Source organism: Fistularia commersonii, chromosome 30, assembly GCF_037954325.1.
Source record: "Fistularia commersonii isolate RoL2024-O1a breed Wild chromosome 30, RoL_Fcom_v1.0, whole genome shotgun sequence".
Lineage (NCBI taxonomy): Eukaryota > Metazoa > Chordata > Actinopteri > Syngnathiformes > Fistulariidae > Fistularia > Fistularia commersonii.
This window is the reverse complement of record NC_141313.1, coordinates 4,521,665-4,665,843: the sequence shown is the minus strand read 5'-3', so window position 1 is coordinate 4,665,843 and position 144,179 is coordinate 4,521,665. Positions and strand designations below refer to the sequence as shown.

Genomic DNA, 144,179 nt, shown 5'->3' with positions numbered 1-144,179 from the left:
GGCTTGGGTCTATTGGAAACACACAAACGCACACATTTCCAACATTCCAGTGAATGCTACATTCATTTACACTAATTTCCTGAAGATTTACACAACTTGCCTGACTCTAACCTCACCTTTTCAGTATTATTTATATCATACTATTTTGCACAGATGTGCACACATACAATTGATATATATTATACATGTTGACGCTGCTCAAAAAAAAAAAAAAAATGAAGGGAACACTTGAACAACACAAGCAATTCCAATCACACTTCTGTGAAATCAAACTGTCCACTTAGGAAGCAACACTGATTCATTTTGACTTGTTTGAAGAACATTACATCAAAGTTGGACCAGCCTGTTGTATGTTTTTCCACTTTAATTTTGAGTGTGACCTCCATAGGTTAATATATTTGATTTCCATTGATAATTTTTGTGTGATGTTGTTGTCACCACAAGTATACAATAACAATATTTCATTCATTCAGATCTAGGATGTGCTATTTTATTGTTCCTTTATTTTTTGAGCTCTGTATATAGGTTGTTGTGTTTGTGTGTGTTTTTAGTGGTGCCCTGACCTGTCTTTAGCCCTTACAGTTTATAAAGCAACATTTGAAAAAAAAATAAAGAGTAAGTCATTCTCCTCGAAAACAGACTGAAAGGAAGGAAAGGAAATGGAAACACATAGAACTTTTATGTGACAATTAATATTATGTTCAGTCTCCAGCGGAACAAGCTGCAATACATATTCAATATGTTGGCCACCCCGAAGGCTCACATACGCGCCTACACACGCAGGCACGCACACTCACACACACACACACACACACACACACACACACACACACACACACACACACACACACACACACATACACACACACACACACACTACCCCCACCGCTCTTTCCTTGTCATGGGCCGACACGACGAGGAGAAAAATATCTGAATGCTGACATCTGCCACATGCATTTGGCCGCCAACATCGAGGTGAGCCCAGTGTTCAGAGACCCCCCTCTCCCCCTCGCCTCCTTCCCCGGCTAAACCAAGTTACCGTGAATTTCCCAGCTGTGAGTGAACAAGCGAGCAACAAGGCTCGACCAAATTGAAGTGATGGCTGGGCTCTGTTTGCCTTTTGCTGTTATTTATTCATGTGTTTGTTCTTTCAGTCGTTATCCCTTTTGATCCCGCGTCCCTCCGTCCTTTCCTGCCCCCCCCCCCACCTCCCCACCCCTCAGGTGCCGGCAAGGAAATGATGTCTGGTTACATCACGTGTGAAACATACCCCGAGAAATCCCGAGAAGGAAAAGAGAGCGGAGGACAAAGCGTGAGACTTCGAAAGCCAAAAAGTCAAATACAACTTGAAGTGTTTCCTCCTGCTGGGATTTTTCAAACCTTTCTGAAATTAATTTTTTTTTTCTCAAAATCTATGACGGTTTCCTGTCCGTCCGAAATCGCCGAGGGGGGTCGTTGGTGTTTGGGGGGGGTTGAAACGTGCTTGGTGGTTGCTGGTGGTGACGAACAGGGTTACGGTCGCGGGGTCAAATCGTAACTGGCAGCAGGAGATCCGACACTTGTGACAACATGGACGGGCGGTCATTGGTCAACAGTGGTGGACACCCCGCTTACACACTGATTATGTTGTGTTAAGTCAGTGAACCACACACACACGTGTGCACGCACACACACATGCAACCCCCAGACCCCACTAAGAGCCATGTCGTAGTTGGTTGTCCTCCTATGGACTCCACGGCCCCCCCTGAATTTACATGTGTGCTAATTAGACTGGAAGAAATGATTGGCTGCTCACAACATCGCAGTAAAGAGGTCTCAGATACACCAATGCCCGGACCCCTTCAAATACACCCCCCCCACCCGCGCTCGCTCACACACACACACACACACACACACACACACACACACACACACACACACATACACATACATACAGGCATCCAGATACACAAAGCCCTGGCAGACAATAATGCATTAGGGCGTGCCCCATCACACTGTGTCAAGAGACACACCTCGGCTGAGTTTGGGCTCTGTCACATGTAATTTACTGGGTATGGGGACGACCTCACACCCCCCGCCCCCCCCCATCCCCGAATGTACAAATCCATCACCTTCCAAGTCCAGCTCCTGTGTATGTGGGTGAGAGGTGCGAGAAAAGGCGGACGCCTCAACCGTTTGCTCACTTCCAGTGAATCCGGCGATGTCTGCCCGCCGAGCGACGCGACATGTTTCTGCATGTGTCGGGAAGGAAGAGACCACCGGCCCATAATAGTCCCGAATCAGCCTTGTAATAATAACGCCATCTCGGCCCGTGTTATTCCCGCCGCGGTTCCAGAGTGCTCAGACTCCTCGACTTCTGCCAAATTGCCCCCTTTTGATGTCTCGGCCGCCGGCGGGGCACAGCGGGCTCTTTACCCTGAGCTTCACGGAGTCACATGGCACGGCGGGGGGAGGCTGACATCAGGCCGGCGGAGCCCACACAAGAAACACACCCGCTATCAAAAAACGCATCGCCCTCTTTTCCATGTTCTCAAAACGAGAGGGTTTTTCCTCTGCCTCCTCTCTTCTCCGAAAGCTGCTTTTAAGTTTTTATCGCCACGGCATCCAAAGATGATATTTACGTAGATTAGATAAACACAATCCGCTTCACGGACGCTCGTTCGCTCTATTTTCGTTCCCTTTTTTTTTTTCTCTTCCCTTCTCGTTTTCGCAGCCAATCTAAATGTCATTGAGCGGCATTTTTCTGCTGGTGAGCTCAGACCGTAAAAGTGGGTCACGAGACGTCCCTGCCAGAGCCGTACTTAGAGGAATGTTATTCGATGGGCCGTCATCTTGTGGACAAGGTCAAATTGGATTATTCAGTTTAGAGCCTTTGCGCTCTTTACTGTTAGTTTCAGAGGACTGTCCGCCTCGATCCGACCGGCTTTGTAATTTTTAAAACATTACACGGTGTCGGCTGCGTGGAGGTTCCGCCTGGCGGTGTGTTAATATGCAAGCGTGCGTGTGTTAAAAGAGAAGGAAACATGTAGAAACAACAGTAACTCCGCGCAAGAGCACCATTAAAATACTGCTGAGGCACCACAACTCGATTCAGTCAAGACGGGGAGCGCCCCCCTCCTCCTCCCCACGCGTGCCTCGCTTTTCGTTTCGCCTGCTCGTGCAAAAGGAAGAAATCAAATATTTCCGTCCAAGTCTTTCAAAGAAGATCACATTCCGGCTAAAATAATGTTAAATGTTTAGTATATTTATCCATGAGAGGATTCTTCTGCTGCGTTAGCAGATGCTTCTGAGTTGGCGCTCCAAGTTCAACAATTTCTGATGATCAAAATGAGCGCTTAGTTTTTTTTTTGATGTAATTGAATAAAATGCCTTTTGTAAATATATTTCTCAGAAACATCTACCCTCATCCATACTTGAGAATAGGAAAGATCATATCACACACGCATACACACAAAAACACAAATTAAAAACAAAATCGAATAAAATACTCTACTTTGACTAGTTTAGGGAGTGCCAATATATTGCTGAGTGTGATGCCTGTCAGACCATCTCCATTGTCACTTTTGGACCAATTTTGTTTTGGAATAATAACCACGAAGTATCAAATGGGTTGCAGTTTTTTTTTATTTTCTCCCTGCACTGCTTCACCATGTGTAAAACCCCGCTGTTAGCGAACTGCATAGATTTTTTTGTCCAAATGTATTAGCACTGCTGTGAGCCCTGGAAACCCCTCTGTGGTGAAATTCGGTGGTCCCCAACCACTGAGCCGTGGACCATTTGGTACCAGGCAGCAAAGAAAATACGAAGTTGTTTAAAATTAAATTCATTTTATTAACATTAGTTTACCCGGTACTTTATCTTAAAAAATTCCACCTGTGCCTCACTCCTGCACTTGACTCAGGGTGAGGGCTTTTCAGCAAATAAGTCGGCAAGGTTACCCACTCTAAAATGGCCCCCAAATAAATGTCATGGGAGAACTTATTTGAAAAGTGAGAAAGAGCCACCAATGAGATGCAGGAAGGGTGTCAGAGTGCTACTTTGAAGAGCAGCATTCAAAAGCAAATACCACGAGTCTTACTTAAAGGGATTCATCACAATAGGTGATGTCATTGCCCCGGCGGCCTACGAAAAGGTTGCCCAAGACGAATGTGGCGCTAAAGAGTTTAGGGACCAGCAGAAGAGGTTGGACCTCTTCGTTGGTCGATCTCCCGCTGCTTATCTCCCTTTAGTTCCAAGAAAACTAACACTAGTTTTTAAAAATGGTTCTTGGTGGTCCTAAAGAAGTATCTGGTAATGGGCGTGGCTTGGGAGTTCTGCCAATAACCAAGTAATGAGTTTTTTCATGGAACCGTAAACCCTGCCCTGCAGTAAGGGGTAAAAAGGCTCAAGGAACCAAGGTCCATTGTCCCCGGTTCCTACGCCGTCCAAATGCACGCGGAAACAAGCTGGTTCTTGAAAAAATTCTAGGGACGAGCAAAAAGTTCCTACAGCGTGAAAGGGGCTATTGAAAGATGGAAGCAAGTAAGACACTACAAAGAAGGTTTTCTGCAGCGCCGCATCCATTTCAATAAAAACGAATGGATAAAAGAAAGCAGGCACGTGTTTAAATAAGCTTTGTAATGACAGTGAAGTTCAATATCAGAGCCCGGGGGGGAGCGTGAGAACGATGTGTGTCCATGAAGGACAAACGGCCAATTCAACATTTTAAAGTAGAACACGCTCTGTTTTCAATTTTTAACCCCCCCCCCCCCCCCACGCCCCTCCAACCCCGAAGGTTCTGAGGTATCTATCATAGCTTCAGGAAAAAAAAAAAGGAAATCATCTATTTTCGCAGAAGAAGGACGAGTGAGAGGGAGAAAAAAATAAAATTGAAGCCCCAATTACAAGTAATTACCACTTTTCGCTCTCAACATGGTGGAATGATTTGATCCCTTTCAGTGGGTCGTCTGGTTTAGCTCAACACAGACGTCTCCCTCTGCCTTGTGTTAGTATTTGGCGTTGGCTATTGTGATCATTTGGCAGAGATAAAAGACGGGGCGGTTGAGAAAAAAAAAAAAAAAAAAAAATGACGGCGCTGGATCTGGTACCGCTGGCGAGGAATCACACAAGGTGGTACTGGGAGAAAGCAAAAAAAGGTATGTGCCGCAATGATGTTTCGCTGTGACCAACGTGAGGGATGATAAAATAAATACATCCCGGAGGCCCAGAGAAGGTGGGACGTTCTGTGCAGAGTGGAATGGCGGACCCACCCGCCTTTGTTACTACTATATTCTCACGCCATTGCAAATTGTTGGGAAAATTCTGCAAAGACAAAACTCACTATTTTCTTTTTTGTCATTTCTGGTATCTTCAAACCCTTTGTGTTGCAATATACTGAGACTGGTCACATGACCACGTCTCTCAGATCTGCTACAGCCAAGTGCCGAAAATAATTGTCGGATGAACGTGATGAATTGATAGATTTTAGCTTTTTGAATCAAGAGTTAAGACATTTTCGGACAGAAAAGAACCAGAAAGTTGAGTCTCTTTCCAAGAACCAATCTCCTCAGGGGGTCGCTTTCAGTTTGCATTCCCAAAGGCACTTCCTCCAACAGGAAAGGGGCTTCCAATTCCAGAATTTCAAATGAGAAGATTTGGTGTTTTATTTTCTTGAATATCTTATTGCATTGTGAAAAATGTCCATCAATAACTTAAAGTTATAAAAGCAAACAAAATAAACGGTGAAATTAAGATGTGAAGAAAAGGACTTGGGAAGTATTAGGATGAGTGATGGGGTAAAATTAAAAAACAACAAAGATGGACGCCCCCCTCCTGACACCAGACCGCTGATCAATAAATCAAATCATGATCTGCAGGGAAGAAAGCTGATTGGATGAGGGGCCGGGTGGCCGCTTTGCACCTGGAAGAAGGGTGTGTGCCTCAGAGTGGGCAGCTCTCGAATCAGAAGGTTGGCGGTTCAATTCCTGATCCTCCTTGTCTGCCCAAGCGTCCCTGAGTAAGACACAGAACCGAGCTGCTCCAACAGCCTTGTTCGTGCCTTGCATGGCCGCTCTGCTGACTGCGAAGTAGCGTCAACGGTTTGAAACCTCAAGGTGTGAACGCGCTCTATAACTGTTATTGGGGGTTGAGATGCTTTGCTCGTCGGCACAGAGGGGAAGGTAACGCTTCCAGAGGTGGAAACGACTGTCAGCAATAGCACTCACATTCTATAAACAAGCAATTTAACCAAAAACAACGAGGAAGCCACAAATGTCTGCGTCCGAATTGATGCCGTGGAATAAGGTCAGCGTGAGGAGACCCAGCTGGAAACGGTTACGATTTTTGAACGTATTTTTATTATTGATATGTAACTCAAATGAATCAGGTATAAGAAGCTGACAGAATGCAGGACAATGGCATCCCTAGAGCCACATAAGTAAAAAGAAGAAAAGGCTGGCTGACCGGGCCGGCAGTGTGTGTGTGTGTGTATTTGTGTGTGTGTGTGTGTGTGTGTGTGTGTGTCCGGAAACCCACAGAAGACGGACACACACTCATGCAGAGAGAAAATTCTTTTTCACCTTTTGAGAGTGAATATGGGATGAAAAGTAAACTTGTCTGGAGGGTGACCTGACCCCTCTTACACCTGAAATCACAACAAAGGCCGCTGGGAGATGGGCCGAAAACTACCGCAGAAAGCCTGACACACACACACACACACACACACACACACACACACACGTGTAAGAGATATTGAGGCACAACATACACACGAATAAACGTCTATACTCGCGCCATCTCAGCATTGACACGAGACAAATACAGTTCCACGCCACCTGCTTGTTTGATGGCTCGCACACATGACGATGCATTGATTTTCTTTGCTTCTTTTATTTTCTTCCCCTCCCGCTCTCCCCTAGCGTTGCTGGGCGCGTCAGACAGCGCCGGGCGATGAAATCCATTAAGCCGACACTTCTCGTTTCCACTGACTGACGGGCCTTGACGGGGCTCTGGCTCTCGGCCCACCCGCTTGACTGGCAGCTCGACAGTTAAACAAGCCCTCCAGTTGCTATAATAGTTTAAAACACTTTCAATTACCCGCGTCAAACAAATCCCGCACGCGAGCACTCGGGTGCTTCGCTACAAGCAATCCTACACCCAGGTGGGTCCCCCCCCCGAGCCTATCTTTTCGGTGTGCTATGGCGGAGGGAAGGCTTGTTTCTGGACGCGGCGGCCATAAAGCCGGCGAAGGAAATTGCAGGAATGAACTACAAGGCGCCAAGAGGATGAGGAAGAGGAGCTTTTCTCGCCCGCCCTCCTTTCGTGTTGATTGAAAACTCTGCTTTGCTTCCATGGACGACACTTTCGGGTGTTCTCTCCCGACTTCCACAGAGCCGACAGTTTGAACGCTGCTAACATCACTCAAACTCTTAGAGCATTTTAACTAACATTGCTTCAGCTGTGAAAAGCAAAAACGTCCTATTCCAGGAAACACAAAATAAACCAAAAAAAAAAAAAAGGTCAGCGGATTTCCCTTTTAGTAAGTTCAAATCATTAAAATGACGCAGCGAGTCAAGCAAATAACTTCTGTTACTAATATTTACCTGTTTTTATGAACTTAATCGTCCAGAGAGCGGAGAGTCTTATCAGCCTCGCTCTGCCTGGATGGAAACTAAATTCATCTTAGCAATGTTCGTTTATTTTACAAAATTTATAGAACATTTAGGCATTTTAAAAAAATGTAAGATGTGAGAAGATGTCAAAATCCAGCAGTCCTACACATTAAGAATTAAGTCATGCTTTGACTTTTTGAGGAGCTTGTGTAAAATTTCACTTTCTCGCTGTGGCACAGTGAATCAGGTTTATCAACATTTATTTTCAATAAAAAATAAACATTTAGCTGAGATGAGAGGAAAAAGCTGCATCTCACTTGCAATCAAACAAGCTATTTTTATTTTTTAAAAAGGAGACTAACGACTTAAAGACGGTTAAAGAACATACAGGCGCAGCATTTTGTGCTGTCATTGGACCTTTGTGTGTGTGTGCGCTCGCGCACACGTGCCATTCGATATGCCTCGAGAGCCTTGGACGTACACCTCCTCTGAAGGTCCGTTTGTTTATGTATAATTATCTGGCATCACTAGCAGCACCTAGGGCTCTCACAGCCGCAATAATCTTGCTGTTGCCCCAGAAACACGAGGCGCACCAGCAAAAACAGTGAAGTCATTCCTTCTCTGTCCTTGAGTCGCTATGGGATGTGGGGCGGAGGAGCAGGGGTAGAAAACGCAGCGGGGACGGTTTGCACTGTCGTCTGATACCAGAGCGCGGGAATTTGCCTTAAAGTAGGCATGGGGGATAAATCGGGAATCTTAATTCTGGATCAGAGATCCAGATCATGTGGTTTACATCCTGTTCGCTCTCCTCTCGGTTACTTCAATTATATAATTGGTAAACTGGATTATATATTTGGTCAACCGGATGCCCGATGTTAAACCTTGAACCCGCTGGATTTACAGAGCGGGCTTTCCCCTCGAACTTGACATTCCCGTTTAAACACTCTTTAGTGGGTCATACCATTAAGGTAAACGTGTTTAGGAGTTATAATTTCCTTTTCATTCTCATTAGAATGTATATGTTTGGTATTGTAAAAAGTCATTTGCATCTAAACATCACTGCTAAAAATCAATGGCGCAAACGGCTTTCTCATCTGCCTCTCCCTCTGTTCAACCTGTATTCGTCCACCAGCTTCTCCCTGAGCATCCCAGCGGGTAACGAAGCACACCACCACTGTACTGTCTGCAGATCTTCTTTAATAAAACTGCACTGACACACACACACACACGCACACGCACACGCAGATATTCCTCTGCCCAACGTTAGTCTCCCAACCCGATCTAACCAACATTCTGCGCAGAAACGTGACTGCACTATTTGCTATAATCAAACAAATGAGGGATGCCAAGCACGCCCAAGGTTTGCAAGCATCCAGCTGTTGGGTGGCAGGGGGCTGACCGGAGGGGACGCCGAGATTTTTGCAAGTGAGCCAGTGTTTAAGAGCAAACCCATTGCAGGGGGAAAGAGAGAAGCTTCACATTTACAAAATAGAAATGGTTACACGGAAGGTGTACAAGGCTGCCTGCAGTTTATGTTTAAGGTAACGCCGATGGGGTATTTTGTGCATCTGTGTGTGTGATGTTTGTGTGTGTGTGTGTGTGTGTGTGTGCGCGACCGTGAATATCATATTGCCTTCGTTGCAAAAGTGTGTCCTCTCACATACCAGCGCATAAAAACACAGGGATGGAAAATACTGCGTGGAACGGCGTGTGACGCTCTCTTCAACCTAAATTAGGATTTAATGAATGCATTAATCACTCGGGGTATTTATTAAGATTTTATTTTATCTATTTACGATTAAATCTGGATAGTGTGTGGGGGGGGGGGGTGAAATTAAATAATAATTATCCATAGAATTAACAAGGAAAGCCAATAATGTATTTTCATTTCTGCAGCACTGGACGGCCAACTAACCTGGATATGCAGACAATGTTTAATTAGCCTAGCCTTTTTTTTTTTTTTAATTTATTGATTGATTTATTATTTCATCAGTTCGACCAACTCATTGAAAGTTGCCGTGTTTTCTCCCTCCTGGCGTTTTGCTAATTGCTCCTTTGTTTCTGTTGTGCATTTCAAAAAAGTAAAATGTCGAGGGGGGGGGCAGAAACAAAAAATAAAGAATCTGGAAAACACACACACACACACACACACACACAACCTAATTCAAAGCAATGAGTAGGGATGGAGCCGCACTAACTGCGAGGGTGGAGGCTCGGCTTTCTCCTGTTTACTTTGTTTTTAATGCTACCTAATTAGTGCTTCCCGACCAGCAGTGTGTGCTCAGGAAAAATGACACAACATTATGACAGGCAGTAGCAGTCCGGCGGCTGCACGTGGCTCATGTGCACAAAACACAGCGACTGCAGGAGCCCCGTCTTCACACACCATTAATGTCACTCGGCTCGCCGTGCTCTGCCTCCGCCCGAGAGGCTTCAGGGGTGTTAATGGTTGACACCGGAGGTGCTTTGCGGACGAGGCATGGACGGTTGGTAGACGGCCCTCGAGGTTTGGAGACAAACAAAGGACGCGAGTCTCTGCGTCGTCAGCCGTCGATGCTCCTGTCGAGAAAACTAAGTCGGCCGAACCGAGGTCTGAAGAATAAGACGGCGGGCGAAGAAAGATGCACGTTGTATTGTAAACAGGCGGGCATTCTTGCCTATTACAATATTTGTCCATTAACTGTGTCAATGAGACTCCGGATGGAAGGCAATGTTATTTTATAAAAAAAATTGTTGAATATAATGAAGAAGACCGTTTTTATAGTTCCATTGCAGGCAACACAGCAGAGCACAGACGGAGACCCTAAAACCATCATTTGAATGGGAGCATTTTGAAATGATCCCACCCACCTCAACTCTCTCTCTCTCTCTCTTGCTCACACACACGCGCACACAAACACACACACACACACACACACACACACACACACAGTGTTCTGTCCATTCAAAGAAATCAAACTCCACGGTGGCTGCAGGAGGAAATTAGCAAGGACTGCAAACTAGCAAAGATCCACCCGAGCCCCCCCCACAGACACACACACACACACACACACACACACACACACACACACACACACTGCTAGAATTGCATGTTTAATGGGACTTAATGAAACAGTTTATTGTTTTGACTTAAAAGGAAAGAGTTAGTCTTCACTGGCGTATGAGGAGGAAGAGAAAGAAAAAACATGTAAACTTAAAAAGGCTGGTCAAGTTTACATTTCGTAAACCCAGATCATGTGTTGTGGTTTTCCAAAGTTTGAACAATGTGACTTTGTATTTTGTATTTTCATTTGAAAATATTTATCGGCAAACTTAGGGCTAGTTTATAGAATACAACCGTGAACGCGACTGATCGGAGGATCAATGAGTCAATAAGGGTTGTTCGGTTACTTGTCCTCTAAAAGTACGAGTGAGTCATGGGGTGAGAGGCGATCATTTAGTGAGATTTTGACGTCTGGTTTCTTTATTAAAAACACACACACACACACACACACACACACACACACACACACACACACACACACACACACACACACACACACTAAATTATACCTTGACGAGAATGTTATTTAGCATATAGAAGTTCAGTTGCTTGAACACTAGCAACAATTCTGACATTACACACCCGACTGTCATAAACTGAGCGACACTGAGAGCGACAGAGAGAGAGATTGTTCGAATGGACTAGAATCATATTTATGACCCGTGCGTATTTTATGGAGTGGGTGTGGATGTAAAACACAAGCCCAAAACCAAAATTCACCACAATGTCATTCCCTGTAACCAGAGCTGTATTTCCCCTCGTTCTGTGAAAGGGCTGTGTGTGTGTGTGTGTGTGTGTGTGTGTGTACCGTTTTGCTTTCCTGGTGACAGAATGAGAGACCGGGCCAGAGATGTCTGGAAGAAGAGCGGGTTTCAACCCACCACCAGATTCATCAGCGACCAGCCAAAGTGTGTCACAGACGGTCAGGCTGAGCCGCTCCGTGGCGGCTGTGAGCAATACTTCAGCGAACACAACATTATCCTGGTATCTAAACCCCCGACACACCCTCGAGCCCTGTGCGTGTTTTGTTAGGAGTCAACTTTTTCACATTTGAGCAATGATTGTATTAAATCTGCAAGTTGTCACACTCAGAGCATCGCCTCTATGTCTATAGTCCAAAAATCAGGAGCACAACATAGAACTAATCCAATTATATTTTAAATCAATGTGTATATTTCCATATATATATATATATATATATATATATATATATATATATATATATATATATATATATATATATATATATATATATATATATATAATGAATCTATTCAGGGCGCACACACACACAGAGATTCACTACAATATATATATATTTAAAAAAAAAAAAATGGTATTGCCAAGGTATGAAATACAAACTATATTATGCCTTGCCAATACCAATTTTAACACAAAAAATTAATTATTTTATTAACCTATTTCATATCAGGGATTTGTCATCCTGTCCACTCCTCTGGCTGTCTATGATAAATCCATCCTTCTAGTACTAGTATATTGCACGTGGTCTGAAAACACAATTTCCTATTTAGGAAAAGAATACAATATTGTCAAAGTAAAAACATTTTCAAATGTTGCTGAGAAAATTCAAAAGGAAAGTAAAAATAAATCTTACTCCATAATTATAAAGAAGAAAAAAAATCAATTTCTTCAACCAAATGTGTGTTAGATCACATATGAGATAGTTAAATGAAATGCATCAATCATTTAGAAAACCATCTTCATATGTGATAATGTGATTAAAGTCTGAACTTAATAGTGGAATGCGGATTAAATAAATGAAGTCTGAAGCAGAAATAATTTAAAACTCTGTGTTCTTCTGATGTAGGTCGTGTCCTTGACACCATTTAGGTTTACTAAAAATAGACTTTGTTGTTTCATCCCGAAAGTTAAATCGACGCAAAATCAACAAGTTACACTGAAGATGGGCTGTCATTTGCAATAATCTGTATACTGAGATGTTAAAATGCAGGGATATTATCGCACTAAACTATATATAAATATATATAGGTTTGTTTGCGGAGCAAATATAATCGGTGTTAGTTGTCAGTGAACTCGTGCTTTGGTTTATAGTGCTTGAATTCATGGTTTGTTTGCTGGTGAAAGAGAAAAAGAAGTTCAAATTGGGAGGTGGTGAATGGGAGCTGGGGGGTGGAAGAGAACCACGGTGACACTGCCCCCCCCCCCCCCCCACACACACACACACACCCATCCCCCCGTGTCCTATCCAGGTCAATACAAACAGGCGCCACAGTGCAAATAGCCCGGGACACACCATGTAAAGTGACTCTACGATCCTCCCGTCCCTCCCCAACCCCCTCCCCGCCTCGTCCCCACCCCCTCGGACACTATCCGGCCTTAACAACAACCATTGATTTTTTTTTTTTTTTTTTTTTTTTTTTCCCCCTGATGAGGATCTGGCCGGCATTTAATCTAACATTGTAGCCCCTCGCTGTAGGACACGGCTGAGCATGTCATGCTAATCGATTGGTCACAGCAGCGAGTGCGGCTCCAGCGCCGAGGATATGTATCTGTCTGTCTGAGCGCAAACACAATGAGTATTAAGGATACGGTAAAGAATTAAAAAAAAAAAAAAAAAAAAACTACAATGCAACTATAATTTTCCTCATTCCGAGGGGCAGAGGAGATCAGGATATTATTATTCTAAAAAGCCTCTAAGCCAGATGATAATTTACGTTAAGCCACGGCTCTCTGAAGTGCTGTGTGTGTTTGACACAATACTCCATCCAGCCTCCCATTGTTGAAATGGGAATCTGACCGGACCGCCGAGCCGGGATCTCCTGTTTAATGTGGAGCCATCTGCGAGGCGAAGACGTGGCTTTTTAAAAATATGACCGCGGTCAAACAGTCGCAGATTTGCATTTTTAATATGTAAAAAAAAAAAAAAAAAATCCCTAGATCTGCTGCATTTTCAGGGCACTCAGATCACAATGGTAGGTCCAGATTATGATGCTCATATCCAGGGCCGGGGACACACAACTGATGTGGAACTGTGTGTCATATTAGGGGATATTAAACGTGCACAATTCAAACTATATCACGTCTTGACATGCATACAGGATTACTTTAATTATTTCCTGCTAATTGTTATGTCATATACCTCTAAGCCGGAGTTGATTCCTTCCTGATTTTGAGTGCATTTCTAGTTGAATGGATTATTCTGAGTTTATTTCCTGCTGGATTTCACATTATTTCTTAAATGTTTTTAGTACACTTCACGGCATTTGAAGGTAATTTATTGCTTATTTTGAGGTGATTCCCAGCACCTTATTGGGTAATTCTATGGAGATTTTAAGAAGCATCAAGAGACTATCAAGAAATCCCCTATATTGCCCTATCCTATTTCTAAACAGGATGTGCTTAAATAAAATTAGGCCTGAAGTGAAATCTGCAAAAAAAGCGCCTGTTTTTTCATCTATACATGTGTGTGTCCATCCATGTACATCTGTGTGTACATCGTGTGCTTTTCACACACTGTATTTCTCATTAATATGTAGCGCATCGGCGCCAGGTCCTCGTGATACTCGCATCCAGACTCGCTGTCTATTTTTAGGACTGAAAGTTGCGGTTTTGTCGACTCAAGTGCGCGCGAGGCATCGTTTAACGCCGTCTCCTCCACTCCGTTACCTGAGCGGTGAACCCCATCTGATTTCATCGCAGTGCACGGACAGCCGTGGCATAAAACGCATATTTATACGCATTTAAACCAAATATTCTCAAAATGACTGATTTAAAGTATCAAACCGCCTTCTTACTTGTAAAATCTTTGCAAAACAGACAATACAGATTTAACTTGAAAAAAAAAAATCCACATATGTATATCTGGGTCTCTACTTCTTCACAAATAGCATCTCGCATGCATTAATAAATAAACAACATATAGACCGCATCCCTATTGTACATCAAACACGGCCGATATTCCATGTGACAGGCCTGGCAATTAACCATTTCTCTTACTCCGAATTGTAAAAAATAAAAAAATAAATAAAAAAGATGATCAAGGCTAGTTGATTTCCACAGGCCATGCATAATTTATGTGGCTGGTACAAAATACCGTTCTGTTGCAGTTCTGTTCATTCACTCGACTAATTCATTGAAATAAAGCGTCCCAAAGGGGTGGCCGTGTAATGAAGCCTAATCCCGGATTGATTCGCGGGCAGCCGAAGACGGAAAGCCGGAGAAATCTGGGAAAGCTCTCTGTCGCTGGGAGGAAGACTGCGGGGAAGCTGGCTGATCGGAAGGAACTGTTCACCGGCTCCGGTTTCAAATGACAGGGGCGGTAGAGACGGGATCGGGGAAATGGAGCGACGTGAAATAATGTTATCTGTGGTTTTTCACTTCGAAGATTCGAGCCTTGAGAAGGCATCCCCTAATCCAGAGTACGAATTGAAAAATGCATCAAGAGATTATCTCTCTTTTTAACACCAGTGCTAAGTTTTCAGCCTTCATATCAGAAACACCATGCAGACTCGATAGGTGTACGGCTAAGTGCGCGTGTGTGTGTGTGTGTTTCCAGCCGCGCTTTATTGTACATTGTGGGACTGTCAGAGCTGCAAACGTCTGTGGGAGAAAAGGAAAAACACAAAGAAGAGGAGGAGGAGAGCTCAGTTTCCAGGAAAGCGCAAATTGCCAAAGCACGAAATTTCTTTCAGTGTGAGAAAGACACACAGGAGACAGTGCAAGCTGAGATGACGAATAAAATAAATTTTAGAAAAAAAAAAACAAAAAAAAACAAACATTGCTGGACTCTCGTGCTAGACGTCCACGTTGTATTTCAAAAGGCAAAAATGGTGCTCGTGATTTTCAACTGTATTTCCCTTTAATCAATCCCCACCTTAAAACCGGGATGGCCGCACATTTTTACAGGGAACATTGCGTATTAGTTTCGCCTTAAAATATCAAAATAGGGTCTGACGGCATCGTGTTCGGCATTTTGATTTTATTTTTTCTCTTGAAAAGATCTCAAAATTCTGGGAAATATTTTATGGTCTCCATACAGGTAAGCGTCACTGTTGAATAAAAAAAATAACACCCCCATATACATATATATATATATATATATATATATATATATATATACACAAAATTATAAAGAGAGCGTGTGAGCAAGAGAGAGATATTCGTGTTAATTCTTAGTCATTTTCCCCTACCTGTACTATAAATGATTGATTAGTGAAGTGGTCGCCTTTTCAAAGCCATCAGTGAATAAATAGATAAGGCGCCTCAAATAATTTAAAATACAGAATGAATAAAAATGACGCCTGGTAAAATGAAAATGTGAATGGAATTACCTAAAAATTAATACAAAACCACCCAAAAATGAATAATTATTATTACTTTTTTTTAATTGTATGTATACATTTAATAAGTGTTCAAAACATTACAAATTTGGCTTCAGGATATTTTCTGTCCCTCACAGCCCCGCCATCTTTATTACTCCCTTGTCTGTGTATCGCGCAACTTCCTGTTTCAACTCGGACCGACCACGGACACGCTATACTTCTTGTCTTCACCTGTGTAGCCATTACCCATCCAACATACTCCCTGCACAAACAAGGCTGCGCAGAAGGCTTCACACACACACACAGACACACACACACACACACACAGAACGCCAGGGGTGTGTCACTGCAATTGTTAATACTTTCCCACCGACCCCGGAGCCTCTTCCTGCGCCGGTGAGAGGAACCCATGGCAGCCTGAGTGCTCACCTCGATCCCCGATCTGCCGCTGCAACGATCAGCTTCGGCAAGGTGACAGTGACATAAAAAGGAAACGTTTTACTTTCGCCGCCCCAATTTTATTCTAATCAGTCACAGAGGGATTCTTAGGACGGGGATTCATGAAAAGGACGTAGGATTCAGACGGTTCTGTAGGGGTTCTTTGTGTCCCCTCCCCTCTAATCTGAGAGAAAAATGACTATCCTGAAAAATAAGCCTTATTTTACATCTTTCACATATTAACAAGTGTGTCAAAGCAGAAAGAGAGAGAGATGGGTCGAAGCTCGATGCTATCTTCAAACACCCCTGCCTGACAAAAGTCTTATTTAAGATGATAAAAGCACGACTCCCTCCTGTGGTAGCAAATTGCCTCGGTGCAACACCTGGTAGCTTGTGAATATTTCCCCAGACCGGGTTTGTGTGTGTGTGTGTGTGTGTGTGTGTGTGTGTGAGAGTTTTAAAGCATCGCCCTCCACTACTTTCAGCGGTTTCAGGCATAAAGAAACAGGCAGAAATACAGATAAATGCTGTAGATCAGTGCTATGTAGCGACTAGAAGCCACAGAGTCGTGGAGGGTCATTTTAACACACCACTAAAATACAACAGTCTGAAAGTTCCTGATAGAGAAGAGAAAATAGTCCCTGCGGATTAAATTTCATCTTGTGCGACATCGACTGCGGTGAGAGCGTCGGCGCCGGCTGACTGGATTATGTGAGTCGACCAAAACTGGTCCAGATGAGGATTAAGAGGAGCAGTAACTCGGTGTTGGGAGGGCGGATGGAGGCCCGTCGGTAACCGATCTGAGAATCACGCCGTTTTACAGAATAAAGAACCGGACGTATGTCAAGCCACCACAGCACGGGTTTACACTGGATGCAAATTTCAGCAAATTAGTACGCAACACTGTCACCGCACACACACACACGTATCTGAGCAGATCCTCACTGAATTTACATCCAATCTCCTTGAGACCGTTGCTCAAGTTGTCCTGGCTCAGAGGGAGGTGTGCATTTTAGAGTTCCAAAGTGTTGTGAGTTTTTTTTTTTTTTTCAGCCAACCTAACAATCGCAGGGTCGCAGTGACACTATTGAATGCAGTGTCTCTGTGAAAAGCAAACAAAAAGAAAACAGTTATTTATTTATTTAATTTTTTGTCTGGGGAACACTTTGAAACAGCCTCTCAAGCTGCGTATGAAGAAATACAGTTTATTTCTTTCTCAATGAATGGCTGATTCTTATCACTCTTGCTGCATATCTTATGTCCTCACAGAGTGTGAGGACAACACCGAGTGTGTGTTGGTTCATGATTTGAAAGCTTTTCTCTCGGTCTCTTTGTTTTCTCCCCAATTTCTCCCCTGACCAAACCCCCGATGTCCCTCTAGTTTACGGTTTCCTGTCAGATCCCTGCGTTCTCTAGGCTCCGCTCCTCTGTCTGGATCCCCAGAGACGCAGAATTTATGTGAAATGACCCAAACGCTGAAAACGCCGGATCTTCGCATTCAACTTCTGATTTTTAAAACCTTCTATCCCTGAAACCACTGACCAAACACTGTGCTTTATTTATTTATCCATCACACGCGCGCACACACACACACACACACACACACACACACACACACACACACACACACACACACACACACACACACACACACACACACACACACACACACACACACACACACACACACACACACACACACACACAGATGTCTCAGTAAAACTGAATCCCAATTCTGTTTTCATGTTATTTCCTCCTCTATTTGCTCCATTATATTGTACGTCTGCATTCACATGTAGGAGTGTGTCATTGCTCTTGTAAGTGCTTTTGTTCACATTTTCAGTATCTGATGCCAGGAAATGGATACAGAAACCAAATATTTTGCAAAGTACAATAATTTCCCATCTACTTCAGTGGGTCAGTTGATTTTTACCACTTTCCTATTACAAATAATTCTGGACAGTTGAAAAAATAAAATCAACCTACATGAAGGACAAGTAGATTGGCATTATTTAAAAGAAATGATAAAAATAATACCCGATTTTGCTCTAATTTCAGCGGTTTTCTGGATCTCTCGGAAGCACATTGGACAAATTCGGTCATGCACCGCCATCTACTGACCGTCCACCACTAATACAATCAAATTATCTTAATTTCCTCAAGAGGTTTTGAAAAAAAACTAAAACTTGGAAAAGAAAACGCTCCAAAGCACGAAAAAGTCCCAATGAATATTACATTGACTGAATTTCAATAATTGGGGTTTGACTTTTTCTGAACGTTAGGACATATCGTACATCAGTGTATGTATGTAAATAAATATGTGAAAAGTAAAATATTACTTTGCTCATTGACTTAAATGCTGTTTCAGTGAAAGTGTCTGTAAGGCATCCAGGTCTTGTAGGAGAATAAGACACTCAAGGCTCAAACACCATTTTTTTCTTCCTGCAGAGCAGCCACAGTTGGCACCGACTACTGATGGTGTTCAGGGATCAAAAATCCCCCCAAAAAATAGTGCATATAACAGACCCAACAATAAATAGGTCAGGCTGCTCCAGTTTTACTATTATTTATATAAACTCTGTCCCGGGCTATCAATAAATAGCCGGCTTTTCGGATATCGTCTCCATTCATGTCAGAGAAGAGGAATATTACAAAAACAGTTCTGCCTGTGTGGAGGATTGAGAAATCCGCTGGCGTCATCTAGTGGTGACTCTTTATAAAAGCGCCAAAAGAGCAGAGCTCTCAATCTCAATCCAAAACATGGTCACACAATTGTTAGTCACGGGGCTGAGCTACAGGTCATCTGATCGGGAGGGGGGGGTTAATTCACCATCAGTATTACCAGATGATTCACTATAATGGTTAAAATCAGTGTTCCTTCTTCCCACAGTGCAGGATTTGAGCAAACATCCATCGCAACCGCACCAGGGTCTCTTTGTATGGAGGCATTCACCTTTTTTAGCGCACAGCCCTGGCGAGCCACTCATTCAGCTCATTCATGTTCGCAACAAAGATAGCTGTTAAAATTACATTTGTAAAAGAAGAGAGATTAATTACATTCAGGTAATTCACTCCTTTGGACTCAAGTGTATGCACAGGCATACTGCTCTGAAAGGTGCTGTATAAATTAAATCAAATAACTTCTTTCAAAAAAAAAAAAAAAATGAAAATGTCAAAACCTTTAAAAAGCTAATACAGTTTCACCTTTAGAAAATGGACTATTAAAACTTATGCTTAGTCACAAGAAAAGTCTGGCACTTATTTATATTTTAAATTAACTTTTTAAAAACTGATTTATTTCCTAATACATAAATGCAGTGCGCCCACCGCAAAACCCACAGATTCCCGGAACAACGCACTGAACCTGAGACAAAGCAATGTCAAAGATCCTGCCCATTCATTTAGAGCATTTTTTTCTTTTCCAATTGAATTTAAATTCCACTAACTTCTATTGCGCGAATGATCCCCTGCCAAACTAAATCTATGAAATGAGAAGACAAATATACAAAGACTATACAGGAAGACCTGTGCATGAGGTAGTGACTGTGTCTCTCTATAGTAGCAAGAAAATGTATATGAACCCTGGATTCCTGCATAACTGGTCACAAAATATGATCCGACTATCGTCAAAGTCACAACAATAGACAAAATCTGCACAAACTACAACCGTCCATTATTAGTTTTCATTTAACACACCTTAATAATATTAAGGTGTGTATTCACAGTACAGGGTGGAAAAAGTATGAGAACCCCAAGGCTAATGATTTCTCCCAGAGCTAACCTGAGTCAGGAGATAGCCAGACTGGAGTCCAATCAATGGGATGGGATCAGGGGGTGTTGGTTAGAGCTGCCCTGCCATATAAGACCTAAAAAAAAAAATACACACACGCAGCAGTTTTAAGTTTACTATTCTCAAGAAGCTTTGCTCAGAGGAACTCTCAGAAGACCTGCGATTACGAATTGTTGAGTTGCACAGCAGGAATATCGAGCCAAATATTCTGCCGACGGATGTAACCAAAGTTGAGTTGTTTGGAAGGAACACACAACACTACGTTGCAGAAAAAAATGCACAGCACACCAAAATCAAAACCTCATCCCCACTGTGAAGTATGGTGCCCGGGGCATCATAGTTAGGGGATATTTTATTGCCTCTGGGCCTGGACAGATTGCTATCATTGACAGAAAATGAATTCCCAAGTTGATTAAGACATTTTGGAGAACAAAAAAAAATGCATGCATGTTTCTTTTCATTTTATACATGTTCTTCTTGTATTTCTTAACACGCCTAACAATATTGTTCAGCTTTTGTGAAGACGAATGGTCAGAAATTCTTCCGATTTGCAACTTCAGAAAACATTTTGTTGATACTATTGCTGCCAAAGAAGCATCAACCAGAGATTTAATTATTTTCAAGTTTTTTTTTTTTTTTTTTCAATTCTTCACTGTGAATGTTCACATGTTGTGCTCGATAAAAACAAACAAATAATTGTTGGTACGATATTAGTTTATGCAAATTGTGTTAGTCTCTTGTTGTGACTTAGATGAAGTTCAGAAAACATTTTATGACCATTTTATGCAGAAATCCAGGTACCTCCGAGGAGTTCTCATTTTGTCTTGCATCTCTATTGGATGTATGACTGGCTGGAGGATGTGTGAATAGTTATATGTCCCTATTGGACATGTGAATGAGAGAGTGTATTGGTGTTTCATATGATGTGTGCATGAATAAAAATAAAATTGCACCAGCAGGCATGCTCACTGCAGTCATGAAATGAAACTTGCCCCCTTTCTGTTGTGATTTTTCATCAGTCTATCCATTTCAGATATAAACAACAGCCAGAAATAAATTACTCTCAAATAAAACTAACCAATCGCAGTGTTGATAAATTGCTCTTCATCATATTGAAATGATTTGCCTGTTTGCCATGGCTGCCAAGATTAATAGATTAAAAAAATCCTTAGTGCTGTATATACAGTCTGGAAATGTAGTTCCTTGTACAATTATTATTATGTTTTGGTTTCCACAGTAAAGCCAGATATGTAGCAACCCCACATGATAAATAGTAAGCATATTATTGTTACCAAAGTTGCAGATCGTCAACTTACGTCATCATTCAAATGTTAGTACTTGTTAAGACCTTAAAACACTTGTTGCCTTAACCTTGACACTTTATATTTCACTGCATTTCTTAGTCTCCCTCCTTCCTACTATTATCTATTATTGCTATGTTTTGCTTGAATCTCTCGCGTAACAATTTCCTTCGGGATTTCCTTCAATTTCCTTCCTTAAGATGCGAGCAGAAAAACACTATTCATGCAAAAAGGCTGTGTTTAATCACAATAAAAAATATATTAAGTATAATTTGATATTATTTTTCGTCAAAAGACGTCAGCAATTTTTTAAAAAAAAAATTTTTATTTTTATTGAACATAAATAGTATAAACAGATATACATATGTCAAAGCAAACATGGCAAGGTAGAATCTGATGTCAATGAATAAACCGAGGATGAGGAAGCAAAGGACATTAGTTCTGTAATCACTGAGCTGTACAAGTTAACAGTGTTAAAGGTTTGTGAGAAATGTTAAATGCTAGACGAAAAAGAAGGTAAAAGAAAATAAATAGATATATAAAATAAAAAAAATAAATGAAAATTTAAAAAAAAATTGCCAGGGGAATATAATATGTATTTAACTTGGTGGTTCACAAGGAATCTCAGACATCAAATTGTATATTTTTTGGTATTTGGATTTTTCAATAAGTTTTAAGGATTCTTTTATATAATTCAAAATCGTTTATTGAGAACATAAAATTGGGGGAACACTTTTGCATTCTGTTTTTGTGAATGAAGGCCTAAAATAACATTGACACAGAGTTCCTCCCTTTTGTTGCTTAAAAGTAAACCAAATGTTATATCATCTCTTGAGAAGGAAACTGGTGACGACGGAAATTTATCTTTAACCCATTTTGAGATTTAGCCCAAAGGCTCTGTACTTTTTCGCATGAGAAAAATATATGGTCTGTGGTTTCAAAGTTGTCTTCGCAAAATGTACAAATATTATCTTCAATACGTCGGCGGAAAGTTCTCAACACACCTGAGGCTGATGACGCTGCTCCGCTTCGGCCGCGTCCTCTTCCTGCTGCGTCACACGAAGTTCCCGGATGTTCGAGAGACTTCTTCCCTCTCCGACGAAGATGCTCCCTCATCCCCGGTTGTTTCATTGAAATTCGATTCTACCTTGCTATGTTTATTTGTACATATGTATATTTGTTTATACTGTTTATGTTCAATAAAAAAATAAAAAAAAATAAAAATCCCTCTCCGACGAAGAGGGTTGCGCTCGCGAGCGGACGTACTTCCACCGTGCCACTTCCGCCACACCTGTCACCCGATGATCACACCTGCCCACGAGGACAGGTGTACTTCCGCGTCACATGACTACAGGGCATCGTAGGGGTCAAACTTATTGATGTTATTTCAAAATGAAATGTATATTGTGATACGACACCATTTGTTTCGATACTTCATTGTTCATATCAATGCCGATACTCTTTGCCCTTTAAAGGAAAATAAATTGACTACCGTGTAGATCATTAATAACTTTATTGCAATGTCGCGTTTTAGTCAGGAAAGACACCTGCTTGGCAGTAAAACGTCCATTTAATAAGCCATAGCTGTTATCGGCCACAGCCACGCCATACAAGCCTGCAATAACCCCGTTCCCTCCTAATCCAGGTGAAACCCCAGAATTTCTTGCATCCCAAACCGCACACACAAAATCCCCATTAACCCCTGAATCACACAGAGACAAGCATCAACATAAACCCCAGTGTGACTCACTACACTACCCCCCCTCTTAGTAGAGTCCTCGACCCCAAGGACAAAGTCTCTGAACCTCGGCGGCACACATCTTGTCCTCCTTGTTCGTCCCCTCGGCTTGGTATCTTTGGGCCGAGTTGCTTCCCGAACCGGATGTACACATGGTCCCGGGCTTGCAGGCAGGTCCCTGCTCATTTCACTCTCCGGGCTGGCTGCCGGACCTGGTCCCTCGGGTATGGCATTCTCTCTGGCCCTCCAGGTGTCGCAGAGCCCCTGTAGGGTGTCAGCCAGTCCCGGTCTAGTGCTACCATGCGCCCCTGGGAGGGTAGCTGCATCCAATAAACCACCTCCCCCATGCTCTCCAGGACGAGACATGGCCCCACCCAATGACTGTCCAGTTTGGGACCATCTGCACCTCTTTCGCTTCGGCGCATAGATCCACACCAGCTCCCCAACTGTGTGTTATTGCAGGTGGGCCCTGGACTGGCCCCGTCGGCCCTTGCAGGCAGTGCTGAGGTCACAGCCCCGACAAAAGTCTTCCACATCTCCTCTCATCCGGCCCCAGTAGAAGGCCTGGCGTAGCCAGCGGGGGGCTCCGAAGTGTCCTGACCCAGCAGAGCCATGCATGGCTGCAAATACTGTCCTCTGCATTCCCTTCAGAACCGCTATCTGCCATCTATTTTCTCCAGTGGCTGGCTCCACCCATGCTCTCAGGAGAACCCCCCCCCCCCATCAGCTACAGATGGGTGAACTTAGGCCACAGTTCTTTTGTCCATGGGAGGAGAGCTGCCACCTCCTCCCAGGGGGGCTGCTACTGTGCCTCCACCCTCAACATCCCCGACTGCAGGTCTGGGTCTTGCCGCTGCCCTTCCGCACAGTTTTTGTCGTCCACCACCCGCAGCTTTCTGCTCAGCTTGCATTTCATCCCCCTGTTCAATCACAGCGCCAGTCCTTTTTACTTTGCCTCCCAGCCTGGTATACTTCCACAGACCCAGGGCCTCAATGCCGGGGGCCCCAGGGTTCCTGCAGTTACAGCTGGGCGGCACACGGCCTGCTCTGACGATCGCCGAACATCGAGGAGGGTTGTATCACCTGTAGCTTCCCGCCCTCTCTGGGGGCCCCCCTCCAAGTAGCAGATGTGGGGTCCTGGAGACAGAACTGCTGTACTCTGGGTATCCAGAGGCCCCATATTCACCACCAGTCCATCACTAAAACTCAGGGTAGCCTTACTCAGGTCCAACGAGCAGCCCTTCTCTCCCAAAAAGTCCAGCCCCAAAATGCATGAGTCTTGTATATCTGCTACCCACACTGAATGTGTCATGCTCTGCTCCCCAACTGTGACCCTCAGCAGGCGCCTCCCCTTCATTGGTGCTACCTCACCAGAAAGTGTTCTGAGTCGTACTGCTGTGTCCACCGGCTGTATCCCCACTGGCAACACCTCAGGCCGCACCAACGTTACTTTTAATCCGGTGTCAACCAAGGCCGTACATGGAACACCCTCTATGCAAATGGGAATATGGCAAAAGTCCGAAATGGAAGTCCTTCCAACCGCTACCGAGTCCCACCCTCTGTGTCCGCAGTCATATGGGACAAGGCCGTGCTTCACTGGTAGTGCAGGGCACCTTGTTGAGGGGTCATGCAGCGTCCCGCCAACCGTTTCCTGCAGCCTCAGCCACGGCAGGGCAGTTCCTTTTCACCTGACAACAGCCCCAGCAGAGGCGTACCTGGCCTTCCGGCTGTGTCTGCTAGACTGCTGCCTGTGTTCGCTGGCGACGCTCCACAGCCACTGTGAGGTCCTTGATCATTTCGGCCACCTCATCCACCAATGAGGGAGTAGCACCCTGTAGCGCAGTGCTCATCACTATCTCTCTCTCTTGCACATATTCCAGGGCACCAGTCAGGGTGTGGGGGCGAGCTAGCTGGATGTGAACGCGGATCCCCCGGTCCCGCGCCAATTCGATCTGTACGGAGTTGGGCATATGCGCATATGCCCGCCGTGTCAGACTCTCAACATCATTTGCCAGGGCCCTCAGTGACTTCCCTCCACGTCTCTGATATCCGTGTAGCTCCAATCTCAAGAGCTCTGGACAAAAAGACTGTCCAAAAACGCCGCCCCAGCGCACCAGTAAGTGCGCTGTAATTAGCCCTTTCACCCGGGTCCAAAAGCAGCAGGCAAGACGAAGCATCATCCGTCAGACAAAGGGCGAGCTGGAGGGCTTTGTTGCTCGTCAGTCCAACCATTTGCACGAGCTAAGGATTTGAACTGAGCATGGAAAGCATCCCAGCCCGACTTTCCAGCGTATTTTGGAGTCTTTATCTTCACCGATGCTTCCCTCCCATGGGTGCCGTCATCTTTGTTTACATCCTTGCCGGACGCGTTGTCTGACGTTATCAGTGCGCAGGGAAAGCCGCTGAGCAAGGCACCTCATAGAGCACGGATTCACCCCCGGTGTAGAGCAAGCATACCCTTCTCCTTCCTCCTCCTTTATCATTATACACAAAGCACGATCCATCGCCCCATCAGAACACTGTACTAGCTCCTCATCCACCAGACGAACTGATAGAACAGTAAGTTCACTTCTGATACCAGTTGTAGCGTTTTAGTCTTGACAGACACATGGTTGGCAGAAAACGTCCATTTAATAAGCCATTGCTGTAAGCCTGTAATAACCCCGTTCCTGCCAAATCCAGGTGAAACCACAGAACTCCTTGCATCCCAAACCACACCCACAAAATCCCCATTAACCCCAAAATCACACAGAGACAAGCATCAACATAAACCCCAACATGTGTGACTCGCTACGGTATGAAATATGAATATTAAATCATGGACAGATATTTGCTAAACCAATGCTTGTAAAACATTGATTGATGGGTAAATTAAATAAAAATTAAAGTAACTAAATAAAAAAATAAAACAAAGTTATGTATATATATTTACACTTATATATAAATTTTACTTTACCTTATTTTATTCAGTTTTATTTTTACATTACAATTAATTAGCGTATAATGCAGTTTATTTTCCAGACTATTTCCATATTTTTCACTTGAAAATGTCTTTTTTTAAAACTTAATATAAACAGAATATTAACATCCATCAATAACATTGTCAAAAAAAAACAGAGGTGTTGCTGAGCTCACTTTGAGCAACAGAATGAGGGATTTTTGTGAAGTGAGTCCTTTCAGCTTTGACATCTGATCGGCTGCTGCGATCGCGTGATACACCTTGGGCTGATTTTCACAAACAGATTTTAGGGTCAAAACTCTCAGAAGTGAAAACAAATTACAGGTTTGGTTTTGGCAAAGTGGCATCACCATATTTCAAAAAGTAGCGATTCCAAAATACAGAACAATTGGTACCTCAGTGTTGATAGGCCCATCCCGCACCGTTAAATTGATCATATTTGCTACTTCCGACTTACACGTATAAGCCCGATTATTATATAAGACTAATTTATGAATAAAGTGACGACATAATTAGAGATGGTCACTGCAAATCCTGCTGGTTCAAACTCTCCAACCTCTGGTTTCATACATTTAGAAATGGGAGATCACCCAAAATGAAGGTCTGGTTCCATACTGAAAAGAAGCGGGCTGGATTCTGTGTAGAATCTCCATGTTCTCCCCTTATAATGGACCGATGTCTGGTCCAGTGTGAACCCCTTCTCTCACCCAATGATAGCTGGCTCCAGCCCTGCTGCGACCCTGAGCTGAGGAGAAGCGGTACAGATCATGAATAAATAAAAACTTCCCAACTTGTGGAAGTTTCCCACATTCCTCCTCTGTAATGGAGGGAGCAGTGCAATGAAAAACCAGAGAGGAGTCTCAACTTTCTGGAGTGTTACTTGAGTGTTTGGAAGCGTACCCGCTTATGATCAGCGTCCAGCAGGAGTGCGATGACAAAAGACATTGGGGGTGTGTATTATTTTCCGGTATTGAGTCTGTGAACAGCACGGCGTGAAATCAACAAACCCGACTCCAGCGGCGCAGAGTTGTTCTGAATTTCACGATTTAGCTCGGAATCATTATTTATTTCGCCCCCGCCAAAGATTATCACCCGACTCGGCTGCTCCCCCGCACAGCCACGGTCGTCACTTACACTAAATAGTGAGTATTCTGGATAAACCGCCTCCTGGATGGAAGTACAGGCCCGGGTACCGAAAGGAGTCACACCAACAAATGCAACTTTCTGGTTACTTGAGAGGCGGAGACAATAAAGAAACACATTATCCTTTCTTTTTTTTTTTTTTTTTTTACAAAAGCAATTAGGCTTTTTTTTAATCTTACATTGCATTGAAAATTTACATAATAGATTCATACATTTTACAAATTATTCCATCATAAAAATATATTTCTATACAAAACACTTTTTTATTCTATATTTCATGTTTTTTTTTTTGTTTTTTTTTCCTTTTTTTTTTTTCCTCAAATGGTGAATATCTCCGGTGTGTCGCCCAGGCAGGAACGGTTGAAGTCTTTCAAATCACAGGGGTCTTATTGCAGTCAGTCTGTCAGTAGGAAAAGCTTGTGGCAAAATAGAGTTGAAGCTTGGAAAAAAAAACAAACAAACAAGAAAAAAAAAAAGAGTTCTCTGTCGGACGGGTGTTTGGAGTTTGGGGGGGGGCTGCTTGTGCCACGTGAGCTTCCGTAGGAGATGAGGGGGAGATATGGGCGGGGGTTGTCCCATGGTTTTTGGTAGGCACTGTGTCAGATCTGATGCGAAAATTAACCCCCACCCCCGCAAAAGACAATCAAACAAGCAACAACAACAATAACAATAACAGCGAGGACTGAAAACGGCGGCAGCAGAAGCAAACAATTCAAACTGTAAGAGGAATAATGTAACCACGGTGGCGAGGGAGTGTGTGTTTGTATGTGTGTGTGTGTGTGTGTGTGCGGGTGGGTGGATTAACAAGGAAAGTAATTTTACTTCTGCAGCAGCGATGACTTCAGAGGGCCTCCTCTTTAGCCGCCCCAGTCATCGCGGCCACAGCAACAGTGTTCGTCTTATTCGATTTGTCAGTTTATTCTCATTTCTCAGCCGTTGTTTCGTGCTTTTCTCCTTTTTTTTTTTTTAGTATTCATTTCATTTTGAAGGGGAAAAAAGCAGATTTCCTTGCGGTACTCGGCTTCCGGACTAATAACTGTTGAAGTCGCCGTGTCTCTCTTGAAACCAGAGATTTTACTGAAACTTTTGTGTCGGAACTACAACTAACAGAACTAAACAGCCATCAGGCAGAATCCTGTCACGTGGGGAGCCGGAAGTTCTAGAGTGGAGCTGTTTAAAGTTTTTAGTAACATTGAATGTCCAATTACATGTTCGTGAAATGACGATTAAAATTTTTTTAATTGGAAAATCGAATCTCAGCGCCGTCTGCTTCTTCTTCCCGCAGCGAAGCCAGAAAAGCTTTTCTTTAACTTAAAAAAAGGAATTCAAAGTTTTTTTTTAGACCCTCGGTTACCTTTATGAAATACAATAAACCAAAAGTCAGTCCAGATATCCAGATAGTGCTGCACCTCACACACAAACACACACACGCAACACAAACAAAAACAAGAATGAAGGATTTAAGTGCCGTTAAAACATTCTCACCGAAACGAAAGCTTTTTGAAATACAAACACTCACACTCTGTTTTGTATTGATTCGTTGGATCAATCACTCTTTAACAGATACTTAAAGAAAGTGATATCAATTCGAATCATCTGTGTGTTTCACAAATTGCCTGGCCTTTCATTTGAATGAAAAAAAAAAAAAGGAAAAGAGAGAAAAGAAAAAAACACCCCAGAGACAAATTTCAAATAAAATTCTGTTTTTGTACATTCGACCCACCGATGTGTGACGTGATCGTATTTAGAAAAGAGGTGGAACGTCGGTGCACGGCCGCCGTTCACTTGCGCGTCTTCTTGAAATCACGAGACGGAAACAAAGAACTGGGATTATTCGCGCGTTTTTCTACGCCAACTTCCCGTCCTGTTGGTGCGGTGACACGTGGAGGGCCCGATGCCGGCGTGTGGATACACTTTTGGGGAAAACACGGGAAATCCAGAAGAACTCTCCATAGACGGCGGCCATTGTTGACAGAATACGCACTCTTCGGTGTATTATTGGTCTCATTTTTGCAGTAATTACAATAAATTAGCTCAACGTTTTGTTTTCTCTTGCCAATTCCGCTGGGGGTTTCACGTTCCTGACTCGAGGTTTAAACTGTTTAGTTTTTGTCTCGGAGCGTCCGACAGCAATCGGGATCAAGACTGGCGGCGCAACTGCGGCGGATCGTTGTCATGCCGACGAACAAGCGCGCCGTCACGCATCCGTGGAGGTTCGATGGCTAAACGAAGGAGCGGGGAAATGGCAGAAGCGGCCCGAACACAACTGTTACTGATTTACAGACACACCGTTGCTCTCCGTTCCACCTCCCGTGGATTAACAAAGACTTCAGAACGCATCACGAGGATCATCTATTTGTAATTAACGCGGGACGGGGATCATCAACTCGGAGGCCGAAACCTCGCGTCTGGACGGCAATGACAACATCAACACCACTGACACTCATGATTGCCGCTTTTGAAAAAAGACAGTGATGGCGTGAGGGACTTCACGTTTCCACGAGAAATGAAAGCCAACCAATCAAAAGTCACAAAGAAGAAAAAAAAAAAAAAAAACACGCTTGTGACGTCCGTGAACAACACATAGTCGTAATAGTTCATATTTAATTCTTCTTTTTTTTTTCCTTTTTTACTAAAAACTCTGCTATAATCCGTCTTTGCCCCCCCTGTGGTAAATATATAGCACAAAAATATAGGTGGTGAGTGCTCCTGAATATATACGCAATAGATTTACAGATCAAAAGATTCTGCAGCGATAACAAAGAAAGGAGGGAAGCACTCACGGAGTGCGGATTCACGGTGGACCTCCGTCCACGACTCGAAGGGCCTGAACCCTGTTCAATGTTTATGTCGGTCTGCCGGTCCGTGTCTCTCGTCCGTGTGTGTGTGTGTCCGTGTGTGTGTTTGTGTAGTCTCTACGTGACAAGGAGACACCGGACCTCGAGTCCGCGACAGCCATAAGACCCCGTTTGCCACCGTAGCGACAAACTACGTCCAACTTTCTTCATCGTACCTCTGCCTGCAGCGTGTCCGAGTCTCATACATAACCGGAGAGCTTTCCTACGTATCCTTCCGTCCGTCCGCCTCTCGGCGTGGAAACGGCGGGCGTCCCGGTAAAATGTGCTTTAGTGCCAGAGCTTTCTACCATTCCTAAAAGTCTTTTTTCTTTGTTAGTCCGTCTGATGATCGTCAGAATCCATTTGAAATTCACAGAACGGTGGACATCCTTCCTCTGGGCTAAGTTCCGTCTGATCTCATTTCTTATCCCGAAAGAAGGAGGCGGGGAAGACCCCCTTCCGTCGGTCGCTTTCAGGTCGGACGGGCTCTGGAATTGCGAGATCACAACTACACTGCCAATGACCCTCTTGTTGCAGTTCAGTTCAGGGGGGTTTTCTACCCGTCTCTTCGGCCCAATGTTTTACCCGCCGGATGGGAAGCAGCGGTTTATCCGTTAGATGAGTCAGTCTCTTCTCATCTGTTCCGCAAGTGCTAACTCCCCTTTAGACTCCTTTTAGTTTTGCTTCGCTCTAATCCCAGTTCAGTTAGGATTATAGCTCCGTCTCCAGGGAGCTCCCCTCATCCTTTACTTAAGAGTTAGTGTCTCATCAAAACAACCTTTTTTGCTGTCTGCTAGCATTAGCCGTCTCAGACTCCTTTTTTAATAGAAATAGACGGCTAACCGGTGATGCCGGCCTCTGGTCGTCGTGGAAACCTTCATGGAAACCAGGTCCTCGCTGGTTGTATCCTGCTTTTACACAAGTCCTTCTTTGCTGCTTGTTAGCATCTGGGTTCCCGACGGTCTGCTGGTGACCGTGTCTGTTAGTGTTGGACCCAGATATGGCGGGCGCCGTCACACTCCGTCCTCCACGCTCCACAAGTCCTCCGTGTGCATCTGCAAACCTCACAGCGAGTAGAACACGCCGCGTACAACACGGAAGCGTGTTTGCAGAGCGTGGCCATGGGGATAATAACGCGTTCCGGCCCAGGACAGACGGTCGCAGAGTTGAAACTGGAACCTTCTCCCCAAAGGTTTTGGAGAGAAAAAAAATTGCGCCGGGCTTGCAGTGACATGAGAGGCTACAGGCGGGTTCATTTCTCCAACTGGCATTGGACAGGGATTATTTAGGTTTCCGGGCTGCGATTGGTTCACAATCCCAACGTAGACCACCGTTGACCAGCCGTGATCCGGGCTCAGACGTGGAGAGATATGCCAATATCCCGTTTTTTCCGGGGTCGCGTGCTTGGCTTCGCTTGATGTCGCATTTCACGGTGAGTTTACTCCGGCGACATTGCGTCCGGCGAAGAAAGCAGACGTGTAACGTTCACAGCCGCGGACGTGGTCGCGGGAAAACCAAAAGCTAAAGTTTTGGTTTCGGATGAGTGCTTTTTCCCCTCCACTCGATAAAGAGCGGAACCAGGACTGAGTGTCTTTTTGAAATCAATATAATAGATCGTTTCGCCGACGACGCTGAGGTGTGAGTCAGAGCTCACAGGTTCCGCCTCCGCAGCCTCGCGCCATTTCTGGTCCCATTTTACATCTCATTCGCGAAGTTCCCGGGGGGGAGGACGTGGATCCTCAGACCATGGTGCAGACAGTGTTCAGATTCGGGTCGAACCGGACTGCCTTTCCTTCCACGGCCTTGGTGTTGGTGTTGTACATGGGGTTCTCGAAAGCTGCCTGGCCGTTGTTGTTCTCGTGGACCGAGCAGCCTGTGTACTGTGTTTTTGGTGTGGTTCTGTGAAAGAGAAACAAACATATCAATAAATGAATGATAAGACACTTTTAATATTGTTATAGGGGATGGAACTGGATGACATCATTCCCTTTTTGCATTGTAGGAACTTCTCGCAGTTCTTAAAAACTTTTCAGGAACTAGGACGGTGCTTCCTGCATTGGGACAGCACGGGGACCAGGGACCATGGAACTCAGTACCGAAAACTATTTTAGCTCCTATTCCGAGGCAGGATCTTTTTTACATTTCTATAGGAACTTGGGATGTGACATCGCTGCTTGGTGATTGGTAGGACACATAAGCCACACCCATTATCAGATGCTTATCACAGACTTCTTTCTCTTTTCTTTTTGGTTTTTCCCTTCAGGGGTCACCACAGTGAATCTCCATTTGACCCCATTCTCTGTATCCTGGCTCCATAAATTTTCTCTTTGGTCTTCCTCTAGACCTTCCTGGCACCGCCAATTCCAGCATCCGTCCACCAAAATATTGACTATCCCTCCTCTGTACATGACCCAACCATTTCAGTCTGGCCTCTCTGACCTTCTCTCCAAAGCATCCAAAACGTGCTCTTTCTCTGATGGACTCATTCCTGATCATGTCCATTCTCGTCACTCCAAAAGAGAAGCTCAACATCTTCATCTCTGCGACCTCCAGCTCTGTGTCCTGTCTTTTCGTCTCTAACCCACACAGCATCGGTGGTCTCACCGCTGTCTTGTACTTCTTTTGTTCATTCTGGCTGTTAGTCCTCTATTGCATAGTACCCCTGACAGTTTTCTCCACCCATTGTCAACCTACTTGAACCATTTTCTTTACCTATACTTCTTATAGACTGCAGAATGCCATTTTTACCGATTGTGATTACTGCTGTCCAAAATGGACGGAACCAGCATGAGATGGAAGGACAAACAGGTCCAAGCTTTTCTGGCTTGCAACTCCAGAGACAGGTTTCCAGAGCCTGTAGCAGAATATCAAAATTTTGCTCCATTTGATAGTCCATGGCTATAACCCCCGCCGCGCAGAACAGAACAGAATTGCTATTGCAACTTTGCTATCCATGACACCCACGTCATCTTCCTCTTCTTCTACTTGTGTCACACCGGTCACTACTTTGGTCCTTTAATGCGAATCCCGAAACTAAAAGGTTCCCCTGATGGAAGAAGGCAGTTCCTGGAATGAAACTCAAGCTAGACAGTTTAAATTTCTGCCAACCTTTCTGTCCAAAAAAGGGCTAATCATGACGCGAAGCAAGTCAGATGTCATTCAGCCAAAACTCCAACACTTGTACTATCAAAGAATGTAAACATTTCTGAAAAGTACATATTTCTAGTTCTCACGCAAGTTTCAAATCACCAGGGAAGGCACTGGTTTGGAATCCGTCCGTTGTTTCCGGTGTTTGTGTTCTCCAAGAACTGAAGGGATACTCTACCTTTGCTTGTAGAGATAGAAGCCGAAGCCGGTGAAGATCAGGGCGAAGAAAGGCACCAAGATAGCGATGGCCACCGAACTGCTGTTGGTTCCGAGCGGCGGCGTTGACGAATTCTGACTCTCCGACATGTTGAGACCTGTTTGACGGCAGAAATTGCGCCGACATAATGAGTCGCACAATTGGTTTATCCATTATCGGGATCCTGACGAGTCTCGTTTCAGCTCTTTCTTTTTCCACTTTTCAGGGGCTTAATCAAAACAAAATGAATCACTCGATGCTTTTACTGAACCTTTAACATAATTACCTAGTCTCTGAAGTCCAAATTGCCCGTAATCTTTCCCCTGAATGAAACCTTGGAACACGTAACTGGAACCGTCGGGCTCGGCCGATACCTTGGAAGGAAACGCAGAGATGACAAAGAGAGAGGAAAAATAATGGTCAATGACAGCATCACGAGGTGAAAACAGGTGGGATATGAACAACAACGACAACTGGAGAGTAATAAAGTGATTACGTAACTGTGGTGCTGCAAAGGGTTATGAATGTACATGAAAGATATAAAAGAGGTGGCTAACAGTGATAACAATGGCGCCCAAAACAAACCATATTGTCACATTAATCTGAAAAGATTCAGGGCGATACTCACAAATCCATCCATGGTCCACGAGTCGTCGATGATTTTAGCCGGGGAAATGGCCGGGTCTTTGAGCTGGTTTCCCTGGTTGACGTAGTTCACCTGGTACATTAGCAGCAGCAGCCTAGCCTCAGCAGCTTTGTAAACACCTGCGCTAGCAGAAGAAGACCAAATGTAAGAGACTTAATTTTTTTCCAGGATTCTACTAATAATACATTCTGTGGCCAACATCTGTCTGGCGAATGCACAATGTGGAGAATATCCAGAAAAACAAAAGGCAGAGGGAGAAGAGAAACATGTTTTACTGGCACAAAAAAAAAAATGGCTTATTTATTTTGGACTGCGATAGTTCATTCATTTTTTTTTTCTGGATTTGTGCTCCATATATGCTTCTTTTTCAGTCAAGTATTGGAACAGATACTTTTTGATTAACTTTTTCAGTCATTATCCATGCCGCTTAACCTGCATTCAGGGTCGCGGGAATGCTCATTTACATGCTGATAAAAATACAACTATTCTATCCATAACCACACAGAGAACCCGGAAGAGAACATAGAGACTCGATTTAGACCTTCTTGCTGTGAGGTGGAGGCACTGTGCTGCCCTAAAATACGTCTTATTTTTATTACTTTATATTATTTTTTGTAGCTGTAAACAGCTGTCCATAAGCAAACAGGACAAAAACCTATATTTGATATATTTCTGTTTTTTGTTAATGTTCTAGCCTTCGGTAAGTGAAGCAGTCCTAAGTTCCAAAACTTGCTCAGGAGTCCAACATAAAATTTTACTTTGGAAAATGAGGGAAACTGACATCTTGAGAAAAGAAGGGGAAAAAAAACTACTGAAAAAACAATGAAATTAATTCATTTGAGAATTGGCTCTTTGGCACTTTTGTTGGCGTCACTTGGGCTGCTATTGATCCAAAGCTGTTCCTGAAGCCAGAAAAAACAAAAAAAAAAAACAACCCAACATTAAAATTGTGATGTAAGAATTGTTTTGGATACGACGTGCGCGCTCCCCGCCACTCCTGGAACCCGGCCCGCTTCCAACCGGATTGCAGTTTTAATTGGGCAAAACCTCCTGCCGATGCTTTTGTCGGACCCCGGGAGGTCTTTATGTGAGAACATGTGTACGAGAATCGGAGGAGGAGGCGGAGGAGGGGTTCATAACCAACCTTAAAAACAAGCTGTCGGCTCGAGAGAAAACAGAAATCCCTATCATAGCAATCCAAAACTTCGCATCGCAGAAGGCTCGGTCACAACATCGTGAAAATGAACGCGCCTGATAGGAGCAGCTCCATGTTGCCGTTGCTAAGAGTGACGTTGACTCTCCCGGTGGTGGAGTTGAAGCTGGTGATGCTCAGCGTCATGGGCTGCTTCCTCCCGCGGTAATTATAGGAACCTTTCCAGAAGTAGTTTGGAGCGAAGACGTCATCGGGAACTGCGGGAAGAGGGGCAACAAAACAGAACAGGTGTTTTTTTAAGATAAAGGAAATATGGCCCGTTCCATGCAGTTCAGTAAAATAAGTTTTCAGCGATCATGCGCGGGAACTCGGATGAAAGTCCGTGTACTTTGCGCAGACAGGATATCACTCTTAACTATATGTAGGAGATGTGAAGGATTCATGAGTGGCTTGAATCTTTCAGTAGATCCAAAGGTTGCCTCTTGCTTTGAGAGTCACAGAAAACACGCGCGCGGCGGCGGAATAACAAATCTTTCATGTCGAACGAAGAGCGGCAGATTGTGAACTGCCGCGGAATACAGGCACTCAAAAGAGAGTCGAAGCGAAGAGAACAAGAAAAAGACGTCAAACGGGAAGAGGAGGGTTTTACTAATTTACTTGTTCGAGTTTGTTCGGAAAAAAAACACAGTATTTTGAAGCAGGATGAAATGCGTTTAAGTGAAACAGAAAACAGGAGGAATGAGAAATAACGGGATTTTGGACGGCGATCAAACTCACCGGTGAGCTTTGGGCTGGGTGTCCCGGTCGCCGGTTTCACAGGTTTCTTCTTTTCTCCGGCTACAACAGGGAAGCAAAAACGGACTTTTTGAACTTTCGTCTTATTGGAAAGGTCATGACGGGGTAGCGGCCGGGCCTTAAAGCTTTAACCTCGCGGTTTGTTTGTTTTTTTATCACAGAGAAGCAACCTTGCGAGTTTAGCCGGTAAATTTTATTACGGCGGAATAGACGAAAGGTCAGTCGGTGTGCCGGCGAGGAAAACGCTGCCAGTTGAAAAGGACGAAATAGCGACAAATTAAACACACAGTTACAGGACATGTGATAATAGTATTTCAATCGCTACCACAGTCCCTAGATATAGAACAGAACCCTATCGGAGGGATGTGAATAAAAGTCACATTAAACATTATTCAAAAATTTCTAATTTCTCTATATATGTATATATTATATTTATATGTATTGGATAAATATGTTTATTTTTTTTTATTTTCTTTGATTTTTCATTTTTTTTTCTTCTATTTATTATTTAAAATGCATCGTATCTCTTTGTAAAGGATAGACAATGATGTATCCACCATATATGCGGTGTCAGTAAACCACGGTCAAATTCAACCGCTAATATTTCAGGTTCAAATCATCTCAACAAGCCTTTCTGTGCTTCGGTCTAAACTTCGTAAGCACTCCTTGGCCGGCGGATGTTTCTGCTGCGTTGATGCTTTTGCACGAAAAGGAAAATGGCGGCGGAGGTAAGAAGACAGATTAAGATGATGGATAATAATTCAGATCCCTGACAAGGGGAGCTTTAGGTAGTTCAGGCCTGCAGGGGGCCCCAAAAATGACAAAATATACCTTCATATATTCACATGGATAATAACAGAAACATTTTATAAGGCTTCCTTCATCTATTTACACACACATAATCAATTTTTTTTATGATCTGAAAAGGCGTAAATGAGTGCCAGGTGTAGCGCACACTCTCTCAACAGCTTTATTTTCCGAAAGCTATATAACACGAATGCGATGTTTTCCACCAGATACTTGTGTAGCAGCTCAAGGCAGCAGGAGAGCGGCGGAGCTAAAAACAGTAGCTGTACATGGAAGCAGGGAAGAGGGAAAATTCTTCGATTCCACGGCCTTGTGTCGGCCTCTTCAGCAGATGATGAAAAACGGGGGTGGGGGGGGGGGGATTTTGGGCTCCTCGTCGGCCTCGCGGATATGTAAGAAAACTCCCGCCGTCGTGGACGACCGAGGGAGACGGTCCTACACTACAAGTCGGTTTTAAATTCACCTCGGCAAACGGGCACTTTTCCGGTCCAGGTGCCGTCGCTCTTGCAGACCCTGTGCTCTGAGCCCCCGGCGAGGAAGTAGCCCGGCTGACAGCCGTAGACCAAGGTGTAGCCGAAACCGGGCAGATCCATCCCCACTACATCCACGTGCATGGGGCTCTCCGGCTGCTTACACGCGTGTGCTGGAGGGGTCGAGAGGATATCGATGCGGCGGGGTTAGTCCGGGAGTCGGGGGGAGGATGATTGATGTTCAGCGGCACGGTGGGATATATGTCTCTCTTACGTATGCACTCGGGCTGCGTTCCGCTCCAGGTCAGATCGGGATGGCAGGTCCGGGAGGTGGAGCCCTGAATCAAATGACCCGGCTGACAATGAAACGACACCACGCTGCCGACCTGAGATGGAAGCAGACACACAGAGGACGTCCTTCACTGACTTCATGAGAGGGGAGAATCGCTCGGGACGACACGGACACATAAACATCGCATCGAAAGTTCATGTGAACTATTCAGGATATATGAATAGATATATATTCATACATACATATATACATAGAAGGTATGTGTGCATTATCATACATAGACATATTCATACATTCATACACACATGCATAAATTAATATATGTGTATGCATACGTATATACTGTATATATATATGTGTATATGTATCTATATGTGTATATTATGTGGATAAGTAAATAATCAAATATGTTTAGCTTTACTATGTTTTTACATTTCTTATTTTCAAATATTTATTTGTTATACATACACACAAGCAGACATGAATATATGTATATGCGAATGTATATATATATATATATAATTATATATGTGTATGTTATACGTATAAAGTAGATAATATATAATATAAAGTAGATAATCAAATATATTTATCTTTTTTTTTTTTTTACATTTTTATTTATTTTTTTTATTTTTTTTTTATTTTTATTTATTTATTTATTTTTTTGTTTTACGTGTGGGACTTGCGATCCTGAATCCGAACGCGCAAAAGCGCCAACACGTAACTGTCGTTTTTGGATATTCAAAAGGTTTTACTTTAAAGCGAATGATTCACTTATAACCAGAGCAAGAGGCTCAGGCGGCGGTTATACCAACAAGTTGTGTAATCGACCTTTATCCACAGACTGATATCCACAGACGGCTCAAGGCCAAACCGGAACCAAATCCAGCAAAACTAATAAAAGACGGAGCCGTTGAGTTTGAACCGGACGCAACGAGGAAGTCTCAGGTATTGCGGTTGTTTTCAGCGCGCTCTCCGTCCCCTCCCCTCCTCCCTGAGCTGCAGCGCTGGGGGGCTACTTCCTGGCTAAATCTTGTTGGCAGTTCAATTGCGTAGCCTTGATTTTTGGAACCGGCATTATCACCAAAGCTCCATAAAAGCCTTGGCTGAACTTAATGTATGTTTTGCGAGGAACAGAGACCGCCCCCTCCGTTTTACAGGAACGTTAATGTCGTAAAAAAGTTTTTGCCTCACGGACGCGCCGGGCCAAAAATGAAAGACGACCTCGGCCCGGCTGTTGTTTTAACATGAACACGGCATTTAAATATTTTTATTTTCACATAAAAATCCAATCATAGAGCTGAAATTGGCGGCCGTGAAAACTGCGGCGGACGTCTCGCCCGGGTTGCGTGTCAAAGAAACCCTGGAATACTTTTCAGGGAGGATGCGTAAGGAGGAAATGAGTTATTTTCTGTGTAGAAATAAGTTATACCTTGAAACCGTAGGTCCTGTTCAGGGACCCGTAACGCGGCGTCCCAGGGTTGTCACAGCTGGTTCTGGTGGGTTCTGAAAAGAGCAGCGCAGGGTTAAAGGCAACTACGCACACGCACGATCTGGGGGAAAGATAAATTAACAGCAGCATTACATGTCATCTCCCTCCACTTTCCTCTCCTCTCCCTTGTTGTCATGGTAACAGCAGGTCCGATGCTCCCCCCCTCCCCCCCTTGTCTCGGCAGCAGGGGGCAGTAGCGCCTTTCCAGAAAACGAAGTCGGGCCAGCTTTGAGGCCCCGCTTACTTTTTTTTTTTTTTTTTTTTTTTTTTGCGCGTCCGCGTGTGGCTGCGGCGCGCGCTCACGAGCGTGCGCGTCAGGGTCATCAGCATGTCGAGCACATCCTGACGCAGAGCTCGATACGGCTTCCGAAAAACGACAGATTCGCCTTCCCTCTCGCTCCCTCCATCCCTCTCTTTTTGCCTTTCTATGCCTCGCTACCACCCCCCCCCCCTTCAGCTGTTTAATCTGCTTTTTCTCCCCCCCCCCCCTCGTACGTCTGTGACGTTCTCATTCAAAGAACGGGCCGATCCGCTCGGTTTCCAGCGTCGCAAAGTGAAATACAGCTGCAGCCGCACGCCGATACGAACACAAGCACTGCTACTTTTTTTTTTCACCGGGATGAAAATCAGCAACACAGACAGTCCCCTCTGTGTGTGTGTGTGTGTGTGTGTGTGTGTGTGTGTGCAGGCGTGCTCAGGAAAGGGTCATCGTTCTTATCTCAAACATATGCCACTAAACCGAAATACTCTACGCCACCAGAAGTGCTCTTGTACTCCCAAGTACTTCTTTTTCAGTAGATTAAGTTTTCACATAAGGGAAGGGAAGGTTTCAGGGTAGAACGTCCCGTTCATACATTATCTACTTAACAAGGTGGAATCGACTTTATAGCGGTGCAAGAGTCGTGTGCATTATGGGGTGTCATGAAAGGAACAGGAAGTCAAAAGTCTGTTCACATTACGGAGGACTCTCGTTTATTACAATCCACGGTTTCTACTTGATGCCTGAGCACCTGCTATGAATCAGACACGCGGAGTGGTGCTTGAAATATCCCGAGTGGCGCTGAATTGACCGGCCGGGACTATTTGCAACGCGAGCTCTGGTATTCTTCCTCAACCTCGGATGCAGGCGGATTGATTGAGGAAAGGTAGTTTCCGGAAGCCTCTTACCTGGGGGGGGTCGCTAAGTCACGGCTGGATTTGGCCTGGAAGTTTCTATAATTGTTGCTATTGTTGATGATCGAAATCAAAATGATCAAAATCGAATGAATGCGCTGTAGAGCCTCGTAACCGAAATGTGCACGTTCCAATTTATTTTCATGTTTTCGAATTTTCAAGACAATTAAATTCCTGCGATTTCATTTTGCAAGTCTTTTCAAGGTTGAGTGTTGAAATGCGGGTGAAGGGAATCCATCGACATTCAGCTGAACATTTGAAATGGGCGTCACTTTTGTTAATTTTATTTATTTCAATTTTCAATGGCACGGAAAAGCTCCAGTGAACCAGCTGTATGGTTTTGGACGGTGGGAGTAAACCAATACAGACACCGGGAGAATATACGAACCCCACTGTCGGAAGCGAATTCTTGTTGTGGGGCAGAAACGCTAACCGAAGCGCCGCAGTGTACAAGTTAAATCAAAAATGAATAAAAATCCCAGTATTACGGTCGATTGATATAAGCACAGTATGTAACGCTGCCTTCAAGTAATGATTGAGAAGTGTTTCTCCTTCAACGGCTGCTTCCGCCCTTACACAGAGAGAAAATTAATGTGCATAGCAAACACTTTGGAAAAGCCGGGTTCCACGCGGCTTTCTGTAGATCGGAAAGAAAAAAAAAGTAACGCGTGAAATGTGCGATATCTCCGACACACTTCAACCTCCTAATGTTGAAATGGCTTGTTTGCAAATCAGGAAATGATAGTCATTCTCTCTTTATCTCTCTCTCTCTCTCTCTTTCTCTCAGGCCTCCTAAAGCTTCCCGTTCATTTACGATATTGTCTCGAAGGAGTCACTTTTCATTATAATTCCAATAAGTTGCGAGTTTGACTTTGACTGAACGTCGGTTGATGTGTCCAGCACAGCCAACGGAGATGGGGCCGCAAAGTCCACATCACCGGGTTTTTTTAATTGCGATGATCATTAGGTGGATGGATATCAGACCCTTGTCCAGAGTGCATGGTGTGCAATGCACCATTTATTTCGCACTTGCAAGATAGCATCATTAACGGGAGATGTTTCATGTTGTAGGTGACATACCCTCACATGCAAACATACCGTACGCTAGGGAAGTAAACATAAACAAAAAAAATATGTCCTGTATATACACCGATAAAGGCGATGCATGAACATTTCATTTAAAAAAAAAAAGGAAAAAGAAAAGGGATGCGTTGAGGTAAATTCTCCTGTTTTTTAATGGGCCGGCGGTCGCCGCAATTTGATTTTAACTCGGACTTTGATGACAAGCTGTTCTCCCGCTCATGGGGTTGATGATGTAGTCAAGAGCTATGAAAAAGTAATCAGCGGGGAAAATAAATAAAAAAAAATAAATAAAAGAGTGGGGGTTGAAAAGCCTCGGTATTTGAACTCTGAACTCGGTTATTCTATTTGGAATATCTGTTTGGATGGATTTTCCTGAGATGAGTCCCGGTATCTAATCAGTGATGTCACAAAAATATATACAGAAAAAAGAAAAATAAATAGATATAGTATTTTTTGGGGGGGGGTAATGAGAGTGTTGCTTGCGTTTCATTCTTACAACACGTTATTTCCAAATTTTGATGTCTATTGAGAATTTCTCCGCTGTGAGACTGAAGGAATATCTTATCCTATCTTATTTCTTTCTATCTTATCATATATCTTATTATATCTTATTTCTTATTCTCCCTCCTTCCTACTATTATCTATTATTGTTATGTTTTACTTGAAACTCTGGCACAACAATTTCTATCTATCTTATCATATATCTTATTATATCTTATTTCTTATTCTCCCTCCTTCTTACTATTATCTATTATTGTTATGTTTTACTTGAAACTCTGGCACAACAATTTCCTTCAGGATAAATAAAGTTGTTCTTATCTTATCTTAGCTTATCTAATTGGGGTAAATGTGTGCAAGGTGTACATCTCGGCACAATTGGATATTAGCGACCAAGTGAGTGTGAGTGACAGTATTTGATGGAAACTCATCGGGGAGCATCGTAAAAAGGTCCAAATACTTTCTAAATACTTTGACGTTAAAGCAGAATTTCTCACCGATGCAGCGCGGCTGCGTTCCGCTCCAGGCTCCGTCGCTCTCACATCGCCTGGTTGCCGTTCCCACCAGAATGAGAGGTGGAGAGCAGCTGAAGGACACTTCTGACTGATAGATGAAACTCCGCCCTTCTCTGAAACCATCAGCTGGAGTACCCGGGTCACCACAGAACTTGGCTGCGTGCACAGACAGAGAGCACATAAGCCCATTTTCCAGGTGTTTTTTTTTTTTTTTTTTCCGCACATCACTGACAAGCACTCCCTTTCTGCCGGCAGCTTTTTATTTTGGTTGAATGCATCGCTTCTGTAGACATGATTGTGGATGAGTAATACGCGGGCTCTTACGTAAGCACTGCGGTAGCATGCCGCTCCAGGTGCCGTTGGCCACGCAGGTCAGGATGGCAGGGAATGAGAGCTCGTATCCAGGTGAGCAGCTGTAGCTGACACCGCTGCCCCACTCGAAGTCAGTGCCCTGCAGAGCCCCATTACTGATGGCAGGGGGTGCGGAACAGGTCACCGCTGGTGGGAGAGGACCATTAGGAAAGAGTGAAATACAGCAGCGATTGGAAAAAATAAGTTTTCTGCTGTCCAGGCTGAAACTATTTTAGGGCTTCTACTTTGTGGAAAGACAGTTTTTTGATTATTCAATTTCTTTCATCGCTCCTGCTTTGACACGATTGATATCCAAGATGTTCCTCCCATTCTTTTTTGCTGATGATAAACACCATTATTATTAATCAATTCCTGAATTTATTATCCATACCGCCTATCCCGCAGACCGTTCCAGCTGTCATTGGCTGGGCCTGGAACGGGTCACCAACCAATCAAAAGGCCACACAGAGACGTACCATTCATGATCTCATTTTACACAGAGAATCAGCCTGTATATATATATTTTTAAATTTTTTTTTTTTCTGCCGTGACAAAATTCCTTTGTCACAGCAGCGAAAGAGGTATAATGAAAAAAATAAAAAAAAGTAAAATAGATATAAAGAGAGAGACAGAAGATATCATAAAAACCACGAATAAATAGACAGCAGCAGGAACAACAACATCAGGGATTATAATGGACAACATTAAGGAACAGTCAGGGTGAAAAATACACGACCAGAACGAAACAACAAGATAATTGGAGTGACAATAGCGATGACAAGAATAAAATAAATGAGCAAAAATAAGCGGGATGCGTGTGGGCAGGGACCAGCAAGGATAAGAAAGACAGTTAGGGCATGACTTTTAATTTTATTGTACTCAATTAATCCATTGTGGGAAATTCCTGATGAACCATTAGCAGTTAGCTGCCATCTAGCGGCGCCAGGGGAGCAGTTAGGGGTTCAGGGACTTGCTCAACAACACTTCGACAGGCTAGGAGGAACCGGGAATGTTCGATTCCAAGGACGATCACGCCACCCCCTGCGCCACGCCGCAACCATCCAGTATCTTATTCACATTTATTGAAAATGTAGGGTCTCACACAAGCCTCTTGCATGTTTTTAGAATGCAAGACTTCTCAGGAAAAGGCCTCCTGTCAGAATCCAACCAGTGATCCTCTTGCTTTAAGGCACAAACACTACCGTGACCCCTAAATACAATTTTGATTTAAACACTGAGAGATAAAGCTCGCTCCGCAGTCAAAATCACAGTCCTCAAAATGCAGCTCAAGGGGAAACAACCAGCTCCCACATGTACTTTACAGAATTGTTGTTGACTCTTTGGAATTCACAATGCACGATGTACCACATTATACCGCTTCATGACGTAACCGGTTGTGTTCTAGACTTTTCTCACGGAGCGAATTCGAGCGTGCCGCGTTGGTGGGCAGCTGCCTCGGAAAATGTCAGGAATCAATTACGAATTCAGCGGCAGGGGTCGGTTTTTTTTTTCCCATCAGCATAATAATGTTGTTCCACCTTTAGCTTGGTATTTACACACATAAGGGTTTTCATAAACAGGGCGATGACCGTTGGAGTGGTCAGGATAATATTTCGCCGGCAAATGTGAATTGTTTTTAGCTTAGCACGTCACGCTACCGGCGGGAAAGTATCAACCTTTCCCTGGAAAAATAAAGTTAGCGGGATTAAATTGGAGACTCACCTGTGCATAAAGGCATGATCCCGCTCCACGTGCCGTTCTGAGTGCACATCCTCACGGGCGAGCCGTCCTCCTCCATCCTGTAGCCCGGCTGGCACTGGAAGGTCACGTTCTGACCGATGGTGAAGTCCTCTCCGTAGCGAAGACCGTTGGCCGGCACACCGGGATCGCCGCAGTTTATCACTGCGGGAGACGGGAAAACGGGGTTTGGAGTTGAGAAGAAGATGAAGAGAAATTATCTTCCAGGTCATGCGGTGGAACAATATAATTTCTTCGCTGTTTACTTCGCAAACAGTCTGCTTACGACTAATGGCTAATCCGTTCTGTAAGCGACAAAGGAAAAGCGAGGGGAAAAGGGGAAAGGATAGACGCGAAAGCCTTGATGAGAATCGTGGAGGTAGCCGGGGAATAATTGGTGCTCTTATGCCATCCGCACGATATATTCACGATCAGTCCTCCCACTTTGTTTATCCCTGTTTCATGAACTTTGACCGCACAGGAAATTGAAACTTCTAGCAAGAGTCGACGCTAAGCGTGAGACACTCTCGCAAATACGAAAGAAGAGCCGGCGCCACGAGGAAAGGATTTTGATACGTCTGGGTCTTGTTCCTTAGATGGATCGGCGGTGATGCGCTTGCGTAGGATAGCTCAGCTGGAAGGCTAAGCTCTCGGTTTACCGGTTTATTTATGTTCCAACGCTCACCTTTGGCTCTCGCCGGTGACCGGAAGAAGGAGGTCGGGGATACGCGTGGCTGAAAATTAGTTTCTTCTGCAGGCTGACCCGGTTGAGCATTAAAAATAGGGTGAGGAGCTCGGGGATCCGCCGGGGAGATGGAAGAAGAACCGCGGGGACTTCGCTCTCATATCTGAGGTAGTCGATCCCCGGATGCCTCCGATTAGAGGTCTTCTGAGTATGTCCGAAAAGCGGGAGCTCCAGCGGTCCAGCCGGGGACGTTTCGGAAGGATTTACGGATCTCATCTGCTCCGGGACCGCCTCGGGGTCCCCCGGCAGAAGCCGGAGTGGGGTTCTCAAGTCTGCTGCCACGGATACCCGCTCCAGGTCAAGCTCCTCTAGGTGGAGGTGGACCGACTGGTGGACGGACGGATTTATTTTTCACGGAGGAGTTCGTCTCCGGCAATCCGAATGTAAATAAAACGCCATCCCGTGTTGCGTCTTCAAAAGCCGATGTTCACATCCGGAGACGGTGGTTGTTTGCTTCTGTTACGGGGATTACTTCCTGTCTCGGCCGGGGTTCGTTTGCTCTTCGGCACGTTTCCAGGCTAATCCGCGGCGTCTCGCGCCACATTATCTCTTGACTGACAGTCTGGGCTACTTTTTATCGGCCGCTAACCCCGAGAACAAGACAAGACCAGCCGAGGGGTCCGTTCTGCCTCCGATGATGTGAAACCGACATCGCCACCTCCCAGCTGTTTATCTGAATATTTAAAAAAAAAGCGACACCCCACCACCAACCATCTGCAGGTGCTGGATTTAAACTTACCAAAACAAGTCTTTGAGTATTATAGTCATTTTAGCCCTATTTTATTCCTCGTGTGTCCTCGACAGAACTTACAGAACTTATCTGTAACCAGAATATGAACCCTCCATCTTCCTTAATGAAATGACTGTTTAGTCCCATATCGTCACTTTCCACAAGAGACGGCGAGACTACAGTTTTGTCCCATCTATTTTTCTCTCCTTCCCTCTCTATCTATCTATCTTTCTTTTTTTTTCTCTGGCCCCACATGTGATAGTGAGTCAATTTAGCATAAATTAACTCGAGCCGTGCCAGATCGCTGCAAGGAGGACACATTCCGCCTCTTCCCGAGATGAATAAATTCACTTTAGTGGTCTACTTTCAAATAAGTTTAGTTTTTTTTCGTCAAACTCAGGCTGAAAAAGTTCTTTTGGACGGCGGAGCGACAAGTAAAGGCGGGGCGTCCTGCTTGTGACGTCACAAAAGGTCTAGTATAGACGCCACGTTCGTCTCGGACTACGAACCGCAAAGTGTCAGCTAGGTTTTCCGACTAACTGCGCTCCCGTCGTCTTGGGACTTTGTTAATTCACTTCAAGATTCTTCTTCTGCTCCAATAAAGCACCGACCTTCATAGTCCAGCGAGTTGTTTAAATGTTTTTAAACTCACTCCAGACTTTGTCATGACTTTTAGCAGATGTCAACCAACCCAGTGTAAAAGTCAATACCTCAATGCGGGGGAAAACTTTTTTTTTCCCCAGGACTAATATCTAGAGTTTTTTTAACCTTTTTCGGAAATGGATTTTTAAGTAATGCAGAAAGGTCACGTCCATCCTTAATGGTGGACTTTAGATGTTCCATCAATATGGCATCTCTGCCTACAGTCCCATTTCACATGGTAAGAACGTGTTCCTACTGTATGGAAATGCCATAAAATTAATGCAAAAAAAAAAAAAAAAAAAAAAAAAAATCAGAAAATAATTGATGAGTGAAAATAAAATTTGAAGAAAAAAAAAAAAAAACATGAAAAATATATGACAGTCATCTATTTCACTGAAAATCTGTGTCAGGAACATTAGGCTCCGGGCTTATCGAGACGATGTTGTGAAAACAAGTTTATCGTGGAACAAGGACGCACAAGACGGAAAAAAAAAAAAACAATGGCGTCGTGATTAGGTTTAGAGCAGGACTAACAATCCTAAATTTGATGTTATCGCATCTGGATTCTGCAGAAAAGTTCCAAGAGCATAGATCCAAGAACTGTCCGGTTTGACTTTGAGTCTAATGTGACGGGCAACGCTAGCCCTTTCATTTTGCATTTTTTCTTACGGTCATGTTGCATGATGTGACGCCGGTAGCTCACAGCACAGGATCCCTTCTTTTTTTTTTTTTCCGCTATTTTAAACTTTCACGGGACGTTCGCGGGAAATCGGCACTTTAGAACAACATTCCTGCGGGACTGAACTTTACAGAGGATACTAACCATTTCCTCACGTTGACCTGGACGGAAAAAGCTAAGGCAAACCACAGAAGTCAAGACAATTTGTTTAACCGCGGTTTTTCCCTCCATTATTTCAAGGTTATAACACTTAAATACCTCAACGTAGTGATGTTTCGTATGTGTTCATTTGTAGGCCATCTGGTGCTCGCCATTCTGTCCTGTAACTCCAGCTATTTTTTTGTGAAACCACCTCCACTTCATTATTGTGTTTATTTCTTTGTCTCTTCTTTCTACATTTAGTTCGGTCTCTGCTGCTGTGTAGCGAATAACACTTGCCATTGTTAGCTGGCTACGTTTTGTGTGGTGTAAATTCCCCAAAAGATTCCTTGTTTATGGTTTGGGTGAAGGTGGAATACTTCGTATTTCCTCAGCTGACCGGTTGCACTTGTTTGGTTATTCATTCTTGTCATCTCCATTTTTTTTTAATCAGAAATCAACATATGAATGCATAATTTTGCCTGAATTATGACTTAATAAAACTGACTTATTTCTGCACATAAGCTCCCTTCCTTTCTTCATTTATTCTATTGAAAAACTCCACCTGTGTAGTACTCCTAGCGGCCTTTAGGTGGGTTACGCTGGAAACACCACTCCTCGACGGCAAACTTTTACTTTTGCATTAGCACAGGAAGTAAGGGACCACTGGTTCCGTCCGTTTTGATGCCAGAAAACAGTGGCTACGATAAGTTTTTAAAAAATGGCGATCCGAAGACTGAAAGAAGTATCTGATATTGGCACCTACTTCGCAAGAGTCCCGATGGAACTGTAAAAAAACACCCTACCTCCGACTAGTTCCCGAAAAGGAACAGCAAAAAAGTACCTTCCCTTACATGACATGATATATAAGCCGAGCTGACCTCCTCAGCAGCTTAATGGCAGCTTCAAATTCACAATTTTATGGTTATTGACTGCATTAGCATTCAGGACTGTCTCAGAAAACTAGAATATTGTGATAAAGTTCTTTATCTTCTGTAATGCAATGACAAAAACAAAAATATCATACATTCTGGATTCATTACAAATCAACTGAAATATTGCAAGCCTTTTATTATTTTGATATTGTTGATGACGGCTTACATCTCAAGAAAAGTCAAAAATCCTATCTCAAATATTAGAATATCATGAATATCATTTACACTACAATTTTCCCTTCTATCATACTATTGTGCACTCCTTACCTTACTTGTTACTAAGACACTTATAGTTTTTATCACTGCTTACTCAGTCACTTTATAGTTTCACTGAGACACTTTATAGTTCATAGTTTATTTTTATTTCTAATTCTGCCTTTCTTTTATTATTTATTACTGTTACATTTTCTGTAACTCTGGCACAGCAATTTCCTTCGGGATTAATAAAGTTGTTCTTATTCTTATTCTTAGAATTTTTTTTTTTTTTTTTTTCTTTTTAATTGCATCACAGAAGATAAAGAACTTTATAACAATATTCAAATTTTCGGAGACAACCCTGTACATGCACGTGCACGCAAATACAGTAGAAGTATCTCACTGGTGCAGTTGGGCTGTGCTCCCGACCAGGTGCCGTTGGCCTGACACTGCCTGGTGGTGGCGCCGGTGAGCAGGTAGCCATCCATGCAGGAATAGATCACCGAGTGCGAGAACGTGGTCCCGTCCAAACGGAAAACCCTGCCGTTACTGGGAGTGCCGGGGTTCCCGCACTGGACGGCTGGAGGAAAAGGAAAGGTTAGCTCGGCGGCTAGCTGCTCTTTTTTTAATCTCTCCATTAAGTTTCCCTACGTTTGCAAAAGGGCTGCGTGCCGGACCAGGTCCCGTTGGGGAAGCACATCCTCTCCGACGAGCCGACGAGATCGTAGCCCTCCATGCAGCTGTAGTAAACCTTGGAGCGGATCCTGAAATCCGTTTGCTCTCTCAAACCGTGGGAGGGGATGCCGGGATCGCCGCAGGAGCCGGCCGTGTCGCCTACGGGCAGGGAAATAGAACAATACTGACATAATCAGGTCAAACTCATCAAATCTGCAATCGCACAGCAGCTGTGCGGTCCGCGGTGCATGTCGAACCTTGGAATGACTATTAATTAATCAAACTAAATATCTTTTTTAATATTAATCAAACAAAATATGCAAATAGAGAAGAAAGACAGTCTTAACAGTGAACACCTTTTGAAATAACTTTTCTGTAATGTGCCACGGTACTTCCGAGGCAGTCCAAAGTAGGGTATAAGCCGTACTTTTCAAATACTTTGACACAGATAACAGTATTTCTGCTTCTATCTCGGGTTTTTGTATTTCACCAGCCCCTGGCAGCTTTGCATTAACACCTTCTGGTTGCTGTAATACATAGTAATGAGCCTTACAGCACTTTGCCAAGCTCCATTAATTGGAAGATTCATGCCAAAATAAAAACATATTTCCCCATCTTCCTGTTTATCTACTCACGATATTTGATTGCAAGGTGAGGAGTTTTTGGAGTTATTGGCGGTGGCTATTTAAATATGAATGACATTTCCCCTTGCGGAGCTCAAGAGTGGGAATAAAAATACATAAAAATACACCCGTGGCATCTTTTATCCAGGAATTATGTCTCGGGTTCCCGAGCGGACGCACAGCGAGCGGTTTCATGTTGCGACCCCCTTCTGTTAACATGAACCGCCCCCCCATCCAGAAGGTCCTTGAAACAAAAAGACCGTCGATATGTTTTCTAGCTGAGCGAATCGGGTCTTTATAAAACTTTAATGTTTGAATTACGGACACTAATAAAACTTAAATTAGGCTTGCTCTTTACGTAAGGCGATCTGATATACTGTGCATTAATACATGAAACCAGTGGACCAGAATAAAATGCACATCCTTATTTGATTTTCTTTTCTTTTATATCATTTTTTTTTTTTCTTAAATCACCTTTTCTTCTCTTCCATGTCATTAAGGTGTAAATACAGGCATCAAATATAACATAATTTATTGGCCCCGTGCTAACAGCGTGACCGTGGTGGATTAATTAGAATGCAGTCGCGTTTAATTTTAGCATTTACGGCGGTATTTACCCTGCTAGCAGAACGGTTCCTCTGGAAACAGCCCGGGGAGGATGCTATTGATCGCTTGTGAAATGACGAACTGAAATACGGAGATACCACAGGGCCGCTTCAACCAAACTGCTTTCTCGGAGCAGAACGAGAGAACGGGAATATTTGAAAAGAAAATCAAAATTCCACGTGAATGAGGATCGCCTGCCTTTTTTCGGCTTTGTTATGAAACTGTTGCTATCAAGGACAGTCAGGATGTATTTCGGGGTAGCTGTGTGACATTTTGCATTCCATTGTAAAAATACTAAATAAATAGAAATATAATTTGAGCAGTTATTTGCTTTTATTTTATTGTTGTTTTGATCAAGTATGAAATGGCAGAGAAGACAAAGCAGTGGACTACAAACACATGCTGGCATCAAGGGGTTGGTGTTTGCCTTAATAGTGTATTATGTGTGCTGACGGGGGGTAGCAGGTGGGTGGTAGAGAACAGTCTGTGTGTGTGTTTGTGTGTGTGTGTGTGTGTGTGTGTGTGTGTGTGTGTGTGTGTGTGCACGTGATTCCCTCTCTGCCCTTGCAGAACTGCCCTGTCAGCAAATTCTATCTGACGGACAGATAGAGCGTTCGTTTGGGAACACTTGCTCACACACGCACACACACACACACACACACACACACAGAGTAACTTTTATCATAAGTTTGGGTGGGGTAACTGAAATGAATATGACATTCACCATGTAAAAATTTACCTTTACCTGAAACCTAATGAGATCCATGAAACACGTAAAAACAGAGGTGATAAAATAGCGATTCTTAAGGGTACAGATTATTTCTGTTATGATTCTGTAATTAATATAATACCTCGAAATATTCTAAGATTATATTTTTCTCTTTGCTCCACACAGTAAATATCTAGAGGATGGTTGTTAAATTGAGCCTACAGCACAGACACACCTTACTTATCCTTTAACGCCTTGGGATTTCGATTTGTCAGATGTAGATATAAATCGGGCCTCGGCCGCAGTGTGTGCGATCGTGTGTTTCTCACAACGGCGAAAAATGATCTGTGTCGTGATTAGATATTTTTCTTTTCGGGATAAACGGAAAATAGATAAATAAAGTGATGAATCAGGCCATACATGCACGCTTGTCAAAAGAGAAGGAGTCGCCGCGATCATACAGATGTATTTGTACGCGAGCGCACACATTCACACACACGCACGCACACACACACACGCACGCGCACGCACACACACATTCTGGTCCAATGTCACCGTGTACTGTAGCTTCATGTGAATAGGGGGTCTTAACAGGGAGAACAAGCCTATCGACCCGGTGTCACCGGTGCAAGTGTGTGCTTTTTTTTCTTTGTATGAACGCAAGCACGTGTGTGTGTGTGCGCGTGTGTGTGCAGAGAGGCCATTGTGAAAACTAATCTTCGTTGTTTCCCTCGGGTGACTTTGGAACAACCGCTAATCGGTCACACACACATTCATCTGCACACACAGATAAATCCAGTTGAAAGGTTTTAGCCGTTCTCTGGCCGGGGATGCATTTGTGCTTTACTGAGCTCAATCTCATTTGTACAGGTTTGCACATAAAACCCAGAGAGCGACATGATACTTTTACTCCGCTAACTCGGAAACACCTCAGGTCTGATCTCACAGGAACCGGCGTGAAGAGAATTTACGACCGTCGCTGAGTTTCTTCTTTTTATTTTTTCCTCCCTTAAGTGGAGCACGCTGAGTTTGCGGCTCCGGAACTTCATTTTTTTTTTTTTTGAAAGTGCACTTATTTGGTTTCCTGCTCCCGCTCTCCTTTTGATTCGAAGCTACGCCCAGAAGGAAGATAACTTATCTTTGCTTGGTGATTGGCAGCGGGGAAAAGTTAGCCTGGGTCCAATCAATGGCTGGCTGTAGTTTCATATTTAATGGGTAGATAAGAGTAGTGTTCCTTCTTCTAATTCTTGGCATAAACCAAATAATAATTAAATGATAAAGAGTAGCGAGACTCAGAAGGCCGCATGGTAATGGGAAGGTCACGTCGCGTTCAAGTGTTCTTCAACAAGACGAACCTCGGTCGCTGAAGATGCGGCGAACAGGTACATTAATGGTACATCGCTACAGAATTGGGATTCGACAAAACCAAATGAACGAGTAATATCCGAAAGGAATACCGTAATTTCCGGACTATTGAGCGCACCTCAATATAAGCCGCACCGGCTAGCCCAGGGGCCGGCAACCCGCGGCTCTTTCATCTTTACACTGCGGTACCGAGTGGCTTGGGAAAATAAATCATAAATATTTAATTGAAGTGTATTTCATTTGTGTTAATTCCTTTTTGTAACTTTTAGGTCTAAGTTGTAAGGTTATTGTGATCTTGAAATTTCAAATAAAATTATATTTATTATTTTTCGCCGCTCAAAATAACGTCACACCAGCGGAAGCCGGTATACCCACCAGCCGGTAAAGTCCCGATTTGCAGATGCTGTGCGCAGAAGTTCAGGAGCAGAAGTCCCATGAACCAGGTAAAATAAATATTTATGAAGATATTTTGCAAATATTTATTTTTATTGTTTACTGACACAGTGATTTTTTCCCTATTTATTTTTGAAATTCAGGTCAAGGCTCCGCTACACGCTCTGAAAGCCCAAAGCTCAAAATGAGTTCATTACATAAATAAAATTTAATTTTCTCTGTAATACGAATTTCAGAAGCAACACACTACACACTTGTTTGTACAAAGTGTATAGGTAATAAAAAGCTATATATACAGTGGTACCTTTATTTAAGACGTCAAAAAGTAATTGCGGCTCCCAGTGATTTCTTTTCCGTGGAAACCGGGTCCAAATGGCTCTTTGGGTGTTATGGGTTGCCGACCTCTGGGCTAGCAGATCGCTATCTCGGGCTTCCTCCTGCACACTAAAACCGTCAAAGTCATCTTCTTCGGTGTCGGAGTTGAACGAACTCAGAATTTCTCGGTCATTTCATCGGTCCGATGTGACGAGGATAAATGTTTTAGCGGTGTGAAGCTCGTCAGCGTCCCGCACCCACTCAAAAAAGTCTGTATATTAGCTGCATCGTTGTTTACGTGAAAAAAGTCGCGGCTTATCTTCCGGAAATTACGGTAATTATAAAATGAAAAAAAAAAAAGGAGAAATATAAAGACATGTATATGTTAATTTTCCATATTATTATTGCTTTTTTGTATCCCTTTCAAACCTTCATATTAACTCATATTTCTCATTATCTCGTAGGACCTTCCCACGACATCACTCCACACCGGCGGAATAAACACATCTGCCACGTGTTTAATCGCGAACAAAGCAAACAAACAAACAGGCAAGAAGTAATTAAGATTAAAAGATTAGAAGTTGAACCAGGAGGTGGGAATTTAATTGGGGGGGGGGGATTGTATTGATTGACGAGCTTAACGTCAAACGACGTGTCCGTCAAACCCCGAAATCCCACCGGAGCAGCCATTATTAAGAACCGCCAACTTTTTATTCACGGAGGAGGGGATTTATATAAAACTATTTTGCCGTTCAAAAAAAAAAAAAAAAAAAAAAAAAAGCCGGCGTGGTTATAGTACTTCTGTGTGTTTAGCCAATGTTTTCAAATGAACAGTTGCTGGCGCTTTCAGCAAATTGGCAGCAAATATTAGAAAAAGCTCTTTCGTGAATATTTCATAAAGTTGTCCCTTTAATGTCAATCAGCTTTCATTATAACATAAATATTGAACGCCTGATACTTCCATCCACACCCTGTCATTTCTATGCCCGGCTATTACTTGATACGTCAATGTTTTTGCTTCAAAAATCAGCAGTCAAGCTCCCAGACCTTCTTTTCAGAGGTGTTGGCGCTCCACCTCTATGAACAGGAGAAGCAGATGATTTCTGATAAATGGTCGGAGGTGTAAAGGATAAACAGCTCGGATATAAAGCCGAAATAAAGCTCCTCCACGTCCAAAGGAACCGACGGAGGTGGACTGGCCATCTGATAAAGTTGGGTCTTTTTTTTTTATATCAGCATCGACCCCAATAAGTGTTGGATATAATATTGCGTCAAGATAATATGCTCCAGCCCGGCGACCATGGGTTTCCTCAAAGGTAGAAAATCCCAAAATATATATATGCAACATTAAAAGATATGACCGGGTAAATCCGAAGATTCTATTTGCAATGGTAATAAATGTTGTAAATGTGGTATTATTCCCTCCCGGGTCTCCGGGGAGGAGAAGTGGACACTCGCGGATGAATTCTGGGTTCATTGGTATCTCAAAATGAAACCCATTTTGAGCGCGGGACGAATTACGGCGCGGAACATATCAATTTTCTGGTCGACGAGAAAATATTTTTTTACGCGCTCAAGTGTTTTTACAAGACTGATGGCTTTATACCCGCAGCAAATTCACCCTATTGAATGTGCCATTCGGCAGATACGATAGGATTTCAAAAAGCCAATATTATACATATTTTATTTATTTTATTCAACTTTTTGGAGTTTGGAGCTCATCGCGTTCGTTACCTTTCGACACTCGCTCTCCGAAAAAGATTTTGGTCACGGACTGAATTGCCGAACATGTGCGCGTTGAGTTGCTACAACAAAAACATGATCGAACGATAAAAAATATCCAGCAGAAATGTTTTAGATCGTCCCAAGCACCGTGGTTTGTCTGGTTTTACTCAACGTACTTCTTTAAGCGCCTCTTTGGAACACACCTCCCTTCCGTTGGTTGCAACGGGGCTGGCCGCGCTCCCGGGCTTAGTTTTAACACTTAAGCCAGTTTGCACGCATGGATAAACACCTTAATTGGAGCGCCGTCCCACTCCTTATTATTGATTCACAAAAAGTAAACATGACATGGGCTAGATTTGATGCTTTGGGGTCCAGACAGATTAAATGCTACTGTTTATTTATTTCTTAAGCAAGTATATTAGTATCTCATAAATAAGGAAGATAGCAACAACCGACACGGCTTAGCGCAGACAGCGCCGCTAGCACGGGCCGTTTGCGCGGCTCAGGTAGAGCGCCGCCAGGTAAAACGTGAATCACTGCTTCTTAAACTATTACCCTCGCTCACCCGGCATCTCCCAGGGGCAACAGCAGTAAATAACAATGAATTCTTTGTCAACTCATCCGGATTGCATTTTTCAGTGGGTTTGTTATATAAGCATCCCGGGCAGCTGGGTGCCTCTCAGTCAGGAGAGTCGTAATCCTCCCCTCCGGCAGGACCGAGAGCCTCGACACACGGAGGGGAAGTTAAGGAGGCTTATTTCATCCCTTGATTATTTTTCGTAGTGTGAGCAGAAATAAACAAACAAGCACAAAAAAAAAACATCGGGATGAAAAGTGCGGCCGGATGAATTCGATCTGATGCGATTGTTGTTAATGAGTTGGTGCAAAATGATAATTTTGGACTAGAACCTTGACACATGCCTGGGGGATTGTTATTTTTGGGTTGTGACAACAGTGGCAGGAGCAGCTAATTCCCTCCATCCATCCGTCAATCAATGTCTGTAATCTGGATTGCAACTGCTTTAAATGTTTTAATCTTTTTTAATCTTTAAAACTCCTAATTAGGTAACCTTGGGTTTAGAAAGACGGCCACAAATAAAATGGTCTGTTATCATTATTATCATCATCCTCAGTCCATCTCTGTAACATGGCTTCTGACTTTTGTAAATCTTTCATCTTTATTGTTATTATTATTCATGCATCCATTCATTCATTCACCGATCCATCAATCCATTAATCCGTCTCTGTAATATAGATTCTAAATGCTGTAAAAAAAATCTTTTTAATCTTTTTAACATTTGTAAGGTAACCTTCGCTTCAGTCAGGCGCGAGAAAATATAATGTATTATTGTGATGATGATTATTATCATCATCCATCCGTCATTCTCTGGGTTCTAACTTTTGTAAATCTTTTCTCATGGTAACTTTTTATACGGTGACCTTCGTTTCAGACATGTCCCTGCAAATAAAAACATATACATTATCATTATTATTATTATGATTGTATATTATAAAATATATAATATAATGTATTGCATGAGGAAGTCTGGAGTGGCAGAGAAGTATAGCAAACCGGTGCAAGACATGTATGCTCGCTGTGACACAATGATGAGGTGTGTTGTAGGGGTAACAAAGAAGTTCAAGGTGGAGGTAGGAGCTCTGAGCCCCCTCTTGTTCGCAATGATGATGGACAGGCTGACAGATGAGGTTACAAAGGTCCATAATGTTTGAAGATGATATTGTGATCTGTAGTGAGAGCAGAAAACAGGTAGAGGAAAATCTAGAGAGGTGGAGGTATGCTCTGGAAAGGAGAGGAATGAAAGTTAGTCGCAGCAAGACATAATATATGTATGTGAATGAGAGGAACTCGGGTGGAACGGTGAGGCTACAGGAAGTGGAGATCAAGAAGCTGGAGGATTTCGGGTACTTGGGGTCAACAATCCAGAGCAATGGAGAGTGTGGAAAAGAGGTGAAGAGACGGATTCAAGCAGGTTGGAATGGGTGGAAAAAAGTGTCAGGGGTACTATGTGATAGAAGACTATCGGACAGAATGAAAGGAAAGGTATACAAGACCAGCGATGATGTATGGACTAGAAACAGTTACTATGACGAAAAGACAGGAGGCAGAACTACAGGTTGCAGAGATGAAGATGTTGAGGTTCTCTTTGGGAGTGACCAGGATGGATAGGATCAGGAATGAGTCTATCAGAGGAACAGCACATGTTAGAAGTTTTGGAGAGAAGGTCAGAGAAGCCAGACTGAGATGGTTCGGTCATGTACAGAGGAGGGATAGAGAATATATTGGTAGACAGATGCTGGAATTGGAGCTTCCAGGCAAGAGGTCTTGAGGAAGACCAAAGAGAAGATTTATGGACGTAGTGAGAGAGGATATGAAGGTAGTTGGTGTGAGAGAGGAGGATACGGAGAATACGGTTAAATGGAGAAAGCTGATTCGCTGTGGCGACCCCTGAAGGGCAAAGCCGAAAGAAGAAGAAGATAATATAACATACAGTAAATAATAATATAATAAAGTAATATTTCATAATATTAATGATAAGAATAATAACATCAATAATCACAATTATAATATTGAGAGTTATCATTATTTGTATTATTATTATTATTATTATTATTATTATTATTATTACTATTGTTGCTATTGTTATTATTATCCTTCCATCCATACATCTATCCATACATCAATTCATCAAAGTTTTAAATCTTTTGAACATTTGTTAGGACATTAGTCAGTAACCAAGAAATATATTGTATTATCAATTATTATCATCGTCATCATTGAAAGCACTTATTAATGATAAGTACTTATTATTATTCTCCATCCATTGATCCATCCATCCTTTCTTTAGGATAAAAAAAAAAAAAAGTTCATGTTCCTTACCAGTGACTTTCCACATGACAGAATGGATGAAGGACATTTATATTGTAGAACCTGAAAGTAGGTCAGCTCCACTGGTGGCCTGAAATGAATATGTGTCTAAGGAGAGCGGAGAGGTGAATGTCTGCTCTGTCTTCATCACTGTTTAAGGAATCCTTTAAGATTTTTATGATTTTTTTTTAATAAACATAAGAACTAGTTCATTCCTTCTTCTTCCATTTCGCCTGATACATTATTTAAGGGGTTGCTTGAGGGTTTTGACATGGATTCAAAGTTAATTTATGAGGTTTTCAGGGGAGGAACTGAGGGTAAGTGGAAAACAAATCTCTGCTTCAAGTATATCCTTGCAACAGCGGAGGTTATGAAGTTATGAGTTTGTGTACGTGAGTGTGTTCGAGTGTGTGCGTGTGTGTGTGTGTGTGTGTTGTGAGGAGGTTATGCTCTAGAACCCCTCTAACAGATAGAAACTTGACGCGTTCTCTTTTCAGACCTGTCCTCCTATCTGTTCATCCACCCATCCCACATTCCTCTTTCAGTGCGCGAAAGGTTATGGAAGTGGATCTGCGGAGTGTTAAAACCGGAAACGCTCCTGAGACAGTTGAGTCTACATGTTTCCGTGTTTCGCTTTTCATTCCAACACGCCGGCCCATCCATCCGTTCATCCATCCGACTTAACATCCGTGTATTAAATAGGGGTTAAAATGGTTACCGGAGCAGAAGGGCATGGGGGCACTCCACATCCCGTTGAGCTGACATGTCCGGGATGATTCTCCTTTCAGCTGCCTTCCGCCCAGACAGGAGTATCGAACCGTTGAACCAAATGTAAACTTATCTCCACTCAGCACACCGTTAGGTGGGGAACCGGGATGACCGCAGTCTACAACTGGAGACAGGAAGAGAGAGGAGGGGTCTTCAGGGAAAGGTACAGACAGGGAGATAAAAACAGGAACTCCTTGTTTCAAGCTGATGCTGAACGGTTCAAACTGATGTGAAGTAGAGAAACACTGGCTCGGACCTTAAAAATGGTTTTGGGATCAGGAATAAAGAAAGACTCGGGCAAAATTCCAGGTTCCAGTTCAGTTCTTCTCAGGAATACAAGTTGAAATACAATGAAAGTACCGGAATTGTTTTAGATATGCAGAGTAAAAAAGGACGAAAACAAAGCAAAAACTGACAAGTAATCCAAACTAAAAGATAAAAATCGGGGATTTTATTGTACAAATCGCTTCCGATTCACTTCGGGGAGTCGTCGGGTATTTGCTGAGACCAGATGGTCCGTCGGTATGCTTTCACAGTCGCCGTCCCAAACTGCGCTGTGCTTGTTTGATAGTCCGGAGCACAAATACATGATGTGAAGTCCTTCCGCGGCACAAGAAACAGAACGTCAAGATGGTTTGTATGTCTAGATACGAGGCGTGATGTTTTTTTCCATCGACAGAAGAAAAAACGACTTCTCCTAGTCGTTCATCGAGCGACATCTAGCATTAGCATGTCAGGCTACATGTATGAGAGCCGTCCCTGAACATGACGCTCAGTTGCGACTTGACGTCAGCGTGTTTACTGCCGATCCTCAGCTTCTTTTCCGAAACCGCAACGCCGGCTCGGAACCCAACCTCGGTCATCTTACGAATCCGTAGATCTGGCATGGAGAACGGAGCAGGAGCTAGAACGAGTCGCAACCTTGCGATGCAAACACCTATCTAACTGAAATGTCTAAATTATTGGAAAACAACAGTGAATGGTATTTTTTAAAGTCATTATCAAGTTACTATCGGTGGGATGTATCATCCAATAATATGTTTTACACCGGTTACATTTGTTCAGAAACTAGCAAAGGCACCTGTAAGGCACTTCATGACAAAGGGCCCCATTTCTACCCTTTTCACTTGTGGAGTGCAGTCCTTCTATAAAGAACTCAGGATTTAGTTTGGCCCTGAATAGAGATGATTGGAAAGTGGGTTCTCAGGCAGGAGAACGACCACTGTGATGGTGCTCCATCACATCCTGTCTGTCACCAATAAAAGCCGGCTTTTTGAGCGGGGTGGTTCGGGAGAGTCACTATTGCTGGGTATCTTTCTCAAAAGCCCATTTGCAGCCATTCAGATAAAGAAGTATAGTTGTCACTAGGTCGAGGTAGCCGGGCGGCTTTTCTGTCGTCTTTTTTTTTTTTTTTTCTTTCGTTTACTTTTACCGAGAAAAGTCCCACTGAGATGGCGGCGGCGTTTCCTGGAAGCGGAGTCAATGGATCATTGTGAGGGAAAGAAAACCCGACAGCGTAATGATCATCTAATTTTTTAAAGGTGATCATCACAGTGGAAGCGCTTTTTTTTTTTAATGTCGAGGCCAATTTGTCTCCGTCACGGTGCAGAAACACTGACAGAAAATATTTAGTGCCTCTGAGAAATGAGCAACGGCGGTCGAGAAAAGAGTGATCGCATCGGAGTCCATGCGAAAAAAGGATAATAATATATATTTTTTTGATTTTTCCAAGAATTATATACTCGTGCGGATTTCTACTGTGAATATATAAGGGCTTCGAACTGCAGGAGCACCCACTGGACGTCTCACCGAGTTGTTTACGTTCGGAAAAGTGTCTCACGAAAAGACAGGAAGTCAAGATAAAATCATCCATATTGATAAATCCGCACGATTTCCGTCCTCCACGCGTCACACTCACCGATACACTCGGGCAGAGGTTTGTCCCACTGGCTGGTGGGCTGACAGGTGAGGACGGGAGATCCGAACAGGTAGTACCCGGGGTTACAGTCGTAGAAGACGACGGTGCCAAAGGTGAAGTTCCCGTGCTCTATTTTACTCTGGCGGATAGAATTAGCCGGAATGCCGGGATCGGAGCAATTGACAACTATATGCAGAGAGAGAAAGAGATGGACACACACACACACACACACACACATACACACACATATGTACAAAAGCAAAAACAGATAAAAAAAAAGCATGTGTTATTTGGCAAGAACCAGAGATGGGGATTTTTCTTCCCCCTTTTTTTCTTTCAAGTAAATCAAACATGAATCACAGGTTTGAAAAATAATACAGGGGATTAGCAGGAAGGATTATTATATGAGGGAAATGTAGCGCGGTGGTAATCGAGATAGTGAAATTCAATGGTTTTGTCGTTGATGCCAACTTTTTGCATTTTCTGTAATTCGTCTGAACTTTATTTTGAAAACTGGGCCGGCCAAATATTCCTACTGCCAGGATTTTTTTGGGAAATGTCATTTCCAGGATTGGTGCCTGGCTTGGCGGTTCGGGGTGGTGTTGGTGATCAACTAAATAAAAAGGAAAAATATAACAAGAATTGACCAAAAGTAACAGGCGGTGAAGCGCTGGAGGATGAAAAGTGTAGGGCGAAAAGCAGACTTGGGCATTTTAAGGCCCGCGGGCCACATCTGAAACGTATTTCTTTTTTATCCAGCCTGCCAAACTATTTTCTTTGAATATCTTAACAAGTATTTACAATAGATATTGAATTTAGAAACTCCTTCTTTTTTCCTTTCGTTTAATTGTGTATGGATGATTACATACAAAATAATGTCGGTACATTTATATTATCATTAATGATTTTAAAGTTGAAATAAAATTACCAAAAAAAATGAAGTATTTAACACGCAATTTTTTGTTTTTATTCAATTTTTTTTTAATAAAAATTAAATACGCAATGTGGCCCGCCGGCCAAAATAATTGCCCACCCCTGGCGTAAAGGATAATACAAGTAAACGGGATGCATGATGGGATGGAAAGCTTGGGGTAAATAAGGTTAGGGGTGAATACACTTAACTTTTCTCCCCACCTTTACACGTTGGGGGTGGGTGGCTCCACTGGCGGTTGGCCTGGCACTGAGCGCGCGAAGGCCCTTCCATTTCGTAACCCCGATTGCACACGAAGCTGACCACGTCGTTCAGGTTGAATCCGTTTCCCACTGTTCGACCATATATGGGACTTCCTGGGTGGCCGCAGCTGATCGCTGGAGGAGAAACCGTAACAACGGCGGTTAGCTTTTTTGTTTTCTTGAAAGTCTAGGTTCGCTTAGCACTAGCTTCTGAGTCCTACCCCAAGTATGACTGGATATAATGCTAACTTGTTAATCTATCCAAAGATGTAAAACAAATCATGGAAAAAAAACAATCCATTATCATGAAAATTTGACAGCGTGGCTAAAAAGTATTGAGTAACTTGCTGAATTAAGAATATGAGGCCACATTATATGGAAATAATCAAGGAAAGGTTTTAAAAGTTTCATTTAAGCACAATACTTGTTCTAATATACACATTTATGATTCTCCTGTGGCAGCATTTTATGGGAGTATAGTTGAAGAGTGAGGAAAAACTAGTTATTTTATACACTGCAATGATTCAGCAAAATGACAGCTGACTAATGATCTGAGGTACATTTCACTGTGTTCCTTTAATATTTCGATTTTTCATATCATCATTTTTGCATCTTCCAAAAAAGAATAACGACTATAACCAAATATGTCGTGTCTGAGTAGAAAAACCACCAGAAAAAAAATAAAATAAATAGAATCATGGTTGTTTGCCATATATACAGTTTGTGTCTTTCCCACAGTCATTCATAAATATTCATCAGTGGATGGAGAAGCCATAACAATTTACGGTTGTCATTTTGGAACCATTATCCCCGCCAACATCAGCATTAGTTTGGAGTGTCCTCAGTTTGGCATTGGGCATCATAATTATTCATCCTGTTATCTTCATTCAACTGGGGCTGCTTAAAACTTTGTGTGTGTGTGTGTGTGTGTTGTCCTCATTGTGCTGACAGCGATTTTTTACATTTTTTTTTTTTATGTTTGTGTAAACAGAAAGCTTACAGTAACTCCCGGCCCTTCTTAATTCAGCCCGTCGACCCCCCCCACTCCCCCTCGCCGGCATACTTTAAATGTATTGTGTTACGGAGTGGGGAGTTCAGGACGAGTCGGATACATCAGAGGAGGACAAAGACTGACCGGGTGAAAAAAAAAGGGCAAAAAAAAATGAACAGGAGCCACTGAGCTGCAGAGAAAAGAGCCGGGATGATGGAAACAAGGCAGGAAGTGTGGCGGAGTAAGCCGAGGTCTGTTTCCTGTTTATCAGTGAAAATCAGAGGTTTGTTTGCTTGCATAAGACACAAATTTATCAGACACCGTCAGCATGCCCCGCAGGTCCACACACACACACACACGCACACACACACAGACACACATGTGCGCGTGCACATCCAGTCATGCGGTCTCATCATCATTCTGAGTTTGTGTCTCTAAACAAGAGCTTCTCATCTCCATAATTACTGTATAATTTGGCTGTAAATTATTTCCCTCAATAACTACTGCATGAATAACCTCAATAAAAAATCTTTTAAAAAGCGGCACAAAATGACACCGCGCTACAACAAACTGCTCCGGGAGCGAAACACACAACACACACAAAGAGATGCATGCACATACAATATCTCATGCAATCTGTGCAGCTAGCGTGTCTCTTAAAGATGTACCCTAAAAATATATATATATTTTTTTCTATGTACCTTCCTCTAGTATAAATTAAGCCTTAGAAGTCATCCTACACCTGGTTGAAAGATATAATTTAGAAACAAACAAAAACAAATATGTATGTTTCAGTGATGTGCAGTGAGGTTCATTGCTGGTGAGGCACGCCTACCATGAGGCAGGAGAACTGCGTGCCTCACTTAGTAGCTCCTCGCAGCCATTTTATGATCGCTCAGCACAAGGAACTAGTAACACACATATAATTCATGCCAAAAAAACACTGTATATTGGAAATGTAGTTCAAATCGCAAAAGTGTTCAAACATTTTTATTGCGACATACAGCGCGATACACAGCATAACAGTCTTAGTGTAGACCAGCAGTCAGCTGTCATTGCATAATCTACATTGAGGCTCACCTGTCCGATGCCTCACTGCACATCTCTTCTCTGTATTTGAGCAGTAAATGTAAAATTGCAGCCATTTTAAATAAAAAACTGAAATAAAATGGAATGAAATAAATATTTTTTTTTTAATCAAAAAAACAATCTTTAAAAACAATCTGAAACTGGTGACGTTAAATGAGAAACACCTTTAAAGTGTAAATCAAATAAATATAACCATTTAAATCCTTTTTTTTTCATTTTACATTTTTTTTTCCAAGATTGGCACGTGAGGCACAGCCTCTCCTGCCTCCCCTGACTGCACGTCACTGGTATGTATAGATATACATTATCTATTTTAAAAAGATACATCGATAGTGGCTCGAAATAGCACTTGTGTTGATGTCTCAACATCGGCCAATATCTCAAATCCATTAGCAGTTTTAGAGATCCGAGTTTTATCCTAATGTAGAGATACTTCACCGCCCCCAGGCCATGCAGGCATCGGGGCCCCCCTGACTACCGCTGCCAGGCTGCCGGCGTGTCTGCGCCTCGGAACGAGACCGCCGGCTACGCGAAGATGGTGTTATTGAGGGATTTTGGTGGAGCTTGACTGGGGTTTATTCCGGAGCGCTGCCAGACAAAGAGTTGCGGTGAAGTTGATGCTAACACTGTTAAAGCAGGAGTTTTTAAACAGATTTTAAAACAGATTTATATCTCAAGAAAAAGAACTTATTTTGGACAACAGTCAGTTTTAACAATAAGAAATGACTAATTTTCATTTTTAGTAATTTTTTAGGGCTTTTAAACTCCTATTTGTGCATCGCTGTTCATCCTCTGGAAGTACCGGAGTGAACACACAGACACAAACCCCAGGAGGGGAGTTTCAAGAATGTTCTTATCATATTATTCCTGAACTAAAATAAAGCAAAAAGACAAAAGAAAAAAAATATTAGAGGAGAGTTTTAAAGATAGGCTTGACCAAACCACAGCTATTGCTGATTTCCAGTCTTTTGCAATGTACTTCAATTCAAAATGTCATATTATCTTAAAAAATATACCACAGTGGGATTTTGATATTGTCTCAAATCCTCAGTGCATAAAATGCGTCTGCTTTCGATGGAATTTCCTCGGATATAAACCCGACATTATCGCTGATAAGCGTCTATTCGAAAAACGTTCTTTTGCTAAACCAGTGTCACCAGTTTTCCCGTTAAGGCCCATTCCCCCCCTTTTTTTTTCCACTTTTTCTTATTGGATACAAACTGTCATTTTCTTACAGAAGAACTTTCCTGAAGGAGCGAGGGCAAGATGTAACAGCAAATGTAACATATCGCCTAAAGGTACCGGTTAAATGGCTAGTTAGAGTGTGATGTGGAGTTTCCAGTTAGCGTGATTCACCACAGCATTCGTATCGCCCTGTTTCAACAGTTTACAAAAATCTATAAATACATTAATGAAGCCTGCGTGTGGGTGGTTCGAATATCTGAATCGTATTTGATGTGTCCAGTCCACACGCTGTCATGGAAACAGCCCTCTACTGAGGGTTTTTTTTTCAGGTGTTTGTTACTTATGATAAATATTCTCGTGTTCTTTACTCACGTATGCAGATGGGGAGCTGCCCGGACCACTGGTTGTCTTGGAGACAGATTCGAACCGACGAGCCTATGAGTCGAAATCCCGGCAGACACTGATAGACGACCGTGTCGCGATAACCGAAGTTCTCCCCGATCACCTGGCCGTTCACGATGCCTTCCGGGACTCCGCAGTGGCCGGCTGAGGAAGAAAATCAGAGTTTTTGACTCTTTTTCCCCAACCGCTGCATCCTCTCACCCGCGTTTTTCTTGTCGTGTCGTGGGAGATGATGATGATGACGGCGCGTTCGAGGAAGACGGCGCCGTCCTTCCCATCTGCGGTCAGGAGGCGAGACACCGCAGCAGGTGAGGGACGGCTCTTTTTCGAGGAGAGCTTTTTGGATTGAAACGCGAGCCACGAAGTCAGAAGGAAAAACAAATATCCGAAGGTGACATTGCTCTCCGAAACTGCAAAAATTGAACCTGTGATCGAAATGGTTATATTAGCTTCCTCTTTAATAACCCAAGGCGGCGAACAAATTAAAAGAAATTCTTTGTGCAGAGTTTTCTAATAACACCAATGAATCAACAACAAAAGATCACAAAGTTTTTAAATCTCATTTCACCTTCAGTTTGTCTGAAAGTGGATTGTCCCCTTTTTCATTTTATTTTAGAATTTCATTATCGCTTCCCCCCTTTCGCTGCATCTCCTTCACTCTCCACTACCTAGACTTTGATATTTGAGCGGTCTCTGCCGGAGATTTAAGTTATTAAAAATAAAATAATGTCGTTAATAAAAAAAAGATCTCCGGTTAATACTCATTATTTGATGTTTTTTTTAGGTTTTTACTCTACATTTTACATTTTAACTCTACATTCGAATCACCGTGCTCTATTTTTTATCTCTATCCCGTTAAATTGACCTTCTGCGGCCTGCTGTGTCCTCGGACATATCTTTGGCGTGACAGATTGATCACATGTCTCGAAGGTACCGCGAATCGTAAATAAACTACACAGTTATGATATTTCTGTGATATTCCCAAGGAGGTGACGGCAGCTCCACGAAAAAAGGCATTTAGTTTAAGCCGCAGAATTTTTTTTTTTTATTACGCCCCTCGAGGATTTAACATGTCTTTGACTTAACGGGCGCCTGTTGGCCTGTTTGAGCTGCGTTAAAATGTCAAACATCTGTTTAAACGCCCTTTTTTCGGCACTTCGTAAAAAAAAAAAATAAAAAAAAAAAAATAAGCGGGGCGAATCCGGCTCAGGGGAGGATTTACGGCGCGGGCGAAACACGTCGCCCCGAGCAAACATCAGCAAACACGCCCTGCGAAGCATCAAAGCGGCGTTGGAGCTTCTGTTACGAATCGGATCCAATCTCATTCGCAACAAAGACCGAGATGGTCGACCGGCCTCGCAGCCGCGTCGCCATTTTCCGAGCTGCAACTACATTTTTGGGGGGAGAGAAGGCTTTTTATACCCGCAGTCAATAACTCCATTGATGCAAATGGGAAAATACATCCAATTTTTCAAATCAGAGAGGAAATTTGAATTCACCGTTCTGGGAGACGACGCATTGAAAATCTATTCCGGAGTTGCCACTTTCTGGAGAATGGCTTATTTGTCACGAACGTGCGTCCAAATACGACGACGGCGTTCCCTCACCTTAAGGACGATGTCATTAGCTGCATGTGCAGGTGACAGACACGGGTCGTGTGTGTGTGCGCTACAGCTCCCATGATGGAAATGATCAATATGAATTGATTTGCACAGCCTGATTTTTGAAAAAAAAAAAAAAAAAACAGACTGAACAAGCCTAGTTTCGCTGTCTGAATAGTTTTACGTTTCCATATGACGTGAATGGTTTTCATGTCAGCATAATACATCTGTTTAAAGCAGCTTATTCTATCTGATGCCAGCTACTTTATCACTTCTATATATCCTTTTTAGTTTTATTTTTACTTTTTTTCATGTTGTCTCTTGTTTTTATTTTTATTGTTTTTTTTTAATTCTGTATTTGTGTGTACATACATATGGCTAGTGTCCCTGAGTGTTGATTAAAATGTATTATTATCATTAATGTTATAAAGAGTAATACTACTACTACTACTACTACTACTACTACTAATAATAATAATTAGTTAATGTCAATAGTTATTATCATTATTATTTTTCGTGACATGATAATAATTTGAGTAATAATAATTATAGTACAAATACTATTACTACTGCTACTACTAATAATAATAATTAGTCATTTTCAATAGTTACTATTATTAATATTATTATTTTTTGTGACTATTAATAATTTGAGTAATAATAATAATAGTACTAATACTACTACTACTACAACTAATAATAATAATGATAATTAGTTGTTGTCAATAGTTATTATTATTATTATTATTATATGTCACAAAAATAATTATGAAAATAATACGTCTTAATCAAAGCACTTCACACTCAAGAAGTGAGACGGGTGAATGAGAGAGTGCATATCCAGGGAAGCTCTATATGTACTGTGAGGATCACATTATATAGAATTTAAACCAATTATTTTCTACAAATCAAGAAGAACGTCGGGGGGAAACTGTTTTATGTCACTGTATCGTCTGCGAGGCTGTGATTACCGGAGCTAAAGGATTACTTTAGTGACTCCTACACCTTCCGGAGTGTTTTTGCAGAACTTTGGAAAATCATTAGAGCCGGCAGACGAGTCAATGCATCGACGGCGGGGTTTGACGGATCCACTCTCCGCGCAAGGAGGCAAAAACATGAAGAGCCGAATAAAGTAAAGCACTTTGAAGTGTTTCCTTCTCAAGAAGCGATGCGGGGACAACACAAAGCACAAAAGGAGGCTTTTCTTCAAAGAGAAATACATCTTTTCTTTTTTTTCTTTTTTAGGGGGGGGTAGTTGCGATATATCTTTTTATTGGAGATCGAACCCAAGGTGGGGCGACTTGTGTTATCGCCGCGGCAGAAACGGCGCGGTAAAGTACCCGGGTTTTACCCGTTAATAAGAAAACGAAGTCCCGCTCAGCAAGTTTGGTCTCGGCGGATAATGGGAAGTTATTGAACCGCTGTCGGTCGGAGCGCTTCTGGGCTCATTTGCAACTCGAGTATTAGGCGATGAGGTGTTGCGTTTGCGGGGCTTAATAAGGTGACGGCGTCGTGTCATATCTTCTGCCACCTCCGGCTCGCCGATGAAAAAGCAACCCCACCGGGATTTTTGGTCGATACTTTATTTTGACCTCATTTTATTTTCTAACTTTTTAAGAGTATTTCAACGCACACAGTAGGGTTTTTTTTTTTTTTTTGTTTGCACGGTCAGGTTTGCACGTGAGATAAAGCAGGCCGGCAGGGGAGCAGCTGCTCTCCCAGACAGAAGGTGTAGGGCATTTTCTTACCTTTGATACCTGCCCTCATTACACTGACATGAAAAATCACATCCCTCTATCTACCTCTAATGGGAGACACTCCGCTGTGCTTATTTGCACTGAATTCCAATGTAAGGTTAGACATAAATACAAAAAATAAATACCAGATGTACTTCAAACCACCTGTATGTGCGTTAAATGTAAAAATTCATACCTAAACATCTTGTCTCGGTTCCGCTCCACAACCCGGACGACAGGCACTCCCTGACAGCCGACCCCACCAGCATGGAGCCGACGTCGCAGGCGAAGATGGCCGTGGCGCCGAATGTCGTCTGAGTGCCAATCTTCTTCCCATTAGGGGGAGATGGCAGCTCGCCGCAGGAGATGACTGCAACACACCGTCGGACGCGGGCGGTTTGAAAGCGGGCGTTCGCCAATTTGTGTGCCGAGTTCATTCGGGCGGTCGGGAGAGTTCACCGACTCGGGTAGGTGGAGGGGGTGCAAATGCTAACCTAGCTTTCTAATCTTACTCTGGGAAAAGCTGTAATTAAGGTAAGAAGTCATTAAAAAACAAATTTGGTTGATCAGGCAATTTATGTTTTCAGAAAAGTTTCAAAATTAGAAGTGGTCCTCAATCCCCGGGCCGCGGACCGGTACCGGTCCGTGGATCAATTGTTACTGGGCCGCACAAGTAATAAAAAAACAATTATTTTGAAAAACGACCGGGATCTCTCGGTTACATCTCGGTCACTTAGACGCCAAAAATGTACGGACAGTTTCTTTTCGAAGGGGAAATAAACAAATCCACACAGTGGATTCACGTTTATTTTTAAACGTGCACCGCCCCCCCATGTGGTTAAATTGTCAAGCGTTTCCCGGTCGGCGGTGATAAAACGGTTGGGGACCAACTGGTGTAAAGTACCTTTCTTTGCCTGATCGCGCTAATTCGTGCTAATTCACGCTAATTTGCGCTAACCGCATTCACTCACTCTGACAGTGCGGTCTCTCGTTCCTCCAGCTCCACACGCCGGTGGGGAGGCACTGGATGTGGGCCGGGCCCAACCGGTAGTATCCCGGGTCGCAGGTGAAAACGATGCGCGTCCGGTACTCATAGTGCGAACCGTTGACGATCCGCCAGCGGCCGTGCTCCAGGGAAAACGACCCGATGCTGGGACACACCACCACTACAGAGGAAGAAGAGTCAGGCTTAAGGGTCAGGGGCAGACCTGGGCATTTTACGGCCCACCAAAGTATTTTCTTTGAATATTTTAATAAATATCTTCAATAACTATTGAACTTAGAAACTCGTTATTTTTTCCTATTTTTTTTCTGCTGTTTTTGTATGGATGGTTACATACAAAATAATGTTGGTACATTTATATGATCATGAAATAAAATGGAATAAAATGCCAAAAAAATGAAATATTTCAATCACATTTTTCATTTTGTTCAACTTACATGCTACCTAGTCGGCCCGTGCATAAAAATTAAAGGCCCACCAGCCGAAATAATTACCAACCCCGGTCAAGGGGGGTCAAAACTTGCAAATAGCGGGGAAAACCTTTGTGTTTGGATGCGAAATGATGTTTGCTTGGACTCACAACCCAACATGTGGTACAATTATCACACAAAAGTGTGTTTTTAGTCCCCACCGATGTATATATTGTCATCCGTTATTCATGTTTTGACCGACGCCATTAGCATTTGAATGCGGTGCAACGAATTCCCCGATGACGCAGAAAGGCTGCGTCTGGATCGGCGCCGTTGTTCCATTCGGGTGTTTGTACCGCGGACACTTTAGGTTTTACCCACCAGAACATCGCGGTATCTTGTTGTGGTTGCTCCACGTCCCATCGGGCTGGCAGATGGCCGACGTCAGCTCTTTACTGGAGAGCCGGTATCCGTCGTTGCAGAAGTAGGAGACTCGGGTGCCGACGGAGTAGTCGGCTGTTAAAACGCCGCCGTTTATCGGAGCCTTGGGTGCGCCGCATGAGACAGCTTGGGGGGGGTAAACATAGACATCGGTTACGATGTAAACAGACTCGGGCGGGAGCCCTCAGGCGATCTTATGTCTATCAAGTGCCTTAGTTGGATGCGTGTTTAAGATATATATCAGCCGAGTAGGAATGTAAATTTATTGAATCATTTTTTGACTTTTTCCTTCGAATGAAACTGAGATGGTAAATTGATAAAGCTTTAGGACCGGGAGACGTCTGTCTTGAGCTCGCCGCTCAAATACGTTTTCAAAATGACTGACAAGCGAAGGACAGGATCACTGCTGTGCACGAACACGTCGTTGGTCTTTCCGTCGATGTCGCACACACCTTGACAAGCGGGTATGGGCGAGTCCCAGGAGTGGTAGCCCAGCGGCGTGCGGCGGCAGGTCGCCGTGGCGTTGCCGATGAGACGGTAGCCCCGATCGCAAGCCCACCGCACCACGCTGTTGATGTGGCCGCCGCTCTGAGAGGATATGGAGCCGTGGAGGGGCGAGTCTGGGGTGGAGCAGTAGAGGGCTGCAGGAGGCGGGGGGGGGACGTTACACAATGTAAACAGGAAAATGTGCTGAGACAAAGCATTAATGCGGTAGACTCAGACGCAAGCCTTTGATCGAGTATACGACAGTTCTCCTACTCCCTTCTAAACTGAAAACAAGTTACTGAGATGCATTGGTGAAGTTTATCGCCCGCTGATATTCCAGAGCGGGAGAAATACTATCATAGTCACGTCAGTGGTTCTTAATCAGGGGATATGATGGCACCGTAACAATAATAAATAATAATAATAATAATAACAATAATAATAATAATAATAATAATAATAATAATTAAAATGATAATAGTACTGAAAAAATAAACAAAAATTGCTAATAACGATAAAAATATTAATAATAAATAAAAACAAAGTATAATAACAACAATAGCAATACATTCAATAACTTTAATAACAATAACAATAACAATAACAATAATAATAATAATAATAATAATAATGATGATGATGATGATGATGATTATCATTATTATTATTTTTATCATTGTTATGATTAATAGTACTACTATTATTATTACTTGTATTATCAGTATCATAAAAACAAACACCAGTACTAATAAAAAATATAAAATAAAAAAAAAAATCAAAAGCAATACTACTATTAATAATAATAATAATGATGATAATAATAATAATAATAATAATAATAATAATAATAATAACAATAATAATAATAACAACAATAACAATAATGATAATGATGATGATTATTATTATTAGTATTGTTGTTATTGTTATTATTAATAGTACTACTATTAATATTACTTGTATTATCAGTATTATAAAAAAAAACACCAGTACTAATAAAAAAAAAGTAAAATAAAAATAAATCAAAAGCAATACTACTATTAATGATAATAATAATAATAATAATAATAATAATAATAATAATATCGTCTTCGACCCCAAGGTTCAATTCCTAGGCAACTCCTAGCTCAAAGTTTCTACGAGCAACACAACTCATCCGTGATGAGATAAAATGCAGAAGATATATTCAGCTGATGTCGCGCACCATGCAGAACTGAGCGAGACAAATAAAAGGATTTCGTCTCTGTTCCTTTTTGTTCGTTTCTTTAAAATATCAGACACCGAGGAGCAACTAGAGTCCATCATCTTATGCTGTTTGAGATTTTTCAAAGTAAAATGAAATCTGCCGAAGAAATCTCTGCATATCAAGGGACTTTGTGTGCTACTAGCTAATATTATAGAGATAATATTAGTCAACATTAATGACTGCCTGCGCTTGTGTGTGTGTGCGGATAAAGTTCAAACCTACACATAGACAATTTCAACTTGTGTTTTCTTACATTTTTATTTCTTATCATCAAAGCCTCCGGGTAAATAAACACAGTGTGAATGCAAAGGGGTTGGATGTCAGGTAAGTCTGCGGCCATTGATTGGAAAGGTCGTAAATAACACCCTGATTTAATAGAAGAAAAAGTATTCGGATTAGATTAACAAAAAACGGGGGCCTCGTGGAATCACACGGTGATAATTCACATTTAAGACTTCGCATCTGGAATCTGGGATGTCTGGAGAGGTTACGATATCACACCCTGTTAAAAAATTAACACGTTTTTTTCTTGTTAGGTTTTTAGTGCGATAGCGTGCAGACTGAACTGCAATAACGTCCAAATGTTTCCCTGCTGGGCAAAACTAGATCTAAAAAAAAAAAAAAAAAGTTCTGTTGCTACAATTATTAATAACTCATAACAGCGATAATATCTTTGTGGCCCTTTTATAGTTATTTCGGCCAATTAGGAGCTTCCTGTCAAGCTGAATGAAAGACGAACGCATTCATTTTTTCCCCTTTTTTTATTCATTTAGAAACATTTCAGGGGAAAACACTGCCTGAACAAACAACCTGAGAACTCCTTGAGAGGGAACATCTCAGCCCAGACTCAAATACGGTACCCTACATGTCAAAGTAAGTTTTGGGTCATTTCATATCGACTTCATATCGGGCGTATGACGCTGATGCCGTCAAAAATAAGATCTCAACCGTCCTTAATTCATGTTTGTCCTTGGCATGTTTTATTCAGCGGCTGCTGACCCTGAATAATCCCTTAAAAAACACCACATTAATAACCCCATTCGATCGTATTTGTTAAAAGGAGACCTGTTTTGCTCATTTTCCAGCTCCACTCTTTTATTCCAGAACGTCAGAGTGCCTTTGCATAATTTAGAAAAAAAAAAAAAAAACCTCCTTCCTCTGCTGTCTCTTGAAACTACCCTGCGCTATAGGCTAACTTCCTTCTGATTGGTTGACGCCTCTGCGGGGGCAGAATCCCTGTACTTGGTGGTCACTTCCCTAATTTCCTTTCAAAAGACAAAGAGAGGCTCTTTAGTGAAGGGAAACAAACAAATATGAGGCGCGGCCTCATTAAAGTGGTCAAATAACCTCAGACGGAATCCAAGGAGGATCAACGCTTCGCCCGGAGCAAACAACACTATAAAAACATCACCGGATTCACGGCCGTCTAAAACTTAATGGTTTCCCCCGAGGAATCACTTAACATATATTTACCTTATTATTTGAAGTTTTGACCACACTTAATATTAGCATTCAACCTTTCGGAGAGGAGAAAAATAAATAAAAGAGCGAAAAGGCTAATAGGTGTCCTTTAGCGATCAAGGCTGCGGCCGGCATCAATCACGGCCCCAAGGTGGGGTTACTGAGCGCAGGCATCACAGGAGGCTTTTTTCCCCGTTATTATGCAGAAATTAATTCATCACACAGAGCGTTGGGCATTTAAAGGTTAAAGAAGCCACCTGCATATGTGGGAAATGAGCAAACGGACCAGGTAGCGATATCTCTCCTCACTTCCCTGTCAAAAAGAAGCACCTTGAATAATGCACTCACTCCCCATTACTGTCCTCAATGCCCGGCCATCTACGGTTATACTCAGCTTGCCCAGAGGCAAAGCTGCCTAAAAGCAAAGCCCGCCGCGTCGGGCCGCGTCCGGGCTCGTCAAGTCGAATTCGCAAAACCGCTTCGGAGACAGGCAGAAGTGAGGCGGCACAAGAGGGGGGGGGGGGGGGGCGGCGAGGAAACCGAGCGCGCAGGTGAGCTGAAGTTCATTTCCCGCGAAAGTTGTCTTTTTCGCGGTGGCGAATTGAGTTGTTTTCCCCCGAAGTCCGAATTGACTCTCGCCTCCGATATTCCTCTGTCCTTCTGTCTGTCTCCACCTTTCTCCTTATTTCCATGCACTTCTATAATTATGTTAAGTAGTAGTAAAGTAAAATGGGGATACATACTTTGGTACTCACCAACATAGCGAATTTTGAAGCCCCTCTTGTTTGTTCCGTGGTCCGAAGACCAGCGGACCAGGAACTGGTGGCCCGAGGTGGTGAGGTTGAAGGGCGTGGGCAGGTCGCCGCTGAGCGTCGCCAGCGTGGGGCTGTTGGCTGTCGGACCTGAGAAACCCGAGATAAAATGGAAGACGAAAGAGGAAGGGTGGGGAGGAGACACCAACGCAGTGAATCGACGTTCCGTCGGATTCTGAAATCGAAATCCCTTCGCAGTGTTTGCGCGGACATTGGGGGGATACGCGTTTTACCGTCAAAAATCTCCAGGACGTCGAATTCTCGTTCGGTGTGGAAACTCTCGAAGGTGACGGTGACGTTGTATCCTTTCTCTACCGTGATGCTCCATGAACACATCTGCAAGTTGGGGTAGCTCTCTGGCCAGCCGGGACTCAGGATGACGCCGGAAGAATCGTACCTCACATCATGCGCTGGGCATTGCACTAAAGAGGGAAAAAGTGATATAAATATGTTTAAACACACACACTGTATATGTATACTGTGTGACATGCAAACATACGCACACAAACACACATATATGCATATATGCATATATACATACACATATATAGCTAAAAACACACATCCATATGTGTTTTTATTTGTGTGTGTTTGTATATATTTGCTTATCTTCCCATGTGCAAACATGCACTGCTCAAAAAAATAAAGAGAACACTGATATAACACATCCTAGATCTGAATGAATGATAATATTCTTATGAAATACTTTGTTCTTTATATAGTTGAATGTGCAGACACGAAAATCGCACAAAAATTATCAAGGGAAATCAAATGTATTCATTTTGAGTCACACTCAAAATGAAGGTGGAAAATCACACTCCAGGCTGATACAACTTGGATGTAATGTCCTTAAAACAAGTCAAAATGAATCAATGTTGCGTCCTAGGAGGACAGTTTGATTTCACAAAAGTGTGATTGACTTGGAGTTACATGGTGTTATTTAAGTCTTGCCTTTATTTTTTTTTGAGCAGTATATATATATACATATGTGTGTGTGTATGTATATATTATGTATGTAAGTATCTATGTTTGTATTTATGTATGTATGTTTATAAGTACACATAAATAAATGTGTACGAATATATGAATACACCATCTTTTTCTTTGTGCGTCTACTGTCAGAGGTCGCCAAGGAGAATCAATTCCACCATCTATTCCCTGTACCCTTTTCTCTACGTCTTACAGAATTGTGTATAATTTAGTAAAAAAAAACACACATATATATGTATATAAATGTGTATGTGTATATGTGTGTGTACGTATATGTATATATATATATATACGTACACACACATATATACGTACACACACACATACATACACATATATACACACACAAGACAAAGATACATACATACAAACATATATATAGAAATATATGCGGCGAAAGTGTGTGCGTGTGTGTGTGTGTGTGCGTCTGTATGTGTGTCTGTGTGTGTGTGCGTGTGTGTGCGTGTGTGTGATTCACCCACCTTGACACGTCGGAGGTTGCGAATCCATTTGAAGCCTTTCGCCCAAGCGGCAAGTGAGAATCTCACTACCGACCAATGAGAACCCAGGATGGCATCGGTACCTGATGATGTCACCTAAAGACAGCGGGTTTGCGACGTAAACAGATCAGAAAGCAGAAATCAGAAAAGATGAGGGAAAAAAAAATATGAGCTCTCATATATATATATACTGTATTTGTGAACGCATCGTGTATCCTGAATATATTTTCATGTATTCTATTTTTCATAGACTTAATTGGGAATGAAAAAAAATCTGTTATTGTCGGACACCGGACAGTTACATACCTCATTGGGAGCCTCTATTAAAGTGATGTGTCTGGAGGGATGACACCTAGATAACTCACCTATCTCCAGCTCTCCATCCTCCATCAGCATGTCAGCGTTGGGCACGTCTGGAGGAGGCTGGCAAATCCTTAATTGGTAGGCTAGGAGAAAGGACACCGCGGAGGAGACAGGCAGTTTGTGAGAATATGCTCCTTCCATCTGACCGAGAAAAATAAAAAAAAAAAAATCTTCAAAAACGTTTTTATTTTTAGTTCACTCTCCAGTTGTATTCAATCGCGACTGTTTCGGTTTAACCGGGCTTAACACTTTCAGATGGTTATAGGTCGGCGTAACGTGGTATAAAAAATAAACTAAAAATTAAAAAAAATAAATAAAGAAAAAATAAATAAATTAAAAAAACAAAAAAAAAAAAAGGACTGGCTTGGCCAATACGGCGCCGTCTTGAATCATAAAAAGGAACGGGCTTCGCAGCTCCAGGGGCTGAAAGGCTGTAATCGATATTACTGCATGACCATAGATCACTCACTAAGAGAGAGAGGAGGAACAAGACGGAAAGGAAGAGAGAGGGAGGGAGAGAATACAGTCGGACTCGGGGGAGAAATAAGGGATGGAGAGGGAGCTGAGGGCTATAAGTCAGGATGAAATTGACTATGAAAATGAGACATGCCAATAGTATTTGCTGCTCTCATGCATATCAAAGCCTTGTGGTCCACGTTTGTGTGTGTGTGTGCAAGTGTGTGTCCGTGGAAGCGTGAGTATGTTCACGTGTGATGTGAATATCTACACTCGCCTTTATGTGTGTTTACTATACGTGCGTGTGTTGACACGAGAGTGTAGTCTGAAAATGGTCATTGATCACTTTAACCTCCGAGCCTTTGTCAGTATTCGCATCGGGCCTTGCTCCATCCCGTGTCCGTGACGACCACGAGCGTGACCACGTCTCCAGCCACGTGTCGAGGACGGCGGCGGAATTTGATTTAGTGCTACAGGCCGCGCCCCGATCTAATGCCACCGCCTGATGGAGGCAGCATGCAAATGTAAGCTGGAGTTTCATAATCATCACCATCAAGGCTAACACAGGCACATTGATAATTTGATACATAAAAAGAGGAGATATATATACATTTATATTTTTTCACACAACATGAATTATGTGGTCAACCATATACAAATTAAAATAAATATCCAATTAAAATAAAATAAAATACAATTTAAAAAAAATCAATACAAGTAAAAATATCAAGTAAAAAATAAATAAATAAAAAAATGAAAAAATAAAAAATAAATAAAATAAAATAAAATAGTAGTATCAGTTTATATGAGTTCTGTGATTGGTGAATATACCTATATCAACGTAAGACCTGGCAAAATAAAGCCTCCGGAGTTTGTTTTTGCATTCTTTTTCCCTGACACTGACTGTTTAAGTGGAATGTCAAGGAAGAAGGGATACAAATGAATAAACAGCCAATAACCTCTGTGATGTTAAAGCTGTATCACTGTTCTTTCATTGCGCCAGTGTTGCCTCTACAATTAAAGGGACAGATGAGCACATTCCTTTCAAACATATTATTATACTCGTATATTCAAGGTTATTGAATTGCAAAATCTTTTTTTTTTCCAATGCCTACTTCATTTCAAAAGAAAATAGCTTAAATATTTATCTTGATTACTATTTGGGGCAAGTGTTCAAAACATTTGAGCAATATCCTACGCATGAGGACGTCGATCGTTGGAATGTCATATGATGCTGTTCGTCGTTAGTATTTACAAACCTGCTCTACAAACAGCAGAGGAATAGTTCCTTAAAAGATGAACGGACATTTTTGCATGATCTGTGTGCCTTCTCTCTGGATTGTCTGATGTCAACCCACAGTCGAAAATGGTTAACTTTTTCAATCAATATGAATGGGAGTAAAAAAATTATTTAATTTAATTTAATTTAATTTAATTTTATTTTATTTTATTTTATTTTATTTCATTTTTTTTTTTTTAATTATTTTAATTTTAACTTTTATTGTAATTCTGTAATTTTTTTAAATTCTGTACCTTTTTTTTAAATTTCATTTTAGTTTTTTTCTTTCTCGACAGGTGACCGTGCAATTGACCGATGACCTCTTAGCTTTAAATCCCCTCTTATCCGATAACAATTGCAGTTTTAAATCAAGTATTAAACACCAAAGCTATGTAGACAGAGATGGTTGCTAAGTTCCTACCTGCCTGTCACTAAATAAGAAAAATAAAAATAAAATTGAAATGATGGAAAGAAAAAGCTGACAAACACCGACCGCTATCAACGCCATCCCCTTTCGCTACAAGCCATCTATTATACCACTCTGCACCGTTACACCCCCGGATAAACCAGACACTGAGAATATAATCTTGATTCCATCAGATGGTACTCTTCCTCTGTGACAGCTGACGTTAACAGCATGTCATCTGTCAAGACAAAAAGGAAAGGCGGCTCAAAATAAAAAAAAAAAAAAAAAAAAAAAAAGAAAACAAAATAAAATGCAGAAAAGCAATTTGAAAGGATTTCAATATAGGTTTCAAACGGAGGTGGTGACAGCGGCTTATTATTCTTATCTCTAAAAGGATGCATTTTTAAATACAGTTATAAAAAATAGTTCATGTGATCGGGGCGTAAACGATTCTTGAATTGGCTGCGACATAAACACATAAACACAGACCAAAGCGTCTGCAGGCCGGTGTTTGTGGGCGGTCAGGTGAAATAGGGATGATTGGACGGGGGTTTCATCTCCAACGGCGGCTGGAAACAAAGGGGAGTCGCGAGAGCACCCAGGAAGGGCCGCAGCAGAGGATTGAAATGAAAAGAAAAAAAAAAGAAGAAGGAGAAGAAGAAGAACGGTGCAGACAGTTCCGACAAAGAGAGAGGAAGACAGAGAGGGAGAGAGAGAGAGGAAGGGAGGCGCTCAGGACCAGCAAAATGTAATCTCCACAACTCTGGGGAAAGGAGATAACTCTGTGTGTGTGTGTGCGTGTGTGTGTGTGTGTGTGTGTGTGTGTGTGTGTGTGTGAGCGCGGGCATGTGTATAAGACAGTAATAAAACACTTCCATTGTGAGGCTAACAGACATGCTAGTAAACAAACCTTCACCCTGCTCCCTGTCTTCATGAATACCCCATTTTGTAAGATTTTAGTGGGTTTTGTCACACACACCCTCTACGTTTACTTATTTATTTATTTTCTATCCAAAGACAACGTTTCAATAGCAGGACACCAAATCACCCGACTTCCTAAAACACACACAAACACACACACACACACCGCAGATTGTCACAAGGAAGAATAGTGTCCCCACCAGGGCTGCCAGCCTGAGGTGAAAATAACCAGTTAAAGCCTGTGTGAAAGTTCATTCAGGCCACATCCAGCCCGTTTTGCTTTTTTCATCTGGCCTGCAAAACAATTTTTCTTGAATATTTTATACATATATATATTATTTGTTTTATTATATATCATTACATATTATTATATAATTTATTATACATCATTATATTATTTATTTGATATATATATCTATATATATCTATCTAGATATCTCTCTCTCTCTCTCTCTCTCTCTCTCTATATATATATATATATATATGTATATATATAAAATATATAATACAAATATTATTTATATATTATATATTCAGTATTTTCAATATTGAATTTAGAAACGCCTTATGTTTTCCTTTTGTTTGATTTTGTGTGGATGATTTCATTCAAAGTAATATAGGTACATTTATATGATCATAGATGATTTTAAAGTTAAAATAAGGGTGCCAAATAACGTTGATATTCAAATTGCAATTTTCATTTTCTTCAATTTACATGACACCCAGTTGGCAAGCGCATAAAAATTAAATAAGAAAATGTGGGCCCCCAGTCAAAATAATTGCCCATTCACTTATTCACATGTCTGGACAATTTAGAGTTTCAAATGAAACTCCGGTATCTCCTGATATATAAACATACATGCATTTTTTACAAACTCCCATTTGACTCAGTGACCTAACTTGTGTGTTTACTGCTCTGATTCTTGGCCCCGAAAGGCTTAGGTAAATATTTTTTGTTTTAAAAAAAAACAAAAAAAAAACGGGAATAATTAAACCCATTCCTCACTGAAGGATCATACCCATAAACACCGACCCGTCCGCTATTATTTACAGTCACGGGCTGATGATTAACACGACAGCAAGACTGATAGGATTCATTTTCCACAGACCACTCCAAGAAAGAAAAAAGCGGAAAAAAAAGTGGAGATGGAAGATGTTGACCAGCGAGATCCTCTTCAGAGCGCCGGGAATATGAATTTCAATTACCAAGCGAAAACTATTAAAATCACCGTCGAGGGCCCGAGTGTGATGGGAAATGACGAAAGGGGCCATCATTCAGAATGGAGAGAGGGGGGAAAAAAAAAAAAAGGGGAAAAGCAAACTTCAAGAGCCTGACTGATACAGAGGAGGGAGGTCTGAGAGGACCTTAATGAGGATGAAGTTGGCGAGCCAAACACAACAAACAGATCGATGCCGTTGCTACAGCTACACCTAATGATAGCATTATAGTTTTACCGCACAACCACTGAAAACCTACGGGTAAAAAAAAAAAAAAAAAGACAAGAAGTAAACAAAAATAGTTAATGAGAAAACCGTGTTCAACTAAGAAGACAAAATCAGGTATCAACGATACGAAACACCGATAGCTCCTCCGGCCCGGACACCGCTTTTGGACAGAGACGTTCTGGAAACGCGATATAGTTCCAGGAACTCCCCTCCACCAGGGGGAACCGTTTACATTTCCACAGACAGCAAAGGACCTGCTGCATTCACGCTCTGCATGGGGGGACTCATGACTTTTAAGGGGATTGAAGTGTTTCAATTTACCCCCCCCGCGTCGCTTTTGCCCCGTGAAAACCCCACTATTCGCTTAACGGGTCCGCCGTTGAGCGAATTTCGTCGTTTCTACCGTACAGTATTTGCATACACGTCTGCCATTTTTTCATTTAATGTTGCATGAATGAAGGTTAATTATACAATTTTACAATACACTCGCTCAAAACTCCGCTGCCAGCGCATTCCGCGCGTATTTTAATATTATCGCAAAGCCCGTCGTTAACCGTCGTAAAGTGAGGACCACCTGTGTTAGCTAACGTCGTACTTATTTTGGCAAATTATTTCACCGTTAGAACTGGATACCCATCTGTTGTGTGGCAGGCAGGAAGAGCTTTGACCGCTTTGTCGGTCCATTTCCCACCCGTTTTGTCGTAGGGGAACAGCTTACCGTTGACAGCAATAGTTAAAAATGGTACTCTGAAATTTAGCTTATGGATTCAACCTATGTATTTCCATGGAACCGTAAAATAGCCTCGTCTATTATAATATTATTATTATTATTATCAATTTCCTGCATGTTTTGTGACAATAGGATGAATATGTCTACATCTAAGTCTTGTAAAAATCTTCCTTTCGTAGCAACTGGACTTGATTCTCTTCCTCAAGGTAAGAGAATCAAATCCAGCTACTGCCAGAACAATTCTTTGTTTAATAAAAATCATGATCTCATTACAAAATACAAAAAAAACAAAAAAAAAAAACAATAATAATAATAACAATAATAATTTATATTTACAAAAATGATTACAATAATAAGAATAACATCAACAACAACAATAATAATGATAATAATAATAATAATAATAATTTATATTTGCAAAAATAATTACAATAATAAGAATAACATCAACAACAACAATAGTAATGATAATAATGATAATAATGATAATAATAATAATAATAATAAGCTCTGAGGTCAATGGTCCCTGGTTCCTTTGTTGGCCCAATGCACCGAGAAACAGGGTTCTAGCAAAGATCTTCCGGTGGGAAAGCGGCTGACGTTGCTTACCGTGATAACTCAGGACAAAGAAGCCAGCTCCGGAGAAATCCGAGTGGAATTTGATGAGGATGATATTAGAAGTGGAGTAGACCGACTCCAGGGCTGTGTTCCCGCTGAACTGGCCAATCTGGGGAGATGACTGGTCCGGTCCGTCCCTGCCGAGAAAAACAAGACAAAAAGTCAGCGAATGGAATGATTTGATTGTTTTTTCACCGAAACATGGGGAGAGAAATGTCTTGCACTGAACGTGACGGAATAAATATTGTTATTTCCGGTGGCAAAATGGCTATTTATGACAATTCCGCTGTGGCTGAAAAATAGAGAATTAAAAATAGTAAAAAAATAGTAAAAAAAAAAGGGATTGGGTGATGAGAGATGGTTACCACGCCAGAGAGGGAAAACTCACGATCGCGTGGTGTTTGGCTGTTTTTCTTCGTCGTCGTCCAAACCGCGACGTCGGGCGGCCATTCAGGACAACGCACTTCCTCATACATCCACAGAACCCACCTTGAAGGGGGTTGGATACCGTGAAGCGGGAAAACAACCACCCCTTCAGACCGGTAATTGTAAAGAATTAGCGAACTCGCACCGAGCTCATTATTGTTTTCCCGATGACGCCGGCGGCCACTCCCTCGTTCTTACTCTGGGATGTTTCCGTTCATAACTTTGTAAGGTTGTTAATATATCAAACGTGAATCCCTCGGATTCGCTCGGATTCATCCCCCCCCCCCCCCATCTAATATCGCTCTAATTCATAATAAGTAACTGGATTATCCAGTGTCTTCTGGGAGGAAAGACAGGAAGAGCATATTTCAAATCCAATAACTGTTCTGAACAGCTGTCGGGCCGCGGCTAACCAATAGCAGGCTCATTATCGTGGAGTTAAATGAAACAACTGCATCCCGCTGTTCGAAGAGGGCGATTGGGCTGTCACTCACGATAAGGGTCTCGGAGTCGTGTCATTCTGCGATTTAAAGCGTTGATTTTTATATTTTTTTTTTGCCGATCCTCGAATGCAGGCAGTCCGATTATCGCGTGAGCCGAATTACCCCCCCGGCAACATCTGTGCCCTATATGATAATTCGAACAATGCGAGCCCCGAGTAATCCAGCCAGCGTGAGACCAATTAGCAGCCTAACCGGCTGTCAGTTCTGCCGCCGCCGGACGGAGGAGGCCGCTGTGAAAATCACACCTTCGCCGCCGAAGCTTCACCCGGCGGAGAGGCGGCCCCCGTCACCTTATCCGACCGACAGCGAGGTCAGGGACCGCGCTGCGTAAACCGAATCTGTGAAAACCGACCGGGCGGACCGCACATGGCTTGGCAGGGCTGTCGCCAAATTCGTGAGGAGGAGCGAATCCTGGTTCTGAGCTTGTGTTCATGAAGTTTATTTGAGCTGAGGCTAGGAGACTCAGGAAGAGAGGGGGATGGAAACAAGGAAAAAGATTTGATAAAGGATAGAAGGGTATAAGGGTTCATAACAAGAAGGGCTCTGATCTCCAAAAGAGTACTGTTCATGCTGTTTGCATATGAAAGTAATCAAAATCTCATATTGACAAATTTGGGGACGCCCTCTGGAACCAGGCCTGTCTCTCAGATAAGACACCACTGCATCAGGATCTCATTAAACAAAAAATATCATTGACCCTCTCATTCACACACCTGAACAATTTATTATTATTATTATTATTATTATTATTATTGTTAATAATAATAATTTAATAATTTAATAATTTCCTGCATGTTTTTTGACAATAGGATGAATATATGTATATCTAAGTCTAGCAACTGGACCTGATTCTCAAGGTAAGAGAATCGAATCCAGCTACTGCCAGAACAATTCTTTGTTTAAAGAGATCATGATCTTATTAAAAAATACATAAAATAAACAAAAATAATAACAATAATAATAATAATAATAATAATAATAATAATAATAATAATAATAATAATAATAATTCTTATTATTGTTATTATAATTATCGCATATATTAATAATTATATAATAATATAATATATCATACATGTATATTATTATTATTATTATTATTATTATTATTATTATTATTATAAATAAATAAATAACATCATCTTATGGCCATCTACCCTTTCATTCACACACCTGGACAATTTATTGATTTTATAATTAAAATATAATTCAATCGAATATAATTTTTCACGTTGGTCAAAATCTTCTTCTCGAAGCAACTGGAAATGATTCTCTTCCCATTAAGATGTTTCACCTCTCATCCGTGAAGCCTCTTCAGTTCCTGAGGAACTAAACTGAATAAGAACTTACGAAGCCTCTCGGACGAGAGCTGAAACGTCTTCAAGGGGAGAAAATCAAATTTAGTTGCTGTGAGAATAATTTTTTGTTTAATCAGATCATGATTTCATTGAAAAAAGAATAATAAATATTAAATCATCTAACTGCCATCGACCCTCTCACTCACACACCTGGACAATTTATTCATTTCCTGCATGTTTTTTGAAGATGGGATGAATATATCGAATCTAATTCTGGTCAAAATCTTCTTCTAATAGCAACTGGACTTGATTTTCTTCCCTTGAAGACGTTTCAGAGCCTTCATAAGTTCTGAACTGAACTGAAGAAGAACTGAAGAGGCCTCTCGGATCAGAATCACTTTATTCGCCAAGTAATTTCACAACTGCAAGGAATTTGTTTTGGTTGACGGCGCTAAACAGACAACATGTAACAGGCATTAAATAGGTAAAAAATAAAATTGGTTGTGCAAAAGCTGAAACGTCTTCATGGGGAATAAAATCAAGTCCAGTTGGTACAAGAAGAAGATTTTGATGAGAATTAACCATGACCTGGATGACTGAAAAACTCCACAGACATATCTATATCTATATAAACTGTATAAACTATATCTATATCTATATCGCATTGATCATGACGGGAAAGGATCCCTGTCCCCCCCAGTAGTGGGGAACCTAAAACAAAGTTTGTATCATCATGATGGCAGTGGTGTCTTAGAAACGGGTGCTTAGTGCACACTTAATGTATATACAGGTACTGCTCAAAAAAATAAAGGGAACGCTTAAACAACACAATGTAACTCCAAGTCAATCACACTTTTGTTAAAATCAAACTGTCCACAAAGGAAGCAACACTGATCCATTTTGACTTGTTTTAAGGAGATTACATTACAAAGTTGGATCAGCCTGTAACTAATTTGGAGTGCAACTCCAAATCCAGATCTCCATGGGTCAATAAATTTACTCCTTTTTTTTTTTTATATACAATTTTCTACTTCTTCTTCTTCTTTCGGCTTTTCCCGTCAGGGGTCGCCACAGCGAGTCAACTTTCTCCATCTAACCCTATTCTCTGTATCCTGTTTATACAATTTTCTACTATTATTTGTTATGTTTTTCTTGTAACTCTGGCACAACAATTTCCTTCGGGATAAATAAAGTTATTCTTATTCTTACTCTTACTCTTTTTCTTATTCTTATTTTCCATTGATCATTTTTGTGTGCTTTTGTTGTCAGCACGTTCAACCATATAAAGAACAAAGTATTTCATAAGAATATTTCATTCATTCAGATCTGGGATGCGTTATTTTAGTGTTCCCTTTATTTTTTTGAGCAGTGTTTATTCATCCATATATATATTGACTGTCATTGAATGCCCTTCAGGTGTAAATGAAGTTTTGCTGATTCTGATTATTCGTCAGGCTGACGGCTTGAAAGAAGCTTGGGTCACCCTTCCCTTTGGCTTCCACCACCCACATAAAGGGGCCAAGGCTGATGGCGGTGAAAAGGAAGGTACCGTCTCTGGTTTATCGCTCGCCACCCGAACCCAGATAAGCGATACAACGTGGATGAAACCGCGTAATGCCCCCAAAACGCCCTCCATGTCTTCAACGGCGCGATTTGATTTGGCTTTGCCTTTGCTTAAGAGGAGTGTGGCGCCTCTTCACGGGTTCACTGGGCACGGAAGCTCGAGGAAAAGAGGTAAAAAAAAAAAGAAAAACAAACAAAAAGAAAACCTTTCCGAGTTCTCAGCCCGTCTTCATCATCTTGAGTATTTTGCCCGGGGATTACTTTTTCGTCTCCGATTATTTTTCTTTCTTAATGTTTAACATTTATTAGGGAAAACAACATTTTAGCATTAAATCAATGACAGAAAAATGTAGCCTAACAGATCCCTTAAGGAAAGATGTCCGTAGCCATAGCAACCGTGGCAGAATTTCGCCAATTAGTGGGAAACGCCGAGGAAATGTTCGAGGACATGACATGCTATGTGAGCGTGTGTATGTATAGCAGAGCCTAATGAACCTTTAAAAACATGAAATAAAAGGAAAGAAAAACCTTCATATGGTGGGAGGGAGATGGAAAAAAAACAGAATAAGTAAAGACACGTTGACGCGGAAACGCCATTTGTTATAATGTTCGGCAGCCGGCTTAAAACCCACCAGACGGTGATGTAGTCGTATATAGGCTCCGTGCTCAGGACGGTGAAGTTGATGTAGATCCCGTGTCCCGGCGGGACTCTCACGCTCCACACGCAGTCCTGGAAGTTGGGGTACTCCTCGGGGTGACCGGGGGAGTAGATGGTCCCGTTCAGCGACGTGATGTTCCCCCCGCAGAGAGCTGCCGAACACCACAACGACGGAATCGCCCTCAGTGCTTCACGCGGCAACCGTCCAGAAGCTCACGTAACAACCCCCCCAGATGATACTTTTCATAAATTGTACTTCAGAGTGTTCTGCCGTTTCTTTGAACGGTCGCCATTAGAGATAAGAGATGGATTGGTTACAATTTTTTCCAGCATTCAAGTCCCCACCGTTAGCGGTGTAGCCTTCAAATGACGTCTGGAGGGTGCTCGGATAAATTTCACAATAATTGGGAGCGTATGCTCAATATTCAATAAAAATGCTAACAAAATAAAAAATAAAAATACCCTCTTCATTGAATGCATCTCAGATAGAAGATTCTTAGCTGCGCGTTTTTTAATTTCTAGGTTCGTGAAAGGGGTATTAGTTACCTTCGCATCGTGGCAAGGGGTGATTCCAGTTCCTGCTTATACCGTGTAGGCAAGTCAGCGACGCCTCCCCGATCAGAGAGTAACCGGGGAGGCACTCGAACGACACCGTCATCCCGACGCTGAAGTCCGTGCCGATCACGATGCCGTTGCGGAAGGGCCGGGGGTCCGGGCAGCTCTGGAGCTGGTAGGCTGCGTGGATTTAAAAAAAGATTTATTAAAAAAACTTGTTTCAACTATCATCTCACACAAGCTCACATGGATAAGACTAGTTCTTGAAGGTCTCAGACGGTACGGAGATTTTGAAATGCTTTTCCACGATGCCGGGACCGGGTTTCTTGTTTTTTTCTGTTTTGTTGGAGCTCATCGATTGGTTTTGTTATTCAAAAGTTGCGATAAAATCAGACATGTTTGATATTGACGTAAACACCGAGACGAGGCAAAGATTCTGCCAAGACTGTAAGACTGTCAGCTTGGTGATGGGAGCGCACTGCCACTCCTGTACGACTCTTCGACGACTCTTAATATCTCCTTCCGACTTCCCGTTTCAACTCTGCGACTGGAAAATCGTAAAATGTAAGCCCAGCATTAGTATGATAAAAAAAAAAAAAAAAAACAACCGCCGCTGCTACTTTCTCATGTCGTGAAATACCAAGTCTGTATCCGCTTTCATTTAAACTCCATGCTTTAATGTAACATTGCACTTAACTTTGAATTTGAACTCTATTTTTTTTTTTACTATTTTGTTGATTTCATGTCATTGTTAGATTGTGAGAAACGTCTCCATTCCTCAGAATGTCCAGTGCACGCGAAGAAATTGACAATAAGTCTCACTTTGACGAAAGAAAACACCAACTGATCAATATCTGGTGCAGTCAAGATGATGCACGGATCTTTTGACTGCTTGTTTTGAATGACGTGGGTAAATATTGCATTGATTGAGTGAATGCTATCCGCTTTCAAACGCTTTGAAACTTCACTTACTTGCTGTATGTCTAGTATACAGAAATAAAATCTACTTACGTTTTGATTACTTTCTCTGTCATAATAAAGCCTTCATACCGTAAGCGGTATTTATCTGTCAGTGAAAACAATACAACTGAAAGCTAGCGACAAGAAAAATACCTTGCTGGAGACTAAATGAATGATTTAAGTTGCCACCGTGTTGAAAAACACTTGAGCTACTGTTGTGTGTGTGTGTGTGTGTGTGTGTGTGTGTGTGTGTGTGTGTGTGTGAATTGAACATTGGTGATTCTTACTATATCGGGACCCACATATTGTTGTATAACCATCCCTGCAGTGTTATGTCACGACTCCACCCTCACCCTCTGCCGGCTTCAGCCACTTTACTATCCAGGTTATTAGTATTAACATCTCACCTCGTCTGCTGAATCTTACGTCTTGTCGTGAGTGTATATTTCTCCTATGGATTTCTTTGCAATTCTATTTATCAGAATCAGAATAAACCTTATTTATCCCTGATGAGCAATGAGGGCGCACATGGGGGTAGCAGCACCAAATTATCAAAATATTAATATTTCTATTATTTTATATTATAAAAAAAAAGTATTTTTATTTACCTGTTTTATTTTTTAATATATATAATATAGTTATAATGGTTTATTAATATTATTTATTGTATAATATATAATATTATCAAAAACATCAAAATAAAGTATAATAAATTGCTGAGTCACTGATGTAAAATCTAGAAAAACTAAACTAAAAACGCAGAAAACAAACAAAAAAAGGTGAACATTTTTGAAATATGTCAAGATATTAATATTTTTATTATCTTATATCATATATACAAATTATTTATTTGTATTTATTTTTTTATATATATATAATATAGTTGTAATGGTTTATTAACATTATTTATTGTATATTATATAATATTATCAAAAACATCAAAATAAAGTATAATAAATGACTGCGTTGAATTGTGCAAAATGTTGTCAAATCTAGAAAAACTAAACTAAAAATGTAGAAAACAAACAAAAAAAAGGTGAAAATTTTTAAAATATGAATTTTGCTATTTTTCTTCATTCTGAATTATTTAGCACAAGTATTCTTGTATTGAAAAATTGTCGTATATACAATTTGCAGGAACTATGAAACTGATTTTGACAATAATGATGAACGGTTTTAATTAGTGGTGGCGCGTCCTAAGAACCAAAGTAATAGCTAATAAAGTTTTGATTTCATTTATTTTATTATTAATAATTTTCTTGATTTTAATATCAGCTTTTGCGTTATTTTCCTCAAGACCTGAAAAACCTTGGTTGCAATTTCATTGAAGAGTAAGTGTCATTTTGAACTAAAAACAAACCCATTCTGCCAAGTCTGCCAATGCTCCTGTTTTCTGGATTAAAGAAGAAACAAGAATAAGGTCTTTTACAAATGTCACTGAAAATGAGACGCCGTAAATGTGCGAACACTCGAGAAAAGACTCAATTAAATCTGTTTGAAATTTCGCAAATCGGGACGAACGCGGCGAGTCGTCGCGTCCGGCTTGACGCTCAAAGAGGAACTCTTTCACGCCTCCAACCGTCGATAACAGTGTGAAACAGTGTGAACGGAGATGTCACACAAGAGGGGTCAGAGCTGCAGTGTGACACAGAATCTCAGTGCCAAAGAGATGTGGTTTCGGGGGACAAAGACGCACCCAGTAAATCTCCATTTGGCTACATTTGACTTGTAGGCTTCTATTGGTGCTGGGTCGTGCGGTTTCCAGATATGATGAACCGTGAAAATGAAAGGTTTATTGTGACGCTTGTGTGTACTTTATCGTATTTTCTGGCACACAATTGCATGTTGATCTTTTAAATTTAGTCATGTTGTTATATAGTGTGCAAAAACATAAAGGGAAGATTTAAACAACACAATGTAACTCCAAGTGTTCCCTTTTTTTTGCGCACTGTATATTGTTTTTGTAAAAGCTGGCGTTAAGAGCAGAAATTATCAATATTTAGCCTTTCAATATTTTATTGTATTGTAAACTAGCTCCTATACTATTGTGTGCCAGTTGTATAGAATAAACACCTTTATTGTCACATTCAGTTATACATCGAGCACAAAATAAGCATAATTTGACCACTGCATTTAACCCGTCATAAATGAACCGTCAGCGGAAGGCAGCGAAAGAGCGGCGTTTTGCTCAACAACACTTCGATCGACTCGGAGGAGCGCGAATCCAACGCGAAATGTTCGGTTCCAAGGACGACCGCTCTACCTTTCCGAGCCACGCCGTCCCCTACAAAAGCTACCGTGACCCAGATCCGAATCGTAACGTTGCAACGCAAAGTGCTAACCGCGAAAAACGATCGCGGCTGGCTGTGGACCTGCTGTGAGAATTGTGTTATTGCCGGTTATTGTCTGTCAAGTACTTAAGGTCAACAATCCGGAGCAACGAAGAGTGTGGAAAAAAGGTAAAGAAACGGACCCGAACAGCTTGGAATGGGGTGAGAGAAGTGTCAGGGGAAATATCCGATGGAAGAATATCAGCCAGAATGAAAGGAAAGATGGACAAGACAGCGGTGAGACCAGCAACGCCGTACGGGCTCGACCAGATGACGAAAAGACAGGACAGACAGATGAAGATGTCGAGGTTCTCTTTGGGAGTGATGATGATGGATAGCATCAGGAATGAGTCCGTCAGAGGACCGGTGTGTGTTAGAGGTTTTGGAGAGAAGGTCAGAGAAGCCAGACTGAGGTGGTTGGGTCATGTAGAGAGGAGGATAGCGAATATATTGGTAGGTGGATGCTGGGATTGGAGGTCTAGAGGAAGATTTATGGAGGTAGTGCAGGGGTGTCGAACTCAAATACACACTGGGACAAAATTCAAAACTGGGACAAAGTCGCAGGCCATTATTGATATTTATTGAAAAAAAAAATCTTCCTCCAGATATAAAAATGAACCTTTTCATAAGGACCCAAACACGTTTTGCTTAAAAACTAAATATGGAACAAACACTTAATACTTAACTTAATACTATACAATATATGACTTAATATTGCACAAATGCAAAATGCTGTTTTCTGTCTAAGTAGCAGGATGCCAGTATTAGCATAAGGTTGCTATGACTACTTTATACAGAGGAGAGGGTGTTTATGGGTCCTCTTGTGGTTTTCGTGCCAAAACACCAGCAGAAAATTCTGAGATTTGTCGAATAAGCGGCGAGCCAGCTCTGATAGTCATTTGGTATGGCTTTGCGGGCCAAATATAATTACGGTGCGGGACAAATATGGCCCGCGGGCCAGAGTTTGACATCTGCGACGTAGTGAGAGAGGATATGAAGTCAGTTGGTGTGAGAGAAGAGATTACAGAGAGTAGGGTTAGATGGAGGAGGTTGATTGGCGGAGGCGATCCCTGAAGGGAAAAGCCAAAAGAAAAAGAACAAGAAGTCAGTTATTGTCACTGCTTTTCATCCAGTGTGAAGGGAGTACTCAAAGTCAGAATTTCATTGTCTGGATCACCATAATCTTACATCATGACAATAAAAATCCTGAAATCTCGAGATTTATTCTATTCTCCTTCAAAGTATCACCAATCCCCCATTGTAGAATTTTTCGCATTTGTTTTCCCAGCATCATGCTTCAGGACCCGGTATTAACATTCGAAATGCAGACTCAGTCGGGTCCAAAACACGAGATGAAGTGCTGAACTTGTTTCGAAATGTCAGCATTTGCATTGTTACTGATGTATTTCTCATCTCAACAGCACAGCGATATCATTTGGTTTACAGCTCACATGTCGCGGTTCAACGTGCGGTCCTTTAAATCACATTTAGACACTTCTCTAAATCAAGCGACTCATTTCTCAGGTTGACACTGGTTTCAGGGAAAGTCGCGAGAGACACACGCAGACGTCGGGTTTTTAATTTTACCGCGTGATTTATGGCACGTACCTTGATATGTGATGTGGAATCCCGGTTTGTTTTGCGAATAGTCGCTGTGGAAGAAGAAGGTGGTTTGGTGGGTGGTGCTGAACAGAGGCTTGGGGATGCCCGGGCCGCTGAAGCGGTCGATCACTGAGCCGGTCTCCAGCGTTCCGCTCCGGATCTCCAAATAATCGTGGATGGCCTCGGTGGAGAAGTTGACAAACTGGAGATGAATACCTGGAAAAAAAAAAAAAAAATGAATACACGCTGAAGACAGTCGCCAAAATTCAATTTTTTATGAATAATTCAAAGTCATGTTGTACAAAAAAAGGGTTGAAATAAATTCGCAAAAGTGAAATGGATGGAGAACAAGTTACTATTTATTTTTACTTTTTAAAAATAATTTTATCAAAATGATTTATTATTTATTTATTATGATTATTTATTAATTTTAGCCTATTTTTTTCCATTTAAATGAACAGTTCACTGTGTTTCTCACCGAAGCCAATCGGCAGGTTGACCGTCCACGTGCAGTCTAATCCACTCGGGTAGTTGCCGGGGTAACCGGGACTCAGAATCACTCCGCTCACATCCGTCATCGACCCGCCGCACTGGGCTGGAGGGGAGACACATTTAAAAAGTATTAAATCCGGCAAGTTAAAGGATTATTTCAACAAACACAATCCACATTTTTGACAGTTTTTAGGATAACATTCATGATTAGAACCCTGATTATCTTCTTCCCTGACCTCCTGCATGATTTTAAATAGAGCATTAATATAATATTTCTGTAATCCATTAGTACTCTAATACTTTAATACTATTAGTGCAATAGTTATTAAATTTGAATAAATCGGTATTTCACAAGTACATATATGGGCCAGCCTACTCAGGGCAAAGAAAGCTTTGAAAAAAAGAATAAATCAATATAAAAATAAACCAAAACCCAGCCTTTTTTAATACTCCACATGTTTCAAGAAGCATTTGGTTGCAGTTAGCGTAAGTCGAGAGTCGAGTATTTGGCTCCGTGTTGATGGAAAGGTGAATCCGTGAAGACATGTTTGCATCAGCCCATATTTGCATGGATGGGAAGTTGCGAAACACCCACCGAGACATAGAGGGACGGGGTAGTTCCACCTCCGAACAGGTCCGGGCATGCAGGTGATATGGGCGTTACCCTACGGGAGTAAAAAACAGACACAAATAAATCCAGACCAGCCAAATAAAAGCTGGTCCGAGGGCTGCGTTTCTTAGATTCCCCCTCCTTTAACCTGCTACAAATGTTTCTGAGGTAAACCTGTGTTTTGCCAACGCCAGCACTGCACCACGACAGCTGCCTGAGGGAAGGTTGGTAAGTTCGACGTAAAGTATTCTGGTCATTCCTCGCGTTCTTGGATGTAGAAGACAAATCTTATTGTCTTTTATTTCTTGAATAAAGTTGATTTATTTTCAATCACACTAAAGGCTATTTGTAACCACAAATTCTCTTCTTCATGGTCGTGTCTTTATTTAAAAGATTGCATTCATTTATTTTTCCGTATTTTTTTGCAGTAATCTTTTGCTGGAGGAAAAAAATACATTGAATAATAAATGAAAAAACAAAAAAAACAAAACAAAACAAAACAAAAAAAATATATGTATTAAAAAAAACAAAACAAAAAAAAAACAGCTGGCTCCCACTCAGTTTTTAGCGAGGCTTGATCATGAATTTACTCTTGAATTGGACTGTGGGAGAAATCCAGATTTTCCTTTGGGATCAATATCGAATCGATCGCCATTTTCCACGCAGGCCAGATTCCATCCCGATCACAGGATCACATAAAGACAAAACAACCCATTCACCCTCTCATTCACACAAATGCCCAACTAATGTTTCCTTGGAGGAAACCGGAGAACCATGAAGTGGACCTTCTCGCTCTCCTCACCTCATCTCGCTTGCTTTTGACATTAATATCTAAAAATCCTTGCATCGCTTGTATTTCATTATCTATATTTATTTCTGTTCCCCACATATTCATTTATTCATTTTAATTTTTTAAATTTTTTATTTATTTTTTAATTCTAATTTTTCCCCAATATGTGGGGAACAATTTATTTCTGTTCCCCGCATATTAATTCATTTATTTTAATTTTTCCGTACGGGGCATCTGAGATCACTCGATTTCCTCCGGGAGCAATCAAACATTTGCGCACCGTCTTGTTCCCTTATCCTTGATCAGTTTTGGGAAATTGTAATTTATTTTTAAAGAAAGACCCCGTGTAGCCAAACCGCTAATTCTAGCAAGCCATATCCTCCGTTAATTTCACTCCGTAATAAATCGATAGCTCCTAATGATGATAATCCCGGCTGCAGGAAGCGGGGATGAGGGATGATGAAGAGGAAGAGTGCAGCACGTGGATGTTAGACTGAAACATGTGCTGAGATACACCTTACAACATCCTGGAAACGCCTCAGCGGCTGCAGGAAGGCCTAAAGGTAGATTGTTGCACCAAAGGAGCCTCTGAGAAACACAACCCATCAATTTAAAATAAGTGGCTTCAAAACATCGCCCCGGTTCTCGCCACATACCGTGCGCCGACAAACTGAAAGCGCCCCGCTTTTTCCATATCTTCTGTTGTGTGAAGAACGAGGAAGACGAACCCCCAGCAGAGCTTCGCGGCGTACGTAAATTAAGCGGGCAGCATTCATTATTCAAGAGTTGCGCGAACCGCGCCGGAGTTGTGTGTTTAGCAATAGCCGGGTAAACCGAACGAGAACGGGGTTTCCCTTAGATTCAGAGTTAAAAGAGTCGTCGGTTTCACGGGATGAAAAAAAAAGCGGCGGCGGCGGCGGCGACTGTTTGCGTTTAACCACTGGAAAACGTGCTTGCCCTGTCGGTGCTTCTGATTCGAGGCGGTTAGTATGATTACCTGAAGAGAGTATCCTTGTTCGCAAGAAAACTGCACCACATCGCCCACCATGAATCTGTCTCCGTGTCTTATGCCGTAGTTGGGAGTCTGAGGCTCTGGACAGGACTCCAGACCGATTGCTGCGAGAAAGACAAATGTGACGATTTTGGCCGAAACGCAAGCCGAGCTGCCAAAAAAGGAAGCGGGTACCTGTGTATTCCAGGTGAAATCCGGCGGCTGAGACGCTGATATCGGAGCTGAAGCTGAGGTAAAGGTTGTTGGACGTGCTGTTCAGGAGGGGCGGGATGGTGGTGCCTGACGGGAAGTCAAAAGAGAGCGAAATGTCAACGGATGAAATTTCCCCGTTGTTATTGTTCGTTTAGCTAACGCTTAAAAGCTAATGATCCTTCTAATGCGACGGCGAAAGAGAAACGACAAATCGTATATTTTCAGCTTTTCCCGCTCTGTTTTGTTTGTGAAGTGTTCTCCAAGGGAGGACAAGGGGAATACTTCTGTTTGAGCTTTCTGTTATATTTGAAACCACTTTTCAAATGTTGGCCTGACCTAGTTTAGAGCAGCATGGCGCAATGAAAGTAAAAAAAAAAAAATTGAAAAACAAAGTCGGTAACGAGTCGGCCTTTTAATGTCGAATAAAATCAACCTGCTTGAATTCCTCGGTCGATGGAAATTCCGTCTCCGCTGATTTGCCGCAGTTGCGGGATCTAACACAGGTAAAATTATTTGACAAAAAAAAAAACAAAATGACATGTTTTTTTACATCATCGCCCAAGTATTCTCGTATTAAAAAAAACGATTAATCATATATACGATTTGCGTGAATTTTGGCATTGATTTTGACAGTAATGATGAACAATTTTAATTATTGGTCAAGCAATAGCTCAATATAACAATAGCTAATATAGGATTGATATGTTGATGCATGGCTTTCTCACCAACCTGCAGGCACCGGGCCACAAACCATGGAAATAATAAAAGTCATCAGACGACTACCGCACCTTCTGAGCCACCGCCAAAATTAATGTTACATCGGGTTTTAGCTCAAAACTACCAGAATTTCCGAGCGAGAATGGAAACACGTCTTTCTTTGTTATTCCAGCCGACTCCGCTGTCAGCTTGCAGACCTAAATCCGAGTTTTCAGTCAAGATATCGGATGTTTGTGTAAGACAGAAAGGGCTAACAGGACCCTGTATATATCGCTGGCCACCTTTTCCTTGGAATCGCAGCGACGATATCGGCCTGACTCGAAGAAGAAATGAAGAAGGCGGCCGTTTTCTTGTCAGATTTCTTTTTAAAGGTCGGGCTCAAGTGCGTTTGTCGGCCTTGTCTTTAAATCGTAACAGTTTGACTAAAGGTTGGAGATTTCTGTTCTGAAATCTTGCCAGATGGAGGAAAAAAAAAAAATGAATCTAACAATGAATACATTCCCCGCTCATCCCTTCACAAACTTTCATGTCATAGCAATTTTTCTTCCTTCTTCTGTTCTTGGAAAACCAAACTGTGTTACAATAGACTGCGATTTGTGCAAACAGGAGATTCAAGGGTCTGGTAAGCTAGCAATACAGAATTTGGAATTCCAGTTTGTTTCTTAAGGATGGAGATTGAGTAACAATCTTCCGCTCTGCTCATTCCTCCAGAAACTATCCTGGACGGCGAGGCGGCGAGGCGGTCCTCGTTCGCCGCATCTATAACGGAGGCATTGTGAATCTGGAAATGGAGCCGTTCAACTAACGGGGGAACGGGAGACAATAAAAAGGCCGCCTGTCGTGTTCTTTACTGCGGCAATGAAAAGAAAGAAACACGTGTAAGACGCTCATTTCGGCCACGGCGGTGAAAAGGCAGTATCTCACGGCCCCGGGACATTTTGGAAACAGTACCGGAGTAGCTGCCGAGCCTCGGCGCGTGGTTGTCCGCTCCATCGTAGAAATCCAAAGAGTCCCAGTTGTGCTCGGTGGCAAAACTCACAACTTGTATCTGCGGAGTCGAAGCAAGAGGTTCCCGTTAGTTCTATTTTCGTGCCGTGCGGAGCTCGAGAAGCCAAAATTGCCATTTGAACGCATCTCGTACTAATGACGGAGCCAATACAAACAAACACCGATTATCGGCGCGAGTCCGAATCGAATCGCCGACAAGAAACGCACGAGATTTGAGAAAACGCCCGATCGGAGCGTTAATATTTGCAACAGACTCGAGGATGGTTATCTTCAAATTTTTTCGCGGCGGGAGTCGTTCCGCTTCCACGCGATCAGCCGTTATCTCTCAGGATTAGATAATATCAAGGTATCTGTGGCTGTTCCTCCCTGGCAAACCTTGCATTCATTCACCCGTCTAATAATGTCTTATCTTCCCTGACATCCTGCCTGCTCAGCTTTTAAGCCAATGATACATAGGTCAGCCAAGAAGCAGCGTGTGATAAGCATTACCTGTATCCCGGCGCCTTCTGGTACAGAGACCTTCCACACGCAGTTCTGGTTGTTGTCGTAGGGTTCGGGATAACCGGGCGATAGGATGGTCCCGTGGCGAGAGGTCAAAACACCCCCGCAGGGTACTGAGCGGAAGAAGAGCAAGGCCGAAACGGTGCATTACTTAGAGGACGAAATATCTCTTGTCAGCAAGTTACGGGCGAGGAGAAAAAGTCCTTCCGCGGCGGAGCGAGATTTGAAACCTTGAGCTGACAGGCATAAGTAGCCTTGGTGTTACCGATATTGAAATACTTTCCAAGCAAGAGTCGCTGTCGGTTGTTTGGGATTCATTCTGAAGGATAGAGTCCGAATATCGCAGAACAGGGCGCCTCAAAATGTCGCTTTCCGGCATTTCGATGGCGTGACACGCCCTTACCTATACACGTCGGTAGGGTGTCGTTCCACTGGGCCAGGTTGTCCGGGACGCTCTCGCATCGAATGGCGGTGGAGCCGTGCAGCACGTAGCCGGGGTTGCACTCGAACTGCACCAGGGAACCGACGGCGAAGTCGTTGCCCAGGCGCCTCCCGAAGCGCGGCTCGGGAACGGAGCTGCACTGGGTCGAGCTGGTCCGCGGCACAGCTGGCGATGAAATATCATGACTCAGCATTTGAAGGGATTTTATCCCGGTAATCTCCGCGTCTACCCATTATGCATTACATCCGAATATTGTGAAACTGAATTTGCTCTGACTTTAAAGCGCTCTCCAATGTGTGGATGAGCCCAATGGCTGGTTGAATTAAATGGAAAAAATATTGCTTTTTTTTTTTTTTTTTTTTTTTTTTTTTTTTGATGAAACACATTTCAACTTCTTCCTCTAATAACCATAAAAAGTCATTTTACAGTGGCTATAAATTACTGTGTCATAGACCTCGCCCTTTGGGCTGCTTTTGATTGGCTGACCTTGGTAGACGAAGTGGAAGCCTTTAGCGGTTTCTGGTCCAACTGTTGTAAACTTAATGGTGATCTGATTACCCGAGCTCAGGGGGAGAGACTCACCTAGACGGGGGTTGGGGTGAGAAAACAATTCATTTTGGCAGGCCGTTTCTTTGTACATCCGTCCACCAGTCGATCCATACTCACCGGAGTGTGACCCGGAGAGAGACGACAACAGTGTGTTTTGTTGAGTCGGCCCGTCGTAGATCTCCACCACATCATTTAGAGACGTCTGGAACAACACAAACTGACCGAACAGGACTGGGGACGGAATTGAAAGAGAAAAAGAACAATAAAAAGGCGGGTGAGCCATGGTTGAAATCCTCTAAACGATCACCCCGTGGCACCATTTACACTTCAACCCCTCTGGAACATGTTTTTGCCCTCAACGCGAATTCAAATCCCGCTCAGCCGTAGCGACAGAATAATTACCCATCGCGTTACATAATGACCGCGACATCTATCCGTCTTCGTTGTCTGCCGGTCCGGATCGCTGCTCTGTCTTAGAGTCCGTCGCTAACGATTGTAAAAAAAAAAAAAAAAAAAAAAAAAAAAACATCTGCAAACGCATCAAATGTAGCCCGTTATTTCAAGGCGGTTTCTTTTCTTTGCTGTATTTCTCACAAAATGAGGCTTTAACGAAGGCAGATGCGTCCTTGCATAACAAGCACCTTCTGCTACAAAAAACATGCGGGATGGACCATGTCGGTTTAAAATAAAAAAATGAAAAAAAAAAAAAAAAAATCAATCCGCCGTTTCCCGGCGAAGGAAATGAACCATTAATTAAAGTCAGCTGTTGAAATAATAAGCGTTAAGCTCTGTTTCAATGTGATAATGGGAGAAAAATCTGTATCGATGTCAGGGCTTAAAGAAAGGATGGCCATTAGAAACACCTGGAGATTGTAATGCTATAGTGTGTGAAGCTGCAGTTGCATGGATAAAACACACACACACACACACACACACACACACACACACACACATTGAGCCCGAGCCCAGCATGTCTCAGAACAAAGAATCCCCCCCCCATTACTTGCAAATTGAGGGATTAATTGGTAACAAGGTTTCAGTACAAAGACCTTCTTCAGGTTAAATTAAACCAACCTGATGAAATGCTTTGTACCAGAACCTTGTTACAATTTAATCCCCTGTTTCACAAGTCCTGGGGACCACGTGCACGGGGCTCCCGAGTAGGCCCTAGGTGTTCTCCGACACATCTAAGTGTCCTCAAAGGCTCGGTACTCGGAAAAAAGGTACTAGACAAGAAGCCGGGGAATTACTAAAAATGGTTTCGTGCCGGTCGTCGCTTTTGACGGCTAACGAATCATTTATCACTTTTAAATTTGCAGCCGTGGTGTGAAGGAAAGTCTTTGTTTGCATCACCCTCTGAACAAAAGAAAAAGTCTTTAGAGATTGTTTAAAATTATTAAAACCTCGCAAGACCGCCATTCGTCCACTTCCCTCTATGAACAAGGAAGGGGAGGTAAAGGATTAAATCTCTATGTTGCTGAGAATATTTGAGTGTAAGAAGGTCACCGGCCGGTTTGTACAAAGCTGCATCCCCCTGTGGAGTTTCTTTATAAATACACGCTAGCCTTTTTTTTTTTTTTTTTAAATAAAATGAAAAAAAATAACACCAAGCAAACCTTTTTTCCTTTTTGGAGCTGAAGTTTCATTTCAAATAATGACACAAATAGCAGACTGATAAAAATAAGAAAAAATCAGCTTGTATCAAACTGGCTCTCCTGGAACTGATATTTGTGAGCATATTGTAAATTTTCCTTTTACTCTTGGATAAATAAATATAATATGAAAAAAAAAAACTGTGATCTTGTCAATGCACCACCAAAGTGCAGAAAATGCGAGAATATTTTTAAATGACATTCTACCACTGTTACAGCTGTTCTGACCATTGGAGCCGCCTCTGAATGTAATATCCAATCAGAGTGCAGTGCCACAGCGTGGGGATCCACCCCTTTTTGGGGCCATTTTCAATCAGTTTGATATTGCCTCCAACTTTTTCATCAACTCATGTGAAATCTTTTTTTTTTTTTATTTGAATCAGGTACTTAAATACATTCCCTAGGCATCACTTCGATCTACAGTGATCCCTTGCATTACATCTTGGCAGTGATTTTATATTGATTATTTCAGTTATTTTCATGGTTTCTAGGGTGGCGACCAACCGGACCATGGTGTTCTGTATCCCGGGCTCTGATTGGCTCAGCGACGGTAGGTTAATTCTCTGCATCGCCTGTGCATAGCATGCATGCGAGTATGGGAAAGGTTAATAAGAGCGTGGGAGGGTCGTAAACATTTAAAATAAATATAAATAAAAAAATAAAATATGGTGTATTTTTGTTTATGATTCTGGAAGACGAAGGACTACTAATGATGTACCGACATGCAACTTCCTTGTAGCAAAACTCAGAGGAGGGCAACCTTTGTCCACTGAGCCGTCCAACTCCTTAATTCCAAGCAACCCTGCAAATTATAAATACAGAGCGCAGCTTCCTTCACAGTCTCTTAGCAATGGTCCAATTTGCACATTCTGTGTAGTCATTTTTTATCAATTTTCCATCGCTTATCCTGCACTCAGGGTCATGGGGGATTCTGGAGCCTATCCCAGCAAGAAGCGGGATACAACCTGGCCCGGTCGCCAGTCACTCACAGAGCGACATACATAGACAACATTCATTCAGGGGGGAAATTTTCCCATTCTTTTTCCAATTAACCCGCTGCACGTTTTTTGGGATGTGGGAGAAAACCGGAGAATCTGGAAAAAAACCCATGTAGAAATGGGGAGAACAAGCAAACTCCACAAAGAAAGGTACCCTTGTTGGAATTGAACCAGGGTTGAAGCGATAACCACTGTACCGCCCGAAATTTATCATACCTATATCTACCTATATATATATATATATACGTAGAAAAATTGCCCTTCGGGGACAAATAAAGTTTTTTTTCTGATTCTGGTTCTGATATATAGCTAGACAAAACATTTCAGTGTTTATCTTGCAACCCATTGGTTACACGATGTATTGCTATGTAATTTTGACAAGACAAACATCAATTGTGATAATTGTCTCGCTATCTGATTATTTACCAATATAATGGGTCACCTTAGTCGTCATTGCATAAGTCGTCCCTCACATTCGCACATTCATTCATTCATTATCTGTCCTATCTGGGTGCAGCAGTCTATCGCAGCTGTCACTTGGCGAGAGGTGGGTTCAACCTGGAGACATACAACCATCCTACATCTCATTGTCAGGGTATTTTTAGGTTATCCGATGAATCTCCTGCATGTTTTTGGCCGGCGGGAGAAATCTGGAGAACCCAGAGGAACCCCATGGACACACAGGGAGAACGAAGAAGACTTCACACCTCTAACTTTGGACCTTATTGCTGTGAGCTACCACGGAGCGCAAACCACTGCATTTGATGTACATCAAATATATGTGTTCTGGTGTCAATGCAGTGTCAGTTGGTTGAAAATGTTTTTAAAGCGCCCACCCTGTGAAGCTTTTAAAAAAGAGAGAGATTAAAGTTCCCATCAGACTTTGTTGTGATACACCGCCGAGTAGATGGAGGATTTCGCCGCTGAAACCTTTCAAAAATAGTGCGCACTCAAGGCGAGAAGTCACACGAAGAGCCGATGATCCCACACAGAACGGTACACACACACACACACACACACACATGCGCAAACAATTTCCGTCACACGGAGAGAAAGGTGGTCACACACACACACACACACACAAAGGGTTAAAGGGGTTTTGTCTTCCGCTTTGTCAACAACACGCCTATAACACGGTTAATGACAGGTTTACATGGCTGCAGTCAGACACAGCCGCTCGTATATTTCCATCGCTTAGCGGAGAGAAAAAATTGATCCCTGATTGATCCGGTGATGGAAGTTAAAAAAAAAAAAAAAAGACTGGGATGAAGGTTTTGGCGCCTTCTTTGCTGAAGAGCCACCGTTCAAGAAGAAGCGCGAGGTCTCCCTTGGAATACATTCTACGGTTTTCCCCGCCTGGTGTTTCCGAATAAAAATAGTCCGGTCGGGGAAGCCATTATCATCCATTTAATAACCGGTCCGGCTGCGTCGCTCCGAGCAATGAGACGCCGCAACCTTGAACTGAAACCCTCGCTCGGCTGTGAGGCCATGTATTCTAGTATTTTTACCAGGATGCCGGATTACTAAAAATATGGGCTCCACGTGAAAGCCGGACGTCGGCGTCTAACAATGGGAGAAAAATACAAACAAACAATGTCCCTCGCTCTGTGTGGGAGGCTCGGGGAAAACCGCTCGTGTGTCTTATACAATATGTAGGCCAACTAAATGTTAGATTCTCTCAGTCAACTTGTCTTCATGGAGCTGACAGTCCAAAGGCTGCTCCCTAAATATAACGAGACAGCAACCGTTGATGGCCTCCAGGAAAGCTGCTATTTATGCATAACACTGTGGGGCATAATTGGACATCATTCCTCCTAATTACTGATTGCTAGTGAAATCCAAAGTCAGGCCCGGTTAGTTAATAAGCAGTCAACCAATACGCAACACGCTAACGCGTGATATTGTATTTGAATATTTACGACGTGGATGCAACTTGGCATTTCCCAGACCTCAATGCCTAATTGGCATCAAAACAATCCTGACCCAAGGGACCACCAATCACTCTGTGACTGTGTTTGAGAGTTCTATAATCCCGTGAAATATAATTTTCTTGAAATAAAACTAAAATGATTCTTCCTCAAGTTACCAATTTATAGTAAGGTGAAAAATGTACACCTTATTCTACCTCCAAAATTTTCCCCCAAACATCAGTCAATTAAAGAGAAAATCCCATCTTTTAGATAAATTCCGATATGTTTTTGTTATCGATAGCATCGATGTATAACTTGTATGTGATCCCCTTCCGCCTCCCCTTTCTATGATAACCAGAGTGGCTGGCATTATGAAAGTGATCTGTATTCCATCTGCAGAGTATTTCTGTGCCATCTGCACCTGGCAGAGGCGACTCGCTCTGCAGATGGAGGAGGAGGGGTGCACGTTGTAGCCAAACTGACTCCCTTGGATTCTTCCACTGCATGTACCTAATCTATTTGTTGTCTTGGCCTCTGTTTTATACAATAATCCACATCTAAACTCAATATAACAGAAGAATGGGGGAAAAAAAGGGAATTTTTATGCCAAATGGGATGAAAAATCAATTGGAGCGGAAAATAAAATAAAATAAAATAAAATAAAACAAAATTTAAAATAAAATAAAATAAAATAAAATAAAATAAAATAAAATAAAATAAAATAAAATAAAATAAAATATGGGGCTTATCCCAGTAATACCCCTTGGCTGAAAGGAAACCAAACACTGGAAGCAGCTTCAGAAACATCAGTAACACCTGAAACCATTGATGATGGGCAATATTGAGGAATAAAAGAAAAGGAAAAAAAAATTAAAAAGTAGAGTCTCATTTTCAGATGCCCGTTCAATGAAGAAACCCCGACCCGGAATGAAATGAACCTCCACCGTGGGTCTTTTGATCATCCTTAATCTGCCCGCTGACTCTCATTAAGGTTTACAAAAAAAAAAGAAAAAAAAAAGTCCATCGGGGAATACTCAGGTGCCACCATTAAAAGTCAAGTTTAGGTGTCACTATATTTTTTTCTTGAAATAACATCCGGGGGATACTTTTCAAAGAAATTCAGATCAAAGGTTTAATTCCTCACTTTTGTCTTACTCAGTACTTGCATTAAAAATCTTTTGAGGAATACTTCACGGCTTCTTTTATTAATGTCTGCTCTTTACTTTTTCATACAAGTAGTACTCCTCACGTGCCATATGAAAGCAATTCATGTTCAATGTCACCATGTGATCCACTGAACTGTGCGCGAACTCACCGAATTCCCGAGGAACCGCGATGGAGTAGACGCAGGATTGTCCAGAGGTGTAGTTTCGAGGGAAGTTTGGAGATAAAACGGTTCCCTCGGAGCCTGTAGAGCGACTTCCGCAGGGAGCTGAAGGGGGATGTTTGGCAAAGTTACATACACACACACACACACACGTTATGAGTTTAAAGTTGTACTTAAAAAAATTCAAATAATCTAATGCCCCTTCCCCAAACTCCAGTTTGGTATATCCCATCATCGTCATCCAGCCTCTACTACCTTTACCAAGCATACAAGTAATGGATTTAAAGGGATGTACCAAATTACGATCCAAAAATTGTAAATACCTGAGTTAAATTCAACGTGTAAATGTGTGGCCTAAATGGACAACGACCTTGAAACATCGCTTGCAGTAGCCCGTCGTACAATTACCGCAGTTTCCGCTTCATTTTTTTTCAACCGAAATACAATTGACCAAATGGGTACGAGTCTCGGCGGTAACACATTGAGGGAAAGGATTCTCCTAACAGTGCTTTACAAAGAGAACAAAATTTCAAAGTTCAAAAATTGTTGGGGAAATGTAGGCCGCGTCCCTGATGAGCCCCAACATATAAATCGTTGGATGTTGTTTTGAGTTTTTCCTCGACAATGAGCGGTTCCCGTTGAGAAGGAAAGTCCAACTCCTCGGCGAAAACACGAGGTGATGCGACTACTAACCTTCAGGTACAGATGGATTTTACACATTTATTGCATAACACGAATGTTTATAGATACTACGGTCTATCTTACCTTGACAACTAGGCAGAGCCCTATTCCAGCCGGGTCTACCATCATCTCCCATACTGCAGGTTAGGGTAGAGTAGCCCTGCAGGAGAAGCAAAATATACCAGTGAAGATACAACTTTATCATCCAGAGAACCAACCAACTCAATTGAATCAAAAAAATCCCAATCTATCAGATGTCCCTTCAGTCCATCCATCCATCCATCCATCCATCCATCCATCCATCCATCCATCCATCCATCCATCCATCCATCCATCCATCCATCCATCGGTACCTGCAGAACATATCCAGCTTCGCAGTAGAAGGTGATGGTGGAGCCGAGCTTATAGTCGGATCCCAGCCGCGTCCCGTTCAGCACCACACCTGGGTCGAAGCACGATTCCCTCAACTTGGCTGGACGGCGAAAAAAAAAAAAAAAAAAAAAGAAGAAAAGATGAGTGAGAGGATGAGAAAGAGTAAAAGTGACAGGCACATGTATAAAGAGGCAAATTAATAATAATTAACTCCCCAGCCGTAATAGAACGAGGCAGGCATTGCGCTGGCCGTTGTAAAAGTCCGTTTGTCTTAGTTGCATTTGAAGCTGGAACAGGACTGATAGCTTCATCCCCCGGGCTTATCTGTTCTACATGAACTTTGTAAATTATTGCTAGTCCAGCCTCCCATAAGATTACCAGCCATCCTACATCAATTTAAAACTTAATTCCCAAGTCCACATGAAGCCAAAGTTCATCTTTTTCTCTATTCCTCTTTTTTTCCTCGTCTAAATTCGCAGAAACTGATCCCCTGACACAGACAGCTATTTCAACAGATGCTAATCCAGTGGGGACTCTGGTGCAAACACTTCAGGCAACTTACTTCACGGTAGCAATAAAAAAGAATTAATGCAGAATTTTATTGTTCTTAAGTACTTCTACATCTAATCGTATCACCACCACAAGAAGCACCTTCAGACACTGTCACTAATACTCTATAACAGGTATCTAATCATATAAGTCATATTATTATCATTAGTTTTATGACTGCTGTTATTAGCAACACAGAATAATACAAACACAAATACTACTACTACTACTACTACTACTAATAATAATAATCATAATTATTATTATGTAGACAATAATACTAATACAAATAATAGTAGTGGTAATAATAATACTCATAATAATGATTATATATTAGGTATTTTATAACAACAACAATAATAATAATAATAATTATTATTATTATTATCATTATTATTATTATTTTAAGTCATTATTATTATTATTATCATTATTACTATTATTGTTGTTATATTATTATTGTTATTGTTATTAGTATTATTGTTGTTGTTGTTGTTGTTATTTAATTTACATATTATTTTAATCATTATTACTTGTTTATAAGGTCCCCCTAAACAGTGTTATTATTTAATAAGGTGTCTCTTTCTTGAAGGAACTCAAACACAGTTCACTCTACCAGACTGTGATGGGAGGATTCCTACACAACACTCTGTATATCTATAAATAAAGTCGGATGTTTTACCTTTGTATTCCAGGTGAAAGCCCGTGTAGGAAACAGACCCGTCACTGCGAAATGCCAAGTATATAGTATTTGAGCTGCTTTCTATCCTCTCCGGGAGTTTGCTGTCTTGGAAGCTTCCAATCAGGGGGCTGTTGCTATCAGGACCGTCATAGATGTACAGGAAGTCATAGTTCGGTTCAATGTTGAAACTGCGGATAGAATTTGGAAAAAAGCACATGGGAATTTCAAGCACAGAATATCAGGCGTCACGATTTTCATTTTGCCACCATTTTTACAACGAAAAGAACATTTTTTTTTTTACTTCATTGCCAAATCCCTTTGGGAAATATTATCATTAGAAATTGAATTCTTCAGCAACGGGTGTTTAAACACCCCAAAGAGGTATCATTTTCAAAATATCCTTTTTTTTTATTTTTAAGTCAAACAGCAGCTTACCTAATGAAGGCCAGCGAGAGGACATAGTCAGCGTTGACGGCAATGAGCCAGTCGCAGTCCTTGGAGTGGGGGTACGGGTGAGGGTAGTTCGGGGAAAGAATAAATCCATTGGAACCTGTCAGGTTCCCTCCACAGGGAGCTGTTGACGTAACACATCAACGTGATATTCATGAAAAATGATTGATCGCCATTATTTCCATTATCTAATCACAGGATTGAGAGCGTTACACGACGTGTGCCGTATTTAGCATCGAGCATCATCGGTTTATAAACGGGCTCCAGACGGGCCAAAATAAAAGAGCGTCCTTGAGACGGATGTCGGGCCTCGACGCCTCCGGCCGACCGCGCAGGAAATCTTTTCTCCTCCCCAGCCTATAAATAACAGGAAGTGGGACCTCTCACCTATGCAGACAGGGGGGCTGGGCTGCCAGTAGTATCTATTATCCACTTGTATACAGGTGATTTTGTCGTCCCCTTGGAGCTCATATCCCGGGTCACACTGAAAGGACACCGAATCCCCCGGCTCACGGCCGTCGCCGCTACGGCTGCCATTCATCGGCACTCCCGGGTCCCTGCAGGCTGTGGCTACTGAGCCTTCACAGGAAAAGGGGAAGATGAGACGGGATGGTAGGGGCAGCGAAGAGGGAGAATACATCTGTCAGAATGGTTATCCGTTGGTAATACTCAATAGCAAAAGAAAAAAAAAAAACAACCTCGAGACAGCGATATCGCACCGTATTATAAATATCAGCTCTGGTGATCGACGGCAGATCGTAATTAAGCATTATGTGGATTACGTTTTTCGGTAGGTGCCGCTGCATATCCACAGAAAAAAGAAAAATCTTGCAAATTCCCTTAAAATCAGCTTTAAAATGGAAAAATCTAAAGTGCTTATTCTTCCCTGCAGGGGGCTGCAGGCCTTTCCCTGATGTCATTGGGTGGGAATTTGGGTCCGCCGGACCAATCGATCCCAGGGTCACATATAGACGTGCAACCGTTCACTCGCTCATTCAAACATCTGGGCAATTTGGGGAGTCCGGTGAACCTCCGGGATTTTTCTAAACTGTGGGAAAAACCTCTCACAGAAAGTCCTCGTGTTGGAATTGAACCAGGAATCTTCCTGCCGTGACGAGGGAGTGCTAAGCTAACCACCGCGCTGCCTTATGAACTATGAAAAACAGAAATGCGAATCAAATTTGATACGCCGGACGGTAAATCCCCGTCGACGCCCTCGCCTTCACGGCATCGCTCACTTACTTGAAAACTGAATAGCGAATCCCGATTTGCTGATGTAGAAATCCGTCTCGAACTGAACAGTGACCGTGTTTAAGGTGGAGAAGATCCCCTCGGGCAGGAGGGAGCCGCTCAGTTCCGCCAAGGGCATTTCATTCTCAGGCGGGCCGTCCCAGACCTTCAGCATATCGTGGCTGGCCTCCGTGTCGAAGGCCAAGAACTGAAGGCTGTGGATTAAATTAAAAAAAAAAAAAAAAAAAAAAAGACGACTATTGTCAAAGCTTTTTAAGTGCATATGAACCATAATCAGCTTCCTAATGAGGGAAAACAGCTGAGCGGCGAGAAGGGCTATTCTAAACCTGAGCTTCAGGAGCAATTTGTTGAGAATGACACTCTTTGGTTTTTGGCGATTTAATATTTCAAAAAGAAATCCCCGGAAAGACGATTTTAATGAATAACTTACGAACATGATGGCGGGGCCGGGAGTTTGAAGCGGCACGGACCCGGGATGGGGATACACACTGTCGTCCGGCCGACAGGCGCTGCCGATCACACCGTTGGCTAGCGCGTCTTACGTGTCACACTTGAGCTTTCAAAGTATTACACCAAAATTACACTGGTAACCATTAGTTACATACTTATCTATCTATAAATAAATAGAGGTATATAAATAGAGTAGACCCTCGCCCTGCCACGGGTCACCTTTCGCACCTTTCAAGGATTTTTATCTAATTTTACATCAGTTTGATCACGATACCACACATTTTTGTGGCAAAGACATATTTATATATATATTATATATATTCAAATATATATCTTATATATACTGCTCAAAAAAATAAAGGGAACACTTGAACAACACAATGTAACTCCAAGTCAATCACACTTCTGTGAAATCCACTCAGGAAGCAACACAGATTCATTTTGACTTGTTTTAAGGACATTACATCATAGTTGGATCAGCCTGGAGTTTGTTTTTACACTTTAATTTTGAGTGTGATTCCTAATCCAGACCTCCATGGGTTAATACATTTGATTTCCATTGATCATTTTTGTGTGATTTTGTTGTCAGCACATTCAACTGTGTAAAGAGCAAAGTATTTCATAAGAATATTTCATTCATTTAGATCTAGGATGTGTTTTTTAAGTGTTCCCTTTATTTTTTGAGCAGTGTATATTTATAATATATTTTTTATATATTCAAATATATATTTTATATATATTTATGCTATATTTTTATACACACACACATATATAAATATATTTTATATATTCTTTCAATTATTTTCATGGTTTAATAAACATTTTCTAGGGTGGTGCCCAACCACAGCATGGTGTTCTGTATCGTGGGTTCTGATTGGCTCAGCGACCGTAGCATCATTCTCCGCATCTCCTGGGCATTAATACGCATTCAGCATCTCGCCATGTCTGTTTCACATGGATGTGCGATGTCTGCTCGGCGTGTTTGATTGAATTGAATTATTTCAACCCATATTTCAATGCCCAAACATTCTCGCAACTTCTCGCCACGCTAGAGAAGCTTCACTGCCGTAGGCCGCCATTATGGCATCACTGAATCTTCGGGAAGGTTAATAATGGTGTAAAGGGGATAGAAAGCTTTGAAACATATATAAATAATAATAAAATAATAAGATGAAGTTAGTTGGTGTGAGAGTCGGTGTGTGTAGTTTGCTGTGACGACCCCTGAAGAGAAAGGCTGAAAGGAAAAGAAATAAAGTGGTCGCTACTTTGCTGATTTTCATTTATCACAGCTGGTTCTGGAACATAACCCCTGTGGTAAATGACAAACTATTACATATATATATACATATATATATGCAGACTGTAAGACTGTATCAACACAATAAGTGTAGATATATCATGATATATGTTGTTCTTCTTCTCCTTTCAGCTTTTCCCTTCAGGGGTCGCCACAGCAAATCAACCTTCTCCATCTAACCCTATTCTCTGTATCCTCCTCTCTCACACCAACTAACTTCATATCCTCTCTCACGACGTCCATAAATCTTCCCTTTGGTCTTCTTCTAGACCTCCAATTTCAGCATCCAACCCCAATATATTGACTACCCCTCCTCTGTACATGACCCAACCATCTCAGTCTGACCTTCTCTGACCTTTTCTCCAAAACATCTAACATGATTTGTTCCTCTGATAGACACATTTCTGATCCTATCCATCCTGGTCACTCCCAAAGAGAACCTCAACATCTTCATTTCTGCAACCTCCATTTCTGTCTCCTGTCTTTTCGTCATTGCAACAGTTTCTAGTCCATACAGCATCGCTGGTCTCACCGCCATCTTGTACACCTTTCCTTTCATTCTGGCCGATAGTCTTCCATCTCATAGTACCCCGGACACTTATTCACCCATTCCAACCTGCTTGAACCCGTTTCTTCACCTCTTTTCCACAATCTCCGCTGCTCTGGACTGTTGACCCCAAATACCTGATTTATGTATTATATAAATGCAGAGCGAGACTGCCTACAGTTTGCAAAATTTTGTACGGTAATTAATATTTATATATATGCACACACACACACACACACACACACACACACACACACACACACACATATATATATATAAATATTTAATTTAATTTAATTTAATTTAATTTAATTTTATTTTATTTTATTTTATTTTATTTTATTTCATTTTTTATTCTTTTATTTTATATTATTCCTAATATTCACAACTTTACTGGTGCTTACCCCATGTTGCTCGCCAATTGCCCCTTGTGGACAAATCAAGTTTTTCTGATTCGGATTCCGATCTGAAGTACGTAAAATTACTAGCCAGTGTTCACGATGGCCAAAGAGAGTCAGCCAAATCTATCATCATGATTGCTATGATTGCTTGGCAGGAAGACGGGAAGACACGTTTTTTTAGCTAACGGTAAGGACAACGTAATGACTCGCATCATTTTGTAAAGTATTTACAAAAAAGGGGAGGCTTCCTGCACGTTACCTAACAATGTTTCCCGAGTCCATCTCGATGGTCCAAGTGCAGCGCAGGTTGTTGTCGTAGGGGAAAGGGTATCCGGGTGAAAGAATCCGCCCTGAAGATTCTCCCTTGAAGCGTCCGCCGCACTCGGCTGGAGGAAAAACGGGAACATGTCATCACATTATATCCAAATATTTTTCAAGTTTTTCGAACGAGGCCAGACATCCCCGAATCACCCCGCTCCGGGTAAACCGTGACAGGGAAGAGAGAGATCCTTCACGGACATTAGATTATGATTAATTCACGCCGTCCGCTGAATAAAGTATGAGAGTACACTTTCGGGATTATTTAAGTGTTACAAGATGTACGACAAGCCCGGGATTTAAATGCGGCCATTGTTTATCGAGGCAATCGGATTCGCCAGGTGCGCCTCGGCGGCCGCTGACCAGTGATTGAGTGAACACAACAAAGTAAAATGGATTAGAGGCGTGCCTCGCCTCCGACCGTTGCAAATCTCTCCGGGCCGCGGAGGAGAACAAGGGGAGACATAGTACCGATCCTCCGCGAAGAAATCACTTCACATTATATAACATAAAATAATTCCTCCCCTCTTCCTTTGTCTCCCTCTGGTTATATATTTCCACAATCTCCACTCCGTCCACTTTCCCACCACCAACCCCGACCTCCTCGGCTGCCGCCCCGTGTTCATCCTCCCTCAGGCTCCCTTTCCTCCGACACTAGAATATATTATCTCGAGTAATAGGTGCAATATTAGGAGGTGGAGTAAAGGGATGGGAGAGGGTGGGGGGGGGCAAAATGGAGAAAAAAAAAAAAAAATCAAAAAAAAAAAGAGGAAGAAGGGACGGGGAGGGGGGGTTAAGCAGAAAACTTTACGGTTAATAATAAAAAGCAATATAGTATTAAGACTGGGGGTTAGCTGAGGTCATCGCATGTCACTGCTAAAATATAAAGTCATAGAATATCAGCTTTGGTTTATATGAGTCTTTCATTATTGATAGTGAGAGGCAGGGAGACTTATTAAGCTGAATTCAAAATCAGAAGGTTCAGAGGCGGCGACGGAAAGGGGGGGGGGGGGGTGAAAGAGTCGGGGGTTTAAAACATTAAAATTTGCTGTTATGCTTATGGCTTCCATCTGTTGCACAGCTGCAGCGCCCATTTCGGTTGTCGTTCTGCGTAGGGACCGAAAATCGGCTTTGGCTTCATTAGAGGACGCAATCACTCAACCGAGTACTTATTGGAGGGGATCGGGGAGGGGGCGGCTGAAAATATCTCCAGATAAAGCCTGAATTATATGTGTTTTCATGTCTGTCTGAGGGGCCGGGGCCCTGAAATTGCACATAAAGGAATAAAGAAATTGACTGTAATGGTCAATAATGGCCATTATTGACTTGTTGACATCCATATTCAGAGCCGGCGGGTTTGTGTTTACCCGTCAATTTCACTCCTTGAATAATGAATTAAAAAAAAAAAAAAAGGAGAAAATCTGTTACATTGGAATATTTAGAAATGTAATTATGGAACCGCCGGGAAGGAAAATCCAATTTGATCACAGTTTTGAAGGTTCTGAAATGGCAGCGGTTCATACACTGGCTGGTGGTGAAACAAAGCAGATTCAAATGTGCCTGTGAGTTTGTACCAAAAATACAATTTGTTACTTGGGATTACTTGAAAAAAAAAAAAGCCAGTGAAAAGGACAGAGTATAATAGGCTTGATTTGTGTGTATGTTTTTTTTTTTCCTGCAGTGCATGGTGGGAACGAGGAGCGGTCGCCGCTCACAAGGAACTAATCATCCAGGTCAAGACAGGAAATTGATCAACAGGGCGGACGGTGTCCAGGTTTTTAAACCCCCTCCCCGGACGGATGGGCTTTTCAGCGAGTCTTACAAAAAGTTCGTCGGCTCTCGATATACCGAGATAATCGAAAATGCGATCGGCAGGAAATCGACCCCTGCCCGTTCGATCGAACAGGCTAGCGGAGAATTAGCCCGTCGGTGCGGTTAATGCTGCCTAGAACGTGCAAGTTAGACGCATAGAACACATTACAACGATTTAACAATCATTATATATCATTTTGACTCTTTTTCAGATTAGATATATGGCAAGAGAACACAAAAATGGCTTGATTCTAGCAAAGGGGACATGATTTTTTTCCTGGCTTGGTTTTTGGTCACTGACAGATAAACAAGGGTCGAGATATCGAAAGACATCGTCTCAGTGAAAAAAAAAAAAAAGCCAATTCAAACTCCTCAGAATAGTAAACATGATGGAATAAAAAAGGAATAGAAATGTGACACGGGACATGTTTTAAGAAGGTTTCTATAGCAACATACCGATGCAAGAGGGCAGGGGGTTGTCCCACGCTCTCCTTTCACCGGTCATGCACTTCAACGTTGAAGCTCCGTGCAAAGTGTATCCGGGCTCGCATCTGTACGTGATGCTGCTCCCGGAGAAGTGACCTTGGTCGTTGACCTTGAAGCCAAATTGAGGCACGCCGGGATCCTCACAGTGAGATAACTCGAAGCCTGAAAGAAAGAAAGAAGACAAAGAAAGTCTTTTTGTTGTTTGCGTTCACGTGTTACCGCGGCGCTCCCTACGGTAGAAGAAATACTGTAAAAATCAAATCAGAAATAGCCTTTTTGATGCGCAGAGAATATTCCCTCACTACTTGGTGAACGCGAGTGTGTTTATGAGCTTACCGATATCACAGGACCCCGTGAAGTCCTCATTCCGATTTAATCAGATGCGTTAAGGCTACACGAGACACACCGATATTAGGGTTGATCCTCAAGCGTGTGCACACCTTATCCAATTTAATGTTGTTTTTCATAGTCCCTATAACCTCCGTTGCCATGGAAATATAAATATATTCTGTTTATTTACACGCTCCGTTTTCGGGAGCTGGATGTTAAGGGGGTAGATAAATAGCTTATCCGTATAGGGTCTGAATCAGATTTGATCAATGGCGCCGCCTGGAAGATGCGGCGGGTCGGGACGCCGTAGCTTCTGGCACGCGGTGTGTTTTCCAAACCCTTGAACCCGTCTCGCCGCGCCGTCTATATATCAGGAGGCGAGCTGACATTATCCTGACATCAAGTCCGTGTCCATCAAAAAAAAAGTTGGTCGCGGTATCATCGGGAGCGTCAAACTTAACCGATGTGCATTATTCATCAAAGAGCGCGACTGGGGTTTTAGCATGCATATTTATAACTGTAATCATAGTGTGTGGCACCAAGGTTTATTACCGCAAACAAAAAATGCTGCTCCAATGTGCTTTCAGCCAATGGCCTTTTGTTTGTATGGGAAACCAACTCCATTAATCAGAATGAGAACAGTGAGGCGCAGAGGAGTAAGTAACTAATGTGCCACTTTACTTGCACGGAGGAGAGACGATGCAAATGGAGGCAGGGCTCTGCCGGAACCTGGCGGCGGCGGCGGCGGCGGCGGCGGCGGAGGGTCGCTTTAACCGAGCGCCCGAACGCACCTTCGGCTTTCCACGCTACGTGGGACTCGTCGCTCCCGAACGCGACGTTAATCCGACCTGACAAGTTCCGTCTGATGATTTACATGGTTGGGTTTCCAATCAGTTTCTGTGATGGTTTAATAAATGAGAACTATTCCCGATTAAATTCATCCGGCAAATGCGCCATATTAGTCATACATTACAGCAGCTGAAATATCGTATTTAACCCCCGAATTAATGCAGACCCGCTCCAACCTTATTGTGCTATTTTCATTAACAGCAGCGCCATCATAGCGGGGGATATACATTAATCTGCAGTTTAGCACGTTGTAACGGTAATAAATACCAACGGGAGCCACAAGCTATCAGGTTAAATAATATTCTGTACTATTAGTGTGCAGTTTGCTTTGGTTTTTGCACTGTTTTACTATAAAATCAACAATCTTGTGCTCGGATCGGCCACTCCGTCACCCTGTACGTGTTCGGGTTTGGGCTAAAATACACTTATGACTCAAACGACCAATATAACGTGCGTCCCGGAGACATAATCATAAAATATTCAAATCGGATGATTGCGTTTGCGTCATTGTTAATATGACGATAAAGAAGAATTCACAGATTCTCTTCATTCCCCCATCCTCAAATGGATGCGTTTCCGTGACACGACTGTTTGATTAGTTCGGCACCGACGAGTCGGTGGTTAGTTTCAGGGAACGCCTGATGATTCGTCCCGAAAAAAATACCATAAATAGTCCGAGCGCTAGCATTTCCCTGACAAAGCATCACGACTCCCCGGAATATCACCGCGCTGTCAGAGACAACACTGGATGTCTGAAGCCTAAAAATGGCATTCTGGGTTTTTTTTTTCCCCCCATCCGTGTTTACATAACCGCTCCCTGACAGGATGCGGGAGCTCTAAATTCCAAGAGAAAGGCTAAATATTTTTGTTCGAGTGTTTCACACTTTCATTTTAACATTATACCATATGGATGTGGTATTTTCAAATAGGCAAACTCGTTCTAAACAGATGTTTGTTCATGGCACTAAACCCGAGGTATTGTTATTTTGATGTCAAGTGGAAAAGAAGGTGTCTACTGGTTAAATGTCTGAACTCACTGGAGTAGACCAGTTTGAATCCTTCTCCTGTACTTTCTCCGTCGCTGTAGAATTCCAGCCAGAGGTGGTTGGACGTGGAAATCAGCGTCAGGCCCAACATCGAGGTGCCGGTGAAGCCGCCCAAGACCTGGGCCGTGTTGTCTTTACCGTCATATATCTGGAAAGAATGAGAGTTGAAGTGTTTACCAAACTGAGACGGTCTAATTGTACTCCGAACGGCCTCGGCCGTCGTCGAATTTCAGGCTTTAAGCAGGAGACGATGTACATTTACAAAATATATGGATGTGTTTACCTTAAGTATGTCGCCCTGGGCCAGATGAAATGTTCTCGCAGAAATATTGATCCCTTTCCCGGCCTGCACCTGGTTATCAATGCACAGTGGAGTTTGGCAAAAGGTTAGATGATGGATTCATTAAAATATCAAATAAAAGAAAATAAAAAAAAATCTATATACCAATGTACCATTTTTATTTATTCCATTTTTTTTATTATTATTTTCTCAGTAAGACTCACTGTGGATTGAAAACTAAAAAAAAGGCAACGGAAAATTCCAGTGTGACTCTCAACATTTGGCTTTCTTGCAAAAATCAACCTCGACCTGCTGCTTTTTGTCGAAGCCCGAGGTGAAAACCGCACGCGTTCAAAGAGCCGCGTTTGGTTTCATCCCGGTTCAAGCAAATCACCGTGTGTTACAGATTCGAAATAAGGAACGGTGGATTTTGTATAAATGAGCAGAAGTCACGGTAAAAGTTTCCTGCTAGCCTTAGAAGAGCCGGAGTAAACAAAAAATTATAACTGTTTAAAATGGTTTAAAGATAGATAGATAGAAAGACAGGATGCGGTTTCTGCCAACAACAACAAAAAAAAAAAAGCTTGAATGAATTCAACTACTGGTGTACGCGAGACGGCTCACCTGGATGCTGTAGATGCACTCGTGGTTGTTGTCGTAGTTCATGGGGTAATTGGGAGACAGAAGGATCCCTTCGTTGTTTATGACCGAAGAGCCGCACTCAGCTGGAGACCAAGACAGATGAGCGACGGTAAATAAACTGATGGGTGAGAATCAGTTCTGAAGAACAACATACAGGATTAGATAACTGTAATTATATAACTGTATAATTGTGTAAAGAAACGGGTTCAAGCAGGTTGGAATTGGTGGAGAAAAGTGTCGGGGGTATTATGCCATGGGAGAATATCAACAGAAATGAAAAAAAGGTGGACAATACATTGCTGAGAGCAGCGATGCTGTATGGTCTAGATACAATGATAATGCCAAAAAAAAAAAAAAAAAAACAGGAGGCAGAGCTGGAGGTTGCAGAGATGAAGATGTTGAGGTTATTTTTGGGAGTAACCAGGATGGACAGGATCAGGAATGGGTCCATCAGAGGAACAACGCATGTTAGATGTTTTGGAGAGAAGGTCAGAGAAGCCAGACTGAGATGGTTGGGTCATGTACAGAGGAGGGATAGTCAATATTTTGGAGGTGGATGCTGAAATTGGAGGTCTAGAAGAAGACCAAAGAGCAGATTTATGGATGTTGTGAGAGAGGATATGAAGTTAGTTGGTGTGAGAGAGGAGGATACAAAGAATAGGGTTAGATGGAGAAGGTTGATTCGCTGTGGTGACCCCTGAAGGGAAAAGCCGAAAGGAAAAGAAGAATTTCGGTATTTTTGAAATACCCGCGATGGATATTTCTTTTATCAAATTAAAATCCATATTTGTTTCCCTTTTTTCTTTTATATACATAATATTTTTTTTTTATATTTCTTTTTTGTATATTTTGAATTAGTTGATTTTTTTTGATTGTTTGTTTGTCTTTTTTTTTCAGGAGGCGGCGTCTGATCCAATTGTAGTCAGAGCAGATCGAGCATGTTTTCCTTTGTGAATAGGAAAACGCCATTCATTTTTCCCTCCTAATCTAATAACTGTGTTCAACAGCTGCGTTCCGTCTGCGGAGGGGAACGAGAAGGTGGTAAAAGAAAAAATTCAGAAACTAATTTACCTAAAGATACCCGATTGCACGTCTGACATGTGCCCTCTACAGTATCTCCGTCCCCTTCCCTGCCCCCTCCCCGCTCGTGTAATAGTCATATTAGAGCTGTCATATCGTCAATAAATCACGCCGCTTCGGTTCCATTTAGAAAATTACCTCTCCACCCTCTCCCTCTTTCCTCCGTAATTCCCGTACTCGCCGCTCTTTCCCTCCTCTCCGTGAACGGGGTCCCTTTATCTCCTCTCCAGCCCCCCTTTTGATGCCTCTCCAGTTTGTTATTTTCTTGTCACCCCCTTGTCTCCTTCCTCTCTGTTTATCTAACTTGCCTCCCACTCCTCGCTCTCCTTCTCCCTCATCGGCGGTGAATAATTTGTCTACAAATTAAGCGGGTTGGGGGGGGCTTTTTCTTTTTTTCTTTTGTGTTTCTTTCCAAAAGTGTGAAACCCCTTCTGGATGTTTTCATACGGAGCTCTGGAAGAGGGAAATGAAAAAATGATAAATCTCCGAAATTGCACGGGCGTTTGACGTCCTGTGTTTTCTCACGTTTTGGTCCGGTTGCCGTTTTGGGTTGATGACCGGAGACTAAAACAGGCAACGAGAGAAATAGCCTTCCTGAAAACTACAACGCGGAGGAGGAGGAGAGATGATCCACTGCAGGTGTTCTTATCTTCCCTTCCTCTCCTCTTCTTTGTGATGCTCACGATATCATGCAGCAAACAGAAAACAACACGCGGGGACTAAATATAGAAAAACCGCTTTACGCCACGAGCAACGCCGGGATGCAACACCACTCCCACTCCCTTTTAGCATTGTCAGGCTTTGCACGTCGCCGGAGCCGGAGAACCGGAGAGCCGGAGAGCCGGAGACGACTGCTCCTCGCTAACCGTCTCAATGAGAGCTTATTCCGTGTCTTCCTTTGACAAAGTCTGGTGTGTAAATCGCACCGGCTCTTTACACTCCTTAGGCTTCTCATTACATCGATAAACCCCTACGACGTTTAAAAAAAACACGCCCGCTTTTTTCCGTCCGCCCTATATATTCACATCAGCGCCCGAATCAAATTAAAATCCGGGCTTACGGTGATTGTGTGAACTTGACTAATGAATCGGCGTAGGTAAAGCGTTCTCGGGAAACGCGACGTCCTAATTATATCCGGAGAAACAACGCGAAGGCATGAAAAGTGTGCAACCCACGACCCTCCGTCTGGATGTATTCGCTCTTCATCTTTCCCTCTCCGCGAGATCTTCAAGCGCCGAGGCCGATACTGAAGTTTGCTAACTGATGCTTGCGTTGAGGACGACTAATGTTCTGGCGCGCCAGGCTTTGGGTAAAAACATTATTACTCCAGCGCTGTAAAGTGTTATTTCCGGGAGCCAAACGCAGACGGGTACGTCGGGTCATTCCATCAAAAAAATCCGCCCGAGGGACACCGAGATAAAAGGTCCTATTTCGAAAAAGCTCTTTTTTTTTTCTTTTTATTATTATTTCAATAAAGTGCTGAATTTGGCTTTGGGATTTTAGGTTCCTGGTGGTCGGCGCTTCCGCCTCACAGAGAGAAGGTTCAATTCCGGTTTCCTACCGGAATCCGAAAAAAAAAGGTTCATCGGAGACCCGAAATTGCCCGGACGTGAGAATGAGTGTATGTCTCGTGACCGACTGCGAGACCAGCGGCGTCGATGATGAACGAATCGATTTTCGGACCGAAAAAAATCCCGCTTTGATTTAGACGAAACTCTTTCAGTTTGATACTAAAAAGTGGATTTATTTGGAGTGCGGTTCTTGAGTTAAACCTTTCTTTTTCCTTTGGATGCCTCTAAATGGCGTTTGCGTGACAACCGTGTCAAACCACCGCTCTTGTCCGTAATATTTCCGCCTTCACCCGTCGAGCCGGTGTCCCGAAAAACCAAACCTCTTTGCTTATAGTAACTGCAAATGTAGCTCCATCCATGCAATAAATGTAAAAACGCACGCGTTCAACGACTATTATTGAAATCCCATGTCTTGGAAATATATTCTGACAAAACTTGAGATGATTATTGTCCTGCTCTGGCAGTAGGAGAACTCATTGAATGTTGTGATAGATCGAACAAAATGCTGAAAAAAGGCTGGTTATGCTCGGTAATGGTAGATTCTGGGAGTCTTCGAACGGCCATATACAAATATAATGATCCGGTGTGTAGCCGATCGTGCTCCATGTACGACGATTTCCAGTGCTGGGTGCGCAGGGTTTTATGGTACTCAAGGTGCTTCATAATATCATTCACACGCCCATTCACGGGTTGATGGCCGGGATTTTCGAGCAAAGTGCCATCGGGAACAACAATCTCATCCGGAACAGTTGCGGGCCGGTTGAAAGAAAGTTTTAGACACTTTCCAGAAAAAAAGGCGGATCTGGAAGTGTCCCTCGAACAACTCGGTGTCGACGGTAACACTTCTCCATCACGCAAGGCGTTGAAGAGATGGCAGGTCGCAAATAAAGTCCATCGTGGACGGAAGGAAAGGAAAAATACAAACTCTCAATAGCGGGTGAGTCATGGCGAGTTGGTGGAACTCCCACAGATGTTAAAAAAAGAGAAACAGCGCACAAAGAAAACGGAGAGGCCAGAGTCCGAATACCGTCCGACGATATCGCTGCGCAGAGCGGACGAGAATAGAAGTCCGCCGGCGGAGGGCGGCCTGACCTCTTCCAGGACGGGTCCGTCACCCGAATCCCGGACAGTGTCGTCTGAAAAAGAAGCCGACAGAGGAAGCCGGGGTCGGCGGAGCCCGGGGAGAGAAACCAGCTGAGGCGATCAATCTGGAGGGGGAAGGAGCTAAAAGTGATCTTCGGTTGTAAACGTAAGGTTAGAGTGCAGAATGGAATGGCTGCCATTTTCTTAGATCCTAGACTTGGAAGAGCAGCAGACGGTGCTGACACATCACTAATCCCTGATTGATGGCGGACACGGAAGCACTGTAGAGCGGCAAAGAGCTGCTCGGCGACTCGGGACTTCAAATGTGGCATAACTCATTCTGAAAATGTCACCGGAAAAAAAAAAGAACAACCCCCTTTGACGGACGCCGGTTTCCATGGAAAGTCATACAGGAGGATCCCGGGTCCCTTCGGGGCGTTCTTGTCTACCCTCTATTCTACTTGTCAAGGAGGCCTACTGCCATGATGGAACTGCGTATTTTCATTCAGCAGCCGTGGGTCACAGACTTTGACCAGCTGCTATTGTGGAGAATCTCCTCCATGGGTTGCCTTTAGCATTCTCCAGTGCTAAAATCATGGATTAGAGACGACTAAAGATCCCAAAACCTCCCCTCGGGTTCCGTTATTTATGCATTGAAGCGCGTTCCACTCGTGGTGGGATGGAGATCTGCCGGATGCAGGGACGACGGCGTACGCGGTTCGCCCAGCACGCAGCAAAATTACTTATGAGCTTGTTATCAAATATGTTGTCAGAGAGATAGCGGCCTGGAGGCTACTTAGCCCATGACAAGGAACGCGTGCCGCTTCAATGCCATCGGTCTTAAACTACCTATCGATTAAAATCTTGAAGGTTGCCGGGTCTTACGGCGAAGAATGTGCTTGTGCGTGACAGCAGCGGCTGAGTCAGAAAAGAAAAGGCTGCTTATTAGGAGATCATGGACCATGGATCTTGGATTAGGAGCCGAACCCTTTAGGGTATCAGCTGAAAAAGCCAGACGAAGCGGGACTAAAGACGGCGCAGGATTGGTGGAGGCAGGTGAGTCAAAGACAACGGGGACAGGGACGGGTGTTGCTGCCGTGTTCGGCTCCGACGAAGCCGGCGACTTTGTGCCGACACTTAGCAGAAGCACGGCGCTGCCAGATGATGTCAGATGCTTTTGGAAGCGCAACCTCACGAAATCCACCACGGACCCAAAAGCGCCATCCAAACAAGGATGCTTGAGAGCTTCGCAGAGGTCCCATCACGACGGTTCTGGGATTTGGACCGTTGCAGCAAGAGGTGCCAGTTGACCGGAAGGCGGTACTCTGCGCGGTATGGGGTTGGGACAAAGATGCAGGAGCCGAGTACGCTGCTGGCAGACTTGCTGATCCCCGTGGCTTACTTTGGACGCACAAGAGAGTACCGGGCGTGAAGGAGAGCCAAGATTTGATAGAAAATTCCGTGTCAAGTTTCTGATCTCTCCCTCATAAAAAGACTGATGTATGTGTTTTATTAGAAAAAATATAATAAAATAAAATTACCCCTCAGTTGTCTCGTCTAAAGAATAATTTCTAATATGCATTGCCGAGAAATTTAAACTTGTGTCTTTTGGACGGGGGCTGTCTGTGGAAATATTGCTGAATTATTACCGTCGTTCCGCGAGTGTTGACAGGAAGGGTTGGTCGTGATGTGATTTGTGCCATTACGGTCTTTTTGGCTTGCCAAAGGAAAAAAAAAAAAAGATGACGATTTGGCGCAGCGACTAACACCTCCGCTGGTTTTTACAGCAGAACAGATTTGTACGACCAAACTCCATAATGAACAGTGACATGCAATAATGGTGTAATATACCTGCCTCCATCAGGCTGTAACCAAGGACATAAGGGCAGAGAAATATTTTACTTGGAAATCTAAATCCCAAGGTAAGAATTAAAAACAGGAGGCTTGCCCTCTGCTAGTTATTCCTCCTTTTTCTCCCAACTGTCTATTTTGTTGCCGTGTTCTCCAGTAGTTAAAACAAAGAGTTCTATCTGGGTATCTTTACTGGCCATTTTCTGTAGACATATATTCATTTCATTGAGATTCCTGCCTGGTGAGGCAGGAGAACTGCGTGCCTCACTTAGTGGCTCTTTTCAGCCATTTTATAATAGCTCAGCACAAGAATCTATTAACACTCATACATTGGTTGACAAAAATCACTTTACCTTAGAAATGCAAAAGTCTTTAAACATTTTAATAGCAACATACAGTGAGACAGCTATACGGTCCTAGGGCAGAGCATGCTAGCAGTCAGCCGTCATTGAGCAATCTATGTTGAGGCTCAACAGTCTGCAGCCTCACTGCATGTCTCGTCTCACTATTTGAACAGAAAATGTGAAAATCCAGCGATTTTGAATCGTAAAATGGTGAAGTTTAACAAAAAAAAACCCTCTATAGTGCAAATCGCTGATAAATATAACCATTTAATTCTATTTTTCATTATACATTTATTTTTCTTTTCAAGATTGGCAAGTGAGGCACGACCTCTCCCGCCTCTTCTGACTGCACATCACTGATTCATTTATATCTCAGGACTTAAAAGTTATACATACCGACACATCTCGGCAGCGGAGCGCTCCATATTCTCCGACCGCCACCCAGGCAAATTAACTCCGGCGCCCCCTCCAGGCGGTATCCCATATTGCAGGAAAAGGACAACGTGTCTCCGATACCGAACGTGTACCCGTTTCTCATGCCGAAGCGGGGCAGTCCGGGATTCTCGCACGGTTCCAGCGTGTACTCTGTGAAAAAACAAAATAAAATACACTGACACCGGTCTCCTGAAGTGCACTCGCAGGAGTTTTCTTTATGTATTTATTTATTGTATCGGGTGAGTATCATGTGCTCAGACTGCGCACGTTGAAATCCCCGCGTGACATCGCCCATGTGGTACCGATTCCTGCCATCTGGGACGGTAAAACGTCGCAGAATGTCGAATTGGATCCAAGTACTTCAGTCGGAGACAGAAGGCGGCGTGGAAGTTACATAAAAAGATCCTAATTCATAAGGAGCAGATGTAGTTTAGGACTTTGTATTAATCATGAAGTCCCTGCTTCATTTCAGACGAGGACAGCAGGGAAGTTACAAAACTCGGGATTCGACGGGCTTACGAGGCTCCGTCTCTGTTTCTTCTTGTACTATTTAATGGCGGCTTGCATTCGATTTAATGGTCTGTAGCCTCTGTTCAGCCATTTTGGTTCCCCCTTTTGTTTTACGCAAGCGATTCGCCGGGCTTTATGGGTAGTCTTCGAGACGACTGGGGAGATATCGAAATTTCAAAGGAGGCTGAACTTTCTTTGACCAAGCCGGCGTGTCAAGCGAAGGAAACGGTACCAATCTGGACACGAGGCATTTCCCCGACGTAAACACTTAAATTGGACGATACTGAGCATTGATACTCCAAAGATTTAAAATTGGGTCGTGTTTTTGTCGGCCATTCCTGCCATTTCTTTCTGATTCTAATCTTGAATTATTGTGACACTGAGTGCGAAATTGGTGAACTTCATAGAGACAAAAGGGGAACATCAAGGATCTACCCAAATAGCGCAAATGCGCAAGGAGTCTCCATAATTTTATTACTCGACTATTTCATTGACACCAAATAAGAAGCTTGATCTTCACGCGCTTTCAGGACAGTTCTGGATCCTGAATACTGAAAGTTAGATTTAAGGGGGCAGTCGGTCACAGAGTCAACATCCCTTGCCCTTTTTTTGGGCGTTTGGATATTCCGTGTCACTTGTAGCTTCCGATTGCTAATTGCATGGTGACTTGTAGCTTTTAAGAGTCCCTGTAACTTCAACAATGTTGATTTGCGGAACGGGTCAAGTCTGCCTTTTGTGTTTCTGAGCATACCCAGTGGGGGAGGACGGAGGAGGTTCATTAGAGACTCTGAATTGCCATGAAATGTGAAAGAGGAAGTGAATGTTTGTGTCTGGACATGACATGAAGAAGAGGGTGAACGGTTTGGTGTCTCTGCATGTGGCCTCGTGATCAACCGACGACTGTCTCTTGCCCAATAAAAACTGGGATGGACTCCAGCCCCTGTGGGTGGCATCCTGCCATTGCGACAGGGAGAAGTATTGATCGGGTCAAGCTAAGGGTGATGGAAAAGCAGGACCAGACAGCAATAAAATCCAGGAAAGGGAGTCAAAAGTCATTGCAGGAATAAACAGGGAAGCGAATAGTGACGATGGTGGGCAGAAACAACGGTGGGATGCAAGATCCGGGATGCATCACGAGACGGGGAGGTAGAAGAGGAGACCGTCAGAGATGGACAAAGTTACCCAGATGAGGTAAAGGACGAAGAAGGGACCAATCAGGAGAAGGTACATGGAGTGAGAACAAGTTGAAAAACGGTCAATCTTAAAAACTGACCCACTTGCTGGATCAGGGAACTAAGATCAACCCAGATCCTGGAGCTTCTCGACTGCTAACCGCAGAGCTTGTATACAGTGTATATATATATATATATATATTTGTTGTGTTTTCTGTGATGCTTGGCAAGGAAGAAATTCGGAAATGCAATTGCTCAGGTCGTCTCCATTCATTCTTCACAAAAGAACGCGCAGGTGTTCTGGGTGAAGGACACCAGACTCCCGAACCCGTAAGTGGAAGATAAGTGGTGTAGATAATGAATGGATTGATGACGATTCTAGACAACAACTAAATGAGGGGGTGGGGGTTCGATCCCCGCTCGGCGTTGATGATAATGTGAGGACAAAAGTGTTTTTCTCTTCTCTTCATCATTCGGGGTACAAGATTCAGGGTTTTGTTTTGGCGTGAGTCCATATTCGAAAGCAAAGAATAACCCATTTGAGCGAGCGGGCCGTCCAGCCTCGAGACAAAAAAAACACAAAGAGGAGCCGGAAGCTTTGTGCTTCTCTTCAGGTTTTGAAAAGAAAATCTTAAGTGGTTTATTTTATGAGACACAGAGCTACAGCTCTGTTTAGAACTGAAAGAAACACCATTATCTCCGTATCCTGGACTTTCTTTGAGTTTATACGCTCCCGCTTTGTAATATCTATCGGATTTACAAACTTGCCATCGCTCAGCGATATCATACCCGGTTCTTCTTGTATTTGAAGTGCTGCGATAAACTCGGAAAAAGTTGAAATGATGAAATGAGCGCATACCCGGTTCGGACTTGCACCAAACAAATCGTACAATAAAACTGCCTCGGAGCACATTACCTGAGAAAGTTATGTTGAAGCCCTCGTATGAAATGGAAAAGTCGGAGATGAATCGTAGCTGCGCTTTGAAGTTGCCATAGAGACCGGCGTTGATGTTGCTAGGCAACTCGTTGCCTGTCAAACGAGCCAGCGGTTGCAGGAAACTGCCGTTCTCGGTCACCAAGAGGTAGTCGTGCTGGTCCTCCAGGTGGAAAGAATTGAACTGAAACTGGACTCCTGCGTGGAGAAACACAGCCAAGCGGGGGGATTAGAACCGCGCTAATCTGGCCGATACGATCTATAAATCTCTATAAATTATTCCGTAATCACGTTCTTCACAGTATTGCAACAGTCAAGCAGCCAACACATACCTCAAACCTGGTTCCTAATAATATAGCGCTAGATAATTTGAGATTAAATAAACCCCTGTTCACACACACACAGCAGGAGGAAGTGATATTAAAGCATGCACACACACTTCCTGTGAGCAATTTTGCCCCCCTATACCGTCTCGAATAGCGCCCTCGAGCACAACGGGCTACTATCTCCCGTCTCCCTCTATTAAGGGGTGTAGATCCGTGCGTATCTTGCCTTTCCCGTGACTGACTTCCACAGTCCAGGTGCAGTTGAGAGATGAAGGGTAGCTGTCCGGGTAGCCGGGGCTGAGGATGGTTCCCCAGGGGCCTCTCACATCCCCGCCGCACAGAGCTGAACAGACGGAGAGAGGAAGAACCAAGGAGTTACGCAGCCGGTATTCCAATGCATTAAGCGGATCCCGAGTGCGCAGCTGCGGGCCAGCGTGTTTATTTATAATCGGCTGATTATTTATAATTGGGTATCAATTCGGCGATGCATTCGACGCAACACGAACATTTTTTCTGCGCCCTTTTTTTTTTTTTTTTTTTCTAAATCGTCTTTTTTTCCCGATATATTTACATCTAGCAGGGTGATTTATTACTAAACAGTAGATATAAAAGCACAGGTTGGACAATATATCTATTTTTATTTTCGATTTTATTTTTTTAGTGGCATTTAAATTTTTCCATTTTCACTATTTTTTTTTTTTTTTTTCCAATCAGAAAATCTGCTCTGCATGCTCTGCCTGAAAAGAAATGAAAAGAAGCAGAGGAAATATTGATACATCATATTATAGACAGCTTTTACTTCCACTGAAAATGGTTGTACTCCTCACAGCTTTTTGACATTTTCAAATGTAAAGTGATAATAAAAACAATAATAATAATGATAATATTAATAATAAAAAATATAATAACAATAATAATAATAATTTACCATGATTCATTATAATTATACATATTATCATTAATATTAAGTATTTATAGGTATTATTTATTATTTTTATTATTATATTATTATTGTTATTATTATTATGATAAAATTGCACTTAAACGGATGACATTGATTGAGTAGGCTGTCCATCAGTGGCCACATGCTGCCCTGAACATCCAGCAGTGAGGTTTAAGTGCTCCGCAATGTGTCCCGGAAGTGCACTTAGAATTGTCCACTTGTGATCATATATCTCCAGCCTCAAATTAATATTATGTCTGCAAAGTGTCTGAGAGAGCCAGAGAGTGTGTGTGTGTGTGTGTGTGTGTGTGTGAGAGAGAGAGAGAAGGACTGGACTGAGGTAGACAGGGTGATAATGTCAAGTAGCTGTAAGTTACTTTCCCTTTGGACAACACGTCCAAAAATGATGAAATTGTTTCTGTTCACTGAATGTGTTTTCCTTTGCACGTATATCTGACGTGCAAATATGGTGACAAGTTGGCGTCGGCTCATCGGTGTGTCCCTGAACCCACAACGGGTCCCGATCTGGTGTGACCGCTCTTTTGCGGTTAAACTGTGAATAACCTCGATACCTAGCGAGTACAAAAGGGGCCGTTATTAATCTTTAAATTAATCATAAGCGCGTGGGATAAAAGATAGATTTACCCTCCGGCCTCTTTAACGCCAGGTGCGCCTTCACCTTGGCGTCTCACTGTTTGGAAATGAGCAAATTCAGCGAAGTTTCGTGCGGAGGAAACAACGCCATCGTCACTGGCGCGGCTAAAAATATTTCAAAAGTTGAACTCGATGCCCATCAGAGAGTGTTGAATAATGAATAAATAACCTGCGCTGTTGACTTCAGGTGTAATTTTGACCGCGAACTGATTGGACGGCGTTTTCGGGCGCAGAAACGGGAAGACGATAACAATCGCCTAATTCTCAAAAGGTGTTTTTTGACAGACAACATTATTTTTCCTCTTAAAGGTACTTTTTTTTTGTAGGCAATAATGTTTTATCAGCCTGCTGTGCGTGTAAGACAGCTCTTCATCCCGTCGAGTGCAGGGGTCAGAGTTTATGGCGCAGCGGATGACTCCCATCTTTTTTTCCCCCCACCTGCATCTCTGAACCGTGACATTTCTCAGCGGAGAGAGAAGTAACTCCGGTATAATTATGGGAGTGATCTAAATAGCTTTTTTTTTTTTTTTTTTTTCCTGACCTCCCAGAGCACATTCACATTTTCCAAGTGCCAAAACACAGATAATCATTTTCACGAGTTAACGCGGCAGTGCAGCGCCCGTGTGTATGGGCTGAAACAATAAAAGCGGTAATTCAGCTGCTCAGCTTTTTTTCCCGCGAAAAGGCCTCAGGATTTGCGCCGCCCCCGTCTTCTGTTATGCCGGGATTTTGGCAATGACGGTGCTCACCGCTGTCAGGATTTTCTTTTTTTCTTTCTTAATTGCATTTCTGAGGAACTCACATTGGCGTTTTGTTTGATGCTCCTTCTTATAATCATAAGATAAAAAATTTAAATATTGGCCAATGTTGAATTAAGAAAAGATCGAACTTCATTATACTGTGTAATATATACACAGACTAGGCAAATACATCTCCTGGGAGTAAATTCATTCACAGGGTAAAAAAAGGCAATGCAAAAGAACTATGAATAAGAATAAGGATAAATATTATTATCATTATTATTATTAGTAGTAGTATTATCATTATTGTTAATATGTGATTTATGTGATAACAAGCTCTGAATAATAATATGTATTATCTGTATTATATATATAATATGCATTATACATATTATATATGTATTACAATAATTAATATTACTTTGATATAATATTATAATAATACGACATTGTGTATCATTATTATTATTATCATTGTATTAATGCAATTCCACGGCACAAGCATATTCTACTCTAATTGCATTTTTTCTCCAAGATGATGACATGTTACAGCTGTATTGAAACGCTTTATTCTATTCTATTCTATTCTATTCTATTCTATTCTATTCTATTCTATTCTATTCTATTCTATTCTTCCCCAGTTTTCATAATATTTTTGAATAATTTGTAGTAGCAGTATATTATTATTATCATCGCTGTTTCGTAATTTTACATACCTTTGAGGATGAAGTTATTCAACATGATAGAGTGATACAAGTGTTTCTCGGCGGCTATTCAAAGCAGTGTCTCTGACACCGGCTCACTGTGTGGCCCCAGGATGACCCTGCTGGTTCTGTGCACGGTTCACTGTGCACATTGTTATGCACTAGGGGACGCTCGGAGTTGAAACCGGGTCCTCCCAAAAGCTCCGCCACTCATACTATGCATACTAATGCATTGAATGAGCCGGTGCTTTATTTCTACCCGCTCCACTTGGTTCATCTTACAGTGGCCTGTCATTCTCTAACAATAAACCTATAAAATGCCGTAACATTACTTCAAAAGTGCAACGTTGGCAGAACTCTCGGACCGCCCGATTGCGGAGAAGGTCAGAAAGTTGCGCTCACGTGCGTCGGATCAGAACTCAGGACTAGTTAAGAGTTTTCCTAGCAAGTCCCGGCATGCCGAACCCTAAGAACTACAATCATGTCCGACACCGAAAAAGGCTTCAAACCGAAACATGGAAAAGCCAAGACAGATGCGAGCAGGCCTGTGTGTGCGCGCACGTGCACACGCGTACTGTATTTTGCACACCGGACCTGACACGTGCAGCCATGCGCAATAGCGCGCATGTCAAACACATACACACACACACACACACACACATACACACACACACAAACACGCGCACAGCGGTATTAATTATTAATACTTTTCTGCCAGGAAGCTCTGAATGTTGAATGTTGAGCTCTGACAGAAATTTGAATTCTCACTCCATTTCTCCAAGTCCCATTTCAAAACCGCTCTCCGGTTTCCTTTACATTTATTTTTTGCCGAAAAAAAAAAAAAAAAAAAAAAAAAGGGACGGAAAAAGATTTTTTTCGTCTTATTCGCCATCAAATAAGCTCAACTATATTGTGTGAAATATTCTCTTTCCAGTGTTTTGTATCTGCATCCTCTGTTCACCGACTGGATTATACCATTTGGACAAAAAATGCTAATTGTTGTTTTTTTTTCTATTGCTACCGCATGGATAATAACCTATTCTGATGCAGATTTTATTGGCTGACAGAACTGGGATTTTTATTTATGTGTCTATTTTACTATCAGAAAGCACGCCGGGCGCTGAAACATTGCCTTCTTTCAACTTCCAGGCTGCATTTGATTTTTGAAATATTTACAGGGTCGGATAAGCCTGCCTGTGGTGCCGCATGGCTTTCAGAGTATCACTACTCCATCCTCGACACGGACCGCACCTTATCTGCCAGAAATCACGGTGCGCGCTGTGAAAAAATAACAGCAACGGCCAGAGATAGAGAGTTCGCCTCGCTCTTTTATCCCCGACCAAATTTCACACAAAGAATATATACACGTATATTAACGCCTTGAAGTCTAAATGGAGAAAATATCAGAAAGTCATGACTCATAGGATAAGTCGAATGCAGTTGGTTTATCGTCAAAGTGAATGAGGTACACAGGAATCAATTGGAGGGTAAAAAAAAAAAAAGGGGATGCATTATTCATTCATTCATTATCTATACCGCTTATCCTGCACTGAGGGTCGCCGCGGTTACGGAGCAAATGGCAGCCGCTGTTAGGCGAGAGGCTGGTCGTCGACCTGAAACGGACGCTAGAGTCGATCACAGGGGCCACATATAGAGATAAGAAATCGAGACATGCAGCCGTTCACCGTCTCGTTCACACACCCTACAGAGTCGTACGCCCGTTCACACTCACACTCGCACGTCTGGACGATTTTGTGTCTCCGATTAAAAAGTACAGGCCCCCCTGTTGGAATCAGAGCAGGGACCAAGCCAGAGCGCTAACCATTGCGCCGCCGTTCCAGACCCGGAATGCTACATATGCATTCTGCAGACGGAGGGAGGAAAATAATACATTGTCGGATCCTAACAAGAACAAAATGAATTAACACGTTTCTTGAAATGTATTTTGGGAGGTTAAAAAAAAAACAAAAAAACCTCATAATGGATGCTAATGAATGCTATATGTAAATGAAGAGCTTTGTAAAAGAGGAAATAAGGAGAATCCGCTAAATGGGACAAATAGCATTAAAAAAGCAAACAAAAAATCACAACATAAGAAATCCATAGAAATGCATTTTCACTGAAAATTAAAACCAAATAAAAAAACCTGGATACTATATATTTTGGTCAAATAAATAAAGGGAACACTTGAACAACACAATGTTACTCCAGGTCAGTCACACCTCTGTCCTCTTAGGAGGCAACACTGATACAATTTGACTTGTTTTAAGGACATTACATTCAAGCTGGATCAGCCCGGAGTGTGTTTTTCCACTTTCATTTTGGAGTGTGACTCCAAATCCAGACCTCCATGGGTAAATAATTTGATTTCCATTGATCATTTAGGTGTGATTTTGTTGTCGCAGAACATTCAACTCTGTAAAGAACAAAGTATCTCATAAGAATATTTCATTCCTTCAGATCTAGGAAGTGTTATTTTCGCGCTCCCTTTATTTTTCTGAGCAGTGTACAGACTTTTAGTCCGCAGTGTGCATCCATGTTCTGCTATGGTCTTCATCACTTCCTGCTTCGCAGCTGATGTTTTATCTCGGGGCCATAAAAGCTAGCATCGCGGCTGGCTGATTCAGAGAGGTAGCTCTTTTCTGCCGCGCACCCTTCAAATTTAAAACCGTGCACACTCTCCTCTTTAGATTGTACACGCCGTGCAACCGCAGACGTTTCGGCTCAGGCTTTCTGGACAGCATGCTTGATGCTTATATGCTCAAACTGGCCCCTTGGAGGGAAACCACCCCCTCCTTCCCCCCCAGGCCAGGGAGCTGTGCGATTCAAATGTGGTTAGCAAGTGAACGAGCCAACAAGCCGTACCGAGCAGACTGCCATGAAGGAGGATGCAGCCGTGAAGCAGGAGAGAGAGAGAGAAAACGTACTCTGTCTTCTCTTCTATCAACTATCCCCCTCTCTCACCTCTCACACACACACACACACACTCCTGATTTTAGAGAAAAGACAAGAGGACGTAGTCTCACTTCAACCTCACCTCAAGACTTCCTGTGTTCATGGTTTTCACAAGAGAGGAAGTGAAAGGAGGCACAGGGATAAAAGCATTTGGCGTGCACATGTGCACGAGCTCATGCACGTAGACGTGCACGTACACAACACACACTACGTACCCTCCTCCCGTTTCTAATCTCCTCCTCAAATCATCCCCTATTAGCCACATCAGCATCACAGCAAATTGCCCACTGTGTGGGTCTATGTCCGTGTGTGTGTGTTTGTGTGTGTGTGTGTGTGTGTGTGTTTGTATGGGTGCACGAAGATAATCTTCAAAACCGGATTCATCCAGTGGTCCTGTTATGGCCAAAACCATTGCGTGCCACACTCATGTATGGCAGGCTGTACTGTATTATTTATTTTATTTGTTGTTCATTTAATGTCAGTTGATATTTAACTGGGTCAGGCAATCTGTCTGATTTTGAATTATGTCTGATTTTGAACTGCTATAGTAAAGTCCCTAAAAACTATTGTCGGTCAAAGGATTTAGATGCATTTTGTAAAAAAAAAGCATCAGATTTTTTTTTTTTTTTTGCATTTATCTCTGTCTGCATGTCAGAGCCAAAATGGTGCAGGGCTGAGAAGCCCTTTGAGCTGCACTGCAATGAACACAAGTGCACTGTAAAGAAACAAATAAAAGTTAAGTAACATCATCAACCACGGGCCGTGTTTTACTGCCACGTCCAAAGCGGGTATTCTAAAAATACCATAATCTTCTGCTCTCACTACAGATCACAATGTTGTCTGAAAACATCATGGTCGGTGAAGATTCCTGTGTAACCTCATCTGTCAGCCTCTTCATCACCGCTGCAAACAAGAAGGGGCTCAGAGCTGATCCTTGATGAAGTCGCAACTCCACCTTAAACTTCTCTGTCACACCTACAGCACACCTCACCACTGTGTCACAGCGAGCATACATGTCTTGCACCAGTCTAACATACTTCTCATACAACACAAGAGTTCTTCTCTCTGCACCCTGTCGTTTGTTTTGTCTAGGTCTAGCAAAAATACCATAATGTAGTCTTCTATATTTTCCTGCCCTTGAGGCTGCTTTTTGAAGTTATTTACCGTCGCACGTGGGTAAAGGGTGGCTCCACCAGTGGTTCTTTTCACAGACCAGTGGCTCCTCGTGACTGAGCCTGTAGCCAGAGTCGCAGCCGAATGACACCGTGGATCCGATGGAGAAGTCCTGCCCGTAGCGGATCCCATTTACGGGGATGCCTGGGTCCAGGCACGAGTAGCTGTCCACCGTGACACCTGAAAATCACATTAGGAGAAAAAAAAATCATAAGAAAACATAAATCATATCTAATGTATTGTTTTTTGCTTTATCCAGTTAGATGGCATTGACTTATGTAGTACTTTCTGTCTGAGCGGTTTCGAAGTGTTTACATCATATTGCATTCACTCATTCACACACACACACACACACACACACAAACACACACACACACACACACACACACACACACACACACACACACACACACACACACCCCCACACACTGATGGTGGCAGAGCTGCCATTCAAAAGCGTTAACCAGAACGTCGGGAAAAACTTGTGAAGCACGAGTTTGAGGTTCTGGCCAGAACTCGCATTCACACACACACTCACACACACACACACACACACACACACACACACACACACACTCACACTGTGTGAAGCAGATTCTTAGCGACGGTCTGAATCCGTCTCTGACTTACTTTCATATAATATTTTGAAGCCGGCGTTTGATCGGCTGTTATCGGTGGTAAAGAGCAGATACAGGAAGTTGCTGCTGCTGAACAGGAACTGTGGCACCTGGGTTCCATTAAAAGATCCAATCAGAGGAGACAGCAGATTTTGCCCGTCGTGGATCTCCAGGAAGTCGTAGCCCAGCTCTGTCTGGAACCTGCCGCACAAAGCCATAGACACATTTCTGGATTAAATGATGTTATTACCGGTTGCCATGTCTATAATGAAAACACTTTTCATCATTCAGACTCGGGACCTCGGAATGACACAAATGTTCGGCGGCCGCGGCTCGAGGTTTGTTTTTTGAATTTCAAATTGTCACGTCTAAAATAAGATGCATTCAGTCAGCTCAGGAACATCTGTGATGGGTGGGCACATTAAACATTCAAACATTATGGTGAAAGCTTACACTGGAATAAAGGATACATTGAAAAATGCATTCAAATGATGAGGTTCATATTTTAAAAGAAAAAATTTGGCAAAAAAGGTAATATATTCTTACACGTTGGATAATTCATATCTTTTAATTGTAATTTTTTCTCTTCGCGACATGAGATAATGGAATGTCGCAAAGGGACCGTTTAGCCTGAAATACCGATTGAACGCTGTTAGTTGATTGATATATTTTAACATTTCAAGAACAGATTTATAACTTACTAAATAAATCTATAAAACTGAATTTTTTTATTTTATTTTTTTTTTTATTTAGAGAAATGGGACATTGTAACCTCAATGCTTGAGTTTTTCTCACATTTTATTTTATTTTATTTTATTTTATTTTATTTTATTTTATTTTATTTTATTTTATTTTATTGACTTCACAATGTTCAAGTGCTGGAAAACAATCGGTTAAACAAACTGAAACGTCAGAATTTTTTTCGGACAACTGCCCTTTAATAACCTGCTAATTTTATTTCGTGGTGATTGGAAATTATTGCAGGGATCAGGCTGCTTAGCGGCGGAGAAGAGACTCTTTGTGTTTGTGTCTCTTTTGTTAAGCCTGTTTAATATGCTCAACTGAACAGAACCGAAGCTTCGGGTCACTAAGGCTTTAATGGTTCTCAGGCAGTCTGAAGGTCGGCGAGCCGGTGGCCCCACTCCAGCCATCTCGGGCTAATTAACATTTATTTTATTGGTTTTTACAATAAAAGACTTTTATAATTCCATTCCCCAGCCTCCCCAATAAAAATACAACCCTCCGTATTAATTACACCCTTCGAAAGTAATATATTCTTGTTGAAGCCTTGTAAACTCCGGGCCCTTTAAATCTTCCCCTTCTGGTGAGCAGTAGATGGCAGCTCATCTACGCCTCGGCCCGCACAGAGACCGGGAGACCTTCGCTCGGCGGACGACGACACCCACCTGTCAAACGTGATTTTGATGGAGCGTCCCGGTTCCGATTCGATCACCCACTCGCAGTTCAGGGAGTCCTTGTAGTAACCGGGCCACCCGGGAGACAGAATCACGCCGCTGGGTGCCGAGTAGTGGCCTCCGCAGGGGGCTGGGGGAGGGGGGGGAGGAAAGGTATGAGGAAAGCGACGGGACAGAAGAACGTGGAGGACTTGTTTTTTCAAGTCCATCGAGCGGAAATGGAGTGGCGAGCTTTTTTTCCAGGAATTAGACGCCGACCGTCACTTTGACCGTCTCTGAGCCAGTCAGGGGCAACGTATTGGACAATATTGGCTGAAATCTAACTCACTATTTTGAAACTAACCAAAAGAAACATTAAAATATAAAAAAAAAAAGACTACTTCAAGTGTATGTCAGCCTTTTTATGAGCCAAACTAATTGACGAACCAACTAAATAAGATATTTGAAAAAATGATAACTGTCTTTAGGCCTTTGCTGGTAGCCATTTAGCAGAAACAAATCCAATTGATCTGAATGAACAAACTAATGAACGAACTAACCAACTAACTGATTCACTTTAAATGGCAATATTTTGATCGAGGAACTACTCCAGACCTTTCAGCCATTCACTCTGAAGGAAATTTAACCATCTAAATAACTGACTAACTAACAATAAAAAAAAAAAAAAAGAGAAAAAAAAAAAAAAAAAAGACTACCTCGAGGGGGCTAATACCAGGCTTTATAAGTTCAACTAACTAACTAACCAACCAAATGAATTAGATATATGAAAAAAATGGTAATGTTGCATTTTGCCTTTCAATTGCAATGAGGAATGAACAAACGAACGAACAAACAAACAGACGGACGAACGGACGAACGAACGAACGAACGATTCAATGATTCAATGAACGATCCAACGAACAAACTAGGAACTACTTCCTGCCATTTCAGCCATTCACACTGGAGGAATTTTAACAGTCTAACAAACTAACTAACTTAGGAAACTAAAAAAAAAAACATTGGAAAAAAATGCAAAAACAACTTTAAATAATTTCTATCAAAGGAACTGCTGCCTTCCACATACTGGAAAAAAAAATCCAGTGCAGCATAATGGCAACTAACTAACTAACTAAATAATTAGCTAATTAAGTCAATTAAGAAAGAAAAACGGGGAAAAAAAACACACGCCCAAACAATAACATTTAGTTGTCATCCAGTATTTAAAAAAAAGTCAATCAGAACAGCGATTAATTACTAATGATAGCAATTACTGTCAACGGGAATCAGGTTATTATTAATTCAGTCAGCCCACGGACTAACTGACACACATTTGTATCATTAGATTATCTCAGCTGCGTTCACATGAAACACGCGGACATCCCACCCCCGTCCACACTCTCCCCCCAACCCCCGTGCACGTCCTTGAATGAATAAACTTTTAATAATTAACGGCGCTCGACAAAGTGAGAATTCGGCATGACATGTTGTACAAAAGCACAGTTAGACATTTAAAATGAACAATTTAGCAAGTTTCCAATGAATATTCATCCCTCCGGATGGGACATCTTTCTTTATAAGGTTGTTGTTATTACATGGATATGCCAGGGGAGATAGCGTAATATTTCTGGTCCGCAACTTGGATGGAAGGTATTTAAAGGACGTAATAAACGACGGCGATTCTGGAAGAAAACAATGGCCGCTCCTTGAAAAGTTCCTCTTCCATGACCATCTGGCTTCATTGCTTTTGGAATTAAAGTGAAATATCAGTGAATATCCCAAGCAGATATGAATATCTCTGAATGTATTTATATAATTACACTTTTAACCCACAAACTGCTCACCATTCCCGCAGTGCTGTTTTTTTTTTTACAGAGGTCAACAAGGGTCATTCTCGATCTCCCTCCCGTTGACCGCTCACGCGAAGCTTTGATGAAATGTTAAAAAGCCAGCCGTCACGCTCTTTTTTTCAATATCAATATGTAATTATTTGTAATTTAATACGCCTTCTTGCCGCCGATCCTAGAAAAGTCTTTCCCGCCGCATGAATTTTTCACTTCATCCGGTAATGACCGATCCGCCTCTACTTGACTTTCCCAGGCGGGCCGCTGCGGCTCCATGTGTTTTTTTTTTTTTTTTTTTCCGGCTAACCATTTCACAAATTACTCAAGCATGCCGAATGACCGTTACATCAGCTTTATTAAAATTGCATTCGCGGAAGCTCGGTCTATGAATAGTTGCCGCTGTGGGCTACCGGGCCGAAAGCAGGTAGCCAATCGCCTATTTCTGGCGTAATTTGACAACCGTGCACCGAGACGTCTGATCAATATTTACCTTCGCATTTGGGAATAGGCCCGCTCCACATGACTTTTCCCCTCTCCAACTGGCAGGATATGGTCTCGCTTCCCTGGGTTTTGATGAAACCGTCCTCGCAGACCACGGAGATGGAGCTGCCCAGCTGGAAGCTGTCCCCGAAGCGGCGGGCGTTGATGGGGATGCCCGGATCCGGGCACTCGTTGTGGCCGAACGCTGGGGTAAGAAAAAAAAGTTACAAGGTGACACGTATAAAAGTCGGGGGGAAAAGTTACTGCGGAGGGGCCATGCGGTGTGTTATTAGACGCTCTGAAAGCTATGCTTTACGGGCACTCACGGGATGCACTTTCCTCATCACTCTGATGAAATTCCCTGAAAACCGATCATACAGATTTATATCCGCAACAGAGTGTCTTTAAACGTCTGTCCCCGGCCTGCAGAACGTATATAAATGTCTCCCGTAATCTGGCTATTCCATTTACCAGTAATGTCCTTAAGGATTCTCCCCCCCCTCTACTCATGCTATGGCTTGGGCGCCTGGGTCGGCTCCAGCAATGCAACCCACGATAAAATTCCCTCGCATGTCAGCTCGGGGGGCGGGGAGGACAGCGGCCTGAATCATCAGATTACGAGTTTGTCGAATCCGACTTTTGAAACGGTCCGGTATTCGCCAACGCGCCGGCTATCTGGCGGCGGGGATGGAAAAAGTGCGGTGACCCAAAAAATTATAAAATGTGTTATGAGGTGAACGCGCAGAATCACATCAAACAGAATTTTTCCTTTTTTTTTTTTTTTTTTGTCTCGGAGAAGCTCGATATTTTAGGGGAATATTTCTCCGACAAATAAGCATCGAGACGAGACGATCAGTATCGGTTTCTGTGTGTGTCCCGTATGGAGATGCGTTTCGGTCTAAATTTGTTCAAAGACGGCAGGGAGGGCAAATATTTCACCTCCGTTAAAACCGAACAAATTCGCCTTCTTTCAAATTCAAAATGGCTTTATTTACCGTACGGGTTGTACCCTGTTGTCGCGAGAGCCGCTCGTCAGTACATCTGAGCGCCACGGGCATCTTGATCAATTACAAAGGCTCGGTTGCCTGACAACTTTACAATAAAGATAGCGCTTCTAAAATGCTAACTAGTCTAAAAGCGTAACGTCTCGGTTGCTATTTCGGAAAAAAAAAGAGGTTAAAGATTCACGACGGCGTGTTTCCAAAAAAACAGAACAAGGATAGCGATTTTTGCGCTTACCTCAACTTTTTGAGCTAGTCAAAAGCTAAATTCATCCCAGATGACTCGGATATGGAATAATAGATAAATCAAATCAAACCAGTCATTTCATCTAACATAAAGGAGATATCGCAAAATAAGTGAAAATCGATTAATTAATTAGAATTTCAGAAAAATCTGTCTCTTATGGACTTGTATATTGATCTCTAGCAGGCTTGACTCTTACATTCATGTCGATTTTTTTGTGTTTATTTTGTTTTTTTACCGCTGGAGCAGCAAAAACATTGTGCATGTTCTGTAGAAAAAAACACAAACACAAAGTTGGACATGAACGTAAGAGTCGCAATTCACCCATCCATTATCTATACTTCCTATCCTGCAGGGGGGCTGAGACGTTGACTCGTTGAGCTTCCTTTCCAAACAATTTTTGTTGCTGTTTTTGTTTTTGTTTTGGTCATTGATACATAGTTTTGTCACAAGCGCAGAAGGCAAATCCGTATTGCATTCAGGAAACAGATTTCGTATGTTAGTCCAAAGACCAGTGTGACTTTTACAGCTGGAACATGAGATCGGCAGATCGAACGGCTGCCGATCGTATCGCACAAAGGGGCACGGAAGCTCCATTGTGCGAAACGATCGGCAGCTCCTGGACAACAGCAGTCTTGACGGCACAAAACTCTGGACCGGTTGGTTGCACCTGTGCTGTTTCTACAAGTCCACTATCTCACTACCCTTCCCGAGTCACGACCTCACCCATTCATGTCATGTCCTGACTCTGCTGGATCTCTGCTGTCCCATCCCGCACACATCCTGCTTATTTTTGTTTATTTATTTCATTCATCGCCATTTATTTTTGTCGCTCTGCTTATATTTGTGTTTAGTTCTAGTTGTGTATTTTTCACCCTCACTGTTCCTTGATGTTGCCTTTTGTCATCCCTAATGATGATGATGTGAATTTTTTTTTTTTGTCTTGCTATCTTCTGTCTTTCACTTTTCATTCATATTTATTTCCTTTTCTTTTGACATAACAACTGTTACGCTGCAGTGACAAAGGAATTTCCCCTCAATAACGTTTATCTTATCTTATCTTATCTGATTTTATATCATGACGACACGATCTCAAAGGAATTGCAAAGATCGTGTCATTGGTATCATTGTAATTACGTGAAACTAATATTGTCATTAGTTCTTCTTGGACACTCCAGAGTCCCAATCGGGATCAATAACGTTTCTCTTGTCTTGTCTCATCTTATCTTATCTTATGATGACATGATCTCAAAGGAATTGCAAAGATCGTGTCATTGGTATCATTGTAATTACATGAAACTAACATCTTCATCTGATCTTCTTGGACACTCCAGAATCCCAATGGGGATCAATAATGTTACATTTATCTTACCTCATCTTATCTTATCTATCTTATCTTATCTTATCTTATCTTATCTTATCTTGTCTTATGACGACATGATCTCGAAGGTATTGCAAAGATCGTGTCATTGGTATTATTGTCATTACGTGAAATTAACATCGCCATCAGCTCTTCTTGGACACTCCAGAGTCCCAATCGGGATCAATAATGTCTCTCTTGTCTTGTCTTGTCTTGTCTTGTCTTGTCTTATGTCATCTTATCTCATCTTATCTTATCTTATGATGACACGATCTCGAAGGTATTGCAAAGATTGTGTCATTGGTATCATTGTAATTGCTCATCTGCTCTTCTTGGACACTCTGGAGTCCCAATGGGGATCAATAACATTAAGTTTATCTTATCTTATCTTATCTTATCTTATCTTATCCTATCTTATGACGACACGATCTCGAAGGTATTGCAAAGATCGAGTTATTGGTATCATCGTTATTGCGTGAAACTAACATCGTCATCAGCTCTTCTTGGACACTCCGGAGTCCCAATAAATCCATCAATCCATGAATTAAAATAAGAAATAGTGAAACCAGCGCAACGACATACTGCTGTAGGTGATGTTGAATCCTCTTCCTGACATGGAGTGATCGGCTTGAAACTCCAGTCTCAACGTGTTGGTGTTGGACGTCAGGTGGGACGGGCTCTCGGCGCCGGAGAACCTCCCGATGACGGCGGCGTCGTTCGTCTCGCCGTCTTTCACGGTGAGGGAATCGTACGGCGCCTCGAGGTCAAAGTCGTTAAACGCCAAGTGGATTCTAGAACCCGGCTCTGACTGGATGAGCCAGACGCAGTTCATGTTATTCCCGTAGCCTTCCGGGTAATCCGGGGAGAGGACGGTTCCGGAGGGAGCGGTGAAGTTGGACATGCAGGGGACTGAAGGAAGGGAGAGACGGAGAGGTGGTGGGAGATTTTGGAAACGGCGAGAAGGGATGGGAGAGGCGGGATGGGGATGCATACAGAACGTGTTTCTGTTAAATATTCATCTCCACATCATCGTCGGTCATCATCTGCTCCGGGCCACAATAAACTCTGCACTGTCACCATGGCGACAGTTCAGACTGAATGTTATCAACATCACAACAGACCGCATGCTGTGTTTTTTTTTCCTTTTTTTTTTTTTTTTTTCTTTTCTCCTCAACAGCCAGATCCATGAAAATGACCTTTTATTACTTACATATACAGATCGGGATGTTTGCCGACCACTGGTTGTTGTCTTGGCAGGAAATGGTTTTCTCTCCGATCAGCTCGAAGCCAAACTGGCACTCGAACCGCAAGATCCCCCCGTTTAAAAAACTGTCCCCTTCCCTGATTCCGTAGAGGGGCGTCCCAGGGTCACCACAGCTCTCCTTGTCGATTTCTGCAAAAGACAACATGGCGTCATCATCTTCATTTCAGCCAAATGAAGCCAACAACTCCCAGGAAGGGACCGATCACCGATTTTTGTATTTTTTTTGGGGGGGGGGGGACGTGAAGCACAGCGAGGTGACGAAATGAATATACTTGTCCTGGATTTGCATTCAGGGTTGTTTTTAGGACTCTGTCAGGACCTTCGGGATCAGACTCAGACAGACTGAGGAGCAAGAGCGCCCAGTCGCTGTTGTTTTGAAACACCGACCCCGATTCTTTGACGTGAATCTCAACCCGAGCGATATCCCGGTCACCGCAGGGGAGTAGCTTCTGACGTTCGGGAGCGTCCATAGATAGCACAGTGTGAAACGGTTGAGCCGCTTAATCGCAAATAAAAACATCAGTATCGAGGTGTGCCGACGTCCTCTGGGAGTCGGAGTAAAAAAAAAAAAACAAGGAGACAACTTATTGGATGATGAACCTTCAGGTTTAGAAAATGCCCAAAAGTGTTGGTTTGTAACATTTATGTTACAGTTTATAAGTGATCCTCATATTCATTCAGTCACTCATCCATTATCGCAGGGGGATTTGAGCCTATCTCAGCTTTCATTGGGTCATCTGGGTAGTTATTGTCTGCAGCTAGCAATTGGTACCAACAATTTGCACAATTTTGTAAAGTAATTTATTTATATATGAGAGAAAAAAATAAAACAAAAAAATATATATATAATTTTATTTTATTTTCTCTCTTTTAAATTTTTATTCATTTATTTTAATTCATTAATTCATTCATCATATTTATTTATTTTTAATTACACTCTTGATGTTCACAACTTTGATGCTGCTACTCCATCTGCCCCCCAATTTCCCTCAGAGACCAATAAAGTTTTTCTGATTCTGATTCTGGAACCCATGACATGCTTTTGGGCTGACCGTAGAACCCGTCGGGTTGAGATTCACGGTTCTACATGGAGACTCGGCACAGAGAGGGCCCCTGTCGGGATTGAACCAGGGACCCCAGAAGCGCTAACCACCGCCCTGCACTTATCCCCATATATTTTCTTTTAGTAATGATAATAGACCTCAAATTTGGTGGTCTGCTTACAAGCATACAAGTGGAAAGCATACAAGGGACTCAAATAGATTGTTGCAGTTTTAGGCCTAGTCGTGGACCAAAGAGAAGATTTATGGATGTCGTGAAAGAGGACATGGAGTTGGTTGGTGTGAGAGATGAGGATACACAGGATAGGCTTAGATGGAGGACATGGATCTGCTGTTACGACACCTGAGGGGGAGAGTAGTAGCTTGTTGACAAAAATTTGGGGGTACGATGAATGCTCAAAAAGTGCCAGATGTGTCTTTTTCAACCACGTCCTTAAACGTTGTTGACATTACAGTAACGCAATGGCATCTTCGACGTTTGGCAAACGGGGTGGCGTCAGGACGATGGTCGAAACGGACCTGGCGGACAATCAGTTCACGCAGATGACCCAACTGAGGAGCGGTCAAGGTAGCGCTCACTCGCTTCCCTGGGCGGCTCAACGGGGACGACGCACAGATCCTAATTCCCAGGCCGAATTTCCCTAATAGTCATCATGATCTGCTTTGTTATGCTTCTTTTTTTTTTTTGCAGATTCACCTCTACTTTTATCTATTCGCTGTATGAGGCTTCGTAAATGCTAAGGTGTTGCAGATAACAGGACGGCTTAATGTTTCCCTCCGGCGATAACATACCGCAGCTTATCACTTTTTGCTTCAAAGTCTCGGTTTGTTTGTCCCCGTCACAGCGCGACGAAGCCCCGCCGTAGTGTTTTGATAGCGTGCGAGTTTCAACTGATTTTACAAGGTACGCCGTCGAACGGGCCTCCTGACCGCGTTCTCGTCGATGTCGGGACGTCATCGCGGAGCCGGACGTCGCCGAAAACTCGAATATTCCTTCCAGACGCTTTCTCTAAAACGTCACCGCCACCGGAAACGTAAACGCACGTGTTTCCGTATCCCGTCTTCGGAATCCTCTTTCAGCTTTTCCAGCACGGTATTAACAAACGCTTCCCTCGCCATCCTTTCCCAAATCCCCACTGCTCTACTCTCCTATTTTAAAGTATTATTTACAGGAGTGCCCCTTGGCGGGAAGCAAAATGTGTGTTTTGTGTGTGTTTTGCCGCGTGTGCAGTTATGTTTGTGTGTGTGTGTGTGTGTGTGTCTGAGTGCATGTTTGTGATGTATTGCATTAATTTCCATCATGACACAGTCTTTATGAGACCCGTGGACTCGACCAATCACGGGGCCGCCTAAACCGTACACGTGTGCGAAAGACACACATAGGCGTACCCACATACAGCCCTCCGACTGCAAACACACACACAAACACACACACACACACAACCCTAGAAGAATGGAGAACAAATTGCTTTGGAGGGGAAAAAAAAACATACTGTCGGAACCCTCCTATACTTCGGCTACACCTACACACACGGACACACCAGGATAGTTTGTATTAAGACCACACACACACACACACACACACACACAGTCCCTGCCTTGGACTCACAAAGGA

At 42.5% G+C, this 144,179-nt stretch overlaps 1 protein-coding gene across 1 annotated transcript; it reads right to left on the bottom strand.

Moving 5' to 3' along the window:
- Positions 1–27,428: 27,428 nt before the first annotated feature.
- csmd3b (CUB and Sushi multiple domains 3b) lies at positions 27,429–137,690 on the bottom strand. Its single transcript, XM_086178223.1, has 58 exons — positions 137,645–137,690; positions 135,326–135,464; positions 133,933–134,120; positions 133,294–133,482; positions 126,360–126,476; positions 125,790–126,005; positions 123,153–123,341; positions 116,810–116,910; positions 116,189–116,257; positions 115,897–116,053; positions 113,651–113,842; positions 111,324–111,450; positions 108,361–108,563; positions 107,506–107,697; positions 107,104–107,242; positions 106,669–106,856; positions 105,419–105,537; positions 105,150–105,225; positions 104,373–104,489; positions 98,615–98,728; positions 98,435–98,530; positions 97,910–98,113; positions 97,495–97,619; positions 96,949–97,045; positions 95,263–95,367; positions 95,074–95,192; positions 93,272–93,341; positions 92,663–92,779; positions 92,191–92,400; positions 87,284–87,472; positions 86,712–86,889; positions 82,281–82,426; positions 76,436–76,516; positions 76,053–76,166; positions 74,814–75,002; positions 74,524–74,670; positions 71,028–71,216; positions 70,516–70,701; positions 69,693–69,887; positions 68,918–69,091; positions 65,355–65,528; positions 61,679–61,852; positions 60,545–60,730; positions 58,577–58,750; positions 49,212–49,394; positions 48,964–49,140; positions 44,482–44,661; positions 42,733–42,906; positions 42,391–42,564; positions 39,080–39,153; positions 37,630–37,741; positions 37,349–37,528; positions 36,061–36,120; positions 35,382–35,540; positions 34,113–34,249; positions 33,771–33,858; positions 33,467–33,602; positions 27,429–32,040 (listed from the first exon to the last, which is right to left on the bottom strand). Exons 1-58 carry the CDS (start codon positions 137,673–137,675, stop codon positions 31,881–31,883), a joined length of 8,496 nt encoding a protein of 2,831 aa, XP_086034349.1. The 5' UTR covers positions 137,676–137,690; the 3' UTR covers positions 27,429–31,880.
- Between the last annotated feature and the right edge of the window lie 6,489 nt (positions 137,691–144,179).

Coding starts and splice junctions, on each gene's coding strand:
- csmd3b (XM_086178223.1), bottom strand. CDS start 137,675: ATGTGGAGCGGGCCTATTCCCAAATGCGAAG. Junction 98,729..104,372: donor CGCGGTTCCTCGGGAATTCG/GTGAGTTCGCGC, acceptor TTCCGTCCCCAG/TCCTGTTCGGTCAGTTTGTG. Junction 70,702..71,027: donor GCCCATACCCGCTTGTCAAG/GTGTGTGCGACA, acceptor ACCCCCCCCAAG/CTGTCTCATGCGGCGCACCC.